Here is a 116390-nt window from a genome sequence, read left to right as displayed (position 1 = left end):
AGAGAGACTAGACAAGACAAGAAACCCCAAATGGACATTTCTTTCTCTAAAGGTATGTTTCTCTTTACAGTACAACAAGCACCTCTGTTCTCTGCAAGCAGCTCATTTTTGTGTTCACAGGTCCTGCTATACTAAAACAGGAACATGTTGAGTTACATCTAAAACATTTTAAGGTATAAAGTAGTAAAAGTTATTTTCATGCAAAACAAACAAAAACTGAAACCATGAAAACTTGGAGTGAGAGGAGAAAGAATTTAACATAAGGGCAAGAATGGTCAGATGTCTTCAGCTCGCCTGACATGAGTGAGAACACTTTGTTTCTAGCTTCAGGCTCACATTGTCTGCCCTCTAATCAATGTCCGTGGGTGAGGGCATTTGTTTTTCCCTACCCAATCCCTAGAAACCAACATATCAGTCAGAATTTCACATCTGTTGAAGTTGATGCAAATGCAAACACTTTCCAACATACTTCTCCAGAAAGCAAGGAGCTAAGCAGCTGAGGACACTGAAGTGAAATAAGCGCACGCAGATAACATGAGCTTTCCCTCTTGACAGAGTTAGCATGCATCTAATACTGTGATGCTAAACACAAGGTAACAGTCCTGAAAGGTTGGCCTCATCCCACAAGCTGACAGGATTACTTCCTCGTGTTTGTTATGTATGAAGCCCTGACAGTTTGCTTGTGTGTGCTGTGACTTGGAGATTGGAACTAGTGCACTGCAGTTTTACTGAGGAAATGCTTATATGTGGAGGGCTTCTAACACATAACAAACAGAACACGAACATGTTAAAAGCTTGGTTTTTACAGTTTCTCACGATTAAATCTAAAATCTACTTGTAACTAGCTGACAGATACACAAAGTTGTGTAAAAAGTAATATTTTTCTTCCAATTAGAAATAGATCTCATTAAATTTTGGGTTGGTCATGAATAAAAAAAAATGAAAAAAAAGATTTTGCTTAAAAGGGAGCAGATATAAATCTTACATATGAGATGGATCCCTGAAAACCTTATGAATCAATACAGCCTCATATTTGTAAACCTGTGTTTAATTTAGCTTCCTCAAGGGGGCAGCAAAGTACCAAAATACAGAAGTAGAAACTTCACAGCTCTGTAGCAGGTCTGTCCTAGCCTGGCTAGGTCTGTCCTGATCCTCCGGAGGATCTGAAAATCCTTTACAGTATTTGGACAACAGATAATAGAAACACACTGTAGCTCTCAAGTCTCTATAACTGGCCCATATCTATTTTGATATAAACATCTGTCAAACCTGTCTCGTTTGTCTCTGTGTGGCTCTGTGATGGACTAGCGACTTGTCTCCCGCCTCTAGCCTGATGGCCGCTGGGATAGGCTCCAGCCCCCCTGTGACCTACCGACGGATTAAGCGGGTATAGAAAATGGATGGATGGATGGACATCTGTCAAATCAAGTTTTAATGGAACACACACGGCCATTTGTCTATCTACAAATCGTAACAGATTTAAACCGTCATTGTAGAAAAAATACACAGAAAAGACACACACTTTTACATGCATTAAGTATGATGTGGGCCACATGATTGTTATTAGCTTCCTTTTTTTTTGACACTGATTGTGTCACATAACTTATTAAGAATTTGTGAAAAACAGCATGAATTGTCTGGTTATAACAATTTCAATTAGGTTATATGTTGTGATCTGATTTTCATATGAGTCGGATTAGTTAACAAATATAATATTGCTTAAGTTTATGTCAGTTATAAATAATGATAATATTTCAATTCGCTGCATCTCTACAGGCTAAATGTCCAGGATCTGACTGGACCATTCTGAAAAGTGGATTTCTTTGAGAGAGGTCAGTCTGGCATAGATTCACTTGTATACTTAGTTTGTTGTCCGGCTGCTTCACCTCCCTGCTGTAAGTGAAGCAGCCCAATACCATAATTTAATTTTTCGTCGTTAGAATAAATAACACACTTTTACTTGCATCAGCCCACAAGCAGCAGTAACCCACACCCTCCATCTTGTTTCACTGACTCTGACTGACACACATGTTTGTCAGTAGGGCAAAACAATGTTTGGAATATGCAAAGAGACTATTTGTCCATAATTGAAAATGCAGACAATTCCAAAGTGTTCGTTTACTTTGCTAAACACTGTATGGAAGAAATTAACGTCGCAAATTTTTTTACATTTGGAAAACTGAAACCTTGTAATGCTTTTAAACCATTATATGATCTCATTACTCCAGCTATTTATTTGGAGTTGAGAGTTAAGTTACTCGACTTAAGCGTTGATGGTGTATTTTAATTAATCTGTTTTATCGCTGAAATAGTTCATTCCAATCATTCTGCACCAGAGAGCACAGTTTGCTCAGAAAACTATTCTTTTTATCCTTTTTATCTTCCTTGAAGACTTGAAATTCCCCTTTTTTTCTATTTCTTTTTTTGTTGGGCAAACTAGTTTGGAATTTCTGGCTAGTTGGCTGGAAGCCTCTGTCCCTTTTACTTTTTTAACAGTTAAATTTTATAACTTCATTCAAAGAGAAAAAGTCACGCATTAAACCATGTTCCAGGGCCCTGCAACTCTGAGCAGGATATCCAAGTTGAATATCTTTTATTCCAAAGACCAGCCAGTGGGCCTTTGTATTTTCAAAGTGCAAGTTAACAGAAGGGATTCTTATTCTTTTATTTTTTTTGTCATGCTGTGTTTACTGAATTATGTAAAAGGTCTTTAATTGAACAAATGCAGTGTTCTGCCATTCTTCACTTCATCTGGCATTTGTGGAAATAATACAATCAAGATGAAAAAACTATGCCATTGGGTTGAATGAGGATTATGAGATGAGAGCTTAACATTCTATTATTTGAGCAAGAGTTCATTTTCTGCCATATCTTCAATCAATTAATCAAATTGATGACAATTTATATAACTTATTTGTGGCTGATGGCTGCCTTTTAAAAAAAATCCAAATTATCATTTTAGTTTATGAAATATAAAATAATAATAAAAAAAAATGATAAAAAATATTGATTGGAATTAATTAATTGTATCCAATTGATTATACAGCACTTACCAATACTAAAAGCGCTCTTAAAGAGGCCACATTTCTAACTTCCAAGAACACCTAATTAAAACAAAACACATTACCATTTCAGGTTCTGACAAAGTTCATAGTTTCATTCACTCCTTCATAAAAAATAAAATGAAAGGGAAAGGGAAAGTAATGGATCGCATCTCAAGAATGTATCATCCTGCTAAGTGAGAGTGACCCTCTGCAACATTAAATCCATTACAGGCTTGTGAGAGGAACATATCCATAAGCTCCAAATCTCTTTATTACAACACTCATTAGGAAAGTGCTGAGCTCTTTACCAACAGCTAAGATGGTCCTCCACTCAGCAACACCATGGCCACTGCTCCAGATTCAGTAAAGCGACTTAGCACACATTAATGTATCTTTTTAAGACAATTTCATTGGCTGTTTTCACCTGTTGCTGTTTTGGTTAGAACAATGCTGTACATACTGTACTCTTCAATTTCTAGAGTGGTCAAATAAAAGTTGAACTTCTGGTCATGGATCTGAGAACCCCCAGGAAGATGGTAGACACTTTTAACACAAGTCCATCACATTTGTGTGCTTCCACCTTTAGATGGACCTTAGATGGACCTTATGTGATGTTCATAGGTGTAGGAAGGGGGGGTGTCCCCCCCACTATTGGAGATAGGCGCATTTGTCCCACCCAAAATTATTTTATATCTCTCAGGTTTCCGATATGTGTTCCCCCAATGTTAAACTCATTCCTATGCCCTTGGTGATGTTAATAAATAAAACATTTCAAAGCTTAAAGTTATTATAGAAATGTGTATCATACAAGATGCATTTTTTTTATTTTTCTATTTGAGTTACAGGCTGAGAAAATAAGCTTTACGAAAATTTGTAAATTTGTGCCCAGCAATAAACCGTCATCAATAGATAGTCATCGTATAGCTCTGACAGGCCTGAGCAGGTGTAACCTTAATATCTTGATGAGTGGTCACTTATGTTTGCAGTGACGGCTGGATTAGATATTAACTGTGGCCTAAATCAATTTGTGCTGACGGATTTGGAAAGTGATAATCCAAGGTGTGCCTTTTAAAAGCCAGCCGCTGGCCACCAGATCCATTTGTAGCAAGGTCCATCTCCATCACTCTCCCAAACAGCCAGAAGAAACACCATCGAAGGGCTGAGAAACCGCAAGCCGCAATCATGAACGGCACAGAGGGACCCTATTTCTATATTCCTATGCTTAACACTACTGGCGTTGTCCGGAGTCCTTATGAATACCCTCAGTACTACCTTGTCAACCCAGCAGCCTATGCTGTTCTGGGCGCCTACATGTTCTTCCTCATCCTGGTTGGCTTCCCCATCAACTTCCTTACTCTCTACGTCACCATCGAACACAAGAAGCTGCGAACCTCTCTAAACTACATCCTGCTGAATCTTGCGGTGGCCGACCTGTTCATGGTGTTTGGAGGATTCACTACAACGATCTACACCTCCATGCACGGCTACTTCGTCCTTGGACGCCTTGGCTGCAATGTGGAAGGATTCTTTGCTACCCTTGGTGGTGAGATTGGCCTCTGGTCACTGGTTGTTCTGGCTATTGAAAGATGGATGGTCGTCTGCAAGCCCATCAGCAACTTCCGCTTTGGTGAGAACCACGCTATTATGGGTGTCGCTTTCACCTGGGTAATGGCTTCTGCTTGTGCTGTACCCCCTCTTTTTGGCTGGTCTCGTTACATCCCTGAGGGCATGCAGTGCTCATGTGGAATCGACTACTATACTCGTGCAGAGGGTTTCAACAATGAGTCCTTCGTTATCTACATGTTCACCTGCCACTTCCTCATTCCTATGATTGTCGTGTTCTTCTGCTATGGCCGTCTGGTCTGTGCTGTCAAAGAGGCTGCTGCTGCCCAGCAGGAGTCTGAGACCACCCAGAGAGCTGAGAGGGAAGTCACCCGCATGGTCATTATCATGGTCATTGCCTTCCTGGTATCTTGGTGCCCCTATGCCAGTGTGGCCTGGTATATCTTCACACATCAGGGCTCTGAATTCGGACCGCTCTTCATGACTATCCCAGCCTTCTTTGCCAAGAGTTCCTCCATCTACAACCCAATGATCTACATCTGCATGAACAAGCAGTTCCGCCAATGCATGATCACCACCTTGTGCTGCGGGAAGAATCCCTTCGAAGAGGAGGAGGGAGCATCCTCCACTGCCTCCAAGACCGAGGCCTCCTCTGTCTCCTCCAGCTCTGTGTCTCCTGCATAAAAGGGGCTTCAAGCAAAGGCTCCAAGATCCACTATCCAAGAAGAAGACTTTTGCTCCCCCAGGGAAACGACTGAAGGCTAATGTCTACAGAAATAACTTCCTTTTTGTATTTTTACAAACGAGTTGGTTCAACTTAAAGACAGTTGCAGGGAAGGTCAGCCCATTACAGAGTTGTTCCTGTATGTACAGAATATCCAATTTAACAATCTATGAGATTTTTTTTTCCTGAGAAGAAAGGAAAAAAAATGTAATCTTTCACGGTTGGATCCTATATGATACTGGCTTATTTTTGAATGTAGAGGCATGTAATCAAGGCAACGTAAAATAAAACGCACTTTGCAAATGATTCGTCCTGTTTATGTTTTAATTACAACTTGGATGGCAAAGTTCATATGACTAGTATATTTAATCAAATAAATAAATGTGAATGACCTACTCAGAATGCATTTATGTCTTGAGTCGGTTTCTACTTTTTCTAATATAATTGCAGAGCATACTGCTCTTCCTCTGTAGAACCTTAGAATAATCTAGAAACTTAGACTAGTGTTTATATTTCTATTGAGGGTGCTTGCTTTCCTCCTGTAATCTCATGTCAATCACAGGTCACCTTGGACTTAGATCTTACCCTAAACGGATTATAATATTATTCATCCAGGATGAATATACACAGGACACCGCATCCAGCTTAATCTGGTGATGAATATTAGTCACAAAAATAAAAGGTGAACAAAGATTTACAGTTAATACTAATCTGTATTTACTAAAAGACACCTTGATGCAAAGGTTATGCATATCGACCTTAAAATAAATCCTGTGTGTCAGTAGCTGCAGGTTCTCCTTTTAGCATCCACAAGTGGATGTAATATATATATATATATATATATATATATATATATATATCCCAATATATAAACAGATAATTAGAATATACCAAAACACAACTGTAATACTGCAGAATACAGCATATTTCTTCAAAGAATGAATTATAGTTAATACCTAAACCTTATAGTTTTATGTTACTTTAAACATGTATGTAAATAATTTCTACAAGTGATCATTCCTTATGAATTCTATAAAAGGAGACTAGGTTAAGTGTTACCTTTAGATCAGAAGAGTGATTGGCACAATTAGTCCTTGCACAGCATCTCTCAATAGAATTAAGACAATGTTTTGTTGCATTGGTCAATGTTTCACCTTATTATTCTGCTGTGACTGTAGAAGTGCTAAGGAGGTACAAATAATACAAAGATAATGACAGGCTATTGCAATAATGCTATATGAAATTCAAGTTCAAGTTTCTAGCGACATCAAATTGTATCCACTCTTTAGGGTGAGTTGTACCAATATGGCAGTAAACAGAAACTCAAGTGATGATTTTTTTCATCCTCCACGCTTCTTTATTGTGGAGTATGGTAGACTTAAAGCAAAAGAGAACATCAGATGATTCCTCCCGCAATGACCTTCATTCGTAGCCATAGCAACAATAATACCACTGATTCTAAAGATATTCTCGCAGAGACACTTAGTTCCAAGTGAGAGCTTAAAAGGAGAATATCAGGTTCTCTCCACGTTAACGTAGCACCTAAAATGAAGAGCATTTCTCCCATGTCTGTGGTGGCGCACTGATGCAATGAAATGTGTATTTCAAAGACAACTGAAAAAGCTTTTTCTTCATATAGACAATTACCTTTTCACATTTTGGAAATAAATGCCGGTGATAAGTTCAAAGGAATGAATAACAAAAAAAAAATCACTTTCGTGTTTACTCTAATTTCAAGTTTGTTAAATTGTACCATCTGAGGTGCAATGCCTTTCTACTTACAAAGCAGGCGGTTCAGCTGACTCCTAACACTATAGAACGCTTTTGTTTTTACATTTTTATGTAGTTAAGTGCATCCCATGGAAAGAAGCATACGACGAAGCAAAGGACGTGTAGAAAACTCACGCAGGTCATGTGCATGTGTCTACGCTCAGTAGGAATCGTGTTCTGACTTTCATGGCAAATCAGAAAAAAAAAACACCATTCTTCAAGGCATGCCAGGAAAAATGTCAAATTCTGCGTGTAATGTGCACGCAGAATTGTGGTTTTTATAGGCGTGTAAACCATTGTTCAGCCTTCTGGTTTGTAAACCTCCACATTGAAACAGCGTGACTGAGACTGATGTTTATGACTGACTTTGTGAAGAAGAAGTGAAAAACATCAAAAGCTCTCTCTTGAGACATGTAGCAGTGTAGAGAACTGAAATCCTCTTTAATTTGTATGGAAAACTTTATTTGATAATAAAAATAGCATTCACAGACTTCTTTTGATAGCTACATATACATTGTAATCCATCTTAAGGAAAGAAGCTGGATAAGTCCACATCTACTTGTACTTTAACTAATGTTATGTATAGCTTCATGGGTCAAATAAAGCTATGAACAATGTAGTATTTATATATGCATAGTTATATAAAAAAAGATTGGCCCATATACATGTACTGCTTTTATCAACACAGAGACAGCATTATGTCTGGAGCACATTGCAAGAAATAATGCTTGAAGAACACAGACTGCATACAAGTGCTTTATAATACAAAGGCAGGCTAACCATCGAGAGAGTTTCAAAACACCAGTTTCTGATTGACCAAATACAGTCTTTCATTTTAAAATGTCTTTACATACCTGATCCAGAGTAAATCAACATGTTTCTCATAAATCATCATCAGGTCCATTTCTGAAATATAAACACAATATCACATTCCTCACTGCAGAGGTTTTCCATAAATTTCTCTTTTGTACAAGAAAAAGGCAACATTTTATTCCTCGACAGGTTCTTAGTAGTTATATTGAATTTTTTTTAATTTTTAAAAAAAAAAAAAATTTTTTCTTTACAGGTGATGGCCAACTCCTTAAAGGTGATTTTTCTCGGGGGTGGGGGGGGGGTTCTATTTCTGTTGAATACAGTACCATGGTGACAACAGTGATGAAGCAATCCTTTACTTGTGGTTTATCCAATATATTCTTGATTCTTAAATGAAACGTAAAACAGAGAATACACACAAAACACGTTAACAGCAGCAGTCAGACTCCAGTGGCATGACAGCATGGCTCAGCATGGCAGATTAGTTGTCTCCTGTACCAGGACTCTCCATATGTTACCATCCCAACACACCACATCAGCTATTTGTGTCAGGACCCAGGAGGTGGTTGTTGCACAATAAACACGAGGACTGGGCGAAAACAACTGTGCGAACAAAAAGTGTGGGAATGCGTGTTCTTTATCGGTTATTCTCACTCAGACCCATCACATCAGTGGTTACACTACATTTTGATTTAAACATGCATCTTGCAGAGGGATAACTTACAGATTGGTTTGCTTTTTTTGGCATATAAAAAAAAACATACTTCATGGCAGCTTCAGCTGGTTTTATGGCATTATGCAGACTCATAATTTACTGAATTTAAATTGAAATTGAAATTACCGAATCGGCGACAAATTTGCATAACTCCCATTTTCTCACAACAAAGAACAGTTTTGCCTTTAGTTTAAAGTGAGTCGAGCTCCTTCCCTATGGCATCCGTACACACAGAGGAGTTGGGGTAATTTCTATTTTTTTTTTCCTAATTCTGTTCCAGGGGAAACTAAAAATGGAAATGTCAGTTTTCACATTACTTTTCTTATTTCACATATGTGTCCAAGCCAATGGGGCCAGGCTGTCAAGCATCTCAATGGCACACACGTCACAAATGGGGGTGCAGCATGCTTCCACTTCTACTTAGGTCCTTAAAGATTTAATGTAGTTTGCTTAAGAAATGGGACAAATTGGAAAATAAATAGTGAGCAAATGTAAAAATGTCATATCTTATTTTTGTAATTTATCACTCTATTTTTACCACCTGAACTTAAATTCAGATTTTTGCTTCAACTCTATCGTTATTTCCACTGTTGTTGTGAACCATCTGCGTCTTGTGCTATAGTTTGTTCAGTAAAGCAATTCAGGATTGAAAAAGACATCTAGAAACAAGTTGAAAACAGGCTCAGCAGTTAGAAGTAACCACAAATGGAAGCATGGTTCATAACTCTGAGGAAACAAATCTTTAGTCAGCAATGCCAACAAAAAGCAATATCACTGATTTCATATGCAGGCACATACAATACCTTTACTATAGTACAACAACCTTTGTTATGTTCAAAATAACGAGAACAATGACAGAAACAACCAGTATAAACTGATAGGAGGATTGGATTCCTGCTGTTTTATGAATCTCTGGATGGGATAACATGTAATTAAGTTAATCAAATTAATCAATAAACCATTTGACCAATAAAGAATTAGAGTTAGTGTTGTCAGAAGTCCAATTCCAGTGTATGGTACATAGTTTGCAAAGATAGAGGAGAGAGTGGCGAGGGAAATCTCTGCTCTGCTCTAGATGCTGAGGTCTTTGGGGCTTTCTTTGTACAGCCTTCTCTTGGGCTCAGGGATCTGGTTTGAGCTGTGGCCTACTGTGTTATTGTTATGGCCTGTGTTGTTGTAGGCAGCGTTGTTGTGTGCAGTGTTGTTCTTCATCATGCTGTAGTAGTCTTTCAGTCTTGGTGCTGCTGCATAGTTCAGCTCGTCCCAGCTGTAGTTGCTGTCAGGGGAAGAATCCCGTTCCGTTCTGTATTGTCTCTCCATCGTCCCGTTCATACGGTGTCTCTCCTCCCTCCTCTCTGAGGAAGGGTCTCTCAGAAGGTTGCCATTCTTCATGGCTCTGTCATATGTGCGACCCCTGGAAAGAGACAAGGAATCCCCATTGTTGTTGGCACGCTCGGGAGTTGTAGTCTCCCTGACTTGCCCAGTCATTTCAGAGTCCTTAACGAGCCTTCGCTCATAGAACTTCCTTTCAGGGGTGACTGCGAGGAACCCTCCATCATCGTTCTCCCTCTCAGGTGTGCGGTCACGATGCGCTCGCTCTGCCTTGCGGTCCATCGATTTTGCCCGACGACGATCTGGAGATGAGCCGCGCTTCCTGGTTGGTGAGCGGTCGAGGGAGCCACGACGTTGCTGACGAATCCTCCCATCCAAAGTAGAACTACTGCTCGAGATCTCTCGCCCCCTCAGTTTCTCGGCAGCTGCAGCCTTTTTCCCTGAGCTGTCCTTCCTCAGAGTCTTTAGGAGTTTAGAAATGCCGCTTTCGGACTCAGACTTCTTGACTTTGCGGCCTCGGCTCTTCTTGTTGCCATTGCTACTGTTGTTACTGCTGTCGGGAGACTGCTGTCTGGGGGTACTTTGACTGTGATTTTTACTCCAGGTGTGATGATGATGGGGGTTAAATTGCCGGCCTTGGAAGTCCATCTGATCTGACCCAGCCCTGTCCCTGTCCATATCTCGGCCACGCACAGCCTCCTCCAGGCGTGATGGTTTGTGAAGGTCTGGTGGATAGTTGGACTCCAATGAGGTGTGATATCGGCTGTTGAATGGCAGCTTTCTCACTTCCGGAGTGTTTTGTGCCCCGGGTGTGGGAGGGTGCCCGTCATTGCTGCCGTCTGCAGGAGAGGAGAGAGAAGGAGAGGCGAGCTGAACAGGAATACCTCTAATGTTTTACATTAAAAAATCTATTTGAAAAAATGACATTCAGAATGTTCAGCACACATGACTTTTATTGTTGGTTCATGTGAACTCTTGCATTGACATGACACACAGTCAATGCAGATATTAATGGAAAACATGCATACATGGGTTCTTGAATACGCTGCAAATATTCCCCAAAACAAACTGCCTAATCTAAACTGATGTGTAAGACTCTGATTTACATCTATAAAAAAATGCATTGAGTGATTCATTTTTTATACATTTTTTTCTATAGGGCTGCAGGTTGAAACACAAGGTGATATCAGCAACAACAGCAGGTGCAACACATCAGCACGTATAGGGCAAGGGTTATCAATGACACAGCAGGCACCTAGGAAGTCATTCAAAACAAAATGTTGAATGTACATCAACTGGAAGAGCAAACCAAAAACAAACCAAAAAAGGAAGTGCGCTTTGCGGAAGGTCTGCCATGTCGGACATGTTTCTATTGCAGCAGCGTGTGACGTGTGGTGGCATCAAATTAGTTCTATTACAAACATTTGGACTGAGGCTGGAAGGGGTTAGGACTTGCATGTGTATGGACTCACAGAAGTTAAATAAGTAAAGTTGAATTCAGGCATGACATAAAGCACGTTTACAGTGTAAACACATCTGCACGCAAACACAAACAAAGTAGGATGCAGGTAGAGAATGAGAAGGACGGAAGGGTGTGAAAAAGTGGAAGGAAAAAGATGACAGGGAGAGTGGACTGGGACAGACTTTTGGCTACAAACCGTTGTCTGATTTTGGCCCATTAGGTAGAAACAGGGCTCTCCCATCTTGTCATTCCTCATTGTACCAACAGCGAGATGAGGAGCCATCATCGCTGGAGAGAGGAGGAAGAGCCCAGTAACAAGAGACAATCAGAGAGAAAGAAGGAGGAGTGGAGAGGAGAAGACAAATAAAACAGACAAGAGGCCGTTTTACAGTATGTCAATAAAGAAAAAGGGGTTTCTTGTGAAAGACCAGAAAATATTAAACTTTACACTTTATCGAAAAAAACACCCAAAGGGGTAGAAAGGTCTCTGAAAATAATCCCCACATAAAGTTGTAGATAATGCAGAGTGATATGTGTCCATCTGTGAGAAGTATAATCCAGCCGCAGAGCACACGGCTTTTATGAGTATTGTTAATTCTTTAGAGCATATGAACTACACATTCTACAGACTGTTAAATACTTAACAAGCTTGGGTGTCAACCACTCAATAAAGTTTTCTGAATCTGAATCTGAATCTTTCAGTTTGTTCAGAAAGAATCTGTGAAAAATCTATCATACAGAGTAGCAATCCAGTGAAGAAAATCATGTCCCAGCAGTACACTATGCAGACAGGAGAGCATTCTAGTCTATTGCATGTACAGTTGCAACAAATATTGTTATTTATAGAAAGAAGAGTAAAACACTGCAACATTTTTACCTACCATATTCAGGTACAGATCCATCACCCCGTTTAAGGACGAGCCGTGCCCTTCGGCCGCCATTCTTGATCAGTTCAATGGCTCGTGAATGCTTCATGGTTTTTGTGCTCTCACCATTAATCTCCAAGATCTCGTCTCCCACCTAAAACAGAGAAGACATGTGACTAGGACCACTGGCTAATGACAGGGCTTCATCAATAATGTGAAGAGGAAATCTGACCTGCCAAAACGTTTAGAGATAAGAATCAGAGGAAGAATAAACTTCAAAATTCATACCCTCATCTTGCCATTTCTGACTGCAGCTCCATCCTCCGCTAGTCGTAACACATAAAGGTCCATGTTGTACTCTCGCCCTCCTCTCAAGCTGAAACCAAAGCCTTTGCTGTCTCTCTCAAGGTCCACAGAGTAGAATTCAGCATCCTGTGAGACAGTAAAAGGAAAATAAGGGAAAGTCACAGAGACACCAGAGAAGAGTGACTAATCCATAGAGTCGAAAGGTGAGTCTAAACTTCAGGACTAATCAAGCCATGTCCCACAAAAACTCAAAATGTCAATGGCAGTACAATACCTTGGAATTCATGAATAATTAATGCTGCCAGTGCATGTGAGTAGGGTACAGATCGCTAAGCAAGGGCACCACAAGGGCTGGACCCCAAAGCGTCCATACTCATCAAAAGTTCCCTGCAAACAGAAGCTTTGTTCCCCTGAAAATAATCCGCCTGGTCTCATAGGAACACTTAAAGACATTGTAACACAATGAATATCCACCCAAAACAAAATCTTTACCCAAAAACTAACCAAGTAGTTCATCATTATTATAATCAGTGTTGCCTACATTGGTTCCATTTAACCATAGTCCAGCTGTGTGAGGAAATTCGCAGGTCCACGAGGACAAAGCTGCAGATTGACTTTACGTTGTATTTGTTTCCTTTAGATTGCTTGCCACCTCAACATATTGCAGGATTACGGGGTCAGGTTCATTGTATATATTTCTGTAATATCAGACTTAGGTAAATTTTGATAATGAGAAGTCCAAAGCTTTCAACCTAATCTGAGTATAGGATTTAATCACCATGCATTCATAAAACAAACTAAAATGTAGATTGCAACTGAGATGTGTAAAATATAAATCAAGTTCCACTTGGTGCATTCAAGGTATTTATAGAACAATAACTTTCAAGAAAAAATAAATAGGTTGTGATATTCTTATTTGTGAGGGGTTAACAGTCAATAGAATTAAAAAAAAGAGATGGAACTCAGGGTATGATGAGGAATATAGCTATGAGAAGTATGCATTGCAAGACTAACTATTTTTCATGGTGGTTCTACACAGATAAAATCAAGGTAATGGACATTTTTTTGCATTTCTGTCAAAAGCATGCCATAAATGTTACAAGCTGGATTTTTATTCTTGAATCTGTTATGGCTACTTCGAAGTAGAACCATCACAAAATACAATCCTATTATTATGTAAACACTTTGCCATTTAGAAAGCTGACATGTGGTCTTTCTAAACAGCCAACCACATCCCTTACTGATAAGACATTGGCGCATCCAATTCCTTAATTGGTACTCCTCACTTGCATTTGCTGGCATATTGTAAGGTTCCTAGCCATGATGAGATCTGGAAAATTCTCTAAATGCCATGGAAATGTGGTTCGGTGCTTCTTTTCTAATGTCTTTTAGCATAGGATAAATACACTGGACCATCTGATACCAGAGGTTAGGAGATAATGTGATCTCATTCAAAGTGGTCCAGTCATTTTCATACAGTCATACTAAGTGGGATTCTTATAGATAAATATATGAATTTCTGCATATGAAACTCTAAATGCCACAATTTTTTCATTTTGTTTTCTTTTTGTTTTTACCAGCCATGGTTATAAAGTATTACAGAATTAGAATTAGAATTTATTTAATGTACTATCTAATGGTAAACTTTTTTATTACATGGTATGGTCCTAGTGCAGCTCGGCTCACATCTTTTTTTCTTCTTAATTCTCAATTGTACGTTGTACCAAGAAACAGATACAATCTGATACTTTTTGGCATTACCTCAGCCTAAGGTCTAAGCGAGATGAACTGACATGATATATGGTGACATGTCATCACCTGTGGGTGTAAACAAGTCTTCGTGGTAGCCCACACACACCAGTACATATTCTTGTTCAATGAAACAGCTAGATTGTCCGGCACATCTTATACTATGTCTATTAGTAATGAATACATTAACATGTTTATTACATGTTTTTTCTGCTGACAGGAGCTAAGCTCTGCACTCCTCATTTGTTAATGAACACTTATTAAAAGTTTTTGAAACCCTTCTGAACTAAAAACTAAAGAAACACACACACACACACACATGGCAAGTGTGTGTTGGTGCAGCTTCGCACACACTTCACACACGCTGCAAACATCTGATCCCGCCCATAGTGCGGGAAAACTGATTGTAATGAATAAAAAAGATTCACAGTAAGGCTGTGCCAAGTTGAACCGTACAGCACAGTACTGAACCCTATAATGGAAAAATGCCATAAATGTGCTTTTATTTGATTATCTTTGGAACAACTGTAGATTCACCATATCAGACCGGTGTTTCAGCCTTGAGAAAGTGGAGTCAGATTCTTTGGTTGTCCTTTTTGAATTCCCCTTCAAATTTTTAAACTTTGTGGAAAATGTCAAGATGTCAACGAAGAGTGTTTAAGGAAGTCATTTAGTTATTTCTCACTTTTCAACCACAAATAACATGCGATGTCAAGCGGAGATTCTGTGGAGTTTAAAGTATCAACAGGGGCATGTTAAATTATCTATTAAGATTATTATTTTCCTAACTATTCAGGCTGATGATTTCTAACTTGATGAAGAGTTTTCCTCTGTTTAGTGCCATAGCAAGCGACCACAGTGTTTTGACACAAATCCCACGCGATCATCGACTGTGCAGTGAAATCATTTGTGCTTACCTGTGTCATCTGAGTTTGTGAAGGGGGTGGAGGAAGAGCTCCTTTTGACTTTGAATTATTTCTTCCAAAAAGAGAGAGGCAAACATTTTAGTTACTTTATCATGCATTTAAAACATAAACTCTAAAAAAGATAGATCCATGTTTTCACATTTAAAATAAAACATACCGGGACTCTGTGGACTGAGATGTGTGTGTGGTGGTTATGGTAGCTATCTTCTCAGCATTAGTCAGCAGAGAGGCATTAGAAGTTTCTGAAAGTATACAATAAAAAATTAAGTACATAGAAAAAAGAAACAAGCTGAAAAAAAGTGGCCGCTATTATTAAATGCATTCACCTGACTGGGTTTCAAAAGACACTCTGGAGTCCAGAGGAGTCCCCTGAACCCCCCACAGGCAGCTCTATTCAACCTGATGCTAACTGTCTGTGATGTTGTCATTTGCCATTTGCTCATGGAAAACACTGGTTCCTCTTTGCGAAAGAAAATAAGCATGCATGCATCATTGTGCTTCCTCTATTTTTCCGGGGGGGGCAACTGTCTTTTTCTTGCTTTTTGTTTAATCCCATCTCATCACAGACAAGAGTAAAGAATAAAAAATAAGCCTCAATGACACTTGCAGGACAACAGCTCTGTCTGCGTTTAGCAAGAACATCAGTCTGACTCTTTTGTCTCAGATTAATCTTACTCACAGCTCCCTCATCGCTTGAAAAAAATATGACTTTCTCTATTTCTCTCAGTGGAATTTTCGGAAGCCCAACGTTTTAGCTGGGGTTGCTTGCATTATTTCCAGTTAACATATGTATGTTAACTATGGGTTTTCCCCAACCCTTGAACTCTCTGTCTTAATTAAATTCATGTATCCCTGTGGAGGGTGTTGACGCACTCCACTCCTGAGCTCTGCTCAGTATATGATTTGGTTGACCAGTGGCACATGCATAATTCTAACTAGCATCGTTGTTTCATCACTTGACATAATTTACAGAAAAAGTCACAGACTGCTTGAACTGACATATTATGATATTCTACTTCCTTTTATTGCCTAAAATTGAGAGACTGACACAGACGGGAAGCACTGGATTAAATGTGATTTGTTTTATTGTGTTGATTATATTCTATCCTTTCAAACTAACAGCACATTCAGCAAGTAAAATAAACAAATAGCAGAGAAAGAGGGGAATCGTGGAAATGCCACAGAAGCATCTAGGGGCAACTTCATCTTACTCCTACTCAGTGAATCCCTTTCTAACACAAGGGTTCACACCCTGATGATAGTGCTCTTGCCTGTGAAAAGCATCAGAGCCCTTTGGTTCCTACCACCACCATCAATAAGTTACACCATGCTGCATTATGAAACAGCCAGGAGAAACTGGAAGCCAAGAGCCTTACCATCACCCGGAATGATCCGGAGTGAGACTGTGTTCCCGGCTTCCTTGATCAGGTTGACGATGTCTGAGTGTGACTTGTTGGTGATGGAGCAGCCGTTAACAGCCAGTATTCGGTCCCCGACCTTCAGTTTGCCGCAGCGGTCGGCCGGGCTGCCCTCGATGATGCGCCCTATTTTGTGGGGCATTGCCACACAAGCATTTCCAGCTTTTGTGTTAACATGTTTGCATGTATATTTTGCATGTTAGAAATGGTGTGTGGTTATGATTTGTTTGATTGTGTTGATTGGTTATGTTTATTTGTATTTCATAAGACAGGAAAAAGAAGGAGAAAACAGGGAGAAAAGAAGGAAAGGGAAGAAAGGTTAATTATCCAAATCAGTGCATCCCAATTCACCCACAGAGAGCCAATATGTTGTGCATGCATCCTAAGTTAGCACGCTGCTGGCAGTACACATACAAAATACCACATGTAAAGGCAGAAGGAAATTTAATGTCAAAAACAAAATTCATGGGCTCCTTTGAAAATGCAGATGTCCTTTGGTCCTATAGCCCAATATGTTAATTAATGAGTAGCGAAGTATCCAAATCACTGGATCAATAAGCATTAGGCCTCTTTAATACATTCAAGTAATTGAGCTGTGGTATCTCAAACAGCGCAGAAAATGTTAAGAATTTTAAAGAGTGATTTACCACCCGTGGCCTCTATGTGGCACTAGTGATAAAGTCTAAGGTAAATCGTCGCTCCTCTCTATGCGCCTTCCTTATATCCAGCAGTCTTTGCAGCATCTATATTAATTACATCATCTACAATCCAGGTTACCCTCCCTCTGTCTTGATTGAGAATGCACTTGAATGCTGTCACTTTATCTAAACAATGAGTTATGGGACATTAGAGGGTGTGGAAAGGATATAATACCCAATCTGCTAAGCACAATGTCAACCCCAGGTCAGTGTAAGAGGGAATGAGAGGGGGATGGGCCCTGATGGACTGGAGAAAAATGGCTTGCATCCTTGATGTATGGGAGACTAAATCAGCAGAAATGGTTTTTCACAGGACTGAAAACATCTGGTACTCCTGGAGGAATGCTCATAGTAATGTTTTTTTTCCATTTCATAATAAAATAGAGTCCCCAGTCAGATTTTAGCGTGTGTCTTAAATGGTTAGTCCATTAGTAGACAGAAGACAGGGTGCTACTCCATGATCCCATATCACGGCATGACAGCACAGTATCAATTCATCTCGTCCTCCCACAAGGAATAGCGATTGAGGGGAAAAGGGAACACAAAAAGGTAGCAGCAAAAACAAGAATCTTTTGAGGCCAGAAAACGTTCGCGCAAGGTCTTGTTCTTGCAATGTCAGAGAGGTCATCATCAATAACATGTTCATTCTCACGTTGCATTTTGCTAAGCAACACCATTAGCCCACGGGATCAAAAATATTTCCCCTGAGGAGTGCCATTGCTACAGCATCATTCATTTTGGTGTTTTGCCAGTGACACATCACAGTACAGCAGCTACCCAAACAGGTAAGTCCACAAAAATCCTTCGTCTGACATTTATTTTCATCACTCAAAGGTTAATACAAAATTTGTTCAAGGACGACATCTGCAATTCTTCTTCAATGCCTGATCAACTTTATTACAGGCAATTCTGCTGATTTGCTGCGATACATACTAAATGAATTGGTGAGGGCCACTATGAGGCATGAATCTGCAGCGGTGGTATCGGTGATAAAGCTGCAGACAGACCTGATCCTCAGGGAGTCTGCTCTGCAGGTCGGTGACCTCAGCCCATACTACTGCTATTCATGAGTGAAAAAAACTCACTGAGGAGTAACTGCATATGTACAGTACTTCTGCCAGAAGATGGAATCAATTTTTTTAACTTATGTGGTACTTTCACACTTTCTGTGGGTCAACAGAGTTTTTTTTTTTTACATAAGACAAACTGTTTTGGATAAGAATATGCTGTGAAGAGTTTAAAAAGCACTGAATATAATGTAGGAAAAACACAAAAAAACAAGGTTTTGAAATACTAGAACTTACATATTATGTAAATGATTATTTATCTTGCCTGCAATGATAAGGATGGCAAGATGGTTTCTGGTTCCTGGCAATCTCATGCTTCATGTGTTAAATTTGCACATTCTTTCTGTGTTTTCTCCCACAGTCCAGTGTGTTAAGTTAATTTATTACTATAGGCTATTGCCAAATGGTGGTAAAGTCTCTAATTATTGTCAGTAACAGCATTACATTATCCTAGAAAAAAACAAAATCTAATTAATGTTAAACTTGGGAAAGGAGGTCACTTGCGCTCTAGCCGTTTTGGTGCTCACAGTCTAGGACTGTAGTCAGTAGAGAGCAGGCTGGTCCACTTCAGAGAGACTGGGCCAAAGATGACTGGAGCACACAGGATACGTTTTACTGTTATTTTTATTGTGCAAGCATGACTAACGTTTCGACGCCGTGCGTCTTCATCAGAGTCCTCTGATGAAGACGCACGGCGTCGAAACGTTAGTCATGCTTGCACAATAAAAATAACAGTAAAACGTATCCTGTGTGCTCCAGTCATCTTTGGCCCAGTCTCTCTGAAGTGGACCAGCCTGCTCTCTTCTAATTAATGTTAATATGACCAAATCAGAGCTTTAACAATATATATAAACATGTTAGTCTGACTGAAATTGTAATGAATACATTTTAAGTTGAATTGTTCCTGCATGTAAATGTTCAACTGGACTCAAACTGACCCAGGGGCTCTGCACATGCACGATTCCATTTCCAAGGAGATAGCTAGCATCTTATTTGTAAAAAAAAGTAAAGCTTACAGTTCCTAAGATGTATACAGAACTGAAAAGCTGTCCGATTCACTGCTCAACATGGCTCCAATTTGTCACCAGCCAGTCTGTTTGCCAGTTCTTTGTGTGATGTACCATACCACTCAGAAAAAGCCTGATAGTGATAGTCTGAAAAGGGCCGTTTTGCCATCTATCTTCGTGGCGTTGACAATAAATCAATTCCCATTCTGGGATTATACAACAGGACACGGTCAGTAGTCCAATCAAAATGCTCAGTAAAGCTAAAACTAGAGCCCAACTAAATACTGAGTAATACATGATGATAAGAATGCTGCTTCGAGGGCAAAATATTGCTCTTTTTAGAAACTATCTATGCCTGCTGCTCACAACCAGAAAGGGAATTAATCACAGAGAAAGGAAAGAATCATCATTCGGAAAACTCATTCAAGTAACATGCAGCAATTCACAGAACAAACTGTCAAACTATTGTATTGGATTAAAGTTTAAATTCAAACAGTGTCCTCTGAGAAAAGATGTTGCTGTCAATCCCAACTAGCCCAAACTTGGTCTACCTCACTTACCGAAGGTGGTGCTGGCATCAGGCCTGGATACGGATGACACAATGACAAACCCGAATCCCTCGTTCTCTCCTCGCTGGATCTCCACGTCGTATGGCTGAAGGGAGGCAGGCACCACCGCACTCCCACTGCCACCTCCACCACCGCTGCCTATGCCACTGGTAGAACCGCTACCGGAGCTGACAGTGTTGAGTGAGTTCTGGCTCCCCTGAGGGGTCCGCTTGCCCTCCGTCAGACTGGGCGCCTGTGTGCTGCTGTGGTGGGAGGAGGCCGGCGAGGGGGGGACATCACCTTCTCCTTTTGACACTGGGGATGAGGAGGGTTGAAGCAAACTGGTTAGGGGAATGAACAAAAGAGCAAGTGGCAAGCGATATGTTTACATAATATTCATGTGACAGTGTATGACATATAAACAAACACACATGCACACGTTTTATGAGAAACCCTCATCACCTCCGTATCCGGTGGTCTTGCGTCTTACAGTGAGGTTGACGTGGCCCTGTTTGGCGGCCTGCTGCATCAGCTGAACCACCAGCTGGTGAGACTTGCCTACTACTGCTGTGCCGTCCACACAGATTAGCTCATCACCTGACCGCAGGCGCCCATCTTCATCTGCGGCACCATACTTCACTATGTGTCCGATGTAAATCTGGGCAAGGAAAGCACACACCATGGAATGGATTGTGTTTGACTGAATCTACAGAGTCACATACAGTAATACAGCAGCTTTGCAACTATGAGTCCAAGCTTATTAAGAGTTGTTAGACTGCAGTAAATAAAACCATCAGAAAAAGTGCAGTGACTCAGTATGACTGAGACAGCCGCCTTTCAGAGTATTCTGTTACATAACTTCAAGGTATTTGCAGCTGACATAGGAGATACCAAGAGGGCCAATACAGCCTTGTGGGGGGATTGAAAAGCTTGTGTGCTTTAGGCATTATGTGGGGGTGTACATGCAGCACTGACAGAAACACACGTACAAATATTATGCAGCTTCTTTGGCACAAACAACAAGCACTAACTCCTGTGGGGCAGACCTGAAGCCTGCTGCCATTTTATTTCTCCCTTTTCCTCAATTTCTTCCTTTCACTCTTCTTCTTGCTCCCTCTTTTAAGACAAATATATGACGCACAACAACAAGGATTGGTGGATAAGGCCTTTGCTTCTCTTAACAAGCTGTCTATATGATCCTCCAGAGAGCAACAGCTCCAGTTAGAGAAGGGGAGTGATGTGTTAGGACTTTATGCTATTCTGGTTTAAAGGCAGACTGAACAGAAACACAGAGGAAAAGAAAAAAACAGAGGAAACTAACGAAGCAAAGAGCACCATACTGAGGAGTATTCAGAGTAGTGTGCTGTATGTATGTGCACTTCAGTCCTTTAATTCATAAGCTATTACAATAAACGGAAAATGACATCTAAAGGTAAACATACTTACAGGTTCCCCAGGCTCATTTCCTCCTAAGATGCGAAAGCCAAACCCTGTATCCTTCCGCCAAAGGAAGATGTCCTGCTCCTGGCATTCTGGCACTGAAATGCACGAGAGAATTAGAAAGAAAATTCCACAGAGATCCACCACCACAGATCTGCACGCTTCAGTCACTGTTTAATGATTAGAATATACAACCCCAAATCAGAGAAAGTTGGGATGGTGTGTAAAAAAACAGACAGTTTAAATCCATTATTTTTTTTCTGCTCGTTCTATTTGTTAATGTAAGTCAATTTTTGCCTTTCAGGCCTGCAACACATTCCCAATAAATACATAAATAAATTAATGAAAAAAAAAGCTTTGAAGTGTTTCAGGTTTGCAGGAAACATGCAGCATTACAGGGAAAATATCTTATCTTGAGGGCAGGATATGTTGTGTTGTTCTACAATCTCAGAGTACTTTTCGGCAATCCTGCTGCCATCAGAGAAGTATAAATTACTTTTGCAATGAGCATCGATACAACCCAATTTTATCACAGAGCTAAGCTTTTGGACTTAAGGCTGAGTTATACTTCTTTTAACTGCCCTTGCGCTTGCGTCTTGCGCGTATGTTAATGGCTCGAGACGTTTATACTTCATTTTGCTTTGTCGGCGGTTGCGTGTGCTGCGTGGCGATTCACCGCCAGGACAGTAGGTGGAGTAGCGGGTTTTTTCAATGACAAGCCTACTACGATGAAAGGAAATTCACCGCCAGGAGCTCTTTGGCAAGTCTCTCTTCCATAGATTCATGCTTCTTCTTCTTCTTCTTGTAAATAGCCGGTATTTTGTCAGATTTTCAACACCTTGGGGGTCTAAACGACTACTTTCTCGCCTGAAAATGTTTCAAATGTTGCTAAAGTTATATATTTACAGAGTTTATAGCTTAAGGGAAATCAGCTTTTCAGGCCGGCTGATTTCGACTCGGGCAGGAGTGAAGTGCACTGTGTGTAAACGCTCTGCATACTGTCAGATCGATCAAGTAGTAGGCGGTTTCGACCACAGCCAGTAGCTTGCGCTTGCGTCTTGCGTGAAGTTTAGAAAATTGAGGTGACACACGCAAGCACGCAAGGGGGGGCTTGCAACCGCGCAAGGGCTTGCGTTTCTTCTTGCGTCTTGCTTTGCGTCTTGCGTTACCGACTATAAACCAGGCTTTACTGATCATGGTCTGGACAGTCTTTTTTCTTTGGTTTGTTTTTAAATGGTTCAATGATTTTTGCACCCATTTGTTGACAAACTGGAGAACCTCTGTCCATCTTTGCTCCTCAGAAATTCAGCAAGACGGAACGCAAACCCTTGCGCGGTTGCAAGCCCCCCCCCTTGCGTGCTTGCGTGTGTCACCTCAATATTCTAAACTTCACGCAAGACGCAAGACGCGAGCAGAGCTATAGAGTAGCCACTCTGGACGCGAGCACAAGCCACTATCTACATCACATCCGGCGGCGTGTTCATCTTCCGGTTTCATCCCCTAATAAAAGACAGCTGTTTTCAAACGCCAAAGTAGAAAGCGAAGAAGAAGAAGAAGAAGAAGAAGAAGCATGAATCCCATAGACATAATATATTATGTCTATGATGAATCCACTCGAAGAGAGACTTGCCGAAGAGGTCCTGGTGGTGAATTTCCTTTCATCGTAGTAGGCTTGTCATTGAAAAAACCCGCTGCTCCACCTACTGTCCTGGCGGTGAATCGCCACGCAGCACACGCAAGCGCCGGCAAAGCAAAATGAAGCATAAACGTCTCGAGCCATTAACACAAGCGCAAGACGCAAGCGCAGGGGCAGTTAAAAGAGGTATAACTCAGCCTTAAACCAGGCTTTACACCACCCATAGGATAATAAACTTGGAGCTGCATATGAAAACCCAAAGTTCCAACACACTGCTCTGGACTACATGGAAATAACTCAGGAAGTTAAAACTTAAAAAGCGTCTTGGAAGAGAGATGAAATGTCCATTGGTCCAGCTCCCATCTCTTTAAGCTCTCAGGACTCACCTTTCAATCACACTGTCCTGTTACTAAAATAGTGCTCTTCAAGCACGCACACTAGATGCATGAATACTCCTACTCACCAATTCAAGCAGTGAGAGCTGGGATGTGGCAGCATGTATAGATATGAAAACACAGACATAATCTGGGCCTCTTTGTCATTCTTTGTCTGTCTCTCTCCTTGTTTCATTGTCTCCTCTCTTGCTCACTGAATCAAAAAAAGAAGAGCTGGAGCTCCTTCAGGGCTTATCAAACAGATATACCAATCATCTGCATCTTAAAGCAGCCCTCTCAAGGCCCGGTTAATATTTTAGCAGCAGCAGTCCTAGATTCTACATGCTGCCATTATCATTAACCAACACTGCAGCACATAGCATGTGCAAGACTGGCACAGCTGGTCGGGAACAGTTCTGAATGCTTTACAAGCTAACCCAAAAAATTGACAAATACATTAACCTTTTTGTGATGCCAAAAACGCTATCTTTTGCAACACATAGCTGCTTTTTAAAGCATATCTCTCCCCATCCTCATCTGACATACCACCACTGGTGCAGGATGGGAAGGATTAGGAATGTATTTCAGTTAGAGCAGGAGAGAGAACTTGTTATTTTGAAGGATCTCATAGACTCTCTTCATCTCATGGACTCCTCTGTGTCAAACACTTAGAGTATAGTGTTTGCCCATGAATAATACAATAACAGACCATGACTAAAAGGATGTTGAGGTGCCTTATTACTGTCTAGTATCTAATGTGATGTTGCAGTTTTGGGTACATTAAGCGTTGACTAAACATAGGGTAGCATGATACAGGCTGTTTGGCTTCTAGTAAATCAAATAGGACGTTTAGACATAAAAGTGTGATTTATCTTTCCACTGGATGATGTGAGGTCAAGTGTGCACTCGTGCCCTGTTCTACCATTTTTGTACTAAAAAGTTCTTGAAAACATGGAAATGACAACATGCATACAAGTGGCAGAAACAAACACACCATCAGTCCCAGTCATCTGCTCGCACGTGTGTTTTTAACTTCCCTCTGGAGCCCCGCTTTATCACATGATCAGTTGTGACTCAAACATAAGTGAACCAAACATGCAAAAAGACATTAAAAGGCACAACTACATAATGTACATTAGCCTCAGACTTATGAGATCTTTTTTTTTGATTGATCAGGAGGTGTGTGAATTAAGGCATCACACACCTCCTGATCAATCCCCTCAATTTGCTGTCAAAACTTACAGATGGTAAAAAGCCTTATTACCATTTAGACAAACTTTGATGACTGGTTCAATTTTGAAGTCAGGAAACTTTCACATTTCTATAACAAGACAAAAAACCTCCAAAAACTAATCAAGACAACAAACGATAAGTACTCACATCGACTCTCATACATGCTTCTGGACTGTGCCCAGATCTTAAAGGGATCTGGCTTCTTCTGCAGGGTGAGAGTGCCATCTGCGGGGTCCTGGGGGGGCAGGCCTGGCAGAGGCTGGGTTGGGGCAGCAGGAGTGGGAGCCACCGCCTCACTGGGCATGGCAGAGGGTGGGTGGCTGGGAGAATCGGTGTGGGTGCTGCGATGGCTGCACACACTGTGCTGGGAGCTGCCCTGACTGTCTTTTCTCTCTAACTGGTGCTGGGTGGACAGAGAACAGAAAGAGGTGTATGGGGATGGGTATACATATACAGGCAGAAGGCAGAGATACAAGGCAGAGAGAGGTAGGAAAAAGTGATAAGTGAGTCAATGAATGGAGTGAGATAGAGGACAAAGAGTGAAGAAAAAGCACCCAAGGTCATCTTTTTTAGTCATTGCAGTCAAACATTTCTCACTAAAAAATGTCTGCTGTGGTGTGAGGAAAAATGACATGGTTTCCATGGTTGCAAGACATACAGCTTGAAATATGAGGGAATATTAAGAATCAAAGATACTGCCACCGCATGGAAAAGCAATGTTATATTTTACATATTAATTTGCATTTAGAACAACTTTATATCTGCTTTAAATATACATAAACAAGTTTTGCTTGATTGTGGTTTACTTTGTATTTGATATCTTATTTTGTGCTTCAAAATTGCAAAGGCAGGACAATGAAATTGCTCAACAATACCACCATCACTTTCTATTAAGTTTTCTCAAAATCCTGCGACAGGAAGAAATGATGCACATTCAGATCCCAGATCTTTTACTCACACTGGTCTTCCTGTGTTTAATTTTGTAATCTGTGCCACAATCAACTCAATTTCACCGTCAAAACTCTTTGCATTGTTTTAACACAGGACTGCTCAAGGTCTGATTTCTCAGACAATACACAGAGTGCAATGGTTGCTTTTATGGCTTGCTACTGTGTAGCTATTCTACTTATGGTTTTCTGTAATTCCTTTTATTCTGATTCTGCAACCAGAGACTGTACATATGATTGTGCCATTATTTGCAGATGCACATTAAAAAACTTTTCTACCATATAAAAATGAGTCCTTCTTGGTAAATGTGATTACTGACAGTGAAATTGGGCAAAATTGACAACTGAATAATTTCTTTATCTGGTATGAATTATAAACCAGTGCACGAAATGCTAGAAAATGGCATCCTAATCTCTCGCTCATCACACTGTTAGAGATGGAGGGGTCAAATTTCTAGTTATCTTTCCTAACGAGGACAACAGTCATATAAAACTGACGTCTCATTAGATCACGGGAAACTAGCTTAATGAGGTGGGACAGCCCAGTCTCTCTTGCATATGGGAGTTTACTATGAGCATCTATTTAGACTTTGACCTGGAGGCGAAATGACTGTTCTTGGCTGACACAAAGTCGCATGCAGCACGACATTTCACTGACATAACACAGAGGGGGAAACTGTCTATTCCTAAGTGGAAAGCTAAACTAAAGTGACAGTAAGGCAGGGCCACGATTGGCCCCCCTTGACTACCTAATGACACCCACCCCTCTTCCGATGCCACTCATTGTGACCTGGATAGGTAACACCCACATCCCTGATGGAAAACAAAAATAATCCTAATCCTAAAATCTAGTCAGATAAGGGGAGGGCTTTTAATGTCCATCCAGAAACACGGGACAAGGTTTTCTTCCTCTGAAATGGCGGGAATTGAACCTGTCGCTGACCTTGTATGAGTCTGTCTAAAAGAAACAACCTTTGTTATGACGTGGTGGCTTTTCAGAGGTAAAATTGGATGACAGCAATTTAAAGCTGTACTGCCATCTCTTTTGAGTCTGTATTGATTTTTTTTTATCTGGTTGAAATTAATTGTAAAAATCAAGAGGCGTTTGCTCTTTAAACTCCTGTATAACTGCATTGTTCCCTTAGAGACCCTGACACTACTTACAAATATTGTCTTCCTGGCTCTTTGTACCCTTTTTCCCCAACCTCTCTATTCAATCACAACAACCACAGGTCACATTACAGTCTGTGGCGATCTCTCCTCCAGCATCTGCCTCTTCTTTGCTTCTAGCTCATTGTGGCACCATTTTTCCCCTTCTCTGTGTCAGTGCTTCCTCTCCATTCAGGCGGTGTTTCCACGCTGGTCTTCCCCTCCCTTTTTCCTATAATTTCTTCATGGCTCTTTCTCCCATCTCCCCTCAGCTGTGGCTGTCTGCCCCCCCTAAACAGCTGGCCACTGTTACACTCCTCTGCTCAGGCTACGCTCAATCAGTCACAGGGTGGCAACATGGCAGGAGTGAGGCGACGTAGACAGAGAACAGGAAGATTTAAAACAAAGAGAAGTGACAACACTGAGAGAAAGAAACTGAAGAAAATTTAAACGATGGAGCAGGAGTGACTGAGAAATAAAAGTGAGGAGGATTGATTGCAGCAGAAAAAAGGAATCTGTCTGAAGCTTTAGATGCAAAACTGTAAAGCAGGAGTGACATATCACGTCTGTGGCTTTTGTTCTTAAAATAGCACTTCTCTCAGTCAGGAGCATGCAATGATATGCACACACACAAAATAACTGAAGACATACAACTCACCACCAGCTTTGGACTCCTCTTGGCTGGCACCACTCCTGCAAAACATCGGCAGAGAGACAGAGAGAGCATTAATGACCTGCAGTGCTCCTCCTCTGTCCCCTTTTGTCAAAACCTCCTCTGGACAAACGGAAGAACCTTTGGTTCCTGCTGCAGAGCAGAGCGCAACTGGCCCAGCTCTGTTGCTTTCTCTCTCTGAGCAACACACTGCACTAGGCTGCTTGCTAATCTAAGTGATCTCCTCCCCCCTGTGCTGTATCCCGCTCCACTCAGAGCTCTCACCCGTGCTACTAACAGAGGAGTTACCTATCTATCTGCATTAGACAGACTGACCAATTCTGCAGCAGCTGCTGGGACAAGCTACAGGTCCCCGAAGCAGCCTCAGATATACTCAGATATACCGTGTGGTACCTCAAACACGAAAGGAAGGAGCATCACATCAAAAGAAAATTTGAGTTTTAGCCTCGCAATGCACATCTTCTGAGTAACAACAGAGATGTTTCCTATCCTCTTAACTCCACTGCTTTGCTCAACGCTTACATTCAGAAGCTGATCTTCTCTCTCTGCCACCCCCAATTTTTTTCCCATTCCCTCCCCCTTCTTCTCTTCCATGCTACATGACTTGCTGTGCTTTTATCCATCTCTATCTCTCTTATACAACAATCTGTAAAGAGTAACCAAGAAGATCAATCTCATTTGTGCTAATTAAATATTAATGTGTGGAGCCACATGTCAGGGGAGATGATTCACAGCTTAACCGTGTAGGGAATAACATACATTCTCATTTAACTCCTTTTTTCCTTCGTAGCATTCATCATCATTCATTGTACTAGTTCTTCTAGCTCAAACATATTAACAGCAATATATTTGGTCAGACTTCACCTGATTGTTTAACCCACAAGAAGCTCTTGTAATCTTTCCAAGAAACTCCTGTGCTGCTGAAGCTCCTTTTCCTTGGATTTACCACAGCACAGGATGTAGAGACGAAAATAGAAAGTTGAATGCATAAACGACATGAGGCGGGATGGGGACAAGGGGTCGCTATTGCCAAGGCAATCAAGAAGTGTTGTATACAAAGGCAGCAGAGAAGTGATTAGCACATCACATTGATACTAATTGCAGACCTTTGATCCCTAGCAGCCTCCTTCATTTTCATTTTTACTATAGACACCATTGGCAGTTTACCCAAAACAGATAAAGCCCAGCATGTACAGTGAGCATCAATGGAATCTTCCAGTGACAACAACACACAACATGCAAGCATCCATCTTAGGCTCTTTCTGCTGCATTGGCAAAAAAATCATTAAATGTTAAAATTCTCTGTTGCTGCAAAGCTCCACTCTACACGATTCATAATTTATCCTTATTTTCTCTCTCGTGTGCTCGCTCTGTCTCTCAGATTAAGGGGCGCCAGTTGCTGGACCATCTAGGCTGCTGATGTGGTGCTGAATGATTTCTTTCTTTTTTTGGTGGGTCTGAGTGATTGCACATGTATTTGTGGGTGTGGCTTACACAGCAGGGACATACATCACAAGGTCAGATGTCAATAATAAGTGTTTCCCCTTTACAACAGCGGGTTATATGACCATCAAGCTCTAGATTGCACATTGTGGAAGGTCAATAAAACTCTTAACTTTGAAACTACCACCGGAAATCTACAAATCGCCAATAAATTAATTATAAGGGGTATTACACATTTGGAAAACTATTTCAATTATGGCCATGTGGTAAATACATTTCAGTATGTGTAAGGGGAATAAAAAGATTTGAGGAAAAGCTGTCGCTCTGGTGTCGCCTGTGTTTATCATCAATCGTTGATTTACACTCTGCCCTGTGTGAGTGCATCTTCCCGCATGAATAAGTCTACAAACCTGCTTAACTTACTCTAGCATTGTGATGCTGATGTATATAATTCAGAGCTGATTGAATATGGTTGAATGTAGCATTTATGAGTGGCTGAAGCCCGGGGAAAAGAAATATGGGAATGCATGTTTCTGAACTCTGAAGAAGCATCCATAAATGCATGCATGCTATAAATATGCGATGTGGGGAATGGCAGGTAAGCACGAAGGTGAGCTTTTTATTTATGCACAGTGCAAAAATATTGACAAGTATGCAGGAACATGCCACTTATAGCATTTACAATATGCTATTGGTGCCATAATCCTGATACATTTATTTGGTTAAAGCTCCTGAGTGACATTAGTACTCTGCTCAATACCCCACAAATAAATGTGGCTTTGCATCAAAGAGTCAAAGTTCATCACTAGAAATGCAAGACTGACTGAAAAGGCCTGGTTTTATTATTACTCAGGTGACTTTCACCCAGCATTTCAATCAGTGAAAGCAGGCGGTGTCAGTTGTTCTTCTAAACTGGCTTTAAGTGTTACTGTGGAGGAGGCTCCTTTTCCAGGGAAGTAAGGCAGCTCACAGGGTTACAGCTAAAGATTCTGATGGGGTAATTAGTGTACAGCATTTAAGGTAGCAAAAATACGGACATATTACAAACTATTACATATTACTCAAATATTACATGCTCACATCATTAATTAATAATATTAGCATATGCCAATAAGCATATCTGCTTAGCTGTTTGAATAAGTTGTATGTTATCTACATGGACGTAAGAGTGGGTGGAGCCTTCTAAAACTTGATTCGCTCTGAAAAATGCTCCTGCCATTTGTCATATCTCATTATGACAATACACTGGATTTTAGTCTCCCACGTTGACACTGTAAATCACTGATGTGCCGCAACAACATAAAAGAAAAATTGAGTCAAACACAAAGTATCTATGTGGAGGTGTCATTCTTTCATACTGGACGAAAAGCACAGAAAAACTTGAGCTTTTTAAAGGGAATCTGCGGCACTGTGAATGGTCCACTATTTCAATATACTGCTTTGGCCTTGGTGGGTCTACGCAGAGCCCACACAGAGTGAGTGAATATTTCTTCCACCAGATTATCATATACTTTGTTAAAGCGAGTAGAACATGAATAATGCTCTTCTTTGTTAAGGCAAGCCTGTCAACATTTGTCCTTACTCTACTTATAGGATTGGCCCATTATCTGATTGCCCTCACTCTTCATTTACTCTAAATTATTAAGTCTCGTTCTGTCAGTTATCCTGATAATTCATTCCACTACCTCTATTCTCTCTTCATTTTATTGTCTTTTCATTTCCTCTCTTTTTCTCTGTCTCTCAGGGGACAGAAGCTCTCTGCATGATTGTCATGGCAACAACGATGGAAAGACAAGATGGTGGAGTCATAAATGGCCTGGCCTCCTTTACAGGGGAGGATCTTGTGGGTGAGAATACCAGATGTTATCTTTAAAGTTATCTTTAATTTCTTTTTAAGGGGAAACAATATTTCTTAGAATAGAATTATAGTTACCTTTTCAGGTTTCTTTTTTCTAACACAAGAATAATTACTTAATGACAAACACGTGGCCAGCTGATGACATTAGCTTGAAACATTTTTGTTTGCATTCTGTTTTAGCTATCAGTCCTATGTTAGATTCTGGTTTATGTTTGTATCCTTTGTGTCCTGCTTGGTTTCTATCTTTTGTTCTCAGTCCAGTTAGGATCTAAGATCTAGTTTGTTATCGTGTTCATGCCCCATTTGAGTTTGTATTTTGTGTGTTTAGTTTAAAATATTTCAGTTCTTGGCTCAGTTAAGTTGTCAACTCATTTTAACTGGATTCATCAGTTATCTTAGTTAAAGTTACTTCCTGTTTTATTTTGGAGACCCTTATGTGTTATGTTTGTTTCATTTCCTGTCCCTGTTCACACTAGGTCATCGTTACCAAAAACCACAGCTGTTGTTTGTTTGTTTATTACCCTTAATACATATAGTTCCAGGTTTTCAGTTGTGCTTAGTCAGGTCCTCATCATTTTTCCTGCCACTTTCATGCCCTATCCAACATCCAACCCTTGTCTGGTTTTCCCTTTTATCTTATTTAGCTATCCAGTCTTTTGTTTGTTTGGTTTATGGTTTTCCAGCATTGCTGCGCTTTCTGTTTTGTTTTGATAAAGTCCCCAAGTAGTCATCCATCTGCCTCCGGCTCGCTGCTCTGCATTTGGGTCCTCTACAACCACCACAATACACTGATCCTAACATGAACATAGATCCCCACAGTCTTTGGATCGATGCCTTGCAAACCCAGGTCTACACATTATAGAGAGTTATGACATTATACAAGTCATGTGGAACAATCTGATCTGTGGGTTGCTCTTAGTTATGTTAGAATTGCTGTTGGTCCTTTCACTTTGCTCTTCTGTGGAAAAGACAGAGGTCAAAGTTGACAAAGTTAGTGAAAAGTTAGTGAAAGTACAGTAAGTGCTGAGATAACGAAGACCGTTTTAAACCGTTTTAACCGTTTTGAACGTGTATTAGCTTTTGAATTGTAGGAGGGGCTTCTGGTTTATAAAGCCTTGCAATGTTTTGTGTTGCACTTCATGAGTAGCTGCCCAATAGTAATGTGCATGCCTATGTTTTTTTCTATTTGTTGCTTCATAAAATATGACCATTTCTTATTTTGATCAGTGTTTTAATTTTCTAAATTTCTATTTTTTTAAAAGCTATCCTGGTGAGTGTTCTTTAGCTCATATAAGTAAGAAAACCCATATGCATGAAGATTATTCCACTGATTGAATTCATGTGTGCATCATCCAGCTTTTAAAATAACCTGATCCCATTTGTGAAACATGGTGGAGAGAATATTGTGATTTGGCTGTTGGATGTTTTTTGCTACATATTTGTTAGCATCGATGGAACAACTAAGGTAAAATGTCAACACATCTGTCCTAGAACTGTATCTTTTCAGAAAGAGGGTCATGCAACAAGATGATGATTCAAAGCACACATGTTGTTTAATCAAATAATTCAAGAAAAATAAAGTTTATACTTTGGAAAGGCAAAATCAAAGTATTGCCCTTATTCAAACAGATGTGTTGCAGACTGACCAAAGCAAGCAGTTTATGTGAGTAAACCCAACAACTCTTTGAGTTTAAACGGTTCTGTACAAAGAATGTTTGAAGATCCACAGTTGCAGGTGCAAAAGTTTTTTCATAGATAAAATATATTGGAGCACTATTGTCAAGTCCCACTTAGTTGACCTCCGAATGGACACACGGACAACTCTTGATTTCCAATTTTTATCAACTTTTTATTGTCCAACTTTTCTTTGTTGGTTGATCCAGTTGATTTTCAGAAAAATCATCAGGTTGTTAACCTTCGAACACAGAGAAGCAAGACTGTTAACAACCAAATTACACAGGTATTTTTCAAACGAGGTTTCACAATAATCAATCAACTAAAAAAGGTAAGTATAATTGAATTAATTAAATAAATCAGCTCAGTAAGGTAAGTATTCTACCAGTCATCAAAAAGAACAAATATAATCACCGACCATTGGTGTGTTGGAGCAACTTCTAGTGGGATCTTGCAGAGCGTTTGGCTGCTTGCTCTCTCCATGCAGCTTGTTCGATTCCTGAAGCAACTGAGCAGCTCCTTCCTTTCAGCTGCTTCCAATCAGCCAATTGGTGACCATTTTGCCCATGGCCTACTGGGAAATGTAGTTGCTCCGACTTTGACACCAAGTAGGGCAGGGGGCAGGGATTCATACGTGATTCTTGGTTTTTAACTTCACACCTCCCACTTGGCCTCATGGTTTCCTAAACCCAATGAGGTCACACTGGTCCTTCACTCCTTTGTTCTTCAGTGGGAATTAGAATGACAAGCTGTCTGACATCCCTATGTAGGATTGTGGCTGGGATTGGATGTTTGAGCCTCTTGGTTCTTGGGGTCGCTTTCTCCTTGTCATCTGCCTTCCTGATGGGGACAGGATAGCTGGGAAAGGTCCTCACAAGCACATCTCTTACGATGCCTTTGCTGTCAGTATTGGCGATGACTACTCTGGCCAGCTTGTACTGTCCTCTTAGGGCATTTTGGTCAGCCATCCAGACCACATCTCCGACAGCAACATTTCGCTTTTTGGTGTGCCATTTGTTCCTTATGAAGAGATGAGGTCCAGATAGTTGGCTCCATCTCTTCCAGAATTTGCTGACTTCAGTTTGAATCCTTTGCAGTCTTTTATAAGGATAACCCTCAAACTGGAAGTCTCCAGGGTCTCCCTTCGGGTTGGCACGCCCTAGGAGAAGAGAATTTGGGGTGACGTACTCCACAGAGTCTTCCCTGCTCTGGGTCCTTGCGTCAATGGGTCGCTCATTAGCAAGGTTGGCTGCCATGTACAGGAAAGTTTGGAATTCACCCCAGGTGAAGACGCCGTCTCCTCCAACATTGCTCAGGGCTCGTTTGACCACTCTGACAGCCGCCTCTGCAGCACCATTCCTGTGGGGAGAGTCTGCGGGGTGGATCTTCCAAGACCATTTTGTTCCATACTTGGCAGCCATGTCTTCAACTTGAGACTTGTCCAGTTGGTCAAGGAATGCGTACAGCTTTTCCAGAGCAGGTTTGGCTCCCACAAAATTTGTGCCAGGGTCTGACCAGAGCTTCCTGGGATGTCCTCTGAGTGAAGTGAATCTCTGATAGGCCAGCAGGAAGCCTTCGGATGACTGGTCACTCACTAGATCAGTGTGTATGGCACGGGAGGCCATGCAACAGAAGACGATTCCCCACACTTTTAGTTTGGTCCTCTTCTTGACTTCATCTTTCACTTCATAGGGGCCGAATAGGTCCATGGTGGTGAATTCGAAAGGTGCAGCTGGGCTGGTTCGCTCTGGAGGTAAGTCTGCCATGATTTGTTGACACTGCTTTGCTCTGCTCTTCCTGCAAACTATGCAGCTGTCAACTATCTTCTTGGCAATTCTCCGGCCTTTTATCACCCAAGCTGTCTTCCTCATCCGGAGAAGGGTTCCTGCTACCCCCTCGTGGTTAGCTTCATGGGATTCTTGTGCCAGCAATGTAGACACCCATGCTTCAAATGGTAAAACTGGCACGGCAGTCTCATCTTCATTGAACATCTGGATTCTCCCTCCACAAAGGAGGAGTCCAGTGTTCACATCTTTGTATACTGCCAATCTGCTCAGAGTTGTGTCTGGAAACGTTACACCTTCTTGAGTTGCCAGGAAGAGGTCTTCACGTGCACCTTCAAGTTCTGTGCCAGCCAACCCAGCCAGCTTGGGTGTTGTTGCCTCCCACTTTGGCTGTTCTGGGACTGGGTTTGACTTCCTCTTCAGCCACTGCTCAGCAGCTCGGCGTGTCCAGGCAATAATTCTGATCAGTTTGGTCAGGCTACTGAACCTTCTTTCATCCACAAGATGTTTAACCCAGCTAGTGGGCTTTCTCCTTGGCAGAGTGTGTTTTTCCTCTTGACAGGGACTTTCCTTCTTCTGAGCGGCCAGTGGGTCTTCTTTCTGCTGAGTCATCTTAGCTTGAGCTCTGGTCAGCGCAGCTGAGAATGCCTTTCTTTGGAGCTTGTTTACACTCTCCCTGGCCTGGGCTGCAACTTCTCCGGCTGACTGAATAGGCCACTCCTCCACTGGCCACTTCAGGAACTCTGGTCCATTTTGCCATGTGGATTCTTCATCCAGGTCTTTGAGAGTGCCTCCTCTTGTTATGACATCAGCAATGTTCAGATCTCCACGGATCCACCACCAGTCTTGCACTGGTCCGGACTTCTGGATCTCACCCACCCTGTTGGCGAAGAATGTTTGGAATCCGTAATTTTCTCGTTGGATGGCCCCAAGGACTGTTTGACTGTCCAGAAGGTGGAACCATCTCTCCATCTTCATAATAGCATGTTTCTCCACATACTTTCTGATCCTGGCTGCAAAGACTGCACCACAGATTTCAGCTTTTACAGCATCTCCCTTCTGCTCCAGGGGTGTCAGCTTGGCTTTTGCTTCCACGAATCGAACTTCAGTTCCTTGACTTGTCTCCCATCTTACGTACATTACAGCTCCATATGTTTTGTCACTCCCATCAGAAAATGTGATGCCGTAAGGTTTTCCTTTCCAGTCAGGTGGTGTGAGGCTCCTGTGGAATTTCACTTGTCCAAGCTGGGCATATTCCTCAAAGAGCTGTATGGCTTCTTCTCTGAGCCTTACCGAGAGAGGTTGGTCCCAGGTTTCTTGAGTCAGCCTGCCACCCCCTCCTTCTTGGAATGCTTTGCGGACTAGAATTGCTCCCTTCTGTTTGACCGGTGCAACTAGGCCAATTGGGTCGTACAGTGCAGCGACTTGGCTTAAGAGAGCTCTCCTCGTCAGTGGGTTAGGCGTTTCAGCTCTCACCTCCTCTTCAAGAAGATCTTTGCCAACCCTCATCTTTTTCTTCCTCTTGGAAAAGTTTACTGCTGTCAGCATGTACAGCTTGTCTTCCTCCACTTGGTAGCCGATGCCCAGGGCTTTGTTCTCTCCTTCCCTCATTTGATTTGGAAGAATTAAGGTGTTCCCTTGCTCCGGCTTCAGGACATCTGCTTCAGTTCCTTTCCTCCCACTTTGCCCTGACCGGACCCATGGTTTGAGGAAGAAGCCTCCAGCTTTCAAGACCTCTTCAACTCCAGCTGTGATTTGGTCAAGTCTGTTCAGGTCATTGTGGGAGGTCAAGAGGTCATCCACATAACTGTCCTCTTCAATGACTCTGCGTTCATCCTGCAGGTGAGTGAAGTTGGGCAGATTTGCTGTTTCCCTCATAGCCAATTGAGCAATGCAGCCAGCAGGTTTGTCTCCGATGTTCACCCTGGTGATGGCATATTCACCGATTTCCTCTTCTGGACTGTCTCTCCACAGGAATCTGTGCAGATGCATCTCTCGCTCTTCCAGCCAGACAGAGTTGTACATCTTTGTTATGTCTCCCAAAGCTGCATTCACACCTTCTCTGAATCTGAGCAGGACAGCTCTAATGGGGTTGAGTACATCTGGTCCCTTGAGGAGAAGATCATTCATACTCACTCCTTTGTATTTCTGGCTGCTGTTCCAGACAATACGAACTGGTGTAGTGACTGAATGAGGGTTTGGAGCCACCAAGTGGCTAACATACCAAACTGGTCCTTCCCACTTCTCCATGACTTCATTGGTGAGCTTTATGGCTGCGCCTCTTTGGACCATTTCATGGATCTGGGTTGCATATGCAACTTTCCAGTCTGGCTCTTTGCTCAGTTGCTTTTCCATCTTTAAGAAGCAAGCTTGGACTGCTCTTTTGTTGTTGGGGAGAGAGGCTGGATCTTCAGTCCAGGGATACTTGGCGTCCCAGTGTGGAGTTGGGGTGTGAGCATCCTCTTCCTTGTGGGTGAGTCCTCCTTTAATGATCTCAAACTCCCTCTCCTCTGCCAAGGTCATGTCCTTTCCTCCTGGAGGGCAGTTTCCACATCGGCAGCCTCCACATCTTGGCTCACATGCAGCTCCGATGCTGTCCCAGTGCCACCACTCAAGGAACTCACGGTTGCTGGCAGATGTAGTTGTGTGGGCCACATCCTCTTGCTGTAGCCAGCCTGGCTCAGATGCTGGAACTGTGATTTCTTGATATCGGACAGCAGCGGTTCTCATGGAGCGGGCGAAGTGGGTTCTTGACTCATATGCTGCCACTTCCACTTCTTCGAGCAAGTCAGGGTGTGCTCCACCAACTGTTTTGCCCAGGGGGCTCTCCCATAGAACAAGGTCACCGATGACTTTTAGTCTTTGGGGTGCGAGTCGTCCCTCGCGATGGCTTATGAGAAGTTCGACCTCTTTTGGTCTTTGTAGCTCTTCGAGCTGGACATCTGGGAAGAAGGTTTTCAACTTTTCAGGTTCAATTGCTTGATGGACCTTTGCAATTTGCTCCATTCCATAGCAGACCAGTTGATGTGCTTGTTCAGTCCCCTTGGGAGTCTTCATTCGGACCTTCAGGAGGTACCTTTTTGTCTTGACTTTCATGGTCATGCCTCCAACTCCATGTACGACCAGCGTTATGTTTTCACTTCTCAGGCCCAGTCTTTCGGCAGCTTTGTGAGTTATATAGTTTGTGTCGGATGCTAGGTCTATTAGTGTGCCAATCTTCTGACCTGCATTTGCTGTGACCATCATCAGCATCATGATCACCGGTAACTCAGTCAGCCCAGTCTCCTTCAGCAGTTCAGACTGGCTTGCTGCTTTGAGTGTCACAGAGGCTCTGTTCGTGAATGCCTTTCTGCACTGATCTGCCAGTTCTGGGGCAAGTTGTGACAAGAAGGCCTCCTGTTCCTCTGTGAATTTTCCTTTTCCTTCTCTCCCTCTTGCACCCTTGCCTCCTTCTCCTCTTCTGGCCTCTGCTGTCGGGCATAGGAAGTAGTGGTGGTCAGGTGCGCCGCTTGTCCTTTTGCAGTCTGGGTTCCTGCATAAGAAGTTGTCTCTGCAGTAGCCATCTGCATCATGATATCCCAGACATTTCTTGCACGCTCCCAGCTTCTTCAGGGCCGTTTTCTTCTCTTGTAGCTTCAAGCCTTTAAACTTCTTACAAAAGTATATCTTGTTGGCGTGTCCATCACCACCACAGATGCCACAGACTTCATCAACATCTTTCCTTGTGGCCCTGGTAGATGCAAACTTTCTTTCTTGCTTCCTGTCTGTTTTTTCCACTTTGTCCACAATCGTCAGTTGTTCAAGTCGTTCTAGTATTTCCTCTTGGTTCTTCAGAAACTTTAGGAGCATGTCAAAATGGTTGCCTGGGGTTACACCGTTGGTGGCCTCGACCATATACGTCAGCCAGTCTCTTTTTATGAAATCTGGTAACTTGCTTTCAATTGACTTGATGACTAAGGGGTTTTTGATGGCTCCTGAGTTTCCTAGCTCTGTCAGGTCAGCCAGGGCCTTCTCCACAGCTTGTATTAGGTCAATGACCCTCCTGGGCTGGTTCCCCTTGACTTGTGGCATCTTGTCCAGCGCTTCCAAGATTTCTACTGTGATTGTTGATTTGTTGCCGTATCTGTTCTCGAGGACCCTGAAGATATCTGTTGCTGTGGTGTAGCTGGACAGTCTTAGTTCCTTGGCAATGGATTCACTGACACTCTCCAACAGCTGGATTTTCCTTACTTCTGGTGATCCAGTGGGCTCCCCTTGTTTCTGAAGGTTCTCCCAATCCTTCTTCCACCTATGAAAGTCTCTCTTGCTTCCGTAGAAGACAGGTAGGGACGTTGGTTTTATCCTCACAATGGGAGGTGTTGGTTGGCCAGGTCTGCCGCTTGTACCTTGATCAGCCAGCCTTCTGGATGTGGCGAATTCGGCTTTTCTCAACTTTAGCCTGAAGTGTGCTGCTTTTAGTTCTTTAAGTCCGTCATCCATTTCGTGCTTCACGAGCGGAGGGATCCATTTCTCCCAAACAGCCATGGTATGGATGATAGCACTCATCGTCTCCTTCAGCAGGGTGAGGTGAACGTCATAGCCTTCCATGTTGTTGCTTTCAACTGCTACATTTTCAGCTCTTCTAATGGCGTCCTCTGCCTCAGCAATCGCAGCTTCCAGCTCAGTTTTCCCGTATCTTCCCCAAAGGTTGGTCTGGACAATGTTTTTGATTTCCTCCATTTTACCTTCGGCTTCTTTCATGGTTGCTTGGATTTCATCCTCCTGCTGTTCCTCAAGCTCCCCTTCAGGGTCATCCTTCTTGAGTTCAGCCTCCAGGCCAATCCTGAAGTCCTCGTTTGCATCCAGCAGTGATGTGAAACGGTCAGCAAATTTTGCAAACTCCTCCTTTAGTTCGGATTGCAGCATGTTGCCTGCTCCTCTGGAGATTAGGTTGGCCAGTCTGGTTAGGTTTCTCTTGGCTGTCGTCCTCTCCTGCTTTAGGATGTTGACAGACTTCCCCAATACTTCTTCGGCCATCTTTATCCCTTTCTCTCCGGCGTCCACAGCTCCCCTGGGTCTTGAGGCCTTTAATCTTCACCGTCCAGGGCTGGTCCGTGGTTAACAACTGTCAAGTCCCACTTAGTTGACCTCCGAATGGACACACGGACAACTCTTGATTTCCAATTTTTATCAACTTTTTATTGTCCAACTTTTCTTTGTTGGTTGATCCAGTTGATTTTCAGAAAAATCATCAGGTTGTTAACCTTCGAACACAGAGAAGCAAGACTGTTAACAACCAAATTACACAGGTATTTTTCAAACGAGGTTTCACAATAATCAATCAACTAAAAAAGGTAAGTATAATTGAATTAATTAAATAAATCAGCTCAGTAAGGTAAGTATTCTACCAGTCATCAAAAAGAACAAATATAATCACCGACCATTGGTGTGTTGGAGCAACTTCTAGTGGGATCTTGCAGAGCGTTTGGCTGCTTGCTCTCTCCATGCAGCTTGTTCGATTCCTGAAGCAACTGAGCAGCTCCTTCCTTTCAGCTGCTTCCAATCAGCCAATTGGTGACCATTTTGCCCATGGCCTACTGGGAAATGTAGTTGCTCCGACTTTGACACCAAGTAGGGCAGGGGGCAGGGATTCATACGTGATTCTTGGTTTTTAACTTCACAACTATGCTCCATTTATGAATAGCTAATATAATACTAATAGCTGTATTTTTTCTTAATTTCTTTAATACGTTTATTCTGCCTTAATGAAGTTGATGCTGTTTGAAGTCATATTTAAGCAAAAAAGTAGAACATTTTAAAGGTTTCAGGCATTACTGTCGATCCTACATTAAAACAACAGCCTGCTCTACCTCTTATCTATTTCTATTGAAAAGAGTACATGTGGCTATCATCCTTCCTTTAGATGGTCATTGAACACATATTTGCAAGTGAGGAATTCATTTGTTGGGCAATCCAAAAGTCAAAAGTACTGTAGCTCTGTTCATTTCTAACACAACAGGAAGAATTAAGGTAAGGGAAAAAAAAGATTTTGGTATTTTTTGCCCGTGAAATTTCTGATAACTTATTCTGAGTTTATCCACCAACAAATTACAATGATAGCATACAGTTCAGAGTGATCAGGATAAAGTGGTGTAGTGTAAGAAAACTGATCATCTGATAAGGCAGACAACTCAAGCTGAATATTTAAAAAAAAACAAAGAAACTTTTAAGTTATGCTAGGCTCAGGTCATGTCATACAAAAATAATATATTAATAATTTAAAAATCTATAAAAAAAAAAATTCAAACATAAAAAAAAAATCATTGTGTGATGTTCTGACCTCTGTGTCCTTTTAAGACAGACTCTGCTGACTCTTGAGTCAGACTCCACAGATTGATGAGTCACAGATAAACAGATTTAAGTTTTTTTCTCCTCAAACTCAAGTCCACCTTATTCCTCCTCATCTTCTTTGCTGTGCAACTCAAAAACCAATCCCTTCATAAATGGTCCTCTCACTGAACTTCCAGTGCTGCTCAGCAAATCTCACACTCTCTTTCTTAATCCTTCACCTCCGCTCTCTGAAAAAACGTGATCCCTGACTCTCTTATTTCTCATCCTCTCCTCTTATCACACTCCTTTTAGCTATTGATGGTGAACAATTAAATTCAAGCAGCGAGTGATCACTTGAAAGGTCGCAGCATTATCCTCCAACACAAACCAAGCACAGATCTCATTCCAAGAGGTCGTTATTATCAATTGCAGCTGCAGCTGATGATTGTTTTCAAAACTGATTACTCTATCATCTGTATTTAGGTTTTATAAAACCAGCGTGAAGTTAAGTGAATGATGGAAATGTTACCACATGTAATTTCTCATTCGCTTACTTTGTCTGACGAAGCATCCACAGCATAAAGAAATTTAATTTGTGACGACAATAGAACTACTGAATTCTTGGCATTAATGCCTGATAAATTACTTCAAAAATGATTTCCTGTTGATCGACTAAAGGTGTCTTTACACCAAACAGCCTGTGCAAATTGGTTTTGATTCAAATCTTGGTCACTGATTGTGTCAAGGCTGTGAGCCATCCCACATTATTAGCCACCATATTCTACATAATTTCATGTTGTATTCTGATTTGTTGAGTGGCAGCACATCAAAACTTTCAAGACATTACCGGAATTTTGCCGCAGGTCACCAAAGCTCCGGATCGACTGATGGTGAACATCTCTTACAGTTAAATCTTTCACCCCTTTGGTTTGAGGCTCAAAGATTTTAATCCTGCTGTTATCAACTTTCTTCCCAGACAGCCCAGAATCATGGGAATGGACTTGCAGGATTTATCACCCAGTTTCATCTTTGTCTTTTATACAAGCTGCACATCGAGGGGCTGCATCTCAAACTACTGTACTGTGTTAGAGGTTAACAAAAACTAGCATGAAATGCTCATCCACACCTTTTTGTTAAGACATTTCTCAGTCAAATTCAGAATATGTCTTGGTCCAGAAAAGTTCTTGAACTGCTGCTGAGCATTTGACGTTTGCCCCCCTTTTTTTTACAATTCTTGTAAAAAACCTTGATATAAAATACAAGATACAATTTAAGTCAAGCACACAGATACAAAACATTGTGATAGCAGTTCAATTAATCTAAGTATTGATTCCACTGTCCGCCCCTGGGACTCCAGTTTCCATCCCACATCACCTGGTCACTCACCTGAACCTGCAGTTATGACAGGCTGGTGTTAAAGCTATCACATATGATCTATGTAGCTGTCAGTCACCCTGTCAGCCTGCTGCCTCCTCCCCATTCATTCCCTAATTTAGTCCCTCTCTTTTTACATCTGTGTCAGTGCTCTGGTAGCAGGAATATAGCCCTGCATCTGTATTATTCTGCATCTGTCTCACACACACACGTTCACACACAAGTCCATAATGATGCTGACATTTACCACAATACAGCAGTGTTATTCCAACGTCAGTCTACAAGGTCAACTCATTAGAGTACATAATTGTTATGGGGTTCATACCCCGACCTGCCAAATCTGGGTCAGACAACATGAATGACAATTTCGCAACAATAAGTACTGAACACACAAAAAGGACCTCAAATGTCATCTTGTGTCTGTGTGGATACTTTACACTCTGGCGGTCAATATGTTTTGTTGACATCTCAACGAGAAAAATCATCCATCTCTGGGTCATTACAGGCCAGACATGTAGTATGTAGAGCATGAACTATAGTAAGGTGGCTGAATAATTAAACTATGTTAGTAAATATCACCAGACCCATTAGAGTGTAATCCATTTGAATCAAAATCAATCAACAATGAATATCCAGTAATTTTCTGTCTCCACACACATGAGCCTTGATATACTCTACTTATTCATTTCAGGTAGAAATTAGCTGTGAAAACCTCATACTCAACATTTCACAGGAGCAGCTACAGACAGTAAATGATTAAGACTGATATACAAGTCCTTGCCCTAGTGTGCTGCTCCTCTTCTCCCTTCTCATTCATCCATCTCGACTCTTTACCCATCCTCCCACTCCTACCCACACTCATCTGCTCACCCACTTCCATTCTAACTCATCCTGTCATCTCTGTACCTCTCCTCATTTCATCCTATCCAGTCCAAGTATTTTCAACCTGCCACCCACTCTCTTCCTCACTCCTCTCTCTTGCTATTTCATGATGTCACTCTCTGCGTGCCAACTATTCAAGCTGTTGTCTGTTCAGCAGACTTGAATACAGTCTTTTGTGCATTTGATCTCACAGCCTTTCATCTAAAAACTAGTTCCAGGCATTTTTCCACCCCTGCAGAAATGTACCTCTCATCAAGATGTAAAACATACCTCTTTGCACCAGCATAGTGACCTCACTCCCGCGGGGACATTTGCTCAGCAGATCCACCACCTGATTGTGAGTCATATTTTGGACATTTCTTTTGTTGACCTCCATCAGAATGTCCCCCTCTTTTAAGCCACGGCAACGCGGATAGTCCACTATCTGCTTGACCCTCTGCCCTCCTCCTGTCAGGCTATCCGCAATAGTGAACCCAAAACCTTTGTCTCCCTTCTCCATGTGGATGGTGATCAGCTCGGGCTGAGTGGCTATGGATGAGGCCAGGGTGACCACATCACTGGAGTAGCCGTGTGAGCCATTAGATGCTACATCAGCTGAGGGGCTGTGTGGTCGTGGCTCACGCATTCCATTAATGGGTCCAGCCTGGTTAGGAGGCAAATCAAACGTCTCTTGTCCATTTACGATGATCGGTTCCTTGTCCAAGATCGCCACTGAAGTCACCAGGCTAGTGTTGGGGTCATCAGGGTCAAAGGGCAGCGGGTAACCACGACATAAGGCCAGGTCCACCATGGAGCCAATGGGGATGGACTGGAAGATTTTCACCACCTGAGCATGGGTGTAGCCCAGCACAATGGTGTCATTCACACTGACTATCACATCGCCTGCACAAAGGAAGATGATTCCATTAGTGATGCTTCATGTACACTGTTAAAAGGTCAAATGCATGTTACACATTTTGTGATATCTCTTATTGGTATGCAGTGTGATAAAGATATTGTAAATATGAGGAATGGATGTATTGCAAGAACACCAGTGTGATACTGAATGAAAACAGTGCCCCCCTGTGGATGGTGTTTAGGTACTGCACCTGTCTCCATTTTGCCATCCACAGCTGCAGGCCCATCCAGCACAAGACTTTTGATCTGTAAAAACTCATCCGGCTCGTCACCTCCAACCACAGTGAAGCCAAATCCACGGCGACTTTTCTTCAGCTTTGTGTTGATGAAGGTTCCTTTCAGCTCTGCTGGGTTTCTTGTGAAGAAAGGTTTTCCTCCTGGAGAGTGACAAAGGAACAACTTTTTATCTTCGTGTCCATAGAATATTCTGTCTAAACAACATTTTGGAGGTATGCTCTTGATTTCTGCTTCAAAGGTTAGCTTTTGTGCACAGGATGAATTTGCAAACAGAGAGAAAGTCTGAGAAATTCAGCCCTATTATCACCCACATCAGGCAGGGGAATAATTGATCAGTTTGTTCCCTGGTTATTGTTTGTCAAGTCATCAATCATTTCCAAAATTAGTGATTTTATGTTAATATTTTATGTTAAATAACCCTTTTCAGAGAAGAAAATGGAGAAAAATAGCCGTAGAGGCACAATTTCCAATAAAGGTTTTGAAAATAAATCGATAAATAAACTTTCCCATTTTCATTTAAATAACATGGTGGATTTCTAGGCTTCTGTCAAGAGAACATAATGAAAACATGAAATGAAATAAATACAGGTGTGAAAATGTAACGATTTACGTTTGACTCCTGCAGGGCCGGGAGGTAGAGCTGGTGGGACTTGGGGGTCCCTGTAGGTTTCCAGGTGGTTTGGAGCATAGTTTGCCAGTGGAGCAGCTGCTGAGGAGTGTTCCTCTATCCACTCTGTACGAATAAGGTCATTCACACTTTAATCCACCCACAACCAGTATGTATTCACATGCCTTATATATTTGTACATGTATAAACACTGAACAGTAAGTCACAAACAACAACAGAGAGCTTAAAGCACATACTACACATACAGTGCTTTATATCTGAGTAACTCATTCACCTCAGTTGTCATCAGCTCTTTATTCATCAACTTCTATTAGTGTCCGTTTTTTTATTATTGTTCCTCTTTTTAATCAAAAACTGTAAATGTTGTTAAACTATACTAAAACTATTAACCTACTATTAAAATTATTACTGATCTCAAGAGGGAAAATAAAGCAAAGATAATATGCTATAGAATTCAATCGATGAGTTAGCTGTGAGCTTCAATTTGAGCCACATTTTTGATATTTTGTTTTTGTAAACTGGTACTTTAAAAGTAGATTTAAATAGAAGAAGTGCTTTTCTTTTAAGTCAACAAATCACAAAGTGTCATGATGACACCTCATGAGGATGATGTCCTGTGGAAGTGGAAGTTGCACTCAATCTAAAAATACGAGTATTGTGCCTAACCTCAGGGCTAAAATAAACATTTTCTTTCATTTTCATGGAAGGCAAATTAAATGATCAAATACATAATGGTATACAGCATTTATGATGATAAATCACAGAAATCAAAACCTGAACACCTAGAACAACACCAGGGCTTGGGCCAGCTCTATTATAGTAAACCCAGTGAATGAGAAGAAAAGATTGAGAATGCAAGAGGTTTGCATTGGAAACAAGGAAACTGAGGTCAGGATCACAGCAGAGAGGAGAGCAAGTCTGGCCTAAACCCTGGAAAACACGGTATGAATCAGAAGGACATGACACTGATAGACATAAAGAAAGAAAGAAAGAAATGATGCCGTGCCAGGGCAGGAAACGAACCTCGAATATACCGCTCACCTTCTTGAGGCTGCGGCTGTTGCTGCTGCTCCAGGATTTTTCGACGCCGCGCCTCAAACACTGGGTTCTCATATTGGGTCTTCCTGTTTATATGACTGAGGTGGACAGTCATAAGAGAATAAAGAGTACAAGATAGTATGAGAAATAAGGAAAAATTAAAGTTATAGTGTGTAGAAGTTTTTAAGTTGTGCTATTCCTAAAAACAGAGAAGGTCTACAATGTGGAGAAGCCCTCTTTATATTTGTTCATTGAGAAACGAATCAATAAGGTGATTAACTTACTCTACGTAGTAGACCCCATACACAGGGTCATCTATTCGCTCCCATCCTGGAGGCAGCTCTGAAAAGCAGAAGGCACACAGGATTTAACAGGAGCACACATGTGGTTGTGTGTTATGTACTTTTACTGTCTTGTCCAGTTACGTGTTCAACCATTTCCAACATAGTTCGTCAGGACATTCTGTCTCAGCCAAACAGAATAATTTGCTTATATGTTACTTTGAAAACCAAATGTTTTACTTTTATTCTATTTTGTATTTTATCGCTGCTGCTGCTTGCTGCATGCCAAGACCTCACAGCATGTTCAAATGCTCCCTTTAAAATTTCTGTTTTATTACTTTAGTAAAAGTACAATCAATGGAGATTAAACAATCTCTTTGAGATTCAGAAGATGATACACGTGCCAGCAGCACATATTTGTCTTTAATCAGAAAAACGTGCCCATCCATTAGAGTTAAATAGCAAACTGGATGCCGTCCCTGCTGCTCACATCCACTTTTGTTATGCTCATTATGACCCAAAAATAAAAAAACAACTATAAACTAATATGTTTCAAACAAATCTACAAATAAATGTGGTCAGATCATTTAAAAATTCTTAAGCCTTTACTACTGTATAAATATTACCATATTATTGTCAGCTTCTGCGCTTCTATGTACAGACACATATGCAATCTACATATGCTATATGAGAGCATGTGAACAAATGAAACCTGTTAAAGTGATATATTCCCATTAAGATGTTGGAATCTGAACTTCCTCCCTCACTGTCTGATTTAAAAGATATTGTCCTCCTGTGTTTCTGTTTCTGACTTTTACCAACTCCAGTAATCACTATCTGAGTATAGTCTGGAAGAAGGTCCAATCCAGTCTTATTTGAGATTGAGCACTTGTTGCATCATAGGCATGTTTGTGGTAGTTTCACAACTGGATGAAAATCCACCGCTGATAAACTCTCATGAGCATACAACAACTTGATTCATCACCAAAACATATTCTAAATTTGTTCCTCTGAATCTAAGACAAATCACTGCAGTTAATGCTATGTGCCATAAAGGAGTGGGATATCATTTTTATCACAGGAGTGACAAATTTAAATGATCCAGAAGTCTAAAAACATTTAGTAATTGGGTGCGAATAGCAAACTACAATTTAATTTAATTTAATTTACTATACGTAAATTTGATACAATACACTTCAGGTAGTACATGGAAGGCTCAATAATAAGATATAGGCCTCAATGGAGACATGGAGCAGACATGTAGAACGGAGCTAAAAATGTAGAAAAACATCTTTAACATTTTCATTTTTCTAACACAGAAGGGTCATATCCCATGCACTTGAAGCGCTGCTCCTGATAATGGTGCGCAAGCATTTTCTACAGCACTTTTATATGCCCAGATTTTTCAAAAGCTAGAAACCCCAAACTTATTAGTTTTATAATTAGTTTGCTGCCAAGAGTAAAAGGGGTAGAGCCGCAAAAGAGATTTCATGACCAACATGAGCCATTCATCAGCCGGGCACAGGTCACTGTTTTTATCAAAGACAGTAACCAAAGACAATTTGAGACATTGTTTCACCTCCTCTCCAAAGTACTTTGGCCTTTAAATGGAAACACAAAGGGATGGGGAAACTTTTACGAAAACATACTGGACATGTGTTCTTATGTGGAAAAACAACTTTTTGTTTGATTACTTCAAAGGAAAAGTTCTTGCAGTGAAAATAAATCTATTTCATACGCAAGAATTACTAAACATATTGAGCCTCTAAAGAGTTTATTCATTCACTCTTCTTTTTCAGTGATGTTGCCAAAAAAGGACTTCACAGCCACTAGTTGTTGATGTTCTCCACTGCTTCCTGCAGCTGACGCAAATCTCCATTACATCACCCCAGCTCACAGCAAGCCAAGAGACAAATAAAAATATCATCATGTAGCCCTGCAGTACTAAAATTCTTAAGGAGCTTAATAAAACTTCTTCAATTCTTTGAAGCTCTCTTTACTCTTAACAAAGTCAAAAACCTTCCGTCTGTAGCCTACTGACACATTTAAGCAGCTTAGTGTGAAGAACGTATATTTTAAAATATCGTTACCTTAACATCTCATCATGAGGTGCTCAGCAGAACAAAAATCTTACCTAGATCACTTTCCAAGTCCTCTGTATGTATTCCTTCTTCTCCAATTTGAAAGCAGGATGAAATAAAGAAAGCAAAATAAAGAACAGAAAAGGGATGGATAGTAGAAGAGCGATGGGTCAGGGGTGGAATCAAGAACAGAAAAAGGATGACGTGACAGTGCAGAGAAAAGCAACAGAAGAACAGACAGCCCATAGAAACATGTTAACACAGGATATTTACACATCTGAGGCATTTTGAGCAGTCTAAAGAAGTGTTATGTGCTACTTCAGTTTCACCACTTGATGGTGCAATTTTGCAATTTGTGCTCCGAGCATTAAAAGTGTAATTTGGAATTTCTCATAGACGTTTAAAGCTGCAGTCTGCAAGATTTGTTGTTGTCATACGTAAAGTCCTAATTTTTGGCATTTTAAGAGTTTACATGATCTATCAGAACGCTTGAAGTTGAAAACGGTGACCTCCGTAGTCGCAAAATGCAAGAAATGCTTATTTTTTAACCGAAAAATAAAAAGTTATTCAACTTCCTGTCCCGCCCCTTCAAAACACATGAGAACTCGTGCACGTCTACGTGCACACCAGATGCGCCTACACGACTCCTCATTCATCAACTCACCTGTCATTTGCGATCATGGAAGACACAGTAAGTAGACTAGCCCGTAATGAAGTTCAATAGTCTAGATAAATAAGCGTGGGGACGAGCCTACCTTGTATCGCGCGTGCACAATCGGTGATTGACAGGCAGCAGAGCCCAGCTCGTAAACCTGATTGGTTACCTTTTACCGGTCCGGTCTGCAATTTTGTAAACAAACCTGCTGGCTTTGGAGGGACCTAGCGGGACATATAGGGGACCTAGAGAACTCATTTTTTTTTGTATTGGGGTATTTAATGTACTACTTTCAGAATCCCCGGACAGTGCCAGGCATTATGCTTGAAAAAGAGTTGCAGACTGCAGCTTTAAGACACCTTCCAATTCAAGAAATGTCGCAATCAAAACCAAATCATAGCACTAAAAGCTACATTTTGAATGAACAATGACATCACTTAGTACACAAGAGGATCTTCTACAGTGTCTGAACCACTACATATTTTGATATATTGAACATACACGTTGATATATTGAACATACACGTTGATATATTGAACATACACGTTAAGTAATAATTGATGTGTAGAGGCTTACCATCATCCTCACACTCTTCCAAAGGCCTGGGGGCTTTGTCTCTACACCGAGGATCCAGCCATGATGTGGTCTTTGTGTTGTGGCTGAGAGGAAACAAACAAGACAGCAAAATAATTCAGCACAGGCTGTCACTAGAATATCAAAGCACAGCAGGGGCGCACAAATGCATCAATAAGCATTGAAAAAAAGAAAAAGCAAAGAAAAAAATGCATCAGCAAGTTTACAGAGGACAGGGCGTCTACTGCAAGCAGACGTGAAAAGAACAGAGTGACCAAGGCACAACAACAATAAACAACCCAATTTTTTCCAACTATTGTTTAACAAGAACATACTGTAAATCAGTGATAACAGAAATGAACATACAAGCTCTGAAAATACACAGCCATGTCCTGTTGGTGTGCCTTTGCCGTGCTGCAGAGAGGACAGAGAGGTGGAGGTAGTCAGGTGATCAGGATGTGATCTCCTTTTGAGATCGGGACATGCAGGGATTAACAGGAAAGCAGTGACACCCAGGGGGCTGGGCAGGTTGGCTGAGGAGGCCTGAAAACCAAATCATTGTGGAAGACAAGCCACTGGGCGAACAAAAGGAATGATAGTGCAGGTAAAAAACAGCAAACACCAACTATAGCTTGAGCTAAGGTGAGAAAAAAGTATTTGGGAAGGGCAAAGACTGAGTTCTGCAGACTGTGGATACATACTCTATGAAGTAAAGTTCTCCATTTTCAGTGTAGGCCATCTCCCAGTTTTCAGGCAGTGGGCCCAGCGGGTCCTCTGGAGAGACCTGCGGTTCAGCGAGTGTCTGCTGGCCGCTTTCTGCTGTAGAGGCGGTTGCATTGTTCAGACCACAGGATAGAGCATTGTCACGTGCAGGGTACGGCCGGAGGATGCCGCCGCGGCTCTCATCCTGGTCGTTAGAGTTACCTGTGCACAACAGTGGAGAGGGGAAGATACTACGCACTAAGGATCCTGGGTAACAAAACAAGCACAACACAGAACAACAACAAAAATAAACAAAAACACAATTTATGCCTCATGCATTCAAGAGAGGAAAGGATGTACCTCAGGACATATCATGCAAACCTGGGCCACACCAAACTCTCAGCTCTTCCCCCTCCCCCTATTCTAAGTTTGCCTCAAGCCCATATCTAATGTAACAAGAAGGGTCACAGCATATACAAATTCCTTCAGCTAAGAGTCTTTCCCTAACTCAATTTGACCCCCACCAGTTTTACCTCCCCACCCATAAGCCTCGTTCTCCTTAAGCTAGCCCAACCCCCATTCTCATTTGCTTCCCCACTTCTGGCCAGATATTCTCCACCACTTCCGTGGGCCTTTCAGGGTTGATCAAATGCAAATTCAACATACTGGCAGGCTGGCAGGGGGACACAGAGAGGGCATAGATTCAAAGCATAAAGGAAGAAAAAGAAGCACACCATCCTTTGCACTCAAAACACTGAAGCTCTAAGAAGGGAAGGCTAGATATAAAGATTTAGCTTTAAAATACACAAAATGGGGGTTTTATTTACAATTCTTCTGTTGTAGCAGGCATAAAAAATGCATGACAAAAAGATGGATAAAATAATATACAGGTGGATACGAGTGTGAGTGTTGTTGCATGGAGAGAAATTAAAATTTTGCAAGTATGATCTGTAATCTATTTCCTCTTCAATCCATCCCTCCTCACAGGCAGATGGCAGTGTTAAGAGGCTCGCAGAAAAAGAATCAGCATCACAAAAGCATGATGTAACTGCCAGACACCCATCACCGAACGAGAGAGAAGAGGATCACAAATATACACATATTTCTCTCCTTCTGTATTCCCAATCTTGAGCTTTTAGGCGTACACATAGAACACTCCAAAACAAGCATCCATTGCAGAACAAACACATTCCAGATGGAGAACACAACACAAGCAGAGACCACAAAAGCTAAGGAATCAGAAACTTCCACAATTATAGAGACAGAGGAGATGTGCGGCGAATCCCTCACCTGTAAAACTGTTGTTCATTTCCGTGGCCTGGTCGTCATTGTCATCGTCAGCAGGCGCTATGCGGGCGTTTTGCATGTCATTGTAGGACTTGGTGCGCTTTGGGGTGGACTGATGGGAGCCTGCATCACTGAGAGTCAAGGTCCCAATGATGGGCTGCCTTGGCGGCTTGGGGGTTCCATAATAGTTACCTAGGCAACAGGAAGGATATTAGCATGCTTGAGAGAGACACAGAAGGAAAAAGAAGGAGACAGAGGAAAGGAGCCAGGGATAAAAAACAGGCAGTGCAGAGGGACAGAGAACTTGCAGGCAGAGGATCGACTCCGGTAAAAGACACGATGCTGAATCACCAAGTGACTACAAATTGTGGAAAGAAGCAGCTTGTAGGAAAGCTAAATTATTCTTGTTTGTATGGCCGTACAGCTGTATTATTTAAACTCTGAAAGCATACTGAACAAAACAATGGACCAGTTTCACATCAAACAGCTTATTTTAGTGACATTTTTGGAATTAAACTGTGCTGCATTTGTCACACTCAAACGATTGTTTTCCCCCCTTTTGAATCCTTTTCTAGAGTGGCTCATAGATCTAATTGAAAAAATTCCACCTTTTGTCAGTGTGAAATCAACACATTTTATAATGATGTTCAGTCACTTTCTTGACAGTAGTTTTAACTGGGCGACAGAAAGCAAGTTTCAATCCATTTTCTGTCCATTCACTATCAAACTGATGCCAAAAACCAGTTAGCACAGTCACTACAATAACATATTTTGTTGTATTTTGTCTACATTATTTGCACAAATAGATAAAAAAAATGAAACAACCTCCATGTTTCACTGCTGACTGCATTTTGGTTGCAGAAGCTTTCTGGCTAGTTTTTAATCGCATTTGAGAGGGTTTTGGGCTCATGCAGGTATGTAAGTGTGAGGGCCAAAAGAGAAGGAAAACATCTGCAAAAATGCACTGGCAATCATCTGTTCACAATTTAGCTTTTAACAAATTTCTCCACAATGAAACAAAGGCCAGCACACAGAACAGAATGTCTCGACTTGTGCCCCTCATCTGGATATCTTCTGGCTTCACCAGTGTGGGGACTAGATCAGCTCAGGGTCCTGTGTTCACAGATGATGTCAGAAATTATGATTAGCCTGGATGTCCACACATATTGTGTGCTTTGCTGTATGTCTCAAAATAATTACATACAATGTGATTTCCTGCTCTTTGACAGCTGGGGATTTGCAGTAAGAAACAGTAAAAGCTCTGACTGCTGATTCAAAGAAATAATAAACACTTATCCAACAAAGAACTTACAGAATCAGATAACGCTTTGCATGACTCAGGCCCCATCCACACGTAGCCGGGTATCTGCTAAAATGAATATATTTTTCTACGTTTGGACCTGTCTTCCACATGAAAACGCATAAAAACGCATCGTAAACGAATGTTTTTAAAAACTCCGGGCAAAGTGAAGATTTTTGAAAACTCCGTTTATGCAGCTGCGTGTAGACAGAGATAACCGGAGTTTTGCGTTTTTGAACGTCACAATATGCGCCAAAACAACAACAAATCTGCTTTAAAGTCTAAAGTGCGACCTTTGTTTACTGAAGAAGCATGGATGTCTTGAGAACTGTGGTGGTTATTATTGTGCAGGCGCTGTTTACTGCCTTGATTTTACACGCCCAAGTCGTACTCCTCACTTCTGTCGCTGTCGGAATTATTACATCCTCATATCGAGGGGCAGTCCACTGTCATGCGATCACCTGTCAGTGTGCTCAAAAAAGTTGCGTGCACACTTTATTATTTAGCTGACGAGGGCAGATTGCGCAAAACAGCAAATGCATTTGGGTTGTCAAGACAGGTGAAAACGCAGATGTTCGGTTATGTGTGGAAGGTGTTTTTTTCGAAAACGAGGTAATGTGGATACAGATTATTTTATAAACGGAGGGGGGGAAACATTCGGTTTTAAAAATACCCGGCTACGTGTGTACATAGCCTCAATGTCCCTTTGGGCATCAATAAAGTATGTCTACCCTTCGTATATGTGTGTCGCAATTAATGTAGAAAGAGAAAATATTCCTAAATATATAATGTATGAAGGGATAGTTCTTCTGAGCAAAAACAGCCAATCTGGTGCCTACACCATAAATCCAGTAATAATAATGACCAATTTTGTAAAGTTAGTAAACCTATGGGTTCCCAGATAAACTATGAATTAGGAAGTCAAGAAGTATGTTTCTCAAAATGTCAAACAAGTCCTTTAAGAGGTGATTAGCCATACGTTAGTATCTGCCAACTTTCTGGCTTCTATTTAAAAAGAATAAAGGGAATATAAAAGATGACACTGACTTACAGAATGTAAGTATTACAAGTAATCAGCTATGTTTTTACACATTCACACCTTTATCTATGATTTAGGATAATGTCCAGATTGCATTTAAAGTCAGTGATCTGCTTTATCTGTTCTTCCTCCTGTTGCCTGGATGACCACAGACCCCTGTGGACAGGTATTTGACATTGTCTGCATGAAAGGGAGGAACGTGCCAACACATAGCAGAGCCCGTGCCAAGCAGATTAATGTCGTAACATTCTCTCCCAGCCCCCCTGCACACATACTCACACACATATAAATCAGACTTAGCCCCATATAACACAGCCCAACAAACAATCACTCTCCCATGCACACAGACTCATGTTTGCACGCACAGGTTTTTGTCAGTATAAGACTTAGCTCTGCACAACACTGTCCTAATCAGAGAGAGAGGGGCAGATGTGGAGAGATCTGCTGTCTCCTTGATGCATCTCACCCCATCATGCACAGTCTAATCAGAAACAACTGAGTGCATGGTCTTACAGCCTGCCTGCATGTAGGAAAAAATACAATCTGATAGCTGCTGCACTTGTAGTATCTGTGGAGAATGAGGACACCTGTCCTATCCTGAGTCACATGAGTGCCAGTTATGATCATTATCATCATCATCCTCACCTTCATACGTTCCTATTTCCAGAAGTGTGCCACTCTCCTCAAGTTGTAGAAATTCCTCCACAGATAGGAAGTTGTAATCCACCCCTGGGACTTCTCCGTCTCGAGCGGGGCGGGTTGTACCTATGGAATGAAAAAAAACAAAGTTCAAGCAGCTGCAACTGACCTGCTAAAATTTAATTGATGTTTCACAACTGAAGGTGAAAAGAGAATTGTTCTTTTGGCTCAACATTGTCAGTACGCTTCTCTTAGACCTACAACACAGAGAGCATGTCATTACTGTTAAAATGCAACTAGCATCCCAAGACTCCTTCACGTTTTTTATATGACGAGCCACCAGCAAGGGCTCTGAAATCAAGAGGGTGTGATTGTAATTCAGCACCATCATTGGAAGCATAGTGTCTGTTGAGTCCCTGCAAATATTATGTCAGGAAATTCAATCAAGGCTTGTATCTCGAGCTATCACTCTGTCTCATGGGAAACTGCTGCCTGCAAAGTCAGTGAAGTAAATAAAGGTCACCTTTAGCTATACACTACTCTTGATACTGTTGTCAATCCATCTATTTTCTCATGGTAAGTGAGAGTGGAATGACAGAACACTATATTAGTTGTACTGCTTAAGCTGTAATAGATTATCAAAGCAACACTGTTCCTGTTCTGACTGCATTGTGACTGCATTGCTTGGCAGCTACAATTTCTGAATTCTATGGTGTCTGGTTTTACTGCTGTAAAATAAGGGCCTTTAAACTCTAGACAGTATGAACCAGACTAATATTTTTTTGTCGTGCCACCAGAGAAAATATTTTATATGACTCTGAAAGAGCTGCACAGAAGAGGCATAATAAGACTCTCATTAAACTTTTGGGTATCGAATTCCCTTAAAGGTGCTCGTTGTAGAAAAAGATGTTGAAAAATAATTCAATAATTCAACAACAGAAGTGGGAAAAGCTATATCTGTGACGTAATATAACAAATGTCAAGTCAAGTCAAGTCAAGTGGTTTTATTGTCATTTTAACCATATACAGTGGTGTACAGTACACAATGAAATGAAACAACGTTCTTCCAGGACCAAGGTGCCACACAGAACAGTAACTACACAACACAACATAAAGTGCACATGTGCAAATGGCTATGTACTATGCAGCTGAGATAGACAAATGAGATACTACTGGGATAACAATATACCACTAGAAAGGATCTCGTCTCCACTCGAGCCAACAGAAGAAGAAGGAGATGAAGCAGTATTGCAGACAGTAGCAAACAAACAAACCGGTAGGACAGAGAGAGGAGTCGTAGTTAGTTAAAAGCAGAGTAATTACAACAATGGCGGAAAGCCACCACAAAGACAAGTTCAGTGGCAAAGACATGAAATGTGAAATTATTTTTAAAGAAAAGTTTAAAAAAAAATTCTAAACAATAGTAAATATTGGTGTTGATGGAACTTTTGAGCAGTAAAGGACTGAAATTTGATACACAGCTAGGAAATTCTCTTGTGTTGTTGTGATTATTGTTATTGTAAATGCAGCTTATGCTGTAGCTGTAACTTTTCCCAGCCGATTCCACAAAGTCATCTCGCTGCATGCAAGCATACACTTCTGTTTGCTTCCCTCTGCTAATAAATGAACTGCCGACGAGGACTAGCGCCAGCTTAGCTGCCTTTTTGAGCTAAAACTAAGCTAACTGTATATTGTAAACTGTACACATGTAATGGTAGATGTGTGGGATATGCTCATCTCACTGTTGGTTGTTTGTCAGCTATTCTCTTGTCATTACTGATGACTATTTTAGTTTAAATTAAAGGAGCCAGTAGTAAGTGGACACTAAACCAGACTAGACTTCTAAATAAATAAATAAGTTTTCAATCTTAAGTAGGAATGGAAACATACACCTTGTTTGGTAAAACTCTCACAGTTGTAGTAATAATTACTGAAGACTAAAGTAAAAAAAATTGCCTTTAAAGTAACATCATTACCAACATTTTCCTTGTAGGCACAACTGCCCTTAATTTGATCCCCTGTTGGGGTTAATGATTAGTGGTCTGTTGTGTTTCACTTTATAGTGAGAACACTTTATAGGAGGAAGCTGACATAAGACAATAAAGACTGTGGCTATTGTGTCTTTGTCTTGAAAAAAAAGCAATGAAAATGACATGCCAGATGGTTGATGGTCATTGTAACTCATCTGTGAACAGGATAAAAGGGGGTAAACATGCACTTATATGGTATACACACTCACACATGACTATAATGCATAATACCAGCTTTAACACCGGCTTTAAGATCTCAAAGTCCTAAAACTGATTACAAAACTGGTCGTCTAATAGTTTATACCAAAATTTGCTCAGTAGCTGTTGAAATGTTTTAATCTGGACCATTTTAGGCAGCAGGTATGTGAAGAAATGTTTTATTGAATTCAGTTGTAGAGAGAAATATTCAAAATTCTTTTATTTTTGGCTCAACCTCTCCAGTATGAAATCTCACATCCCTCAAGGTACAGCCCACAAGCACCCCATAATAAACAAGTTTTCACCAAGCACTGCTCAGTCCTTCACCTGCAGTGCTAAAGACACACTGATTCTCTTCATCGCTTTTCTTCCAGCCATTTTGAAAACCATACTCAAGATAAATCGATAAATTGTAGGAGGGAAATTCGTGAAAAACAAGACTTAGTGCTCAGACTGTGAGCAGTGAAACAAATCCCTCACATGGAGAAAACAACATGATAAATCATCCTACTGACAGTTTACTGTAGAGCAGCAGCACACAAGCGAAGCACTGCTTTGTATTCGCCTCAGTGGATCAGGATGAGATGAAAGTGGAGGTGTCTGGGAGTTTGAATCATAGGAATGGGAGGTCCCCTGGTAGAAGATGATGTTTCTGAGGCTCAGTATGCTCCTCAGACATTATTCCTGTTTATCAAAACTGAAACAGATCAAACTTAATGCAGACGGAATTTGTAGTTATGGTGTGCCCACCTGGAGTGGAAATCATTAGCGAATTACTATTTTTATAACAACAACATCATAGTTTAAAATAAAGCTCGATGACTTGAATTTTAGACCATATGTTTGACTTTTTTTTTTTCCGTCGTGTCCATACAATGACGCTGCTTCTCAGTTTAACTCTGACCAACGTCTAAATTTCTGCGCCTACAATTCTCATCTGGCTAAACACTGGTGTAAAAATGGTATGGGTCCTGATAGATAAGAAAGATAGCGTCAATAAGCCTGGAAAATGTTACAAAGTTCATCAAGTTACGCCATCAGCTAAAGTCTGAACAACTAGTTTTTTTTCCCTAACTAATGTGGCTGCAAACTGTTGTGAAGATTCAGAAACGCTCTGCTCTGAATATCTGACAAATACTCCAAATGCCTTCTTACATCCGATAAGTTATGAGCTACAAAACACCTAAATTACACATACTATACTGACTCAGTGGCCTCAACCTATGAGTCTCTACCTGGAGGTCGTTCTTTCTTAACTAACATCATGTAGCATAAGCTGCATTTCTACCACAGGAGACTTTATCATGAACAAGGATCTTTTAGGAGGTCCTTTCCTCCGTCCCTTCTGTATCGACCACAGAAACCAGGGACTAATCAGAAAATCAGAGCAGAAATTTTAGTCTCTAAAAGAGTCCTGGTAGGGTGGTGGTATTTTTTGGATTAGGCTGAACCTTTGGTGTGGAGCTTGAAGAGCTGAATTTTTAGTAGATTTTTTAAATTATGTTTATACATTTTATTTCCATCTCAGTTATCTTAGGTTTAATATTCACATTAGCTCATAAAATCTGTTCAGGTTGAGTTGTATAGCAGCAATAGTAGTTGTTTGTAAACAAAACATTCAAACTCAGACTTTCCTTTTCGGAGCTCCAGAATGCATGAGGAGACTGAGGTCAGATTGTACAAGAAAGCAGTTCATTCAGTGCCATAAATATTGAATCGCGGATTGTTTCACAGAGCCTATGTTGTAAAGCACAAAAAGAAAAGAAAAAAACACATGTTCACAGGTTTCTACCATGAAAAGAGAGACAGCTGAGAAGAGCCAGTGCACAGGTTAAACTGCAGTGGTCAGGTGAGCTCTACAATGAGAAACTGCTCTAACTGTGTCCAGAAAACTGTGAAATCAGAGCAGTAAGATGTTAATCTTTGATTTGTTTGTGTGTGTCTGTGCTCTAAGACACAAATAAAATCACAGAATTTGAAGTTAATACAGCTGAAAAGAACATCCTGGTTTTACTTCAGGCTCAATGTGAGGGCTCAGAGATTCTGGTATGCACTGTTGGGATGGAGCAACACACCTCCTCATATACCCTGTACATTCGATCAAAGTGTAAATGCAGACCCAGGGCTAAAAAAGTATTTCAGAAAAAAAATAAAAAATATCTATCTATATATATATATATATATATATATATATAAAGTTAAGCACCTATAGACAGCCAGCCATTAGTAGATCTAACATATACTGGTAAAATCAATAAATCATCCTATAGTCTGTCTGTCTCGCATTAAGGGGTAACTGAGAAGAGAGCATTATAACTCTACATATTTAAACTGGTTTATTAAGAGCACTCATTAACTGAGCAAGGCTGTCTGTCTTTGGTCCATCTTGCCAATGATATACCTGACTGACCAATGTGCTTCAACAGGCCGCAAAAAAACTAATAAATCAATAAAGAACAGAATAAGTCAAGAGCTGAAATGAGAAATTGATTTATAAATGAGTTAACTGATGAGAATGAATGATTGATAAATTAAGTCTGCTGATGCCAACCAATTACAACTGAGTGTTTTCATTATTCACTTTGTTTGAAATAATTGTAAACAATTGATCAATCAAATATTTCAGGCAACAATTAGACAATTGATAAATAATCAAAAGAACTGTAAGCTGCAAAACTAAAAATCCTGTTTTACTACAAAGCAGCCAAAAATGACTCCTACAACAAGAAATATATATATATAAAAAAAACAGCCACCAAGGTACAGTATAAACTCAGTGGCAATATCTTCAGTTGACCAGTTTGTGAACAGCAACAGTGTATGTTGATGTTCCACAGAATAATAGCCATAACTAAGTTCAACTGAAATTCATCTATTACTTCCTGCTAAAGCTCCAACACTTTAAAAAAAAAAAAAAAAAAAACTATCTTCCCAGAATCATACGCTAAACTAAGAGCGATTTGTCAAGTGTCTGAGATAAGTCCCTTTGGATACCCAGCAGTGAAAGAGCACGGAGGGCCTCAAGGCTCTCAGCGTACGGTGCTAACAGCGAGGTCAGGCTCGTCTCCTCACTATCAGTGTGGTGAGTCTCCAGGGAGACAATGACAGGGCCATAGTTAGCCCTGACCCAAGCTCTTATAAACTAGCTTCCACTGACAGTCATCAATGCGTTCCATTCTTTCACTGTGAGAAACTGATCTGCACATATGTGAATGGAATAATATAACAAGTACATTAAGAAGCATCTTAAAGTTGGCAATACAAGTAATCTTCATTCAGACACAAAATGGGCTCCCAGTCGTCCACAGACCACACTGTTTAAAAGATGACGCTAAGTGTTTCATTAAAGCTAAGTCCAGTGGGTAGGCATCAACAGTAACACCTGAGAAATAAATGCAACAGAATACACAAACAACCCAAACCTCCATTTAAAAATTCCCAAAATGTGGTTGTGTGTTGATGTGAGCTTCACAAACACATTTATTGTAGAGGCTACTACCCTGATTTTATCCTGTATTTTCTTTTTGTGTGTGTGGTTTTCCCTATCTGTATTTGTAGATCAGTTCAAAACATACAGTCTTTAGAGAGCCAGTATCATAAATTCCTGAAAGTAACTGTTACAATCTCAGGTCAGACATCTTTGTGTTCTTCTGAGTACTTTTGCTTTGAAGATTATCAAACCTGACAGGCCAAGGCGTACATATGAAAGCATCAAATATGACCTTTAAAGCCACTTTTGCACACTGCATTTCAAGGTTAATCATATTAGCGGCCATGATTGTTAAAAAACAAAAAAACAAAAAAAGAAAGAAAGAAAGAAAGAAAGAAATTAGACAATTTGCATGTAAATGTGCCTAAAAGTGGTTCAAGAAAAGAAATAAATGTTGCACAGCCTCTAAAGCCTGGGCACAGCCTTAGCCTTGGTGTTCATGTCTCTGCTATCCATAACCAAAGTTTAGAAAATATCAATATTTTCCAACCTATCCTGTGTTTTTGTATTGCTGCCTTTCATACTTGTGCAAAGACAAAACATTTATTTATTAGCTCATTTATTAACAACGCAGTGTGCTACTCATCACAGAATTCAGTGTTTTGTTTTATTTTGTGTTTTTTTTTTTTTTAGACTAATTACCAATTTTAAAGAAAAAACACCAACACTGCTGCCACAAGCTATGGAATGCTTTTCAGTAACAATTTCAGAAATATTACACACATACATAATATTACTACAGCTTAGGAGAGAAGATATATATAAAGATGATAATGTCATTGATGTGCTGATTAGCATATGATGTTGTACAGCAACAACTTTAAACTTTTTTTAAGCAGGCTTTAGTCACTTTTGACTGGAAATAGTAGAACATAACCCTGAGCAGTGACTGACTGACTATCATATATCATGTAGGTGTGTTAAATACTGGGATAGTTTGACAGTTTAGATAATATGCTTATTGCTGAGTTCCCAGGACACAATATAATCAACAACAAAATGCTGAATATGAAACTAAGCCTATGCCAATTATTTCTGCTTTTACAGTAAAAAAGTCCACTTTCTAATATCTCAAACTAGTTTCTTGGCACTCAAGTTCTGACTTTGGAATAGTGTAAGATTCATGTGCGAGGGGTGGGACATAGGTCAGCGGCGGGTTGAACCAAACAGGAAATATCTTTTGTATTCTGACAGAGTTGAACCACTGTAGCAATTTCACATGAGAGTGAATTGAAGTCTCTCCTCCCACTACCAAAGAAAATTAACATAATGAATGGCTTCTTACAACGTAACTTTTGATTTTAGCTTGTACTCAAGTTAAAAACTGCAGAAACAAACCACGGCGGTATAGTGCTCAACAGAGGGTTGAGTTGTTTCAAAGTGGTGTACTTGAACCCACAAGCTTTCTTACACACCCACTAAACATTCCTTCTTTCACTAAACACTATATAAAGGACGCTAAATAATTTGTTCAGTGGTGTAAAAGTAGCAGTAAAAGTAAAAGGATATTTTAAACACTTACTATTCAAACACACAAATCTGAACATTAACATGCTAAAAAAATTAGAAGACATGTTGACGTTTTATCTGTTTTCTTTTACTAAGAAATGCATCTTACAACATCTAAGAGGACAGCTGGTAGGAAAGGAATACATTTAGCAGGCACTGAGTGTTGGACTGCTTATGAAGTTGAGCTGAAAGTTAATAAAAAGTCACTGAACCACCAAGCTCACAATTGATAGGATCAGATTCAATATTTTGGTTGAGACCTACCATTTAAGACCACAACAGATCAGGTGAAGAGGTGGAAATAGGTCCTAATCAAATGATGTGGCTCGGGTGCTTACTATAACAGAAGCAGGAGAAGAGCAGCTGACAAGGATACAATATCAACATTATTATCAGCTTTTCAAATATATAAAAAAGCAGTTCTCTGCACTTCCTGTCTGTCAATGCAGGAAGATCTTGACACTTGTGTAAACTTTGTTGCAACACAGCAAAGGTGTTTAGAGTGTGATGAGTTTCCTTTTTGACTAAACAAAAGCAGGAGCAACATAACGCAGTTCTCCATTGTAAACCTAGCTGTGTGTATGAGCAAGTTTTTAAAAAGGGAACACTGCTTTAGGCAAAATACTGGTTATTATTTTAGCATCATGACATGGACACGTTATTTAAACGAGGCTGAATGTTCTATAAACACATACCAAGTGGATACCAACACTTTTCATGATTGACGTTGCCACAACTTGTACTGACATTTCTGCCAAGTTGCATTTCAGCCATTTACCATACATCTTTGTCTCTATAAGTGGTTCTCAACCTTTTTTCCTGAAGCACTCCACTTATGTGTACAAAATATTTTTTCTTTACTCCTTGCTGACAAGCCTGAGTCGGTGCATGTATGCACATAGTAAAATGTCCAAAATTTGATTCGTACCCCTTTCTAGAACAATCAATCCCATTTTACCTTTCATGAAAAACTAATAGCCCTCTTGGGCTTTCTTAACCCTGGCCAGGATTTAGATGTGAGGTGTGATGCTCATGACAGCATGTTACAGGCTTTGTTTTTATTGTTACAAGGCGCTGAAGGTATTTTGGCGGTTACTTATTGTTAATTGAGAGAATATCCCTTGAAAATGCATGTTGACTGATCTGAGAGCAACAATGTGTCCTCTGATGATCCACAGTTTTTGTATTTGTTTTCCACAAAATAAGTCTTTCGTAATTAATCATCTAAAGGGTTCATCTTCACAGCTGAGCAGTTTTACATACTCAAGGCTGGAAATGTAGAGGTCTAACAGTCATGATTATCTGATAAGTGCATATCAACATTGACAGAGCAAGACTTAATTACTTCCCGATGCATGTTCATATATTAAATACATTGATGTGCTCTGTGTTAGACATTGTTCCAACTCTGTACTCCAGTGTGGGCATGAAGAGCGTTCAGTATTTGCAATGCCTGACATTTGAATCAGGATCTTCTTTTTGCTTGTTGTCATTGTAGAGAGTCAGTCAGTCCACTAGGTATGCAGTTTCGGAACGCATCAGTCAGCTGCCCATACAGTTGTCGACTGCACTATAAAAATAATTATTTTATTTTTTCCTTCAGTTTCACAGCATGCACAAGGATTTGTCCACATAACAACCAACATACTTCTGTAAAAGCTGTTTCTGTATTATTATCTTGTACATGAGCAAATCTAATTTTGACAATCCCTGCACACCGAAAATCTTCAAACCCCCCACGGTAATCCTTCGGTGCCTCCTCTTCGAAGCAGGACCCACAGTTTTGAGAACCATATTACACATGGCAAGATATAGTAAACGGACATGCCACAGGTTCTGCAGCGGTCTGACAGTGAAAAATAAATCCAGCTTTAGGAAGGGTTTGCTAGATTGGATCAGCCAGATTGCTGCACCGCTGTGACTGGTTGTTCTGTCGTGAGCCTCATGTCACAAACCCCCAGTGCAAAAGAGGCAGACTGGGAGAACAGTCCAAAACTCACTTTAAAGTTCTTTACACCTTCGAAATAAGATTTTGAAACCTAAAATGCATGCAATTCTTACGAAATGAGCATCATGCTTTGTTTTTCACATGAAGCTTTAAAAACCAACTCAATTCAAAAAAGACTGGGCTGCTGTGTAAAATATCATTTAAAACAGAATGCAATGACTTGCAAATCTCAGAAACCAACATTTTTATCCCCAACAGAACGCAGAAAACATATCAAATGTTCATCTTGAATTGCATCAAAAGGATGGAAAAGTAAGTGGTACAGAAAAGAAAAAGCCGGAGGAACATGTTGCAATTAATTTGGGTTATTTGGCAACAGGACAGTAACATGATTGGGTATAAAAAGAGTACCTTAGAGAGGCAGAATCTCACAGAAGTAAAGATGGGCAGAGATTTAGGAATCTAAAAAAAACTGCAGCAATTTTTACGGATTTATTTCCATTATATCCTTTTTAAGTGGGAAAAGATACCTTTTGAAACAATAACAATTTTCCATTCGGGAGGTTGAGTTAGAGGTTTTTGAAACCTACGGAGGCTGAATGGGCTGCCTCAGATGGTTTGGTATCGGGAACAACTGGAGGAGTCCTCTGTTGAAGCCATTTGAAAAAGGACAGACTCCTAGCAGTTAAGTGGATAACACATCTGTCACATCTAAGAATCATCACAAGGGGAGCTATTTAATTAAATAGGAGCTACTATATAGAATGCGGATAGATTATTTATGTTTTGGAGTTTGCCAAGATGAATTCTCTCTAAGGAGCCTTACAAAGGTTCCGGTTTAACCAAAGTATTTATTGGAAAGGAGACTCTTACTTTTGACAGTAGCCAATATTTATCTAAAAATCATACTTAAAAGGGAGCATAAAAAGTGGGCAAAAAATTCCAAAATAGATTCAATAGATATTTACATTGCAGTCATGACCAAAGTGGTGGACCGGGTTCCAAATATTCTGAGGAGAGCATATTACAACTAATACTAAGAGTTTGCACAAAAAAACAAAAAAACAACAAACCAACATGTAGATTGTGCCATGGGATCAAAGTTTTGTGTAGAGAAATCTATAATCCAATATCCTGACTTTCCAGTTGCTCACAATTTTACTGAACAACTGGCTCTTTATAACATTACATTACATTACATTACATTACGGTCATTTTGCAGACGCTTTTAACCAAAGCGACTTACAATAAGTGCGTTTAACATTGGTAGGCAAAAGAACTTCAGGTCACAAGAAATCATAAGTGCATTTCCTTCCAAAACCAAACAACTAAGAGTATAACTAGTGCTAGAGTAAGTGCGATAAGTCAGGTACCTAGACAGATGGGAGACAATTTAGAAAACAAAGACAATTTAGGATTCAATATAAACACAGGAAACTTGTGCTAAAGAAAATAAAAAATTAAAATAAAATAAAGGACCAGACTCAGTGAATAATTCCCTACACTCCCTATTATATAGATCAGTGAGCAGTGCTGACCAACATGTCATTGGGGTCATCAGGTGGGAACCTCCTTCCATCAATGTTCCATCTAGTTGGGCCCACGACACCTCCAGGAGGCTAGACAATGACCACTGGCGTCCCAGAGTCACCCCCCTAATGCCAGCCAACACTGCCCCTCACACCACAACCACCATAATCTACCTCAGCCTCTCACCAACTGCACACCAGTCACAGCGGGGTGGGGATGCAAACCCTGGTTCGGGTAGGGGGTAATGAAAATATAGAGGGTGCCAGTGGTGGAGGAAACAATAAGTGCGTAAGGAACTAGGACGGAGCAGGTGATGTCCTAAGAGGGTAGTGTTTCCTCTTCAGGAAACACTACCCTGATCCGCCCTCTTAGGACATCACCTAACATAGTGCTGTTTAGATTTATAAATATGAGATTCATGCAGTATATCAATATGTTCTGACGTACTGAACAGATAGGACATCAGTGGGACGTAAGTCTGGTTGTATTAGGCTGTTGCAGGAAACTGGTCTAAACGGTCAAGTGAAATGCAATGGAATAATATGGCTTTCACAGAAAAATAATAAATCACCAGCATTACAGCCACAATTCCTCTTTGGTGCCCTTGAATCTATTATTTAAAAAAAAAGAATGAATATAATTCTCACAGTTCATTCAGCATTGTTCAAGCATCTTTCGTGTTTCTTGATTTCTTGTTTGGCAGCCTTTTACGCAATGTGTGAGCTCTACCTTCATTTACCCACAACAAAACATTCATTTATCTACTTTTTTTCTTCCTAAATTTCAAAGTATTTGGTTTTACAGCAGCTTAACACAGCAGATCGCTTTCAGGTGTGGTGTGGTATCCACCACAAAACAGATGTTACCTATACTTCAGAATCTGACCACACAACATCCAATCAGTATCCGTCTTAACATCAATCAGCAGCTCCACTTTGTCCCCAGAGGGAGTGGAGGAGAGGGATTAGAGGGCTGTTGTGACAGGGAGCATCTGCCAAATGGTGGAGCAGCTCAGAAATGAGATGGAGAGAGTGAAAGAGGATGAAGGCGGTACAGATACATGACAAACACAACAGGAAAAAACAATCACCTAATGGGCACGTGAAATCTCTTGCACAATTGACACAACAGACAACTCCCACTTTCTCCCTCACTCTCACTCTAACTTTCTAACAAACAACCATCACACCACCAATAAGTCAGGTATAAACACACACACAGCACCTTTGGCTTGTTGTACGGCACTCTCTTTCTGCTTGTTTTTTTTTTTGTTTTTTTAATCACATCCCCACCTTCCTCTTATCCAGGAGTCATGTAATTGTGTAACCGGCATATCTCTCTTTCTTACCAAGAAGAGGCTGGATATGAGCATGCTTCTGTGACTGTTTGCAAGTGTGTGTGTGGCATTGTTCTAAACACAGCTAAAAGGATAAAGGAGAGCAGGCAAGCCTGGCCTTGCCTTTCCCAAGTCTTTAACACTGTCTTACAGTCCGTTTGTGTCGGTGTACTACTGCACCATCTAAAGCTCTGTGTGCATTCTACAGCTAAAACAAGCAGTAAATTAACTGATAGCTAACAGATAGACTATAGATTTATTGAACATTTTGCCGCAATTCTTTTATCAAGCAAACTTGTCGATGTTCACAGGTTCCTGCGTCTTTTACTAGAGGATATGATCTGGTTTTGTCTGAATTAAGTCTACGACAAATAAATGTTTCTTTGAACAAGATTTGATCTGTTGTTTAGTTTTGCCTAAACTAATTATTTTTGGTTTGACCAAAAGTCCAAAAATTTAAATAACTATTTCCAAAATCTATATATTTATAAAAAGTACTAAAGTCTTAATTAGGAAGTTGATATAACTTTAAGTATTCCAGTGCAATAAACCTGCTTTTGTGAAATAAGTAAGGTCCAAGTAGAAGAGGTTTTCAGTGTAAGTTTTTTAAGGTTGCACTTTAATGTTCTGTTATGATGTCCCCATGAAATTAAGCAAAGTACAAACAGTGTGTCTGCTTATCATCCAACCTATTCTGTATTAAATTTAGCTACTCTTTTGGTTCGAGTTAGGAGCATCCAAAGTCACGGACTCACAGTCAGTGAGACAAATACAGAACCATATAAAGTTGACAGGAAGTGTGTAAACACACTTACACACTTACAGTATGCTGTATAGTCTGATGGGAGTGCAAACTATAAATATCAGGTTAGTGAAGCCAGTTTCTGTCCTCACTGGCAGTTCATAAAAAGCTCTGGAGCAGAGGACATGTGTCTCTGAAGTGGCCTGTTTGAGTGTGTGCTATGACCCACATCCTGTCTCTTAATACTGGGCCACTCACTCACTGCTACTGAACATGCACCATAAACTGCAGGAGCATCAGAGCTGGACTAAGACATTAATTACAGACCTTGAAGTTGCACACCTCGGAGACATGCTGTCACCATACAGAGGGTGCTGTGAGTGTTTGAATCATAATGTTTGATGAAAAACTTCAGCTCAGTAACTGTAAACTGATATGTTAATGTTGACGTTCATAAACACATGCAATGAATACCTTTGTATTGGACAATATTAAGGGTTAAGAGGCTGTATGATGGGAGGTCTCTCAGCACAGAAAAAGACTGAACTGGACGTTCAGTCAGCAGTATTTGACCTGACGATCAGTTGCCTAATTCCTACTTGATGACAACAATGTCCTGAAACTTAAAATATGACAAAAACACAAGTGACATGTCAATGTTCTTACTTGATAACTTAAAGATATTGTAAGATAAAACTGAGCAACACAAGACCATAAGAACAGAAGATGTTTTTGGCCTTTTTGACAATACTAACACTTTTACCTGCATTGTAACCACCCAGTGCTTTCATCATTCTTTATCTTGGCCAGTGTGACTAAGACACAATCTAGAGCTTGCATTCTCCAATGGCTTCTGCTACTGCACAATGTCGATGAACAAGGATGCAAAACATTTAGAGGGAGTAGCTTCAGAGAAAAGCAGATTCTATGCCATCTGGCTACTGAATCTTTTACAATGCACAAAGCTCAGCTCACACTGTTTTGGCAGCCCATCATTTATTTTTTGCTATTTCTTTTTTTTTTTTTTTGCTTCACATAATTTGGCATTTTACCATCACAAACATTAAGCTATGACATACTCAGGGAAATAGGAATTTGCACAAAGGTCAAGGATAAAGATAAATAGGGTTTTTACTAATGCTAAAGGCGATCCTTCACAGTGCAAAGAGAAAATACAATTTCCACGTGAAATGAAGTTACTCTGTGGCCCTTCCTGCTTGGCTCACACATGCTGTGAGCGAAGCTGTTATCTGGGAAGCCGGACTAAATATTTCATTCATGTAGCACACTGCATGTTTGTATTGTTTCAAAGTGGCCCCAGCCTGTCAGGCATATCCACGTGTATGAGAGAAGGACTTTGAAATCATGATCATATAGTTCTGATGTTGAGTTTTGGAGCTAAAACGGTAACAGTGTCTGAAACACTGCTTCACTAGTGAAATGTTGAAATGTCAACTTTACCACGGCCTTCAATTTTTAAAAGCTCATGGGATGGCAGGTTCTTTTTGACGGTCATCCCCTTTAACCCAGACTGGCATATCTCAAATATTGCATGGAGTGCCATTGGTGCAGACATTAATGGCCCCCAGAGGGTGAATCCTGTTGACTTTGACCTCTGATGCTACATCTGTATCACCACCAAGAGGTTGCTTTTTCTGGGGACTTTCTGTACGGAACATTTCGACCTTTCATTTAACACATTGTACATCCTCAGCTCTTCTCTTAGCTTAATCTCCTTGTATCGCAGTCTCTCCCAACTAGGAGCAGGGGTAAGAAGAAGAGACACAAAGAGAGAGGTGTCAAGGCAACAGGCATTTAACGAAGTAAGACACCACTGCATCTGATCTGTCATTTTAAACCAACATCAATTAAATTTGTTGCAATGCAGCATAATCTATTAAATGATGTAGCCTACCAGTGTATTTCATTTTATTTGCCCTGTGAACATTAACTGTGTTGATGTCAACTTATATATCCAATTTTAATTCAATCTATATGTTATTAATGTGACTCCCCTTTTATACATCATGCACCTTAAAGGCTTGAGACAACCTTTGAGATGTTTTATTTATATATATTTACATAAGAAGGATTTCTGGGTCACAAGCTGGAGGTCAGAGGGAAGAATAGATGATGAGGGACAAAATAGAGAAATTAGAGCTTATTGCTTGACAGTTCAACAACATGTATGCTTAACTGTTGATTCAACTGATCCATCCATCAGTCCATGCTCTATACTTCGTTTACCCTGCTCTGAGTCACAGATGGCTGGAGCCTATACCAGCTGCCATCGGGCAAGATGCGAGGGACTCCTCAACAGGCTGCCAGTTAATCACAGAGCAAAGACAGAGACAGACAGTCATGCACACTTGCAATGATGCCTATAGGAAATTTAGAGTAACGATCTAAGATCTTTGGACTGTAAGAAGAAAGCCGAGCACCAGGGGATCTCTCTCTCTCTCTCTCTCTCTCTCTCTCTCTCTCTCTCTCTCTCTCTCTCTCTCTCTCTCTCTCTCTCTCTCTCTCTCTCTCTCTCTCTCTCTCTCTCTCTCTCTCTCTCTCTCTCTCTCTCTCTCTCTCCTCTCTCTCTCTCTCTCTCTCTCTCTCTCTCTCTCTCTCTCTCTCTCTCTCTCTCTCTCTCTCTCTCTCTCTCTCTCTCTACCTCGAACTTCAGATCAACTTACTATAAATAGTGAAGTTGGAAGAATGTTGTTTTTACATTTTTTTTCTTTTTACACCGTATAATGCATTGCCGTCATTCTGTACATTTTTTTTGGAAATTTTGAAATAAAGACTTAATTCATGAAAGGAACATGATCACAACTAATGATCACAAAACATCAGGTTAAGTGGTTTGTTAAAGAATGTTGCTTCTCCTGCCTTTGTACATACAATGCGTGTTTATTTGTTAGACAGGCTATGTGTTAGGCAAGAGCTGAAATAATGACGTCTGATGATTTTTCAGGGCACCAATGCAATGTAAGTAACATATGATGTCAAAGGCAGGTTTAAGTTCTTCTGAGAATGTCCAATGACGGTTTAGATGTTGTCTAAAGGCAGCTACATACTGTGCAGCTTTTGGCCATTGTATATGTCCACTGCAAGCCACACTGTGCAACAGGCATTTGTTGAGCTTGACTTCAACATGTCAACATTTTCAGACTGTACAATGAGGATACCTGCTGAACCATGCAGGCTGTCACTATAAGAGAAACATATATTCTAAGCATCAAATTAACATAAAGAGAGTTTAATGAGCTGAAGAATGGTTGCCCTGTTGATTACTGTCTGTAGTAATATGTCCACTTGTTTGTTACTCACTTAGGAGTTGTTAGTCCTCCTCCATTTCCTTCCATGCAGCAACTCTATTAGTGCAGTCATGGTAGCCTGTAAGATGAAGCAACCATTATACAGACAAGGCTTCTGCTGCCACAGCTCAACCAAATTTGCTTCCTTTTTTATTTCCATAGGATACATTTCCATCTACACTCTTCAGCTTTGTGTTGGTTTTTACACAGTGCCCCACGTTGATTAATATTTCACTTTCTGCTACATTCCTACTGGTTGATTCAGAGACGTAGGCCGTAGTAGTGGACACACGATAAAAAGATCATCTAAACTGTCTGACAATGTCAGAAATTCATCTCCGGTTATCTTTGCTCATAAGACTGTGGCGAAGGCATTCTCTAAACCATGATCCTAACATGTTGGTTGTCTTTCATCTGGGATACCTGAAAATCATACAGTCAGTACCGGGCTTTAGAGAAACTGTTTAGATTCAATGAGAGGGATGGAAGGATAGCAGCCAGGAAGAAAGCCTGAGACAATAAATGATGGCACGTGGGACAGGGGCAAATTGAATGGCAATAACCCTCCTGCCAACAACAGTCTCCCCCTCAGCATTTGCTCTTGGGAAAACTTTCTAATGAACTTTCAGTTCATCATCCCACCGAAATTTCCACCTTAAACTAATGGGCACTAGCAATAGACAATACACTTATATAATTAGGCTCTACGTCACTTACAAATACTTACAGTCAACTCTAATCTTGACTATATGCCTAGTGCCATTAGAACTATTTCTGAAGTAAAGCTCTGAATTTGGAAACTGTTTGACTCTGTTGAGTCCAGCATAGTTACTGGCTTACTACTAAGTGTCATTTGAGAGTGATCCAAAAGATCCAAAACTTGATTTCATATTGTTCAGCTCAGGTTGTGGCAATGCTGTCAAGTCTAAAATGAATGTATGTTATCAATTCAAGAAGAGTAAAGTCAAAATATCTTATTCTATAGATTTGTGTCCATAGACATGATTTTTTTTTTTAATTTTCAAACAGGATAAGTACACATAGGAATGCACTGTTCCCACATTTTGCCAAATAGTCACAATACTTCACATTTAATAGACAAAAAAAAAAAAATCTAAATTTCCAGGTCATGGGGTATAGGATGAAGCTACCTGTTAGAATTTTACACAGATTTTTCTATTTACATTTGATGCTCCTGCTTCTGACAGTTCAAGCAAACAACCGAAGTGCAAGATGTCAGATTAAGCCTCTTTGACGTCTCTTGGTTCAGTGTCACATTGTCATTGTCACCATAACCCAAATATCTCTTCAGCTACAGTCATGTGACCCTCAGATCTTTCTTATTCTAACCACCATCATCAGAATTACAAACGGTCAGTGGCAGTTAGAGCCAGTTTTATATGTGTTAAAAACAAGACACATCTGCACCCACCACCACCACTACAACAGTAAACACACACACACACTCAAATACAGGTGAAAAACACCCTCCTGAGAATTAACAATGGGCAGTGGGCTGACAGCACTCTGGTGACATCCTGATACTCTCGATCGCCTTCCTGCTGTTGATGGTCTGGGGAGCTTCCACTCATTGTCTAACACAAACATACACACGCTTGTAGGCACACACAGAGACACACACACACTGGTTCAGCCAAACATCTGCTGTTTTTAACCCCCACTGTTTGTGAGTGTGAGCATGGCAGGGGGTGGTGCACACAAGAACAAGAACTGACCTGAGAGCGAGATTTGCCTAATGGTGGGACTGTATTTCATGCAGAGAAATGGTTGCTTTCTTTTGTAAATGGATGCAAAACAATGCTCTACTGACAATGAAAATATCAGGAGGATTGTACAGCATTTAAGATGTGAATAAAGCATACTGAGGACACAAGCTTTATAGTCTTAAAAAAAAAAAAAATAACACAAAACCATCCCTTCTGAAAGATTTGAAACTGTATAGCTGCAGTACAAATAGGGACTTGTTTCTAGAATAAACACACACAAGCTTTGTGTTGACGGGGAAGTGTGTGTTATGAAAACAAGGACTGAAAGGTGGCATTAGAAGAAATTACGTGCATATCTTTAGCAGACAGAGTAGAGGAGGGGTAGAGGGAGCAAACAGTCACAGAGGGAGTTAGCATGGAACTCTCTTGGGCTCCTAAGCCAATTACTGGAGTTGCATTGACTGAAGCAGCACTTTAAGGCCTCATCGACACAAGTAGTCCCTTAATACACTGTTCAGATGATGGGAACGCCTCAACCACAAACTACATAGATGGGCCCTTGAATCCATTATGGTGTCGGTGGGACAAAACATTTTGGAGATGCTAATATGACTAAAGCAGAATATTACAAAAAATGTTTTTTTTTTTTTTCTATTTAAAGTTTTAGGAAGGTCTAAACACAGTTAAATTCAAATTACTGAAGGATTCACTCCAGGTTGTGTCATGCTTCAAAGTTTGAAGCCCAAAAAATGCCAAATGGAGACTGTGACGGTATCTGTATTTTTTTTGGCCATCTCTCAGTGCCATTTCATCAATTAGCTACATTTCAATGACCACCATATTAATCTTGAATAAAACAATCAGAATGGTGGTAGTCCTTTTAAGTATCAGAAGTGCACATTATATCCCTCATCTGATTCATTTCTAAAGACGGATGCTGCTTTAATTCCAAATTTTGCATTTTTTTACAGTATTTTCTTCAGGGAATGTTCTTACATGTTGAAAGAAAATGGAGAAAAAGAAAACAAACGTTTTACACAGACTAATTCTATTTCTCAAAGTAAGCTGTTTTTAATAAATAAATGCAAGAATTGAAAGATCTCAAATAATTTCCATGTCTTTACTTAAAGGTAAAAGGGTAGCATTCTGTAACAAAGAGCCTGCTTGAACGTATTCTTACAAAAAAGAACAGGTTCCTCACTGCGAATCTTTGAATAAAAGGAATATGGAGTTGCCCATTAAGAAGGAGAAGGACAGGGGGAGAGAGAAGCCAGACACACAATACTGCTGCTGCTCAACACAACGGGCCATTCTTTCAGCTCGCGCCACAACACTCCTCACAGCTGAGTCCAGCCGCTATTCTCCTGCTGTTTCCCCTGCTCCCGCCCCATTTCTCCCTTTCAATATGGGGGTGAGGGATGAGGGTGGGGGAGATTGAAAATGAATAGTTGCAAAGCACATTAAATTTGAAGCATCATTAAGAGGGAATCTCTTCCAATGACACAAAAGATGGAAAGGCTTTTTTTTTTTTTTTTTTTGGAGAAAGTCCAAAACAGAAAAAGAGGAAAAGAGCTTTAATTGAGAGAAGAGTAGCAGAGCTAGAGCATGAGGAAGGGTGACTCAAGGAGTTAAAGGGAAGATGGAGAGAAAGAAAACGAGGAGAAAGATGTTGCTGCAGGAGCCAGTGACAGGGGAAAATGTCAGGAGGCGAGTGTGTCAACAGATCAGTGTTTAAATTCAGCCCCTTAACCAAACACCATCTCCCACAGACAAACATGCATTAGTGGGCACGCACAGATCCGCCGTCATCAAAGATGCACAGTACAAAACATCACTGCCTATCAATATCACACAACAAATCTGCATAGGCACTAATTCCCACAGTCTCTCCACCTGCCTTTATTTCTGCCTCTGTGTATCCGTCTGTTCTCCCCACCCACATCTCTTTCAATCTAATCCCGGAAGCCAGGGCATCACTCCCATGAGAAGTATATGTCATAGAATTACCTCTACACTGCCAGTGCTGCTGCTACTGCTTCTGCTCCTCTCTCCGCTGCAAGTTATTCCACAGAAATATTCAAAAAGATAAATCCAAGCAGGCTAAATTCTGCTCTCCCTTCTCCATCCAAAGAATCCATGGATCATTCAGCTGTCTGTGAGCGAGTGCTAGCTCCCAGCTTGCAAGCTCATTCAGGCAGGCGGCAAGTAGGCAGCTGCCGTTTTTCTTCAAAGCTCCACAAGCAGAGCAAATTAGAGGTCCAGCCCAGCTTAGAGGCTAAGCCAATGTGAGCTATTCACACTTCAGTTCCTGTCTGAGGCCAATGGCTGCAGCCCCACAGCTCCCCGCATACTCCCGCCCACTGCCTCCCTTCTTCCCTCCCTCCCACTCTCTTTCTCTCTTCTTCTCCTGTGCCTCCCTCTTCATCCCTTCCCCTGCTTTCTTAGTCATAAATATAGACTCTTGACATTACCGTACACATGGTCTCTTGTGATAAACAACAACCTTCATGCAGATCTTTTAATTGAGGAAACCTCTCTCAGGCTGGCTTATAGAGTGGTGGAGAGGGAAAGCATGGGAGGAACATTGAGTAGATGTAGAAGATCCTATCCTATAATGGGAAAAAGACCAGAGAGCTGAGACTTGATTAGGACCTTGGGAGATTAACAACTCGTTGAATCAGCAAAGGAAAGCTTGTACCTGGAAGTAGAGGCCAGAGCCTGCATGAACATGGAGTGCTGCCCGGGCAATCTGACCACAAAACCAAGGAGCTGTCCTGAATGGAGAGGAGTCACATGGTAGAATCTAAGTCACTTGGGGTCACTCTCCCAGTAATAAAAGCAGATAAACTAACTTTAAGAGCATTGCTGAAGTCAATCAATAAAAGTATGAAGAGTCAGAGAAAACCAAGACCGTTGAAATCTGACTATTACTGTTTTTGGAGCCGTTGCTGATGCAATAAAATATCAGTCACTATGGTATACAAATTATTATCATGATACCATTTCTACTTTTTCTGCAATAAGTTGTCTTAAGAAATGGTTTCATATAAACAAACATAAATAGATATACTAATATATCTGTCATGGACCAATATCATCTGATATCAGCCCAGCAACATATCAGCCCAGCAACATGACACACTAAAGCACCACTTCAAAGCTGCACTTGTTGTCAACCCCACCGCTCCCTGAATATCAATATCTACCACTTTTCTAACTATGTATTTTAACTGATTTCTGATTTTTTGAAAACATGCCATGTTGGCTATGATGCTCCTGGAAGATTGATAAACCATAAAAAAACAAATGCAAATCTTTATTGGTACCAAATAAGATTTTAGTGTCCACCAATACAAGCAATTAGTATCATTGTCTGCCCTGGAAAAACAAAAATGAACAAATAAGAAAAAGATCTTCATTGTAGACAAACAGTGAATCTACAGGTGGCAGATTAGCTGCGGAGGCTTTTTTATGGAGGTATTAGACGGCACCTTCAAGGCTTACTGTTTGTTTTCTCTGTTGCAAAGTTGGGTATTTTACCATAGTTTTTATTACAGGGAAAAATACATAATATGTTAATCAGCAAGAGATTTTTCACTGATTCCTGATCTTTAACCCTGGCTCTAGCTTTAGATTCAATGTACGTGAGTACATGAGTAAGAAAGCCCGACCAATCATTTGTATTTGTCAAAAAGTTTAATTATTCTTTTTGGAACAACCTGCAAGAACAAAATTGTAGCAAATTGACCAGATGCAATACTAAGTATTCTGACAATAAACTATTGAAAGCGCATTAAATTACATATATAGCAAAGCCTCCTGTCCTGAAATTGATTGTTAGATTTGTTAAAGTCCAAGTATGTAAATCAGTGAATTACTCTAATGTAGGTATAAAGGCCTGATATTAAAAGACTTTATCACTACGAGTAACTATCTGAACAAACAAAATTCAGTACAGAAAATGATAGCATAACTAATAAAATGCTTTCATACGATTGCTTTAAGGCATTGTGGCGAGCTAGAATGAAGATTAGCTGGTCACCATAGCAAATCCACATCCAAATTATCACAAGACACTCATACAAGAATGAGTCTTCATGATCATAACAGAGAATCTTTGTCCAGTCATTAAATCAGAACACTTAATTTCCTTGCCCTCATAGAGAGGCTTCTCGTAATTTTTTGTTGACAATAACAGAGATCATTTAAACTAGCTTTCTGTGGGAAAGTTAACAGCGAGAAAAACTGACACCCACTTAAATCAACTATCCTGAGATCTGTCCCTGTCGTGATAGACTGAACACCCTGTTTGGCTTAAGTGTCAGTCTGGTCTGAGCATGCGGAGGCTGCAGTCTGATCGCTTTAACTTGACCTGAGAAACTGGGGTGATCCTGTCAACAATCTTTCCATCCTTGAGAATACAAGCGTATTAACAAGATCAAAGGACAAATGACTAGCATGAACTTGACAGGGCAATATGAATAAGGATTTTACATCAACATTACTGTGAGCTACACTTCAAATTCATGATCACAGTGGGTCCTCGTCAAGATTGATTGAGTTGATTTACAGAAACCAGGCTGAGGGTACAGCTTGTCCTAAACTTCAAGTGCACAAACAGATGAGAAGGCTGTGGTGTTGTTAGGGTGTCTTCTGGATCATTTACCATCAGATGACTTTGAAATGGGCCTATAGGATATTGCCACCAACAAAACAACATCAGAGATCACAGCCTCCATGGCCACCACTTCATTTGCCAGTCTCACTGATGATAAAATGCACGGGATGATTCTCAGTTTGTCTGGCCTGTATCTGGCTTGTGGTTTATAGTAATGGTGACAAATGATTCCTGTTTGTGACTGTATCTGTAAAATATGATAAATATACCAGAGAAAACACCAACACATGCATAAAACATGAACCTCACACACACACAGTCCGTGTAAACACACGTATACACATAGAGAGTCTGCACCTTCCTTCGTACATCATTACTATGCAAAAACCCATATTTGCCTAGCCCCCTCAATAAGCTTAGAAGCGATCGTTTTTCCATCCCTCGTTGTTTCCAGAGAACTGTGTGTTAACACAGCAGATATTTGGTCACATGAACTAGATATGAAAGGTGCACATTTGAAAAGCAGGCAAACAGAAGCTGGGGCCCACTCATCCGTTACAAGAATGAATGGCCATCATTAGCATGAGGCTCCCCGGCAGCACCCTGCAATGCAGCGACACACACAATGGCGAGTGCCACGCTTCCCCCTGCCATTCCCCCAGAGAAGCCCTTTTGTTTGAGCAGCATCTGGACCTGACCTCCATGCATTCAAGGCTGATGAGCCCCCTCTCTGTTCCCTCTCAGCCCCTCATACCTTCTCCATTTCTCTCCCATCCTCACCTCCTCTTAAAAACCTGCTCTGCCTCTACAGTTACCCCCTCCTCCATCTCCTCTGCTTTCCTTTCCTATACCCTGTCTGCTCTTCACACACAGATAACCCCCTCCTCCTTCTAGCTGAGAAGAGAAGCCATGTCTTGCTTCTTGAAAAGAAAGTCTGTATATTACTGGGCCTTGTACAAAGCCTGCAGGGTGAATCAGAAAAGCAAAGAGGAAAAAAAAACCAGGGCTACTGGCCATCTGTCCCTCTGGGTTTGACGTGCCTGCTCCAAGTGAACCTGCCCCCCTCTTTCCCTCACATAATTCCCACCCCTACCCCCACTTTCCCTGATTCCCTTAGCCTATATACACAGCATCAACCACACACACTCTCTACCATGTATACATCACAGGCTTTGGTGGATGATGGTGAGCATAGAAAACAAGAAGGAGAAAAAAAGAAGAGAATAAGGAGCTGCCACTTGCCTGGATGCAGACCGAGCCTGGAGCTGGCAAATCAACCAGTAATCCCTTTCTTTGTGTTAGCGGCAAACAGAGAAATTTGTCTCTCACAATGACTTCCCCGAGATCGGCAATGGAGTGGAAAACAAGGAAGAGAGGGAGTGAAAGACAGCCAGGAGGGGAGGGAGGAAGAGAGAAAGAGAGAGAAAGAAGGGGAGGAGATGGAGGGTGAGAGCAGCAGAGGCAGCGCGAGCAGCTAGAGTGTGACAGAGAGAGACGGAGGACAGCAACGGCCACCGCCAAGCCACAGGGACGCTGACACTCACTGGAGGATTTGAAGTGAAGAAGAGAGGAGAGCGACAGAGGGAGAGAGGAAGAGATCAGGTGGGGGAGGGAGGATTGGTTCACTTTGTGGCTCAAACGCTGGGATAATGCCGAGATAACCCTCATCCGCAAGCAACAGCTGTAGACGTGAAAGAGAAATGAATCCCACGAGAGAGCAACTTCTCTATCAATTGTGACATTTGCTGCACATGATAACAATGGCCATCTGTAGCAGCGGGGCAAGGAAGCACAGGAGGGTGGGTGCTTTTCCTATAAACACATATTCACGCACACACACTCGGACACATGTCCATTAAAAAAAAAAAAAAAAAAAACACCTCAGCCAGAGGTGGACAGAAAGGCACCTGTTCGAGTCAAGCACAGCAAGAGGGAACAACACATGAACTCAGGAGTGGGGGAGGAGACACAGACAAAGGAAACACAGGGCTGAGAAGTGTGGCTTTTATTTGACTGCTTTTGTCATTCTGTCTTGTCATGCTAAGAAAATATTTGCATGTGTGTGTGAGAGTGAAAGAGACAATAAAAAGGAGGTGGCAGCGATTGTAGGTCACCAAGAGGGAGAGGAGGGAAACAACAAAGTGAGAAAGAGAGAGAGGATTGGATAAACACTATAAATGCTCCAGCATTAGACTGACCAGTATTGTAACCTATTTTTGCTATAAAAGAAATCAAAACACACACAAATTAATATTTAGCCTCACAAAGGGAAAAAAAAAGAGAGAAAAACAGATCCTAAAAGCTGTGTTGACATGACGTTTTCAGGCCCTTTCGAGTTTTTTGCATTTTGTTATGAGACAAACTTAAATGCTTTCACTTCATTTTTCCTTATCAATCTATACACATTGGTAAAGTAAGATCAGTTTTTTTTTTCTTTTGAAATCTATAATTTTTCCAAAATATGCAACTCATTGTCATGACATTCATCTAAGTTCTTGAGCATCCTGCTTCTATTTGTAGTCCTTTCAGTGCTTCTACAACTTAACTTGTGCCGAATTTAATTCATCGTGAAAAAAAAAAATAATTAAAAACAAAAACTGTGTAAATAACTGTCTGTGGGATGTCTCCCAGTTGATGATGCACATCAGAATGAAAATCAAGGCGAAGGGCTGAGAGAACTCCCCACAGACCTGCGATACAGGGCATGTGTGAGAGAACAAATCTTGGAAAGGATGCACTCCTAAAAGTGCAGAAAAAGCACAGCGGCCTCCATCTTTTTCAAATGGAAGCAGTTTCAAACATTCCTCGCTAAAAGTTCACGACGGCTTGCTGGAGGTTTGTCAAAAGACACCTGAAAAACTGTGAGACCATGAGAAGTAAAATCATCTGATGTGATGAAACAGATACATTTTTCCACTATGTCTAACGGCATGTGTGGAGGAAACCAGCTACAAACACAGTAATGACTGCAGTTTTTTTTTTCTTCACCCTGTTGGAGTTATGTTTGATGAAAAGCTATGAGGTATAAATGAAACTATTCATCAGTGAAACAAAGATTTACATCCTTGGAATGTGTGAGAATGAGCCACAGTCCAAGCAGAGAAGTAAGAAAAGTATTGAGTGATTGAGTAACACATTGACTCTTTTCATGGGAAAAATATACATAGAAGAAAGCCAGCTGTGTCTAACTTGTTTAACAATGGACGTGCAGAGTCCACTCTGTGGCCAAACAATGTTCTTCTTCATTTCCATGGTACTACAACACTTTAAATTACAGATGAATTTCAGTAGTCATTTACTGAGTGTATAAACACACTCTGAAGTGCTCCGTTTACACCCCTGCACTTGGATTAGCTCTGAGTAAAAACTCAACAAACCTGGATGTTTATGTTAGTTATGAAACGCCATTGCATGTTTCACAAATGTATTCACAATCTTATTTCTTTTAAAGTACTAAAAAGAGTGTGTCATCTTTAATGTCAGTGTATCATGAAGTACTGCACTTTAATGATATACACGGGACAGGAGGAGATTATTTAACTTTTTCTCTAGTTCTGAGTATCTACATTGATCCTTAGTTTGTAAGATTGTTTCAGTATATAACTTCTATCTGTAAAGTAGTACATACAAGTAGTACGTGAGTTTTAAAATAACATAATTTCAAATTATTCATGTACAGTATAAATAGTTGATAACTAAAGTGAAATACTGGTTGCACTGTAACAGATTTGCATGTTTTTTTTCTGTTTTTTTTTTTCTCCCTGCAGCCAGCACTAGGTGGGCTCTGTCTGCAGTGTCAACTCTCTTTTTACGTTGCCTGTTCAAAGCAGAACATTATGCTTTTGTTGCTCTTCGCTGTTCTGTCTGTATGGTGCCTGAACATGTGTGTAAGCAACAGCTGGCACGGCGGAACAAACTGCCGAAAACACTGAACTGTCATCACTCAGTGATGCCTGCATGCTACCTAAAAGCATAAACTGATGGGATAGATTAGATTAGATATATACTTAATTCATCCCACAACGGGGAAATTTACTTATTAAAGCAGCAGAAAAGAAAATGTAGTATATACTACAGAATTAAAGTAAAAAGGGCAGAAACACAAAAAAAGACAGAAATATCTAGAACCTACACAATAAACAAGAAAAATAATCAACCTGCAAACAGACAATATGCAAAAAAAAGTATTGAGGATAAAAAAGTGGCATGATATAAAAAGTATTGTAATGTAAAAAGACCATAAGATAAGTATTATTGCAAAAGTAAGTGACCATGATGTAAATAATGCTGATCCCGCTCTGTTTTGACAGCATGATTGACTAAAACAAGAAACTGCAGCAGAACCGTGATGTCCTTTTTTGCAGCCTGAATGGCTTCAGACTCTTTGTTAGCAAGATTAGTGAAAGAGCAACTGATTTTGTATAAAAATCCTGAAGGTGATTAACTTTTGATGTAATTCCAGATCTGAATCTCAGTTCCGAATTCTTTTCCATTCAGCCTTGGCAAATGTGTGCTGGGCCATATGGTGACATCATCAGGGGACATTTTCAATTTTTTTTATGACCATACCTGCAAAACCACTAACATCTGCAAATGCCCAAGGTGAACTGAGTGTTTGGGATTATTTATATTAACATAAGCCCACAAATAATGGCACCCCGCACCAACTTTAGCATTGTCACTGCAATGCAGCGACACACACAAATGGAGCATCGCGGTAGTCAACGCGCCCTTTGCCTATTGGCTGACGCCGACCCAACCCCTATGGCTCCACAACCAGCTGCGCTCAATGGGTAATCAGCTCCTGCTCGCAATTGGATGCTGGCATTTGGGGCACTTCATTTAAACTTAGTTTGCTGTCACTGCTTTTTTTTTGCTTTCTGCTTGCACCCACCACCTCCCCTGCTCCACCGATTTTTCATTGCCAACAATGTCATACTGTTGTTCATTGTTGCTTGGTCTGTTCTAGGGGGTTTGTTGCCTTTACAGCAAATGGAAGGCACTCCACCTGAGGATGCTGCTGTTCCCTGTCTGGCTTCCATGGAGCTCATGGAAAAGTCGGGAACTTCCTCCGAACAGAGCCATACCGCCAAACACAAATTGTATGCATTCAGAATAAGCTTCTGAAATTCATCTCTGTTTCTCGTCTCATTTTGACGAGAGTGGTTCTGACAGAACTAATGTTTAGTGCAAATTACAGCAGTGGAAGATGTACTGTCTGAGCACTCTTGTTAACAAAGAAGCTGCGGTATTCAAGTTTTGCTTATTATCAAGAGCTTTATGGAGTTATGGAGACGTCCTACACATTTGGAACATTATTGGTCAAACTAACTAATCAAGCTAAGTCGTTACGCAGTTTTTCACAGGTCTAACAAGTCGACCTATAACACAGCTCTGATAGATTTTACATGCAAAGCAGTTAAGAAATTCTTTAGTGATCCTGCAGACGTATAGAGAAATAAACAAATCAATTCAAATGAACTCCTTGGCAGAGTGAAGTACACCATGTTTGAAAACAATAAGATTCTTTAAAAAAAAAAGAGTGCTTCAGTAAAGCCGCCAGAGAAATGACTCTTGGGAAGCACATCGTTCCTCACCACTCAACAATGACTCAAAGATTGTAGCCCCACGTTAAGTTTATGGAGCCCTTGATGGCCTTGTTCACCTCATTCTTAATAAAGCATTTAGCATTCTCTCTCATGGATTTTACCAGTCACCTGTGATAAACCTCCCACCTCTTTATACAACTACAGTTGCAACAAACTCTAAAATCTGTGAAAAAACAAAAAAGGAATTAATCAAAAGTTATTTTTTTGTTATTATCAAATGCTACTTAAATAGGCTAACTGAGTCAAGTATCTAAAGTACAATCTGTTTTGTGGTTTTTAGGCTGTTGGCTTTACAATTAAAAAAACCAAACCATATTATTAAAAGAGCAAATAGCAATGTCTTTCTAATAATAGATTTGCTTGAGATTTATTTCTCTAATGACAGGTTATTGATGGCAAATTTGTTTTTTTGTTTATACAACATTTAACAGTTATTGTTACTGACTCTTTCTTTACATGGTGTATTTTTTGGAATTTTTTTTTTTTCAAAATATTTTTTTATACATCAGGTATATAAAAAAAATGGCTGTCATTGTAATGTCAACATGCAAAATATCAATATCGCAAAAGACTGCTTGGGCCGCAGTAAGTGGTAGGACTTTAATCTTTTTCATAGCAGATATATTGACTTAAAATAGTAGGGCACACACAGATTCATAAATTAGTGCTGCATTTCCCTTTAAAAATGTTCTGCTTTTGTGAACGTTCTACAATCAGCATACACAAGCGCACAAGTGTGACGCAGCCTTTGTTAATTGACTTGAGCTTGGTACCGTAAACTAAAATAGCTTTTATATATTGCAAGGCATAATGCCAATGCAGTGTCTAACAATGATACCTGTGACGCAAGTTCACCTATTGTTGTGTAGCTCTATTTTAGATCACCTGCTTGAATCTTTTGGCAACAATAAATGTGTTCTAAAACAATTTGAAAACGCCATGAAGTTTACAACCCTTCTGACCTGAGGCCCTTATGTGACCATTTAAATAATGTTTAAAAAATAGAGGGTATATAAAACCAAAATTTGATTTTCTATATTTGATTTGTTTTAATGATCTTTCTAAGCAGAGCGTGTTGGATAAATGCAGTATTCCACATCAGAAACAAAAATCAACAAATTAGAAAAAGTTAGCAGGAGTAACAAACAACATTTCCAGCCCTTTATTAAAGCAATACAATGTAACTTCTCAAAAAGCCCATTATGGAGCTCCCCCTACAGGCTTGGAGGTAATGTACGGTTACACTGTCGTAAATACAACACCCTTTCGCTTTCACGTTTCACGTTTGTTGACGAACCGGCGAGGAGTCAGAAGGTGCAAGCTATGTCGACCGAGAAGGTAAGAGTAATCAAATGTACCTGGGAGCGTGAGAGGGGTCTATTTGTTTTTGCGGTAGGTGTGCCAGAAAGCAAGTCGAAGTACTTCTGCTCAGCTCCCGGGCCGCTCCCGGGCCGGTCCAGCAAAGTTACATAGCGCAGTTTTTCCAACTCAGACCCCCGAAGGGCATAGGAGACAGGCCAATCGTAATATTAAAACTCATTCTAGCCGCACAATTCTTTTCAAGCTGTTATTTTAAGGTAGAAATGTTACATAGTATTGCTTTAAATCCTCCGATGTGTGCCCAGGCCGTCATAAACAATATCCCTTTGAAATACATTTTGTTTTTTATTTCATGTTCAGTATTCATGTCAGCCTAGCAGTTTGTCTTTTTTGCACGTAACAGCCTCTCCATCATACTGTGACCTTTGCAATAGCCTGACATGTTTATCACATAATCAGGCAGGAATCTATTTTCAATATATCCGAACATCATAATCCCATGCAGGGCACCATGAGAGGCTCAGAGAGGCAGATTTACCAGTCACATGGCTGAGCACAAGAGAAGCACAGAGATTGAAAGTGAAAAAGCCCAGACTAAGAAAGAAAACAGGAAAACATGTATTCTTCTGGAAGCTACATTTTCTTAAGGTCTAGTCCAATGCAAACACATGCAAACCAACGCACGAGTCCCATTTCACCGAAAAAGGAGGAAGTGGTGTTTGAATTAATGAGGATCACTTTATTAGGTTGGTTCGATCATGCCTTTGAATTCACTGTCAGTCACTATCAAAACAACTTCATAGTTGTGGAAACACACTTAAATAAATATTCTTAAATGATCATCACATGCTGCCTGATTGAAACAATTAAAGCTTCAACTCAAAGCAAAGCAAGACACTTTGCCAACACAAACATGTGACAAGTACAGTCAGACAATGAACTGAGCAGAACTGCACTGGGTCACCCAGCTGCAGGTCCAACTGTTTGTGATGTAACAGAGCCCAGCTGTGGAGACTGGCGCTGTGCGGGGGGTTTGGCTTGGATTCCACTTTTTATAAATTTCACAACTGTGTGCGGCAGCTGCAAAAATGGTGCTCTGGCCAGGTCAACCCAAGAGTGCTTTTATTGGACAGTAATAACAAAAACTACAGAGGTGGTGTTTGAAAAATTTACATTTTTTCTTTTCATTCATCAGAAGCAGAGCTGCTGAGGCCTTTAGATTATGAAAGATGAATAAAGTAGGACAGGATGTGTTCTGAGTGAGTGAGGGGAAAGAATGATTATCTAAGGAAAGAGATATCAAACAATGAAAAGATGGAAATCAATGGAAAGTATCATCATAGATGCTAATATTTTTACTCACAAGGCACAGCATGACGATACAGATTGGCTCGAATAGTCTTCTGCAGCTCGTGGTCAGATGATGACTTCTGAAACCTTAAGCTCAGGAAGCGCTTCAGGTCCTTATTGAGCTTGTGACCTGGAAAATGCAGACAGACAAAAACAGCTCAAGTAAAGGAACCTTGTCAAAAAAAGAAAAGGTCATTTGAACCCACAGTCATTTCATGAAAGGCCACATAATTTCCACAGACTGAAAAGGGCCTCTTTAACCTGTCTTAGGCAGTACCTGGAAAAATATTTTTAAATCAAATTTGTTCATAAATCTAATTTGGTTGGAGAGTGCAATTCAATTTTGAAATAATTTTTAAGTTCATGTGAAGCATCAAATCAAATTGCTTTCCTACATATTTACACTTTCTATTTTAAGTGAATTTGTTTCCTTGAATTCCTCGGGTGTTTTTTGTAAAAAAAAAATCAAAAAGTAGCACTCCTCATTCTCTTTCATTGGATGGTAGCATCAATGTAGATTCAATTAAAACAAAACATAGTAATAGTGAGCACTGCAGAGAAAGAGATACAAGGACAGGATGGTTAATTTAATGGGAGACACAGAGACTGGGGAAGGTTTTGGTAATTGATTAAAAGTGTCCCTGATTGGCTGGAATTCTCAAGCAAACTCATCATCCATCCAATCAGGCATGCCGATCCTGCTGGCGGAATTTGAAAAGAGCTCCGGCACTCACAATGGGGCCAGATGGTCAGAGCTCGCTCTCACGCCAGGGTCTCATTTAGGACCATTTAATGATCTCCAAATATATCATCTGTGTCTGGGAGAGCTGGCAAGCAGTTCTTGGGGGAGGTACCATGGCCTCCTGTCGGCCTCAGATCACAGCTGATGAGTCTCCCCTGGCCTTGTGATTTTTGATGGCAGGGTCTGCTAAGTGTGCTAACTGGAGGGTTAGAGTTTACTTTTGAATTGTAGAGATTTGGAATAAATCTCATCAAAGACTCGGCAAGAAAGTAAATACCCACATTTTCCTAAGTATGTCCAACCATTCCTATGAGGTAGGTAAAGTTCTACAAAATGGACCTAAGAGGGAGGCAGGGAGGACTTGTGCAGATACTAACTAAAAAAGGAATAAATAAAAAAATAAAACAGACAGGAAAAACTAAAACAGGCCAGGAACCTACGTGCTGTAGCTGAGAAATTGAAAAGACCTCTTGAAGCAGCTGAGTATCAGACATTTGGCATCAGGAACAGCCCTTTGATGACATCACGATTATCAGCCTCAACCTCACATCCATCCCCGCCCCCATAGATGTAAATACTGAAGCGACACAAATGGTGCAAGGCACCAGTTTGAAAGTCTAAAAAAAAAAAAAGCATTTCATAATTACAGTGAAAACAATAAATATATCTAAAGTAAACCAGCTAATACATTTATCAAAATAGACGGGGCTGCAATGAATTAGACTACACCTCTAAATCACAGTAAAAAACAGTATTCAAATGTATGGTGATATTCAGCCTAAGGGTATTATTTGCAAACGCAGCTATGATAATATTATTTTTGCCACAGATCTGCCTCTGGTCTGTGGTATTTTCTTCCCAGAAGTGGAGACACTCGTTGGTATTCTAGTTTGCTGTTTTTTCCGTCCCTCTACACACTCACACACACACACACACACACACACACAGTGTAATTCAGTGCAAGCAAAGCACAGTCAGGTAATTGTTACCTAGCAACCAGCCAGTGCTGACGACCATCATTACAGTCCCTGCTAGGCAAGCAGAAGTCAGATTGTAAAAGGAAAAAACAGATACAACAGCACACACTCTCTCTCTCTATCACACACACACACACACACACACACACACACACACACACACCATCTCTCTCTCTCATTTCACATAATTAAACATTCTTTCAATTTGGCCCTCCGCTGCTGCTCCATTTTGATTTATACAAACCACATCTAATCAAAACTAAAATATGCTACACATACGTTAGTGTTTGTGCCCATCATCTTGTCAGTTTTGCTGGCTCAGATTATTTCCCTGTGATAGGGTCTCTTGTCAGGAACTACCCCTTCCTGCGGATACTTACAGTTAGCAGGGGGAGGGCTGCTCAGGTGTCATGCTCTATCAATGAGGAAGTCATCAAATATTTAATATTTATGAGTATCAAAGCCGTGTGGATCAGATAATCACCCCATAGTGGCACATGTGTATGTATGAGAGTATGTTTGTGTGTGTGTGTGTTCTTTAAATCACAAATGCTATTTCATACAACAAATTAAAATTTGTTCAGGTATGGTAGATGTAACACACGATTGAACACATTTCCACTGCAGTAAAATAAAATAAGCCTATAAATATGATGGTTTTTGGTACGAGTGTTTTGAAAAGCAATTCTCCCCCAGTTGTACATTCTTGTGTACAATAAGAGCGAAGAATACGTATTCAAAATATACCGGACATTCTTATCAACTTGGTATCAGCAGACATCTTGCATGCCATCTGCACGTCTGCTGATACCAAGCTTTTTTTTCTGTCCAATATGCAGTTGTGTGAAACATAATTCATAATACAATTCTCATTAGATTCTTATGTTTCAGGTGAAAAATGAAACATTGAGTGATCGTTAGCAGGCCTTAAATGACCATGTCATTATTCATTTAACAAAAACTAAGCCAAACAAAGTCCTTTGTTACTGCTTTCTTAGGATATAAGTTGCAGATAGATGTTGCTATAACTGATCATTAGCAGGTGTGAGCACCTATATGAAAACTGGAATTTTGGCAGTTTGCTTGTCAGAACATGAAGGTATGTGTTAGCACAATGCCAAGGAAGAAATAAATCAGCAACGATCTTAGTAATAGTTGCTGCCCATCAATGTGGAAAGGGTTATAATGCTATTTTCACACAATTTGAAGACCATTATTGTAAAGTGAGAAATATTATTCAGTGGGCCTGAGTGAACCTCCCAGTAAGTTCAATTCAATTCAATGCTCAGAGAAATAGTAAAAAAAAAAAACAAGAGATACGTCTCAGACTCTACAGGCCTCACTTAGCATGTTAAATGTTACAGTTCACAACAGAACAATAAAAAAAAAAAGACTGGGAAAGTATGACTTATTTCGAAGGGTTGTCAAGAGAAAATCTCTTCTATTTTAAAGAGAGCATGCCAGCAAAGCTTAGGTTTGCAAAGATTCATCTGAAGAAACCCCACGACTTCTGGAGCAATGCCTAAGGACAGGCAAGACCATAGTAGGGATGTCTGACAATGTTTGGCGAAAACCAACATGGTGCTGTGCATGGCAGCCTAAACACCTCACACCAACTGTCAGGCATGGTGGTGTAGCAAAGATGATTTGGGCTTGTTTTGAAGCCATAACACCTGAGAGATTTGAGGACACTGAATCCACTATAAACTCCACTGTATATCAGAGTATTCTGCCATATTCGAGCCAAAAGTGAGGCCATCTGTCTGACAGCTAGAGCTTGGCTGAAATTAGGTCATGCAACAAGACAATGACCACAAGACACCTTCAAATCTACAGCAGAATAGATGAAAAATAAAGAATCATAGTGTTGTAATGGCACAGTAAAGTTCATTGGTAATAAATTTCAGAATCTGGGGACTACAAATGTAAGTAAATTTTCATGTATGTCCATACAACAGTTGTAGCAATTCAATGATTGTTGTTCCATTTACAGAGCAATGCAACCTGCTCTGACTCCCAATGTCAGTTTTCACTGTGCTATTTGGTCCAATAAGCTTTAACTGAGGCCCCTTATTGCCTGAAATAGACGCCATGAGATCATAGCCTCATGCTCTCTGTTGATGACATTACTGGCATGGGACTCATTACAGTAGTAACCCAGAAAATTTAAGTGAAGCTTCCTGGAGAAGGGAGACGTGTGCCCTCTGACATTAGATTGGTTTCATCAAAGGAAATATTTGAACCCCATACAGCTAGTTTTCCAAAGCTAAGCAAGCAGTTTTAAACCTAAACAAACATTGTCAGAAAATATAAAGAAAAAACAAAAGTGTGACCGTAAGGAGTTGAGTTGCTATCTTCAGTTTCTTGGGTTACAATTTTGTTATGAATGATGATACTGCTTATCCAGAACACTGAAAAAAATACTATGAATTGTTATTTTACAGCCTTTAAAAAGATCACTCAAGATCTACGTAGATGAAACTTCAGATGATAAGATGGCTCCTCCTCAGAGCTTAGAGAGAATATTTTTGATTCTCAAAACGCTAAAATCCCTCCATCGGGGAAAATACGAGACACCAAAGATGTAAATTCTTTGAGAAATGGTTCATGGGAACTAAGATGTACTGAATGTGGAGCCGGCTGGTGAACGACTGTGCGTAGCAGAGATTGGTGCTTTTGAAGCTTGATGACACAGAAAAGAAATGTGTGAGGATGTAATGCCCCTGTCCTCTTACAAATAGACAGGCTGAGAGAGATGGATTTAACCCAAATAAGAGTGGATTATACACATCCTCAATGCCTCTAGTCAGCATTACATAACCTTAAATCTAGTTATGCATCCCCATCTCATTTTAGGAGTGGGGGTGGAGGGTGATGCTGAAGTGGAGTGCGCTCCAGCATCTGAAGAAAGAGGGATTCACACATTCTCTCAGAAAACATTGTAAAAGTAAAAAAAATGTCTGAGAGTTGTGATTTTAATTGGAGGGGTTCTAATAACAGCTCTTAGCGCGGCATAAAGAAAGTGACATTTGGAGAGCGTTCAAAAACATATTGGCCAGATAGCAAGAGACTACAAACATATGGCAACTGCTGCCTAAAACATCATCAGAAGACTGTGCCAAGCAGCTGCAATCTATAGTAGCATAACAGCTGTGCTCACTACAAGTCATTGCTTCTGCCTGTCAATCATGCCTGTGGAAATAAACCAGCTGGTAAACATTCAAACATTAAAAGCAGAATGCTCGACAACCAATGAGTAGATGTGGCGTGTGTGGTTTACGATTATGTGTATGTTAAAGTAGCCTACAGCTTAAAGAGAACTGACAGCCGTTTGAGGAAGCAGTCACATCAGTGAGTTTGCAGTGAGTGTGTGTGCAGCTTTGTCCAGCTGCTGATTGGAATTCATCCACCGTTCTTCAGCTCAACACTGCCCTCTGTGTCTCCAAGCCTCATGAATAAGAGGTGTGCTTGGCAGACCCGTATCCATGGTAACCAAGAGCCTACCGGTCAGCTGAGCCGTGTGTGGTCATTATAGGATGCTGCCACCCAGTGGTTAATATTAAATCAATTATTAAAATAATCCTTTTGAATGCAACTTCAAAGGTGAGGATTTTTATCCTTTGTGGTTTTTCTCTGAGTTCATTTAAAGACTCAGAATGACTTGTAATATTAGCTAATGATTGAAAGAAAACACAACTGTCATATGTAAAATTTTATTGACCTTAACTATCAACTCTGTTACTTTTGTTGTTTTTTAATTTTATTTTTTTACTTTGTACTTATACTCACTATAAAAGGCAGGTATTGTTATCAAAAGTATTTAAAAAAAACTATACAGTTTGAATTGACCATGTACATCAATAAGGCTTCGGAAATAAGAAGATATATAGATATTTATTCACTTTTTTTATAGTATTGTTATAAATAGGTGCTGCTACAATACCATAGATGGGTATGTCTTACACTGAGGTGTTTGTAATGCGACGGAAACTTTCCAGTGATCCAAACCGGTTGGATCATAAACAAAAAACAAACTGAGCTGTGACTAATCTCATGAAGTTGGATTAGAAAAATATCAACTCGTGTTTGATTTCAAGATGCAGACCACACATGCAGATGTAGGTTTAATTTGACCATAGCAGGGGGAAAAAAAATCCCTAAATTACAGATGTTCTCTGGGAGAATGCCTCACAATTAACACTCTGCAGCTAGTAAGTGAGTAATTACTGTCAACAAAATATTGTTACATCACAAGATGAGCTTGGAAACACAGGAAACATAAAACTTCTATTTTCCCGGTATATTTACATTAAAACTCAGTCAAAACAAGCACAAACAGCATCAAAAGAACTTCAGCCAGTCTCTGGTGTAACTTGATGGGGGAAAAATGCATATGTGTGTCTTGTCTTGCGTCAACGGTAATTGCTTGTTGAGTTGAGCACTAATCCTGTGTGTCTTACTTTTCTCTCTCCCGTGGAAGTTGCAGCTGGCACAGATTAGGTGTTAAATGACACAAACACACACACACACACAGAGGTCTTCCTGGTGAATCCTCACTTGAATCAAATAGGGGCAATGGTCATGTCACATGCTAATGAAATACTTTTCCACTTTCTTGCTGAGGCTTGTATGATTAATAACGTTTTGATAAGAAAAGAAAAGGTAAAAATCTAAAAAAAAAACTTTCAGTGTACGTATAAACAAAAATGTTTATACACTAAAGAGAGGTAGTTTCCCCTGTTCTGAAGGAGACTGGATGTGACATGGAGGAATAGGAACAACTTTGCCAGTTACTGGTTCTGGTTACTTTTTCAACTGAAATACAATCACTGGCAACGTAGCCTATACCACCACCCTGCAAACCAGTCATTGAAAAATGTCTTTTCAAAAGATTTGCTTCAAATTTGAATTTGCTTTGCTGGTGAATGGAAACCCAATTAATGTAAAAAGGCTTCATTTAGCTAGCTTTTAGCAAGGTGTTGATTTGATTACTATTTCGGAGAGCCTGCTTCATTATTCTTATCCCAAAGTATTTTGGGATAACACTAAATACAAAAGAGAATTTCATAAAACATTAAAAAGGTTAAAAGTTGAATGAGTTTTTTTTAGTTTTTTACATCAGGGTCACTATAGTCTCCCGTTTCCAGTTTTCATGCTAACTTACTTGAAGCTGCAGCTTAGTGTTTAAGTGGAGATCTCACAAGCCTGTCTGTTATCACATCTTGATAAAGAGGGCTCCTCTCAGTCTGTATACATCTATCTGTTATGGTGCTGAGGCACAACAGGAGGAGTTGAAACTTAACTAAATTACAGGCCCAAAATTACACACAGATTATATGTTTGGCGATTATACAGCAGTTATACATATATGCATCTTATAAACCTTTAAATTGCTTTCTATGATGGTTCAAAGCCGTCTCAGGCTGATAAGAGCTTAAACTGAAGACAAAGAAATGGAATTTCCTCTGGGGGACAAATAATATTGTATTTCCTTATAGGCTGATTTGAAATAATGGACACAAAGTAGGAACTGGAAATGCGGGTTCTTAAACAGTAAATTCCATTGTTTTAGCAGCTTCCTGTGGGTCTCAGGACATCCCGTCAGTCAACACTTGACTCTCCAGTTACAGAGGAAAACTTTTAACTCTACATTATCCAGTAATATAAGGATGGGCTGTCTCAGAGAGGTGAACATCAGTAGGGATTGAAGAGATGAAGCTAATCAAATGTTCTCAGTGTAATGCTTCACTTGACTCCCTTCTCCATTATTCTGACTGAGAGAGTTTATGGCAACTGACACAGAGGATATGATAATAATATTATTAAAAATGAGTCTAGCTTGTTTTTCTGTCCATCTTAATAAACATACACCCACACACAGATCCACAGATATAAAAGCAGCTTAGTGTCGTAACCACTAGCAGCCGCCATCTTATTGCTACCAACTATGAGCCCTGCAATCAGTGTGTGTGCAGAGGTGGAGAGGAAAAAACAACAATCCCAGATTGGTCTGCCATAAGCTCTGGAGCAGTCCTCTGCTGTCTCCTCCTATAATTACCTCCATAACCAGCCACACCCAGAGCTTCTTTCATGTCATTCCTGCTGTAAGCCCTCTCTCAGTGGGACAGGGGAACAGGGAGGAGCCCGGATGATACCTTCAGTTCAGCAAAAGTTTTCTGTTTCCTGTGTAGTTATCTAAAAACTTTAACTTTTGTACTTCTTTCTAATTTACCCCATATACTTCATGTACCCTGTTTTATTGCTATCCTACACTTTTATGACATCCAACATGTTGACTGACATTGGTTCAGGGTTTCCACTTTCATTTAAAACAATATCTTCTCAATTTCAGTACGATTTGATTGGCTTGGTTCTCCCATTTGAACAAATGTTTGTAAAAGCTGACATGTTTATACCTGCTACAAATCAATCTAAATGATAAACAATACTTTTACATACACACAATACAAATAATATCACTAGAGATTCCTTTTTGTTTTTGTTGATAGCTTTTGTCTTTTTTTTTCTCACATTTGTTACCCAACAATATGTTACAGATTACAGTGGCATATTTATCTATATTTATATGTATATACATATATTGTCTCATTAACATTGGTATCTATGTACTGCAAACTCTATATTCATTACAAAGAGCTAACATCAGCTGACATATCTATGTGCCAATTTTAACAGTCCACCTCTAATGAGAGTAAAAGAAAAACTGAAACTGCTCACAGATTAATTACCAAAGTCCCTATGTTCAGCTAACAACATAATAATAATAATCAATTACATTTGTAAAGCACTTTTCATTTCATACGGAATCTCAAAGTGCTATGCTGATGGTGGCAGACTACTGTGTTGTAGCCACAGCTGCCCTGGGGCACACTGACGGAGGCGAGGCTGCCAAGCACCGGCGCCATCGGCCCCTCCGACCACCACCAGCAGGTGGTCAACCTAACATGCATGATTTTTTGGACAGTGGGAGGAAGCCGGAGTACCCGGAGAGAACCCACGCATACACGGGGAGAACATGCAAACTCCACACAGAAAAGCCCCAGCTGGGTGTTGAACCTGGAACCTTCTTGCTGTGAGGCAACAGTGCTAACCACCACACCACCGTGCAGCCCAACATCATCTGACTACATTAGTTTTGTCTTCAAATATACATTTCAAGCAAATAACAATGGTTACATTAGGCTCTAACACCTCCAGCTCGTTCCAGAGAGGTTATGACAGCTAGATTCCTACATGTACAAACTTTGAACGCGTTGACTGGATTATCAAATGAAGAGGAGAAAGAAGCACCAGGAACACTATTGTCACGCACGGTGGCATTTACGTTGTAGCATGCATCTTCTTGCAGAAGATAAAACAACTTTTAAAGGGTACATCTGTAAGTTAATAAAAAAAATCTGACCCCTAGGTCTTCAATTAAAACTGCAGAGGTATGGAAATTCAAAGTGACAGAAAATGTAACCCCTGATGGGAACCGCTGATCGAAATCAAATTTTGTACACCGACATAAAACTCCATTTTAAGAAAGCGAAATGTATCCACTTGAGTTGCTGCAAAAGATAAAATATATCTTGTCCAATGCCTGTTATGGGCTTTGATATAGTATACACACTGTATCCACTTATCGTATCTGGTTGTACAAGAGTAGGCTATTGGTCTAACTACTGCAGCACTAGTTTGGTGTATTGACTAAAAGCAGACTGAGCTACTATTTGCTGTTACTTACTGCTATCCTAGTATTCAGACTTGTTCCCTCCGTCCCTGCTCGACAAGCTGAAGCGGAGATCGAACAGCGATGGTCAGAAAGTGAAAGAGAGACTGCGGTTAGATGCAGAAAAAAGCAGTGCATCAGAGAAGTAAAACATATTTGGCTGATTGTTTCAGAGTGGTTGAAAAGCACAAAAGAACACCACAACACATCTTCATAGTTAACCCTGCAGCAGGGAGCCCGTTCAGTGAGTTTTATGTAAAAGTCCAGTTTTTCCGACATAGCCTTAATGTGTGTTAGACAGATGTGCAAAGGAGGAAATAAGAGGACAGAGGAGACTTGGCCATATGGATTGAGCAGTGTTTGTACACACAGACGGAACAGAGAGGTTTAAGCTCAAGAACATCCTGAACACAGCTAAGTACAAAGAAGGCAAAGTGACATTCATTTGTACGTGTGTATATATTTATGTGTACATAAAATAATATTTATTGCGTACAATAAATATAAGTTCACTACTTCGCAGATTTTCGCCTATCGCGGGGGGTTCTGGAACTTAACCCCCACGATAGACAAGGGACCACTCTATATAGATGGATGAATAGATGTGTGTAAATATATATTTTTTCCTTTTTCAATGAGAACATTGCACAAAAAAAATCCATCAATGTGTCAAAGACTATTTACTGTTTTGTTTGCTGAAATATTATAAAATAAATAAACTAATTTTAAATTATTCTAATCAGAAAAGTAGCAAATTTTACTCTATTCAGTACTATTTTGACCATGTGATACTATAAAGTTTTAGTTACTGATTTCATTTTTTTTCAAAGAGAACAAGCATTGGGGATACACTTTGTTTCTGGCAAAAAAAATAAAAACATGTGGAAATGTATGGATTGTTTATGTCAGTAGAGCTGTGTAGTCCAATTCTGACCCAGTTCTCCTGTGCTGTGCTGCTGAGTCAGAGTCAGCAATGCATGATGGGAGAACTGGTTTGAAGGAAAAGTAGCAGACGAAGAGACGCATAAACACATAGATGCACACACACCGAGGAGAGCAGAGGCAGTATGTTCCGTTCCAGTGCGCTGCATCTGTTCATTGCTAAATATATCCAGAGAAACCCTGGCCTACCACTCCCTCCTCTCTGTGTTACGCGCTGAGTAGGCCAAAGAATGGAGGAAGAGAAAAGAAGGCAGGAAGGGGAGAAAAAAATGGTTGCTTAAATTGTAAAGGTTAAAAACTGAGAGTAAAAGCTTGAGTGCTAGGAGATGCATCGGTCTTGAATAATTTGGGCATCATCCCAGATAAACAGAGATGTTGTTTATGTATTCTGCCAATATCCGCAAATATTTCAAACTAGACTAAACATGGACACATATTCATGTCAAACACTGGAACACCAAACTCAACATAATCCAGATGGGACGGTTTTTATTCTCATCCACTGGGTTCACTTGGAAAGAGTAGGAAAAACACTTCTTTGTGCCATGTTTCCACAAAAAAATGCATACAACGCACCTATTTTTAACATGTCCATTGTATTATTTTTCCTCCCATGTGTAACACGTGTAGAGACACTGAAGCTTCAAGCAAGCCGAATCCTTCCTGTCGCTGATAGGAAGCATAAAGCTATAGTCGGTGCGTGAGCGGGCCATCAGTTCTATCTGGCTGCCTCTGTTAAATGTCACTGCCTGCCTGGCTGTCACACACAAAGGCCCCCTCTGTCATTAGAGTCCACTTTTTCACAGGAGCCCATGACCACAGGCAATGAGACGAGAAGAGATACACATTTCCCCCTCCTCACTCCCTCCCTCTGGAACATATCACACCACAGGGACGAGTGTGTCGTCACTAGCCAGCAATAATGATAAAACACTATAAATCTCAAGAAAAGAATTCATCACACAGCACTTGACTTATGGTATAAATGTATTTGGATGAAGGAGTGGAAAAGGGGAAGTTTTTCAAAGGGGAGTAATAACCACTAATTTGTACCTTAAGGGTTGTAATTGTAGGGGTTGCTTGTGATGTTGATGCAGCACACAAACAAACCAGTGGAGCAAAGGGAAGATCAGAGTGAATTGTACTGTGTAGCTGAGGTCTCTTCCATGTTAAACCTAATATTAAATGACACCTATGGAACACCAGCTATATAGAGGTAGCTCTTTTAAACAGGGAGCCAATCCATTTGATACACATGGCTGTGTGTAGGTAAAAAAAAACAAACAAAAAAAAAAACTGTCAGACAAGAGGCCCCACAGGGAGATTCGTAAAATGAATCCGTCATGTGAAGTTCCTCAGTTTCTTACTCAATAGAAGCTGCAACTGAATTTTGTGCTGAGAGGAAGCGCTGTTCCAAAAATGCCAACTGGGCATGTTTGTGAGAGGATTTAGCTCATATGCCAAAAGGAATAAAAAAGCCTGAAAGTGAGAAAACATAACAAGGAATTACAGTTTTAAAGTGGAGCCATAAAAAAATGACTGCATACAGATGGAAAATAAAAATGGTGCATTGATTCAGTTACATGGACCACATGTCTCAGTCTTTATCAAGATTGTTGGAGAGCAGAGAGACAACACAACATACTAAGAGCTCGGGATCAACAGAGATAAGAATAAAAGAGGGTCAATGGATCTCTGCAGCCAGCCTGGTTATTGCTGAAAACCTTCAAAGATGCTTTTTAGTCGTGCCTCTTTGAACCTAATCATCCTCTATGAGAATCAAGCTCTATTTTCTTTAGAAAGAAAAAGACAGATAATGAGATTTTTTTACAGGAAGAAAGAAAATTCATAGAAGTGAAATACTGTATAATACAAAGAAACAAACAAAAACAAATTTTTTTTACAAAGACACAGTAAAGAGCACTAAATGAAACTGTGAAAACTGATGCTATGTAGCTGCTTCCTAAACTCACACACTGCTTTTGGTGATGCAACATGATTGAACTGTTCAGTAAATCCAAATATCCCCATGAGTGACAACAAAACAGATGGTCCCAAAACCAGAAGAGTCTGTCCCTTTTTGTAAGCACTGAAAAAAAGCCAATGTACAAACATATACAGATTTTAATCTAAAAAGATTTAAAATGGCATTTTTATCAGAATCAAAATGATAAAGATAAAAATCGGAATTTCTTTAAAAGTAAAAGTAGTGAAGCCATGTCAGCTGTCAAAGATCTTCGCATCGTGGTCAATGAAGAGACTGACCCTACTGTTTATTAACCCACAAACATGAACTATCCCATCCCAGTGCCTGCGTGCTAATAAACCTTCACACAGTGTGACGCCTTCAAAAGCCATTCACCATCTATTCATCGAACATGTGTCCCTCACATTGTATGAAATCACAGATTCTTCTTGCATTGAATACAGAGATAACTGAAATTAAGTTGTGAGGAGATAATGTAAAGATGATGGGAACAGAGAGCATAAAGAGGAAAAATAAGTGTAAGCTCTTTTGAGAGCTGGAGCAGGCAGGGTTAATTTAGTCTCTGAATCAAATAAGCAGAAATATGGAGGTGTTAAGGTGGATATATATATATATATATAGATATATATATATCTATATATATATAGATACATATAAGACTTTGATTTAAAACAGCCCAATTCAACAGCCTCACTAACATGGCCTTCGGAACCAAAATGAGTTGAGCAGTTGAACACTTCTTACTTTATTGAAAGAAGGATTTACAGGGAGCATAGTTTCATGTGACTGAATTCACTTTTGAAAATGATGCCAAATTAGTCCCAGTTTACACATATTAAGATTATATAATAAGTTCACTAATTAGGCATTATGGGTACAGTAGAGTACAGCAACACTAGAACTAGCTAGACAGTTTCAATACGTCTCTTGATATTTTATAGTTAGAGCTTGTAAAACCAAAAGAACCAGGCCTTCAAGCAATTTAAATCTCTAATTGTGATAAATCACATGACTTATTGTGGTTAGTCACTAATTGCAGTTTAATAACATTCTTTGTTTTATAATTTGCAAACCTGCAAATGTACTATATAGAAATTCACCGTTTTTCTATCAACTGAAGCCTCCTTTTTTAAGAAACTGGTATCATAGGGATTGTGATGTAGCTGTTTTGGTATTTTGGACACTACATGAATACAGTGTTGCTTCATAACTATGCAACAGTGACATTGGTAGGATTGGCAGCCTAAATCTGAGGTGATGGATATACACATTTTTGCTGTTATAGATAAGAACACATTGTAATCAACATCTGTCCACAACACTGATGTAAACTTTATGACACAGATCTGTTTGAACCTCTAACTTTTTTTTGATTTTACTGTATTCACATACACAAACATGAATGGCAGCTGTGACTGTATATTAATCTTTAGGATATAAATTACAATTAAATATCAAACATGAAAAGTGAATAAATAAAGCTACAGTAACAAATAAGCTACAGTACAGCGTATAGTTAACAAGTTTACGATTGGAACTAAACAAATAAAATTTCAAATATTACACCAATACAAATTTTATTACTATGACATTAAAATACTGCAACTCAAGGCAGAGGAGGAGACAAGCCAATTTATGGTTGAGACATCTTAAGTATCATCGTGCTCATGCATTTTCAAGGGAAAAGAAAATCACAATAACTGGCTGCTGACATTAGCGTGACTCCAAAGCCTCTGGCAACAGGGCATTTATTTGGTTGATGTAGAGCACATCTTCTGTACATGAGTCTGTTGTGCACTATATAGAAAACGAAAAGTAAAGGTTGACATTTCAAACAACACTATAGAGTGGTTATCTCACTACGAAGTTGACGACCGGACATTTTCAATACAGCCGGTGTAAGGGATTAGCAGCAACGAACTACAGGGAAGACACACTGTGCTTCGGAGCTGTGGTTTCTGGAAACATTAAAAAGGTTAACATGATTAGGCAACGGGAATAATTCCGTTGATTTAAAATTAGAAAATCTGTTGGTTCTGGACATCTGGTCAGAAATAAACAAGATGTTCAATGTATGTTTCAATGTCATTTTATGTGGTATGTGGTAATGTTGCAGAAAGAGAGAAGGGTAAGAACAAAAAATTAAATAGTAACATCTTAGGTGTTTTTTATCAAACCTTCTAAACAACTAAAAACAACTCGTGTTGAGTCTTGCAAGTCAACAATGAATTCAATTAAAGGAATGGCTGGATGGAAAAGAAATTATTACATAATCACAGTAATGATAAAAGTGAGATCATTTCAATGAGATTGTGCAATGATTCCCTCTCAACTACGCCTCTGTAGTGTTGAACTGTGGCCGTGCTTTAATGAAGCACTGATTCATTGTGTTTGATGTGACATAATATGTACTCGTCCCTTTGAGTTTTGTCTTGATGAGCCACACAAAACTGGCAACTACATATGACACAGGAGATGGCCTGAATGATCAGGAATATGTATAAATGGATCTGATAACACAACGTAAACAGTTCCATGGTACTACTTAAGGTTAAATTTGCACAATTTTAAGGTCAACAGACCTACATAGCTAATCACTGGGTGCTCCATCATACACTATAGGGCAGTGGACTCTCAATCCAAAACAAAAAGAGCCGAAACAGGAAGTACAACTGTGACCATTCAAACAGCTCATAGAGTTTACCATCTCTAAAAATTTAGAACAATGTGGACTCTGGACTTATCCCTTCTGTGTGGAGGTGTTTTAGTCGAAAACCAAGAAATTCAATCACTTTAAACTCCATGACAGAAACTCACAATAACTTGCACGCACAGCAGATGATGAGGCACACACAGAAAGACAGAGAGAGACTATGTTCTTTCTCACCACATCCTTAATCACAGTTACAATAAAAAAAAATTCCCTTGAGCTGCTGATGCGATGACAATAGGACTAGATCCTTTCTGGTTCTTGCATATCTAAATCAGTGATGAGCTCAAAGTCTAGCACAAGATAAGTTGTATTTTAATTGTAGCCAACACAGAGATGAGAACCATTTTAAAGCATTCTAAGCTTTAAGCTTTGAAAGCCAGACACTTACACGGTGCAATTTCAACAGAAACATTTCTTAGTTTTGTGCAAACTTTTCTAAAATTCCTTGTCAAATGTGAATATTTGTATGAGTGTTTTCTGATTCCAAATTCATACCAACCATATAGGTTAAGTAAAACTAGTTGAATTAGGCTTAGTAATATTTGTTTGCTTGTTTGTATGTTTCTTACCAGGACTACTCAGAAAATTGTTGACAGATTTGCAGTAAAATGTCAACAGAAGTAGGTTAATGTCTGAATTATCAGTAGTTACTTTTGATGTTGATTTAGTTCAAGCTGGTTGACCAAAAAAGGCAACTTAAAACTTTTAGTTTTAAGCAAGTGCAATGGACATCTTTTCACTCTTGCTAATCTTATGCAAACCGAAGGATAAAAACAATCTTCATAAGAATATGGGACTGTCATGTTATTGCTAACATATACCATATAAATGTAGGTGCATCATTTCTATGAGACCCTGTACCAGGGTCAGCTGGGACTGTTGTATTGTTTAGATGTAAATTATGTCTCTTTATAAAATTCCAAGGATTACCGAATTTCTGTTTCATTATTAGGGACAACTTAATCTCAGTGACATTAGTTTTTTTGTGTTTTTTTTTAGATATAACCCCAAAATGAGAAGCGGCTTTAATCACCAATACTATAATTTTTAAATAATTTAATCTTTATAAAATATTTCATTCTGCCCTGCCAGTCTCCACTAAAACTTCCACATAAAATACAAAAACAAAAGTATTTTTTTAAGAAAAATTGTGAATCTGTCATGTCATGCCATTGCAATGACAACATATACCGTTTGAAAAAGATTGCCATTGTGTGTCCTCAGGGTTAAAGATTAAAAGGGATATGGAGCTTTTTATAATCACACAGTTCAAAACCAAGCATCAGTGGGGGTAGCTTGAACATCTGGGAGGGCATCATTATTGCTAAACCATATATACAGACTTTAGGGTAGCATAAGCTGCCAAACTTTTTTCAAAAGAGGCTTGCTTATTTTATCAAGACATTGCGAAATTAGAAAGAAAAAGGAAAGTAAAACAGTGTGGTTGTTAAATGGCATGCCTTCAACATTTAACTTTGAAAACTTCAGCAATCGGTCACCGTAGTTCCCACACACAGTACTGATAGCAAAGAGGTGACAAAATATAGTGGTAAAAAGGTCCCTTATTGAGTATTTTTCAAATAATTACTGGTGTCAAATGCAAAATGAACATACAAATACATCATTTCAAAATTCGACTTGGTTCTGTTACACAATACATAGAGTTTAAATTCTGTTTTTATTTACACTTTACACAGTGCCCCAACTTTTTTGAAAATGAGCTAGTAGCAAGTGTCATCACTCTGCCGAAAATCAATCTTTCCAAAGTTTTCAGCAGAGGTATGTGCACACTTTGCAAGTAACACTCTCAAAAAAATGGAAAATCCCCAGTATCATAACATTCTCTTTTACTTTTTCCACAATGTTAAATGATCATTTCTGTATCTCAGTAGCTCTTAATCGATGACCCTTTCATTTGAGCAAAAATGACAGTCCTGTCCTCTGTTTAACCTGCTCAAAACAAAGTACTTCTGCTCCATGTGCGCCCGCCATCTCCCCTCAGCTCAACCAGATGCTGCCAGTGTCGGACAAACAGCTGCAGCTCAAGGTCACTTCCTCCCTTGGACAGGCAGAAGCATGCAAACAGTCCCAACCTTACTCCAAATACTGTATATCTGCTGTAACTCTGACAAACTGCAGAAACAGATATGTACTTTTTATAATCTTGTGGCATTGCCTGCAGAGAGTTTTGAATTTATTCCTTTGTGACTGCTACTCCTTTTAAAACCAGTTATGTGAAGACATTTTGGTCAGAAAAGGACATTTGTGGAGACAGTTTACTGATTAAACACCCTCATCTACCATATATAAGCTCAGACTGTATCTCTATACTGTCAACAGAGATAAACATAAAAGAGTAAAATACTGTTTTCCCTCTGGGAGCTTAGTAAGATTGGAGTACTTTTTAGATCAGGTGAAAAAGGCAAAACACAAGATAACAGTGAGAGGGAGTTACTCAAGCTATGTGCTAAAAACCAACAGCTCAAAGAAAAATCTTCCATCATTATCTCCCTTTGACAAAGAGTCTAAATTTACTCCAGTAAAAAAGAGTCCTTCAGATCAGCAACTGGAAGAAAAATAGCACTTGATTTCACATGTTGATGCATGTTTAGCTGACTGAAGGAAACTGTTGGTTTATAGAATGGTTCATATGATCATTTTACCAGCTGGTCATGACCAGACACAAACAGAAAGAGTTTGTAAGTACAGAGCTGAAATGATTAGTTCATTTATTATGAATATATATCATTATTATTATCATTATTTAAGTATAAACTGTAAACTTAAAATGTGTCCTTCACCAGTTTAAAATATATCAAATCACAAAGCATGGGGACGTCTTTGTTAGGCATGATAAGAGCAGAACTTCATCTGGAACAGGGTAAATCTGGACACATCATATCGCATGAGCTTTTCTATTGTGTCCATTCTTTATGTTCAGGGAAACTGAAGCCTTTTTGTTCCTTAAGGCTACAAAACTGTTTACCCCATTACCTTGAGATCTCTTCACACTGTGGATGTGGAAATGCAACTACTTTTCCCTTTAAACACTGCCCTGAGTTCTACTGTAGATTTTTTTCTATTTGATTTCTGTAAATTAAGTGATCTCTGATTACGCTCATCCAAGATTTTCTTTCAACCACCTTTTTTTCCTTGAAGTTGATGATTCACCACTATCCCTCCAGGTTTCAATAATGCATTGGACAGTTCTTAAGCTAATTTTAGCACTTTAGTTCTTTCATTCGCTTGATGCGGATCAATGAAATCCCATTTTTTGAGCAGAGTAAAACCTTCTCCACGACCAACAGACATGTCTTTGATTATCATTGTGAAATGAATGAAAAGCTACTCACTGCATCCGTTAGTGAACTAGTTATGTATTGACATTTAATAAAATCGAATCAAAATCTATTTACTTCGTGTGCAGCTACAACTATCAGAAGTCTCTTTTGCATTACTCATTCAAGGTGTGACAGATGCACCGTCATCAAACATCAGCATCCTGTTTGTATGAAAAATCTTTGAGCCAGCAATGAAGGCAGTCACACAGCAAAACTGGCACGTGTGTGTGAGGGCGAGCCGGCAAGGCTGAACACACCATTCTTACACACAGCATGAAGCTGCCACACAAATGGACTTTGATTTGTTTTAGTTTTTTTTTTTTTCTTTTTTATAAAAAGCTTTATCAACTGTTCAAAAATATTTGCAAAATGTATTTCTTTCCTTTTGTTTCATTTGTTGTTTCATTTTGTCAATTATTTGTTAGTGTTTTTTCATTTATACACCACTAAGTAGCTGCAGGGCTGTAAGTCCTATACAGCACAGCTGTAAACTTTGTCCCTTTCATACTGCGGTTATCTTCAAATATCTTAACAGTGATGAGAATATCAGACAGAGGAGGTCAGTTCCTCCAAGTCTGCTTTGATTTAGATAAGGCCTCATTCCAACAGACAAGAGTTGCAGATATATGACCAGTAATGGAGGAGATAATGTGGTCACTGGGACACAGATCCACACACACAATTAGACGGGGCTCAAGAGAGTGTTTGACCCTTCCTCTCCACCTGTTCAAAGAGTCAATCTCGTCGGTGGGATTTGACTGTTTAACCTGTTTCAGGGTGAAAACTCAGAGCAGGATCATGGGAAATATAGGCTGCCTCCTCAAAAACCTCAAAGATCAAAGCCAGGTCTGCTTACTGACTCTGGTCCCCTGTGTATTGTTGAGCTTAGGTGTAACGTCGATAAGAACTATCCCATTTCTGTCCACTGCACCAAGACAGGCTGATGGAACACTGTGACTAAAACTAATATTAAACATATTTTCCAAATTCCATTTAGTTCAGGCTTAACATAATCAACAGAAGTTTTGTTCACTCAACTGTTATTCACCATAACACTTAAAGATGTTAAAAATTAAAAATAAATTAAATATATTTGGCAGTTACCAGCTCATATCATCAATAAACCTAACAGCACCGAGCTGCAGTTGCAAAATAAACTCATTAAACAATTCTACACTATAGCATAACCAACACTACATTATACTATGTCCATACAATACTTTACAGGATTAATTGCATAATTTCATTCAGTTTAACTAGAGTAACTTGGTGCTCTGCATTTTGGTTCCATTAACCTCTACTTTAAAATTTCTGCAAAACACCAAAATATTTGTTTAGACACTCTAATGTCAGCCAGTGAAAAATAACTGTGACTTAAGTCCACTAAAGTGTGTCGCTACTCCACGTCAGTCCTCACAAAAATGTCAGAGCTGCTCCGCTGGTCACTAAGTATACAGCCTACAATGCAGTCAAACCAGGAAGCGCACTTTGGATGTACAAAATCTTGAGATGTTACACATTTCTATGGGTGGTGGGTTGTTATTTTGGCGCCTTTTCCCTTAGAGTCACTTCTTTTGTGTTTTGATGAGAGCTATCTCTCATCTCTCATTGTGAAGCTTCCTCAACCACATCAGCTTTCAGTGTGCCTGTCTCCTCAGCTGACTGAAGAAGGCACAAATTGTTTCAATTTAAATGTTGTGTTCAAAAATAGTAATAGCTATTCCTCTGGCACAACAAAGCAGATGTTAGGAGTTTTCTGAATATCAAATACAAGATGGTAGAGACAGAAATGCAGAGACAAAAAGCCCCTACTGGGGTCATTTTCTGGGGTGCAGTTTATCTCCCAGAGCTCTGTTTAGTCCCCAGTTCCTATTTTGGATATGGAGGGAGCTGAGGAAATGGCCCCATAAAAGACCTAAGTTCCTGAAAAAGGTTTCTGAAATCCATCTAAAATTGTTTCTTTGTGCTTGGTAACAGATCAAAATAAAAGATGGAAGAAAATGATTATGGTTATTACTTCGTCAATATTTTACATGTATCTTTGATCAACAAATCTATTGGTTGACTTACCATCTTATGCCAACTGTAAGCTAAGAATATATGTATTGTGCATGAGGCTCTTTTTTTTTTTTTTTTTTTTTTTTTTAAAGGCATACTTTCGGCATCTGAGTTACAGACTGTTTTCTGAATTAAAGCGTACTGGGACAGATATGACTAACTAGGATCCTTGACGATGTTCCAGAAAGAGTAGTTCATGTCAAAACAGCTCACATCATACCCAGCACTCAATATCTAGGGATCAGTGCCGTAACCAGCATTGAGGACACACAGGTCATGACCTCGGTATTTTTCCCGGTGTTTTTTTTATTCAGAGAAATGTCAAATTAATATAAGATGAAAATCGTTCTGACTTTGATTGGTGGAAAGATCAGCATGCATTCTCATTTGTTTTTCTGAAAATAAAGTCCACATAATCCCTTTATCATCACGTTATATTTTAAAACTGAGCGGAAAAACGCCACCCGACTTTTTTTTCTTTTTACGCCACCCGCCATTGGAAACATGTTTATCATATTACACAGCTTCGACGCGAAAGTCAGCTAGGAAATGGAAGCAAGATGAAGAAATCTACTAAACAAACTAAACTCAGCTTTGGAAAGCCAACTGGCCAGGGGAAAAGAAAGAGAGAAGGAGGTGAGTTCATTTCGCCAATCGCCGGTGAGAATGAGTGACAGATAATGTTCATATGCGTTCAAAGCGCGGCTAGGAATAGGAGGATGCTAGATCATTGTCCTCAGTATTTCAAGCAACAGTCACAAAGCCCCTTGGTTAGGATTTCGTTTTCCAGTCGGCACAAACACACTGCACACAAATCTCTCTCTCAATTCGATTTTCCAAAAAAAAAAGTAGCGACCTGTAATGGAATTGTTGGGAATCGTGACACGGCTTGGGCTGTTAAGCTAACTTTTTTTTTTTTTTTTTAATCAGGGCTTGACAGTTTTATGCCAACTGTGGCTAGTGGTCATTCAGCCTCACTAGCTACAGTTTTGTTCAGTGCTATATGGCTTCCTACATGTAAATAAAGCAGACTAATAGAAACTGGGTCAGAAACTTATATTTTTCATTTTACTTAAAACAATTGATGATGCACACGGGGCAAAATAACAGAATGAAATACCCCGTGTACTCTCATATGACACAATCTTGAGGTTAGTTGTGCTGCTCATGGTGCATTATGAAGCCAAGTTTTACCAGCATTTAGCTAGTTGTCAGGCCCAGCATGATACCTCTGTCTTCTCTGTGTTGAGTGAATGGATTGAATTGAGACTATACATCTAAAATACAGCCAACATCTTGTGGTCTGTTTGGCACATTCTACGATGTTAATTTAGTGGGTGGATTCAACCAGTTACTTAGGTAAAATGATTGCATTTTTCCTAATGAACCATTTGGATTTTATTGCAAATGGTGTCTAAAATTTTGCACATCGGTTAGATCAATAACCCAACTCATTCATTTGACCTTTTAGTGGGTCATGCACATGCATGGTGATGATGGTGATAATAGTAATAATAATAATAATGTAATATTAATAATAACAATAATATTAATGGTGATGCTGATGATGATATTTTAAAACAGATGACACAGGAGAGGATGAGAATGAGGGAGTTGAAGAGAGAGAGTCAGTAGAGGAAGAAAGTCACTCACTCAAATACTCTACTTTTGTGATCACATTGTTATAATAAACTTGTTCACCTACATATTCACCTCCTTGATGGGCTTGTGATTTACCTCTGTTTATTCACATTTCCAAACTGTATTTTAAAAAGTCAACATATTAGGATGTTTTTTTTGTCAAATAAGATTTATCGTAATATTTGACCTCGGTATTTGAAAAATCCTGGTTACGGCCCTGCTAGGGATATTTCTATTTTGTTGTAACTGTCCTTCTCAACCTAAGCTTTCTCATCATCAGTCAGTTCAGTTGTTTCAATAAAGCAAGTAATAAAACATGAAAAATGTAGAATTTAGAGGCTTTAATTTAACCACTTACAGCATTGTAGCACCAAACCTCATTAAATATTAACGTGCTGTGCCAGTAGAAATCCTTCACAGCCTCATTTACTTTTAACAGTACTGGTGCAGTCTTTGCTGCAGTGTAAGAACAAAAAGGGTAAAGATCATTTAAATTAGATTTTTGTACTTACTGGGCCATTGTATGGTATTAACAGTTGTCACAGGATGGCTGAAACTGAGTTGTAAGATAACACATTAATACTGCACATACAGTAAGAAGCATGCTTTCAGATTAATACAGCAGTGTGAACTTTAATACCAGGATATCAGATTATGCACACTGGTGCAGTAACCCTGAAGGGTCAGGTCAGCTGCCCACAAGCTTATGAGCAACCTGGATATTTTGGAGATTGACAGGCTAGTATAGGAGGGGATAGAGAGATGGGAAATCCTCTAAGGACCACTCTGCTAACCTTTCCCCTCAGATACACGTGTAGTAGGATGTTATATTAAAAACAATTACATGAGCACAGAAAATTCCCTTTTAAGGAAATTATTTTAACTCTGGTGTTCCACTACAGCCTCCAAGGTTGATGATGGAGGGGTGTTTGGCTAAATTAAAATGTTTCACACACTATATGCAATTAGCATCTAAAGAAAGGTGCAATTAGGGTGCCTAAAAACCACCACACAGCCATAAAAGAACAGACTAAAAATAGAACTGTGATTCATGTGTGTAAAAGAAGGCCTGTAATGTTCTATAATCGCCTCCAAATGCATGACATGGAGCAAAGCTTGACTGCCATTTAATGTCTACAATATTAAATTCCTGCAGTTTGCATGCACATGCGTGATCACCGCAACTCCAGAATCATTACTGAGAGAGAGACAAATAGGTCATTCTCAAATCTCCACAAAGGGATATTTTTCTCCTGTATCATTTATTTCAAACAAACATGCAGAAAGCAGGCAGTGTAACAATCAATAGCACAGAGAGGAGGAGAGACGTGGCAGATGAGATGGTTTTTGTGATGGACTGTCAATTATACAGCAAACCTCCCTTAATTATCCCACTTAGCCCAAATCCATACTGACATCTTTGAAAATGTTAATATTTCACATAAAATAGAGCATTTTCGATTACATTCAGATAATTATGTCTTAAGTCCCATTTCCCTTGCTCACAAGTTTGTATACTCTGCATTTCTGCATTCAGTAGACAAGTCACTTCATATCACACTTGTACTTAGAAAGAACACAAGAGGAATAAGTTAAAGTGCAATCCTCACAACGCTCACGTTTATTATCAATGACTTAAACATTCAGTATGCAAAGCACAGAATCAGTTCCAGCTGACCAAGATGAGCTGTCTTATCATTTGCCTGTTTTTAACAGCGATACATGGTCATAGAGTAGATATTTCTTCCATAACATCTGCTTTTGTTGCACAGTTGTAATTCAGATTGTAATTGGTTAGTTTGCACTCTGAACTCCTAGTTAACATTCACTTACACAGGCCCATTTATCAAGTTCAACTCCACTCAGTCTCATGTAAGGGTGTTGTATTCTAAAAATACTGGTAAAAAACATAATAAAAATATCAAATATTGATGTACTGTGAATGATAGGCATGTCATAAATGTAATGAATAATTAGTTGCTTCAAGCCTTGTTTTTAGGGGGTTATTTTTTAGCCTTATTTAAACAAGAGTGTGGAGCTGGAAGGTAATACAAGAAACATTATTGGACAAAATAAGGTTGCACCAAAAGGGCAATATCTAGATTTTAATTGCAGGACTTGCTGGAGTGGAACCTACTGTATTAACTCACAAACAATGAAATAGTTCATTTTATAATGCAATCGCCTATCCCACCTTCTCTTGAAGACATAAGAAACCTATATACGTTTTCGAAAAAACAATTAACTTCGTAAGAAAATTCATATTTCAATATCAATCAAGATATTTGTCATCAGGATTTTTGGCCATACTCGTGCTGGCCTATTTAATTGATATTTCATTTAAAGTCAGACTCTCAAAGCTGACAACAAATCTACAGAACTGATGCTTGCTTCTTGTTGCCCCTCTGGCTTGCAGTCTATCTTAACCTCATTGTTACAAAACCTGAGGCAAAGTCTATGAATTAGACTGCCAATTGTTCAAGCTTAAATGACACAAGCTGCTTGTGTTTGGTTTACAGTCCTTTTGCTGGTGTGCTCACATTGTTATCAATTTACACGAGCCATTTTGGAACACAGTAAAATTCCAGTAGGTGAACCTTAAAAAAAGTATATACACATACAGAAGAAAAGACCTCCACAATAAACGCTTATCAAATTCTTATTCTGTGCAGAGAATAGTGTGAGCATTTGAAAACACAAGAACATACAAAACATCTTAGAAGCTTCAATGATGTCTAAAACAAGTAACTTATAAAAGGATAGTGGCTGAGCGAGGAAAACATTGTAGGGCTCTTTGAAGAGAATTTCAGGGGCCTAATGACATGAAACCAATTGTATTCAATCAAGACCTACATTCTCTGAATATTTGAGAAAATGCAAAGAACTCACGCTCTGGGACAAGTTGTTCACAGAGGAAATCTCTGTCTGCAAAGCCCTCTGGTCATCTAGATATGTGTGTTTCTTAAACTCGCACCAGTGCAGCCTTTATAAAAATCAGTCAGTCAGTCTTAAGAGATACATGAAAAACAAAGAAAATTGAAGTTAAAGATAAATCAAAATTGAATTTCAAAGACCCTTTTCTTTAAAAACAACCTTGAATGTAAAATGTTGGAAAGTCTATAACTAAGAATGTCAAATTATAAATGTGAGATTCAAATGCATCTTTTAGTATCTGGTTGAGTGGTTTAAGTGGTACCCCATAGGCACAAACACTCCACACCCCGACACGACAGGTGCGCCGCACCCATCAGACTGTAATGCATACATACCACGCCGTGTGTAGCACCTGTTGCACCTTAGAAGCATCACCGCGAGGATCCAAAAGGACCAATCGGGAGGATGGTTTGTAATCCGAATGTGCCGGCATAAGACCCGCGCCACACAGCTACAGTCACGCAAAATCATGTGAAATCGGTGTAAGATAGCTGCGTGTCTTACCGCGGCTGCCCTGCCACGTACAGGAGCCCGCCGCGGCCTACCTTGACTCTGACCGCGGCGCGCTGTGACAGCTCGCCCGGTGTCGCGTCTTGGCTCGGCTGGATGTCCTCCACGCGTCAATCTCAGCCGAATCTCCGACTCCGCCGGCAGCGGGGATCCATGCCGGACGACAGGGTAAGCAGCACAATAATAATACTAGCATCGGCGCGTATGCTAATCGGAGCTACGTCTTGTAAGCACAAGCAAAACTTTTTGCCCCTACGCGGGGAGCTGCTGTGGAAGGCTGCAAGCAGAGAGCAAAAAAAGCAGTGACAGCAAACCAAGTTTAAATGAAGTGCCCCAAATGCCAGCATCCAATTGCAAGCAGCAGCTGATTACCCATTGAGCGCAGCTGGCCATAAGGGTTGGGTCGGCGTCAGCCAATAGGCAAAGGGCGCGTTGACTACGTGGTCTGCCAGAACTAACGCGATGCTCCATTTAGCAAAAACAGACAGACTGAGCAAAGAGAAATAAGAGAAATATTCTCACTGGTTTGTCAACTGACATGGCTTCAGTTTTGTTTGAATGACATAACAACATATCATTAATGAAGACAAACCACAGATGAAATGACCAGCGCATCATTGATTGCCTGACGGCAGAATGACTAATCATAGTAGAGGTGTTCAACGCTGTATCACAACAGAGTGGGTCACCTGACCAATTAGTGCACACAGGACTTTTCACACACAGGATGTTTCAGAAAGACATGAATAGGAGGGTTACAGCAAAAACAGTTAAATAGTCCCAAAATACATGATAGCTAATAGCTTTTCATATTTCCAGGATATAATGTGAATATGAAAGCAGTAGCCTTAATCACAGAGACCCCCTCATTGTACTGTCATTGCTCACCATCACTTGTTCACAAATAGAGACATCTTAATGCCCTCCCAGTGATTGTTTTCAAATAGTACACAGGACTCTGAATTCTGCTTAAGTTGTGGCAACAGGAGCACTGCCTGAACCACTGAATCCAGCTCATACCATGACTGTGTTGAGAAAGAGGCGGCAGGGAAAGAAATAGCAGCGAAATTCATTTTGTAAGTAAGTAGTAAAAGACCAAAAACTTTAATATTCACTATAGAGAACAGTGCTGTCAACTTTCAGTTCTTAAAACCTACTTTATGTTAAAGTTATACTAAAATTCATGTTGCTCCTCACAGTCATAGCCTGTTGCAATTCAGCAGGTATCATTACTGTCTCCTTACATAAAACACAACGTTGCAGCCAAGCTGATCAGAAGCCAATCACGCCGTGTGGTTTACAGTGAACGGCTAAGCTGTCTTTACGCCCAGTGCAGTGAGGTGAAACAGATTGTGTGAAAGTGACTTATCAGTGTCCAGCACATGGACACATCTGCAGTCACACACATACATACAAGTTTCCTTCAGTGGAATGCAGGTCATTCTTGCTGTCTTGATTCTTGCTTTGCCTACACTTACAATAAAGTGTAGGGTCAACTATTAGTGACCCAGAGCTAGTGTTGCTACTCACTGGACATCCCTATCTTTAAGGAGTGATGATGAAAGTCAGAATGAAATGGGCAAAGTTGAAAAAAAAATGTAAAAAAAACAACAAAGAAAAAGGGCGGAAAAAAAAGCCTAGTTTGTTTCATCAGGGTGGTCCAGAGAACGCCCCACCTCTCTGGAATGCCTGGCATGCAGAAGGCTGGCCTGGTTCCCTCTCTGGGTTCAGCTGAAGGCAAGATCTAAAAAGACCAAGGGTCAATTGTCCCCAAGATCAGACAGACACCTGGCTAAAACCCACTCATGATCAGACGGCCATAAACCCCCTGACCATTTAGGTGCTGACGGGTTTTAAGGTTTACTTAAAGGGTAAACAACTCAACTCTTACGTCATTAAGGTGCTGCTCTCACCCATTTCATTTCTGTATTTCAGTCTGAAAGGCATATACTGTTCACGAGCATTAGTGCAGATCCAGGCATGTTACCTGATGTAAAACCTTTGCACTTCAATAAAATCCAGTCACTAAGTAAGACCATGATGACAAACCTTTCACCTGTAAGCTGGGTTTGACTGATAACAGAGAAGAGACACCCTGAGGGGTCACGGTCTTAACATGTTTGACAGTACTCCCTCTTTGGACTTTAACCGGACAGCTACACAGTATCATGAAACTGTTTGCTGCTCAGCTGGCCAGAGGAAGAACAGCTAAAATCTCTTTATCAGAACTGACAACAGCCCACAGGGAAAAAAAAATAAGAATATGTTTCCCATCAGTTGGGTGAATTTATATTTAATGTTTACCGTAAAAGTTTTTCTAGCTGATTGAGCCAGTGTAATAAGGCCAAAATCTTGCATGAGCTGAAAGGTACACATGCATTCTCTTGTCCACGCGACAAGGGGATGTTATGTTTTGCAATCTGGCAAATGAGTTGGCCTTTTATTCAACACTGTCAGCGCTGGATATTAATATGGTAATAATTACTTAAATGTACTGAATATACGGTTCTGCTTGTTTAATTTTCAGTGTCATAAGGAAATTTTCAACATATTGACAGGATGCACATAGTTTTTTAAATTACTGTGGCTTTAAAGAGATCCTATCATCTCCTAAATCGATCCTGAGTAAAAATCCATAAATCCACTTAGAAACGATAGAAAATTAGAAGAGCGCTCAAAGAACGCAAACCACTGCCAAGACAAATACCCTTCCTCAAATTATGTTAATCATTATTAAGAAACTGATCTGGAATAGTTTTGGTCATTTTTGCATATTCTTTATGACCAGCAAACAAGCGCAGCAGCAAGCAGCACTGCAAACATATATACTACAGAGGATAGTCAAGCCAGATGTTGATGTTTATGGTTGTTGATCTTGCTCATGTTGGTAAGTGTGCAGTATGGTTGTCAGTGTGATGTTGTGTGTAAGTTTATGTATGTATTGATTTTACAATTGATTTTATTATGTAAAACACTTTGTGCTGCTTTTTGTATAAAAAGTGCTGTATAAATAAAGTTTGATTTGATAGTCTATACAAGCTCAGAATTTACCTTTGCTTCATCACTTTTTAAGTCAAAGTTAAGTGCATTGTTTATAGCTAATTTGGCATAAATTTGCAATCAAGCTGGGAATGCTATTGAGAAGTGTGACCATGTGATTGACAACCCAGTGGGCGTGCACCTTTTATGTACAAGCTACATTTGTAAGCAGCAATGTGCATAACTTAAGCCATAATAGCATAACATTTTCTCTTATATCCTACAAAGATTCCGTAAGGGCAGGTGAGGGCCTCACTTTACTCAATAAAATGAAATGACAGACTTTCAAAGACCACAAGAGTGTGGCATTGTAACGTACTCCACAAGAATATAAAAACTTCATTCAGGTGGTTTTCTTTGTGCATCCCTCTATGGAAGCAACACACCTGTGAGCAGTGCAGAGCACAACTTGTCTACATGCACAAGCTGATACTGTTTCCACCTACGATACTGAGGTGATGTGGCCTCTCGTAATATGACCCACAGCATTTTCGGGAGAAAGGGAGAGAGAGCTGATCTGTCCCAACAGCCCGTTACCTGGTCTGGGACAGCGTGGATGGCTAAGCCCTACCGGTTGTGCACGGGAGCCCCACAGAGCGCCAGACACAATAGAAGTCTTGTGAGCCACTCACATCATCGAAGAATATCCCCCCTCCTTTAATTACACTGAGAATCTGCTGACTTATACAAGAAAGTAATGACAGATGGACCAGGATATCTTTTATGACAATGCTTAGAGCATTGCAGCTTTCTTTAGAAACCAAGTGTCTCAATAGAATTAAAGAATAATTAGAAAAATATTTGTGGATATTAAAAATTTCAGATGGTACTAGCTTGGCCTGAATAAATGTCAAACAAATGACTGTCCTGCAAACAAACAACAGCAGTAGGGCTGAGCTCTTGTCCTAGGGGGTGAGACTTAATTTACAAAGGTCAAATATTCACTGCAGAGCCACTTATGGACCAACAGTACGAACAAAAAGATCCTTCTCTGACACTAAACAACAGTTATATAACACAGTTAATGATTTCCCCAGAGAGGAGGCACTGCCAGCTTTATCAAACATTGTGTAATACCTGTAAGCGAGAAACTGGATTTGAGTGTGTGCAGACTGACTTGAAATTTTGACTTATTTCACTGTTCACCTTGGCACGCAGATTCGGGCTCATTGGGCAATACGCAGTTGGAAGAGTTTGAAACTCAGACAGATGCAGCAGGACGTGGGCAATGGTTCGCGCTCACCTAATACCCAGGCAGCATTTACACAAATAAATAACCCTAACCCTAACCCCTGTCCATAAGAGGTGTCACATTGTCAGTTCTCAGTTTGCATGAACACAATATTCGTATCCAGGGAGAGGTGCAGCTTGAAGGATTTGATGTGTAATTAGACCAAAATTAAGAAACTTAGAGTGGTGATAATGGAGTGTTTTACACATTAAACTTAAGATTAGTTGTGCACAGGCTGTCAGGAAAAAAATACATTTGTAGATGAGTCCTTGCACTGTAAAAACTGATTGTCATTTTTTTTTCCATTTGCAGAGGGAATCTGAAAATCAGCAATCGGAAGAATATACAGTCCAAGTCTAAGAAAGGGCACGTGTGAGCAAAAAGAGAAAATAGCCTGCATCATAATGTAACAGTATGGCAGAAAAGTGCTCCAGATTTTATGGGACATGGTCAATTATCAGAATACATTGTTTGCTCTAATATTTAGTGTAGGTGGCTTAATCCGTGACCCTTTAAGTCTTGACCCAGAATGGCTTTACCAATGTTGGACAAATGAGGGCAGGATGACTGTCAGGGCAGCTTCATGTCAAAGCCTGAAGACTCCAGGCTGCTATGGAGGAAGGATGAGCAGCAGCACTTCTCTGCCCTACTTCATTCTTTGTGTGTACCGCTTGTAATGTGCCACATGACAATAAGAAGACCATTTTCACAGTGATTTCTTATGTACGTGAGTGCTCAAGACACACAACACTTTAGTTCTCAATTACTTACCTTGACGAACAGTTTTTAACCTCACGGGACCTTTGCAGTAGTTGATCACATTATAAATGTCATATAGGGGTAATCCTGACACAGAAAGCCCCCCGACTTCCAGCAGGATTTCTCCCTCACACAGTTTGCCGGACTGATAAACCACAGCATCCTCCCTTATTTGCCCAATGTATGGAAACTCTCCTTTCTCCGCTCCGCCGCGCAGATCCACGTTCAGCTCCCCATACGCGTCTCGGATAATCGCGCTCTCGTTCAATTTGGTGATCCAATGGTTCTTCTTTTGGATGACTTTTGACATGATTGTTAAGGTCCAAACAAAACTCGCTAGTTCCGAAAAGTGGTGTTAGAATCAGCAGATTCATAGCACTGACGCTGCCCCAAGAAGAAAACTTCAGGATGTCTGGGTCCAAGTCGGAGCATTATTGCCCTATTCTCGCTTGTGCCAAGGCATGTCCCTCACAGTGCATTTGTATATCCTATTGCATCACAATTCTGTTGTTGTTTCCGCATGTTTAACAACTGCACACGCGCTGATTCCTCGTAATGGGATCTAATCCACTCCTTTCTGGATTAATCTTAGAGTTCTACCTCTTCCCTTGGAGTAGCCTATCTCTCTTTTTAAACTTGAGCTCCACACATAACCTGCGGCGCCTTTAAGCAGGTAACACGACAAGTTCACTCAGTTTGCCCCTGGACTGGGGATGGAGAAACAGTAGAAGGGGGGCGCATGCGTCCCGCTAAAACTCCAAGGGAAAAAATCCAACCCGACCCCACACCTACCGGGTCCTAAAGCTCCTCCCCGCTCGACGTCCAGCGCCAGTTTCCAAACGGATTACAGCGATCTGTGCGTCTAATCCCGCGGGACCTCCAGCAGCTTGTTGTCCTTATTCACAAATAATGGAAACACGCACCTATC

General features: G+C 40.1%; 3 protein-coding genes across 13 annotated transcripts; 1 reads left to right on the top strand and 2 right to left on the bottom strand.

The window, feature by feature from the left end:
- Positions 1-4226: 4226 nt before the first annotated feature.
- LOC142389741 (rhodopsin) lies at positions 4227-5291 on the top strand. Its single transcript, XM_075474762.1, has one exon. It carries the CDS (start codon positions 4227-4229, stop codon positions 5289-5291), a length of 1065 nt encoding a protein of 354 aa, XP_075330877.1.
- A 2250-nt stretch (positions 5292-7541) lies between these two features.
- LOC142389739 (membrane-associated guanylate kinase, WW and PDZ domain-containing protein 1-like) lies at positions 7542-116130 on the bottom strand. Of its 10 annotated transcripts, XM_075474760.1 has the most exons (25): positions 115475-116130; positions 84870-84986; positions 54148-54267; positions 51167-51355; positions 49876-50143; positions 49541-49588; positions 49178-49260; positions 48000-48038; positions 45869-45926; positions 45570-45682; positions 44529-44651; positions 43873-44058; positions 43055-43666; positions 27446-27480; positions 24839-25094; positions 21455-21546; positions 20471-20666; positions 20021-20323; positions 16647-16850; positions 15428-15512; positions 15262-15322; positions 12578-12721; positions 12305-12443; positions 11620-11711; positions 10655-10800 (listed from the first exon to the last, which is right to left on the bottom strand). In XM_075474760.1, exons 1-25 carry the CDS (start codon positions 115770-115772, stop codon positions 10744-10746), a joined length of 3918 nt encoding a protein of 1305 aa, XP_075330875.1. In that variant the 5' UTR covers positions 115773-116130; the 3' UTR covers positions 10655-10743. The 10 variants fall into 10 exon arrangements, with proteins under 10 accessions (XP_075330867.1, XP_075330866.1, XP_075330868.1 ...); XM_075474752.1 differs by lacking the exon at positions 11620-11711 and having other exon boundaries at positions 7542-10800; positions 48000-48035; positions 115475-116125; XM_075474751.1 differs by lacking the exon at positions 11620-11711 and having other exon boundaries at positions 7542-10800; positions 115475-116124.
- Positions 32635-39853, bottom strand: LOC142389738 (uncharacterized). Of its 2 annotated transcripts, XR_012770412.1 has the most exons (3): positions 39640-39853; positions 32854-39462; positions 32635-32676 (listed from the first exon to the last, which is right to left on the bottom strand). XR_012770412.1 is itself a non-coding variant. In XM_075474750.1 (2 exons), exon 2 carries the CDS (start codon positions 39233-39235, stop codon positions 33134-33136), a length of 6102 nt encoding a protein of 2033 aa, XP_075330865.1. In that variant the 5' UTR covers positions 39236-39462; positions 39640-39853; the 3' UTR covers positions 32781-33133. The 2 variants fall into 2 exon arrangements, 1 of the variants encoding a protein (XP_075330865.1); XM_075474750.1 differs by lacking the exon at positions 32635-32676 and having other exon boundaries at positions 32781-39462.
- Positions 116131-116390: the final 260 nt, after the last annotated feature.

Source organism: Odontesthes bonariensis, chromosome 10, assembly GCF_027942865.1.
Source record: "Odontesthes bonariensis isolate fOdoBon6 chromosome 10, fOdoBon6.hap1, whole genome shotgun sequence".
Taxonomy (NCBI): Eukaryota; Metazoa; Chordata; class Actinopteri; order Atheriniformes; family Atherinopsidae; genus Odontesthes; species Odontesthes bonariensis.
Note: the sequence above shows the minus strand (reverse complement) of the source record. Positions and strands in the feature narration are given on the sequence as shown.

What these genes read in the sequence shown, in the direction of transcription:
- LOC142389741 (XM_075474762.1), top strand. Translation starts at nt 4,227, where the DNA reads ATGAACGGCACAGAGGGACCCTATTTCTATATTCCTATGCTTAACACT.
- LOC142389738 (XM_075474750.1), bottom strand. Translation starts at nt 39,235, where the DNA reads ATGGCCGAAGAAGTATTGGGGAAGTCTGTCAACATCCTAAAGCAGGAG.
- LOC142389739 (XM_075474751.1), bottom strand. Translation starts at nt 115,772, where the DNA reads ATGTCAAAAGTCATCCAAAAGAAGAACCATTGGATCACCAAATTGAAC. An exon ending in GGATGGCAAAATGGAGACAG is followed by an intron (nt 43,667 to 43,872) that starts GTGCAGTACCTA and finishes TCCTTTGTGCAG; the next exon opens with GCGATGTGATAGTCAGTGTG. An exon ending in TCAGAAATGGCAAGATGAGG is followed by an intron (nt 12,444 to 12,577) that starts GTATGAATTTTG and finishes TCTCTGTTTTAG; the next exon opens with GTGGGAGACGAGATCTTGGA.